Source organism: Pristiophorus japonicus, unplaced genomic scaffold (genome assembly GCF_044704955.1).
Source record: "Pristiophorus japonicus isolate sPriJap1 unplaced genomic scaffold, sPriJap1.hap1 HAP1_SCAFFOLD_296, whole genome shotgun sequence".
In the NCBI taxonomy this organism is placed as follows: Eukaryota; Metazoa; Chordata; class Chondrichthyes; family Pristiophoridae; genus Pristiophorus; species Pristiophorus japonicus.
The window spans coordinates 70785-214963 of NW_027252735.1; the positions used below are offsets into that span (position 1 = coordinate 70785).

General features: G+C 46.8%; 1 protein-coding gene and 6 non-coding genes across 7 annotated transcripts; all 7 read left to right on the plus strand.

Moving 5' to 3' along the window:
* Positions 1–14171: 14171 nt before the first annotated feature.
* trnav-uac (transfer RNA valine (anticodon UAC)) lies at positions 14172–14244 on the plus strand. Its single transcript has one exon. It is a non-coding gene; the product is annotated as a tRNA-Val (tRNA).
* A 990-nt stretch (positions 14245–15234) lies between these two features.
* Positions 15235–15306, plus strand: trnaw-cca (transfer RNA tryptophan (anticodon CCA)). The gene has a single exon. It is a non-coding gene; the product is annotated as a tRNA-Trp (tRNA).
* A 13833-nt stretch (positions 15307–29139) lies between these two features.
* trnav-uac (transfer RNA valine (anticodon UAC)) lies at positions 29140–29212 on the plus strand. Its single transcript has one exon. It is a non-coding gene; the product is annotated as a tRNA-Val (tRNA).
* Positions 29213–36833: 7621 nt separating this feature from the next.
* On the plus strand, positions 36834–36907 carry trnan-guu (transfer RNA asparagine (anticodon GUU)). Its single transcript has one exon. It is a non-coding gene; the product is annotated as a tRNA-Asn (tRNA).
* A 14877-nt stretch (positions 36908–51784) lies between these two features.
* trnav-cac (transfer RNA valine (anticodon CAC)) lies at positions 51785–51857 on the plus strand. Its single transcript has one exon. It is a non-coding gene; the product is annotated as a tRNA-Val (tRNA).
* Positions 51858–68492: 16635 nt separating this feature from the next.
* On the plus strand, positions 68493–68565 carry trnav-cac (transfer RNA valine (anticodon CAC)). The gene has a single exon. It is a non-coding gene; the product is annotated as a tRNA-Val (tRNA).
* A 36618-nt stretch (positions 68566–105183) lies between these two features.
* LOC139248811 (probable G-protein coupled receptor 139) lies at positions 105184–111366 on the plus strand. Its single transcript, XM_070872190.1, has 2 exons — positions 105184–105280; positions 110471–111366. The coding sequence occupies exons 1-2, from the start codon at positions 105184–105186 to the stop codon at positions 111364–111366; spliced, it is 993 nt and encodes a 330-aa protein (XP_070728291.1).
* The last annotated feature ends 32813 nt before the right edge of the window (positions 111367–144179 follow it).

Sequence of the window (144179 nt, forward strand, 5' to 3'; positions counted from 1 at the left end):
ACGGCTGTAAAGCGCTTTGGGGCATCAGGAGTTCCTGACAGACGCTGCAGAAATGCAAGTCCTTCTTTGCAAAAGTTCGATGCAAATTCAAGCCTCGTCTGAGATTTGAAAGCAGGATCTCTCTCAAATTTCAAATCACAACCACCAAAGAAACAATCATACCCCTAGACCAACGAGCTGACTGTTGAGAAAAGGTGGAGATAAGATTTAACCATTATTGAAGCATTTTTAGTGTGTGTTGCGATTCTTGATCGGAGGAGCACATGAGACGGAATCAGTGACTTTGCCTTTTTGACATGTCTTCTGAAGCGCCGCACGGTCCCACTCCTGCAGTCAATGAGCTGTTGGGACGTTAATGTATCCATCATCATCATCATCATAGGCGGTCCCTCGAAATGAGGATGTCTTGCTTCCACGCCGAAAAAGGATGAGTTCACAGGTGTTTCAATGAAGGACCTGAACTACATCCCGAAGGGTGGAAGATGCCTGTGCGTGGATTTTTTTAACGTGTGGTGGCCGTTGCACCCCATAGAAACATAGAAACATAGAAAATAGGTGCAGGAGTAGGCCATTCGGCCCTTCTAGCCTGCACCGCCATTCAATGAGTTCATGGCTGAACATTCAACTTCAGTACCCCATTCCTGCTTTCTCGCCATACCCCTTGATCCCCCTAGCAGTAAGGACCTCATCTAACTCCTTTTTGAATATATTTAGTGAATTGGCCTCAACAACTTTCTGTGGTAGAGAATTCCACAGGTTCACCACTCTCTGGGTGAAGAAGTTCCTCCGCATCTCGGTCCTAAATGGCTTACCCCTTATCCTTAGACTGTGACCTCTGGTTCTGGACTTCCCCAACATTGGGAACATTCTTCCTGCATCTAACCTGTCTAACCCCGTCAGAATTTTATATGTTTCTTTGAGGTCCCCTCTCATTCTTCTGAACTCCAGTGAATACAAGCCCAGTTGATCCAGTCTTTCTTGATAGGTCAGTCCCGCCATCCCGGGAATCAGTCTGGTGAACCTTCGCTGCACTCCCTCAATAGCAAGAATGTCCTTCCTCAGGTTAGGAGACCAAAACTGTACACAATACTCCAGGTGTGGCCTCACCAATGCCCTGTACAACTGTAGCAACACCTCCCTGCCCCTGTACTCAAATCCCCTTGCTATGAAGGCCAACATGCCATTTGCTTTCTTAACCGCCTGCTGCACCTGCATGCCAACCTTCAATGACTGATGTACCATGACACCCAGGTCTCTTTGCACCTCCCCTTTTCCTAATCTGTCACCATTCAGATAATAGTCTGTCTCTCTGTTTTTACCACCAAAGTGGATAACCTCACATTTATCCACATTATACTTCATCTGCCATGCATTTGCCCACTCACCTAACCTATCCAAGTCGCTCTGCAGCCTCACAGCATCCTCCTCGCAGCTCACACCGCCACCCAACTTAGTGTCATCCGCAAATTTGGAGATACTACATTTAATCCCCTCATCTAAATCATTAATGTACAGTGTAAACAGCTGGGGCCCCAGCACAGAACCTTGCGGTACCCCACTAGTCACTGCCTGCCATTCAGAAAAGTACCCATTTACTCCGACTCTTTGCTTCCTGTCTGACAACCAGTTCTCAATCCATGTCAGTACACTACCCCCAATCCCATGTGCTCTAACTTTGCACATCAATCTCTTGTGTGGGACCTTGTCGAACGCCTTCTGAAAGTCCAAATATACCACATCAATTGGTTCTCCCTTATCCACTCTACTGGAAACATCCTCAAAAAATTCCAGAAGATTTGTCAAGCATGATTTCCCTTTCACAAATCCATGCTGACTTGGACCTATCATGTCACCTCTTTCCAAATGCACTGCTATGACATCCTTAATAATTGATTCCATCATTTTACCCACTACCGATGTCAGGCTGACCGGTCTATAATTCCCTGTTTTCTCTCTCCCTCCTTTTTTAAAAAGTGGGGTTACATTGGCTACCCTCCACTCCATAGGAACTGATCCAGAGTCAATGGAATGTTGGAAAATGACTGTCAACGCATCCACTATTTCCAAGGCCACCTCCTTAAGTACTCTGGGATGCAGTCCATCAGGCCCTGGGGATTTATCGGCCTTCAATCCCATCAATTTCCCCAACACAATTTCCCGGCTAATAAGGATTTCCCTCAGTTCCTCCTCCTTACTAGAACCCCCGACCCCTTTTATAACCGGAAGGTTGTTCGTGTCCTCCTTCGTGAATACCGAACCAAAGTACTTGTTCAATTGGTCCGCCATTTCTTTGTTCCCCGTTATGACTTCCCCTGATTCTGACTGCAGGGGACCTACATTTGTCTTTACTAACCTTTTTCTCTTTACATATCTATAGAAACTTTTGCAATCCGTCTTAATGTTCCCTGCAAGCTTCTTCTCATACTCCATTTTCCCTGCCCTAATCAAACCCTTTGTCCTCCTCTGCTGAGTTCTAAATTTCTCCCAGTCCCCAGGTTCGCTGCTATTTCTGGCCAATTTGTATGCCACTTCCTTGGCTTTAATACTATCCCTGATTTCCCTTGATAGCCACGGTTGAGCCACCTTCCCTTTTTTATTTCTATGCCAGACAGGAATGTACAATTGTTGTAGTTCATCCATGCGGTCTCTAAATGTCTGCCATTGCCCATCCACAGTCAACCCCTTAAGTATCATTCGCCAATCCATCTCAGCCAATTCACGCCTCATACCTTCAAAGTTAGCCTTCTTTAAGTTCTGGACCATAGTCTCTGAATTAACTGTTTCATTCTCCATCCTAATGCAGAATTCCACCAAGGGGCCTCGCACAACGAGATTGCTAATTAATCCTTTCTCATTACATAACACCCAGTCTAAGATGGCCTCCCCCCTAGTTGGTTCCTCGACATATTGGTCTAAAAAACCATCCCTTATGCACTCCAGAAAATCCTCCTCCACCGTATTGCTTCCAGTTTGGTTAGCCCAATCTATGTGCATATTAAAGTCACCCATTATAACTGCTGCACCTTTATTGCACGCACCCCTAATTTCCTGTTTGATGCCCTCCCCAACATCACTACTACTGTTTGGAGGTCTGTACACAACTCCCACTAACGTTTTTTGCCCTTTGGTGTTCTGCAGCTCTACCCATATAGATTCCACATCATCCAAGCTAATGTCCTTCCTAACTATTGCCTTAATCTCCTCCTTAACCAGCAATGCTACCCCACCTCCTTTTCCTTTTATTCTATCCTTCCTGAATGTTGAATACCCTTGGATGTTGAGTTCCCAGCCCTGCTCATCCTGGAGCCACGTCTCCGTAATCCCAATCACATCATATTTGTTAACATCTATTTGCACAGTTAATTCATCCACCTTATTGCGGATACTCCTTGCATTAAGACACAAAGCCTTTAGGCTTGTTTTTTTAACACCCTCTGTCCTTTTAGAATTTTGCTGTACAATGGCCCTTTTTGTTCTTTGCCTTGGGTTTCTCTGCCCTCCACTTTTCCTCATCTCCTTTCTGTCTTTTGTTTTTGCCTCCTTTTTGTTTCCCTCTATCTCCCTGCATTGGTTCCCATCCCCCTGCCATATTAGTTTAACTCCTCCCCAACAGCACTAGCAAACACTCCCCCGAGGACATTGGTTCCGATTCTGCCCAGCACACGGGCTTGTAATAGCTAGGTCTTGGTCCAGTGGCAAGGGTTAACCAAGACGACTGGAGACCACGGACCTAGTGCTGCCCCTGGGCCCCTGGCCCTGAACTCATGCCTCCCCTGGGCCCCGATCAAGTCCCTCTACAGTCTCTCGCCGCACCTTCGTCCCGATCTCGCCGCTCCTGCTGTATCTGGCCACGCTCCAATCACCGACCTGGACCTTGATGATGTCACACTTCGCTGCCGCCGCCCTCCTGCACCAGCTCGCGCTGCTCCCTGGAGTAGTCTCCCGGGACCTCCAAGTTGCTCCCAGGGTCGCTCGCCGTTCCTTTTATGGCCCCGACCTGCCGCTGGTGTTCTCCCGTTAGTGTATCCAGGCTGTGGGTGGCCACCCCGAGTGTAGCAGAGGGGTTTCTGCATTAGTTCTGGGTGGGGACAGTATCTTTCCCCTTCTCTCTTCCTCTTGTCTATATCCCTGTGCTTTTATTTCTCTATTTATTCCTCCTGTCTCAGTTTCTGGTGTTTAAAAGGGAACAAAAGCTGAAATGGGTGTCTCTGAAGAACAACTTCTCTAACTCAAAGTTAGATGCACTAGCGTTGCGCCATGAGGTCTAGGTAGCTAGCCGTTGATATTCAGGTTCATTTATAAATATATATCTACATGTATCATAACTGTTCCCTGATGGTCGAGGGTTAAGATCCGGCGCACTAACCTGGTTTCAATTGTCGATCAATTCATAGCCTAAAAATAATTGAGGTCTGTGAGATGATTAATAATTGCTGTAAACACCATGAATACCAATAGTTTCTGTGAGAAACCGAGCTTACAGACTATCTGGCTTCTCCTGCCCTTTGCCGGGCACGTTTTCTGGGTTTAATTTTACAAAATGGGTGAGTTCGCTGATCGCGGGGAGACGGTAGGAGCCTCTGTGGCCCCACTGTGAGGATGTGGAAGTGAACACGGTGGCTGGGTGATCCGTCACATTTCTGTAAAGGCAGCGGAGAAGGATTGAGAACTTTCAGTGTGGGACAGAAGTTGCTTAAGGTGAGCCAACACATTCCCGATCAGCACAGAGGGAGCTCACTGGTCAGCTCCCCTCTGTTGGGGCTGTTGTGCCAGAGGTTTCTGTCGTGTCGTGGTTATCACACTTTCTTTGTATGTGAAAGTACCCGGTTCGATCCTGGGTAGAAACATTATGTTTATACTTGCCATGCAGGAACAATTGGAGGCAAGTTTAGTCTCCTGGCAAATGCTGCCTGACCTGCTGAGATTTTCAGAATTTGCTGTTTTTTATGCTATTTATTCTCCTGGCAAAAGGGCTCCCTTATTCCTTAATTGTTCTTTGTTTCACCAATCAATAGATAACTTTGAGTGAGAGAAAACGGATCCACCGGGGACCTTTCACATGTGAGGCCAACGTGATATCCGCTGCACTGCAGCCCATCAAAGGGTGAGAAACAACTGAATATAAAGGATGAGCTCACAAATATCAGGGGCAGTGCAGTCTGGTCAACGTCAAACCCTCCTTTCTTATTCAGCAGAGGCATGAATGGGAGCCAGACGCCACAAAGTTCAATGAAAGACATAAATACAAGGAACACTTCCAAATCTTTTCACTGTAAATTTCTTTCATTTTATTTGAAATCATACTGCGTTGAATCTGAAAATGAGCACCATGGGATTTTACCTTCACTACTGATTCTATTTTCTGTGCATGGAAGGAATAACCGGTGCTGTTAAATTTGACAAAAGTTGCCCCAGATTCCTGGTGTCATCGGCAATGAAGATTTTGAACCAGACTCCTAAAATACAGTGTGTAAAATGGGTCAACATGCAGAAGAACATAAGAACATAAGAAATGGGAGCAGGAGTCGGCCATATGCCCCTTGAGCCTGCTCCACCATTTAATACGATCATGGTCGATGCGATCATGGACTCAGGTCCACTTCCCTGCCCGCTCCCCAAAGCACAGGACAAATGATTGAAGTATCGACGGTCCCTCAGTTAGCATTTCTTTCATTGTGCAAAAGAAGGTGAGGGGTTAATTAATGATGCTTTCCCGTGAAAACAACACAAAAGTTTAAGAAAAAAACATATGGTGACTGGCAGGTGAGCATTGCTTCTGACACCCGGTGGGAATGGGCGGGGATTTTAAAGCCCCCTGTTTTGTGAAACTTCATATAGACGAACATCTCAAACTCACTGTGTAGACCTCGTGGTGCAATGGTAGTGTGTCTGACTCTAAATCAGAAGGTCTTGTGTTCAAATCATGTTGGGGTCATTGTTCTTCCACAATTAACATTTTCTTTGCTGTTTGGCAACAACCAGACCCTTGTTCCAAGGTCTGTCTCACTGTTTCCTCAGTATCAGGCAGAGATACGCCTGCTGCACTCATTTAATTCATGTGACAGGACACAAAAGTTCAAAATCAACTTGCAGGTGGCCACACACACCACTGAATAGTCAGGATGGCTGAGCGGCCTAAGGTGCTGTGTTTAGATCACAATGTTTTCTGGAGGTGTGGCTTTGAATCCTACTTCTGACATTTCTTATTTTTAATCATAAAGCGAAACTCATTGTTTGACACCACGACCAACTCATTAAAAGTGGGATTCAGCAGTTCACCTGCTCGCTTAACATTTCCGTCTGACCTGGTGCTGAAAGTGGAGATGTTTCCGCAGTGTAGCGGTTAACACGTTCGCCTCACACGTGAAAGCTCACCGGGCAGGAATATTTTCTGTAGCTTTCTCCTCATGCATGCTCAGGGGCGAGATTGTTCTCCTGTGAAAAGTCATAAGATGAGAAGCATGTAAGAATTAGGGGTCGGAGTAGGCCATTCGGCCCCTCGAGCCTGGTGGAACATTCAAGAAGATCCTGGCAGTTCCATGACAGCAAGTTTAAACATTTGGGGCGGAGCCAACAGGCACCTGTATGCAATTAATAAGAGAACGGGACAATTGGCAGAAGCACGGCGAGCTATGTCAGTGGAACATAAGAATTTTAATCTCAGGGTGGTGGTTTCGAGACCAACATTGGACATTTAAATTTTTCATAGAATTATAGAATGAGAGAAGTTTGCAGCACATAAGGAGGCCATTTTGGCCCATCACTTCCGCCCCGGCCAACAAGAGGCGATCCAGCTTCATCCCACTTTCCAGCTCTGGGTCCATAACCCTGCAGGTTACGGCACTTCAGGTGCACATCCAAATACTTTTTACATGTGGTATCTGCCTCCGCCATTCTTTCAGGCAGCGAGTTCCTGACCCCCACAAATCTCTGCATGAAGAATTTTACCTTCAAATCCTCTTTAAACCTTCTACCAATTAATTTACACAAGAACATAAGAATTAGGAACAGGAGTAAGCCATCTTGCCCCTCGAACCTGCTCTGCCATTCAACAAGATCATGGCTGATCTGGCCGTGGACTCAGCTCCACTTACCCGCCCGCTCCCCGTAACCCTAAATTCCCTTATTGGTTAAAAATCTATCTATCTGTGACTTGAATACATTCAATGAGCTTGCCTCAACTGCTTCCTTGGGCAGAGAATTCCACAGATTCACAATCCTCTGGGAGAAGAAATTCCTTCTCAACTCAGTTTTAAATTGGCTCCCCCGTATTTTGAGGCTGTGCCCCCGAGTTCTAGTCTCCCAGACGAGTGGAATCAACCTCTCTGCCTCTATCTTGTCTATCCTTTTCATTATTTTAAATGTTTCTATAAGATCACCCCTCATCCTTCTGAACTCCAACGAGTAAAGACCCAGTCTACTCAATCTATCATCATAAGGTAACTCCCTCATCTCCGGAATCAGCCGAGTGAATCATCTCTGCACCCCCCTCCAAAGCTAGTATATCCTTGTTTAAGAAAGGTGACCAAAACTGCATGCAGTACTTAAATATATGCCCCCTGGTTGTTGACCCCTCTGCTATCCACTACATCTAGGCCCCTCATAATTTTATACATTTCAATGTTGTCTCCCCTCAGCCTCCTCTGTTCCAATGAAAATGAACCCAGCCTATCCAATCTGTCCTCATAGCTAAGATTCTCCATTCCTGGCAACATCCTCATAAATCTCCTCTACCCTCTCGTACAATCATGTAATTCCTGTAATACGGTGACCAGAACTGCAAGCAGTACTCCAGCTGTGGCCTAACCAGAGTTTTATACATTTCAAGCATAACCAACCTGCTCTTCTATCCCATGTCACAACCAATAAAGGCAAGCATTCCATGTGCCTTCTGAACCACCTTATCCAACTGGCCTGCTACCTTCAGGGATCTGTGGACATGCACTCCAAGGTCCCTTTGTTCTTCCACACTTCTCAATCTCCTACCATTTAATGTGTGTTTCTTTCCTTGTTAGCCCTCCCCAAATGCACTACCTCACACTTCTCTGGATTAAATTCCATTTGCCACAGTTCTGCCCACCTAACCAGTTGATTGATATCTTCCTGCAGTCCGCAGCTTTCTTCTTCATTATCAACCACGCAGTCTATTTTAGTATCACCTGAAAACGTTTTAATCATACCTCCTATATTTAAGTTTAGATCATTGATGTTACCACTAAAAGCAAGGGACCGAGCACTGAGCCCTGCGGAACCCCAATGGAAACATCCTTCCAGTCCCAAACACTCCCATCAAACATTACCCTTTGCTTCCTGCCTCTGAGCCAATTTTGGATCCAACTTGCCACTTTGCCCTGGTCCCATGGGCTTTTACTTTCGTGACCAGTCTTCCATGTGGGAACTTGGCGAAAGCTTTGCTAAAATCCTTATACACTACATCATACGCACTGCCCTTATCGATCCTGTTGGTTACCTCCTCAAAAAATTCAATCAAGTGAGTCAGACAAGACATTCCCTGAACAAATCCATGCTGACTATCTGTGATTAACCCATGTCTTTCTAAATGCAGAAATTATATCATTGATAAATTTTATCCTGCTTTCATGGGAAAACACCATCAATTAACTGATGATCTTTGTTGTGCATGTATAAAATAAGTATACACCCTGTACACTCAATGTACAGTTACATAAGACCATTGGATGTATCTTCACTCTGTACACACTGTGCTTGTACCACCAGAGGGTGGAGACCTCGGGGTCACCTGTACACAACAGGTAACCAGGTATAAAAGGGAGCTCACAGTACTGTACCCTCACTCAGGAGCTGTAATAAGTGGACTAAGGTCACCACAGTTCAAGTACAATACCTTACCTCGTGGAGTCATTACTAGAGTGCTTACAGACACAATAACTGGTGACGAGAATACGAATTTCCACGTGACAATGACTAACCTTGGCACGTTTGAACAATTAGCCAATGGGGAAGATTGGAAGGCCTTTGTGGAAAGGCTCGAACACTTCTTTATTGCGAACGACCTGGCGGGAGACGACCCGACCTCGCTTGCTGATAAGCGCTGAGCTATCCTGCTCAGCAGTTGTGGGCCCACCGTCTATGGCCTTGTCAGGGACCTGCTAATCCCAGAGAAGACAATAACATATCTGGAGCTCGTAACGCTGGTACAGGAACAGCTCAAACCTAAAGAGAGCATCCTCACAGCCAGACACCGGTTCTCTCCCCACCGGTGGCCTGAAGGCCAAGAAATCGCAAAATATGCTGCAGACCTGAGACGATTGGCTGCACCATGTAATTTTAGCGATCACCTCACCGAAGCACTAAGGGACATCTTTGTGATTGGAATCGGTCACGAGGGCCTTCTCCACAGGCTGCTCTCTGCGGACACCACGGTCACCCTGCAGGAGGCAATTAACGTGAGCCAGGCATTCGTGATCTCGGTCTGCGATTCCAAGTGGATGTCTCACCCCCAGGACTCTAACCCGGCAAGTACTGTGAACCGACTGATGCCTTTTAGAGGTAGGGCTGCTTCTAGCAGTCTCTCTCAGGGAAGAGAGAACAGAACCCCGAGTCCCACAATCCTGAGTCCGCCACATGGGGCCAACCGGCCAACCCCATGCTGGCGCTGTGGAGGAAATCACAGGGCCCACCAGTGCCGCTATAAAGACTATACTTGCAAAGGCTGTAACATGAAGGGCCACCTCCAGCGAATATGCAAGAGAAATCATACTCACCGAGTCGATGAAGAGTTGGCCAATCATCCGGAGTCCAGCGACGATGAGGTGTACGGAGTGTTTACCTGCACCACCGAGAGTTCCCCGTTGAAAATGGAAGTTGAAATAAACTATGTTCCAGTCACGATGGAGATGGACACAGGGGCGAGCCAGTCACTGATGAATCAGGCAGCCTTTGAGAAACTCGGGGACAATCCAATCGAACGACCTAAAATGATCCCGATCGAAGTGAAACTGCTCACCTACACAAAGGATACATCCCAGTCGTTGGCAGCGTGGATGTCCAGGTGTCCCATGGCGGCGAAATGCACAGGTTACCTTTGTGAATCGTTGCTGGGGATGGTCCAAAGCTATTAGGAAGAAGGTGGATGAAAAAGATCACTTGGAGCTGGGAATAGCTCCAACCTCCAGCGATCGACGTCCTCCGCAGCCCCGAAGTTGGATCCAGCACAACACCTGAAAAACCAACCGCCCAACTCGACTGTGAGGCGACGACACAGACCGCTCAACCCAACGGCGAGATGATCCAGCCCAAACAACCAGACCTCACCTTCCAGGCTCCAGTGGCAGGACTCCAGAGGAAGAAAATTCACGCAGAAGGTAACTTCCCGGCTTCTGTGGCAGAACCTGGGGAGAAAAGGATCACCGCAGCCTACCTCATGGAGAGAAAGAAGATGGCGTCCAAACCACGAGGTGAAGCACCTGAAGTCAAGATGGCGGCAGCCGGACCAAAAGGGAGCAACACGTGACGCCGAGCGGCGAACCGGATTGGGGTAAAGATTGCAAGACCCTCTTAAAGGAGACCGGCAACCCATCACAATTAAAGGGACAGTTCCACTCTTGAATGGGCAAATGCATGGCAGATGAAGTATAATGTGGATAAATGTGAGGTTATCCACTTTGGTGGTAAAAACAGAGAGACAGACTATTATCTGAATGGTGACAGATTAGGAAAAGGAGAGGTGCAACGAGACTTGGATCTCATGGTACATCAGTCATTGGAGGTTGGCATGCAGGTACTGCAGGCGGTTAAGAAAGCAAATGGCATGTTGGCCTTCATAGCGATGGGATTTGAGTACAGGGGCAGGGAGGTGTTGCTAGAGTTGTACAGGGCCCTGGTGAGGCCTCACCTGGAGTATTGTGTACAGTTTTGGTCTCCTAACTTGAGGAAGGACATTCTTGCTATTGAGGGAGTGCAGCGAAGGTTCACCAGACTGATTCCCGGGATGGTGGGAATGACCTATCAAGAAAGACTGTGTTTCAGGAATCTTCATGTATACAAACATGGGCACTCTGCACTGTAGACCTCGTGATGCAATGCCCAGCTCGGAGGGGCGCCCGTTTTTTTTCTTGTGGAAACTCGGGCCCTATATCCCTGGGATAGGGGAGGGAAGACACACCGGAGAAGTGTGAGCTTGTGGACCGGAGAAGTTGCAGCTGCTGGAGCTGTGCGTTTTATCGGGGAGGGACGGGGGGAGAGCCCTCCGAGCGACCGGAGAAGCTGAGAAGCTGCTGTGCTTTTCATCAGGTTTGACACTGTTTAAAAATGGCAGAGTGCCAAGTTTTCTCTCCCTACTGCCCATGCGCGAAGGTGCCGGCAGTGTTTTCGGCGCAGGCATTTGGTTCCGCCCCCCACTTCACCATCGACACCACGCCAGATGTGGCCCTTATAGCTAAAGGGATCAAGAGGTATGGAGAGAAAGCAGGAAAGGGGTACTGAGCTGAATGATCATCCATGATCTTATTGAATGGTGGTGCGGCTCGAAGGGCCGAATGGCCTACTCCTGCACCTATTTTCTATGTTTCGATGCTTTTATGTCATGCTACTGCTTCTTTAATAATGGATTCCAACATTTGCCCAACCACAGATGTTAGGCTAACTGCTCTATAGTTTCCTGCTTTTTGTCTGCCTCCTTTTTTAAATAGGGGCATTACATTTGCAGTTTTCCAATCTTCTGGGTCCTCCCCAGAATCCAGCGAGTGCATGTCCACAGATCCCTGAAAGTAGCAGGCCAGGTAGCTAAGGTGGTTAAGAAGGAATATGGAATGCTTGCCTTTATTAGCCGAGGCATAGAATACAAGAGATGGGGTCGGTGGGGCAGGTTAGGTCACAGCTGGAGTACTGCGTGCAGTTCTGGTCGCCATATTACAGGAAGGACATGATTGCACTGAAGATGGTGCAGAGGAGATTTACGAGGATGTTGCCGGGAGTGGAGAATCTTAGCCATGAGGAAAGATTAGATAGGCTGGATTTGTTTTCCATGGAACAGAGCCTGAGGGGAGACCACATTGAGGTGTATAAAATTGTGAGGGGCCCAGATATAGTGGATAGAAAGGGCCTATTTCCCTCAGCAGCGGGGGTCAACAACAAGGAGGCATAAATTTAAAGTAATTGGTAGAAAGTTTAGAGGTGAAATTTCTTCACCCAGAGGGTTGTGGGGGTCTGGAACTCAATGCCTGAAAGGGTGGTTGAGGCAGAAACCCTCACCACATTTAAAAAGTGCTTGGATGTGCACCTGAAATGTCACAACCTGCAGGTTATGGACCTTGAGCTGGAAAGTGGGATTAGGCTGGATAGCCTCGAGTTGGCCGGCCTGGACACGATGGGCCGAAATGGACTCCTTCCGTGCTGTAAACTTCTTTGATTCTATGAACTCGTTTGCAAAGAATTGAGGTGATTTGGGAACATTTTTCCTCACATGACAACATTTCAAAAGCAACTCAACAGTTGTAAAGCACTTTGGGGCATCATGCATTCCTGACAGACGCTGCAGAAATGCAAGTCCTTCTTTGCAGAGTTTCAATGCAAACTCAAGGCTGGTGTGGGATTTGAAGCCACAATTTTTCTGCAAATTTGAAGTAACAACCACGAAGCAAGAATCATACCCCGAGACCAACAAACTACCTGCTCAGCAAATGTGGAGATAAGATGTAACCATTATTGAAGCATTTTTAGTGTGTGTTGCGATTCTTGATCGGAGGAGCACATGAGACGGAATCAGTGACTTTGCCTTTTCGACATGTCTTCTGAAGTGCCGCACGGTCCCACTCTTGCAGTCAATGAGCTGTCGGGACGTTAATGTATCCATCATCATCATCATCATAGGCGGTCCCTCGAAACGAGGATGATTTGCTTCCACGCCGAAAAAGGATGAGTTCACAGGTGTTTCAATGAAGGACCCGAACTACATCCCGAAGGGTGGAAGATACCTGTGCGTGGATTTTTTTAACGTGTGGTGGCCGTTGCACCCCAGCCATCACACGGGCTTGACAGAGCGAGGTCTTGGTCCAGTGGCAAGGGTTATCCAAGACAACTGGAGACCAGCTCTGCTGCACGGACATAGTGCACACATATCGCAGTGTGGGCTGGCCCGTGCTGCCCCTGGGCCCCTGGCCCCGAACTCATGCCTCCCCTGGGCACTGATCAGATCCCTCCACAGTCTCTCGCTGCTCCTTCGCCCCGATCTCGCTGCTCCTGCTGTATCTGCCCACGCTCCAATCACCGACCTGGACCTTGATGACGTCACTCTTCGCTGCCGCCGCCCTCCTGCACCAGCTCGCACTGCTCCCTGGAGTAGTCTCCCGGGACCTCCAAGCTGCTCCCAGGGCCGCTCGCCGTTCCTTTTATGGCCCTGGTCTGCCGCTGGTGTTCTCCCGTTAGTGTATCCAGGCTGTGGGTGGCTACCCCGAGCGCAGCAGAGGGGTTTCTGCATTAGTTCTGGGTGGGGGCAGTATCTTTCCCCTTCTCTCTTCCTCTTGTCTATATCCCTGTGCTTTTATTTCTCTATTTATTCCCCCTATCTCAGTTTCTCGTGTTTAAAAGGGAACAAAGGATGAAATGGGTATCACTGTGGAACAATTTCTCTCACTCAAAGTTAGACGCACTACCGTTGCACCATGAGGTCTCGCTAGCTAGCCGTTGATATTCAGGTTCATATATAAACATATAGAAATATATCTACATGTATCATAACCGTTCCCTGGTGGTCGCAGGGTTGAGATCCGGCGCACTAAACTGGTTTCAATTCTCGATCAATTCATCGCATAAAAATAATTGAGGTCTGTGAGAAGATTAATAATTGCTGTATTCACCATGAATACCAATATTTTCTGCGATAGACCGAGCTTACAGACTATCTGGCTTCTCCTGCCCTTTGCCGGGCACGTGTTCGGGGTTTAATTTAGGAAACTGGGTGAGTTCACTGATCGCGGGGAGACGGTAGGAGCCTCTGTGGCCCCACTGTGAGGATGTGGAAGTGAACACGGTGGCTGGGTGATCCGTGACATTTCTGTAAAGGGCAGCGGAGGAGAAGGATTGAGAACTTTCAGTGTGGGACAGAAGTTGTTTCAGGTGAGCCAACACATTCCCGATCAGCACAGAGGGAGCTCATTGGTCAGCTCCCCTCTGTTGGGGCTGTTCCAGTGGTTTCTGTAGTGTAGTGGTTATCATGTTTGCTTTACACGCAAAAGGTCCCTGGTTCGATCCCAGGCAGAAACATTATGTTTAAACTTGCTATAAGGGAACAATCGGAGGAGAGTTTCGTCTCCTGGAAAATGCTGCCTGACCTGCTGAGATTTCCAGCATTTGCTGTTTTTATTTGCTATTTATTCTCCTGGTAAAAAGGCTCCCTTATTCCTAAATTGCTCTTTATTTAACCAATAAATGGATAACTTTCAGTGAGAGAAAACGGATCCACCGGGGACCTTTCGTGTGTGAGGCCAACGTGATATCCGCCACACTGCAGCCCATCAAAGGGCGAGAAACCACTGAATATAAAGGATGAGCTCACAAATATCAGGGGCAGTGCAGTCTGGTCAACGTCAAACCCTCCTTTCTTATTCAGCAGAGGCATGAACGGGAGTCAGATGCCACAAAGTTTAATTAAAGATACAAATACAAGTAAAACTTCCAAATCTTTTCACTGTAAAATTCTTTCACTTAATTTGAAATCCTACTGCGTTGAATCTGAAAATGAGCACCGTGGGATTTTATCTTCACTACTGATTCTATTTTCTCTGCACGGAAGGAATAACCGGTGCTGTTAAATTTGACAAAAGTTGCCCCAGATTCCTGGTGACATCGGCAATACAGTGTGTAAAATGGGTTAACATGCTGAAGAACATAAGAACAAAAGAAATAGGAGCAGGAGTCGGCCATACGCCCCTCGAGCCTGCTCCGACATTTAATACGATCATGGCCGATGCGATCATGGACTCAGGTCCACTTCCCTGCCCGCTCCGCAAAGCACAGGACAAATGATTGAAGTATCGACTGTCTCTCAGTTAGCATTTCTTTCATTGTGCAAAAGAAGGTGACGGGTTAATTAATGATGCTTTTCCATGAACGCCACATAAAAGTTTAAGAAAAAAACATACGGTGACTGGCAGGTGAGCGCTGCTTTGACACCTGGTGGGAATGGGCGGGGATTTTAAAGCCCCTTGTATTGTGAAAGCTTCATATAGAGGAACATCTCACAATCATTGCGTAGGCCTCGTGGCGCAATGGTAGCGTGTCTGACTCCAGATCAGAAGGTTGTGTGTTCAAATCACGTTGGGGTCACTGTTCTTTCAGAATTAATATTTTCTTTGCTGTTTGGCAATAACCAGACCCTTGTTCCAAGGTCTGTCTCACTGTTTCCCCGGTGTCAGGCAGAGATACGCCTGCTGTCCTCATTTAATTCATGTGCCAGGACACACAAGTTCAAAATCAACTTGCAGGTGGCCACACACACCGCCGAGTGGTCTGAGGTGCTGTGATTAGATCGCAGTTTTCTCTGGAGGTGTGGGTTTGAATCCAACTTCTGACATTTCTTATTTTTAATCATTAAGTGAAACTCATTGTTTGACACCACGACCAACTCCTTAAAACTGGGATTCAGCAGTTCACCTGCTCGCTTAACATCTCCGTCTGACCGGGTGCTGAAAGTGGAGATGTTTCCGCAGTGTCGCGGTTAACACGTTCGCCTCACACGCGAAAGCTCACCAGGCGGGAATATTTTCTGTAGCTTTCTCCTCATGCATGCTCAGGGGCGAGTTTGTTCTCCTGTGAAAAGTTCATAAGATGATAAGCATGTAAGAATTAGGGGCCGGAATAGGCCATTCGGCCCCTCGAGCCTGGTCCACCATTCAAGAAGATCCTGGCAGTTCCTCGACAGCAAGTTTAAACATCTGGGGCGGAGCCAACAGGCGCCTGTCTGCAATCAGTGAGAGAACGGTATGTTTGGCAGAAGCCTGGCGAGCTCAGTCGGTGGAACATAAGACTTTTAATCTCAGGGTCGTGGTTTCGACACCCACATTGGACATTTAAATTTTTCACAGAATTATAGAATGATAGAAGTTTGCAGCCATTTCGGCCCATCACTTCCACCCCAGCCAACAAGAGGCGATCCAGTTTCATCCCACTTTCCAGTTCTGGGTCCATAACCCTGCAGGTTACGGTACTTCAGGTGCACATCCAAATACTTTTTACATGTGTTATCTGCCTCCGCCATTCTTTCAGGCAGCGAGTTCCTGACCCCCACAAACCTCTGCATGAAGAATTTTACCTTCAAATCCTCTTTAAACCTTCGACCAATTACTTTAAATATAAGCCCCCTGATTGTTGACCCCTCTGCTATCCACTATATCTACGCACCTCATAATTTTATACATCTCAATGTTGTCTCCCCTCAGCCTCCTCTGTTCCAATGAAAACAAACCCAGCCGATCCAATCTGTCCTCATAGCTAAGATTCTCCACGCCTGGCAACATCCTCGTTCATCTCCTCTGTACCCTCTCGTACAATCACATAATTCCTGTAATATGGTGACCAGAACTACATGCAATACTCCAGCTGTGGCCGAACCAGTGTTTTATACATTTCAGGCATAACCAACCTGCTCTTCTATCCCATGCCTCAGCCAATAAAGGTAAGCATTCCGTGCGCCTTCTTACCCACCTTATCTAACTGGCCTGCTACCTTCAGGGATCTGTGGACATGCACTCCAAGGTCCCTTTGTTCTTCCACACTTCCCAATGTCGGACCATTTAATGTGTGTTTCTTTCCTTGTTTGCCCTCCCCAAATGCACAGCCTCACACTTCTCTGGATTAAATTAGTATCACCTGAAAACGTTTTAATCATACCTCCTATATTGAAGTTTAGATCATTGATGTTGCCACTAAAAGCCAGGGACCTAGTACTGAGCCCTGTGGAACCCCACTGGAACCATCCTTTCAGTCCCAAACACTCCCATTAAACATTACCCTTTGCTTCCTGCCTCTGAGCCAATTTTGGATCCAACTTGCCACTTTGCCCTGGTCCCATAGGCTTTTACTTTCGTGACCAGTCTTCCATGTGGGAACTTGACGAAAGCTTTGCTAAAATCCTTATACATTACATCATACGCACTGCCCTCATCAATCCACTTGGTTACCTCCTCAAAAAATTCAATCAAGTGAGTCAGACAAGTCCTACCCTGAACAAACCCATGCTGACTATCCGTGATTAACCCATGTCTTTCTAAATGCAGAAATCAAATCATCGATAAATGTTATCCTGCTTTCACGGGAAAACACCATTAATTAACCGATGATCTTTGTTGTGTATGTCTAAAATAAGTATACACCCTGTACACTCAATGTACAGTTACATAAGACCACTGGATGTATCTTCACACTGTACATACTATGCTTGTACCACCAGAGGGTGCAACTGGTGGAGACCTCGGGGTCACCTGTACACAACAGGTAACCAGGTATAAAAGGGAGCTCACAGAACTGTACCCTCTCTCAGGAGCTGCAATAAGTGGACTAAGGTCACCACAGTTCAAGTACAATACCTTACCTCGTGGAGTCATTACTAGAGTGCTTACAGACACAATAACTGGTGACGAGAATACGAATTTCCATGTGACAATGGCTAACCTTGGCACGTTTGAACAATTCGCCAATGGGGAAGATTGGGAGGCCTTTGTGGAAAGGCTCGAACACTTCTTTATTGCGAATGACGTGGGGGGAGACGACCCGACCTCGCTGGCTGATAAGTGCTGAGCTATCCTGCTCAGCAGTTGTGGGCCCACCGTCTATGGCCTTGTCAGGGACCTGCTAGTCCCAGAGAAGACAATAACATATCTGGAGCTTGTAACGCTGATACAGGAACAGCTCAAACCTATAGAGAGCATCCTCACAGCCAGACACCGGTTCTCTCCCCACCAGTGGATCCGAAGGCCAAGAAATCGCAAAATATGCTGCAGACCTGAGACGATTGGCTGCACCATGTGATTTTAGCGATCACCTCACCGAAGCACGAAGGGACATCTTTGTTATTGGAATCAGTCACGAGGGCCTTCTCCACAGGCTGCTCTCTGCGGACACCACGGTCACCCTGCAGAAGGCAATTAACGTGAGCCAGACATTCATGATCTCGGCCTGGGATTCCAAGTGGATGTCTCACCCCCAGGACTCTAACCCAGGAAGTACTGTGAACCAAATGGTGCCTTTTCGAGGCAGGGCTGCTGCTAGCAGTCTCTCTCAGCGAAGAGAGAACAGAACCCTGAGTCCCAGAATCCTGAGTCCGCCACATGGGGCCAACCTGCCAACCCCATTCTGGCGCTGTGGAGGAAATCACAGGGCCCACCAGTGCCGCTATAAAGACTATATTTGCAAAGGCTGTAACATGAAGGGCCACCTCCAGCAAATATGCAAGAGAAATTGTACTCACCGAGTCGATGAAGAGTTGGCTGATCATCCGGAGTCCAGCGACGATGAGGTGTACGGAGTGTTAACCTGCACCACCGAGAGTTCCCCGTTGAAAATGGAAGTTGAAGTCAACTATGTTCCAGTCACGATGGAGGTGGACACAGGGGCGAGCCAGTCACTGATGAATCAGGCAGCCTTTGAGAAACTCTGGGACAATCCAATCGAACAACCTAAAATCCTGATCGAAGTGAAACTGCTCACCTACACAAACGATACATCCCAGTCGTTGGCAGCATGGATGTCCAGGTGTCCCATGGCGGCGAGATGTACAGGTTACCTTTATGGATCGTTGCTGGGGATGGTCCAAAGCTGTGAGGAAAATGCCTTCTAGAAGTCAAAATACATCACATCCACGGGTTTATCTTTATCCACCTTGTTCATTACATCCTCAAAGAATTCCAGCAAATTTGTCAAACATGACTTCCCCTTCATAAATCCCTGCTGACTCTGTCTGATTGAATTATTTTTTCCAACTGTCCTTCTACTGCTTCTTTAATAATGGACTCCAACATTTTCCCAACCACAGGTGTTAGACTAACTGGTCTATAGTTTCCTGCTTTTTGACTGCCTCCTTTTTTAAATAGGGGCGTTATATTTGCAGTTTTCCAATCAGCTGGGTCCTCACAGAATCCAGGGAGTGCATGTCCACAGATCCCTGAAAGTAGCAGGCCAGGTAGATAAGGTGGTTAAGAAGGAACACGGAATGCTTGCCTTTATTAGCCGAGGCACAGATTACAAGAGATGGGGTGGGGATTTATACTTGTACTGTATAAAACACTGGTTAGGCCACAGCTGGAGTACTGCGTGCAGTTCTGGTCGCCGTATTACAGGAAGTATGTGATTGCACTGAAGAGGGTACAGAGGAGATTTACGAGGATGTTGCCGGGAGTGGAGAATCTTATCGATGAGGACAGATTCGATAGGCTGGGTTTGTTTTCCCTGGAACAGAGGAGGCTGAGGGGAGACCTCACTGAGGTGTATAAAATTATGAGGGGCCTAGATATAGTGGATAGAAAGGGCCTATTTCCCTTAGCAGAGGGGTCAACAACCAGGAGGCATAAATTTAAAGTAATTGGTAGAAAGTTTAGAGAAGAAATTTCTTCACGCAGAGGGTGGTGGGGGTCTGGAACTCACTGCCTGAAAAGGTGGTAGAGGCAGAAACCCTCACCACATTTAAAAAGTGCTTGGATGTGCACCTGAAGTGCTGTAACCTGCAGGGTTATGGACCTCGAGCTGGAAAGTGGGATTAGGCTGGATAGTCTCTTGTTGGCCGGTGTGGACACGATGGACCGAAATGGCCTCCTTCTGTGCTGTAAACTTCTATGATTCTATGAACTCCTTCGCAAAGAGTTGAGGTTCGTGTGGGGTGATTTGGGTACATCTTTCCTCACATGGCAACACTTCAAAGGTAACTCCATGGCTGTGAAGACCTTTGGGGCGTCATGAGTTCCCGACAGGCACTGCAGAAATGCAAGTCCTTCTTTGCAAAGGTTTGACGCAAATTCAAAATTTGCAGCAAATTGAGGGCTCATGTGGGATTTGAACCCATAAACTCTCGCAAATTTCAAGTAAGAACCCCAAAGCTACAATCATACTCATAAACCAACCATATAGCAAATGTGGAGATAAGGTGTAACCATTATTGAAGCATTTCTCATGTGTTTTGCTATTCTTGATCGGAGCAGCACATGAGACGGAATCAGTGACTTTGCCTTTTCAACATGTCTTCTGAAGCGCCGCACGGTCCCACTCCTGCAGTCAATGAGCTGTTGGGACATTAATGTATCCATCATCATCATCATCATAGGTGGTCCCTCGAAACGAGGATGATTTGCTTCCACGCCGAAAAAGGATGAGTTCACAGGTGTTTCAATGAAGGACCCGAACTACATCCCGAAGGGTGGAAGATGCCTGTGCGTGGATTTTTTTAACGTGTGGTGGCCGTTGCACCCCAGCCATCACACGGGCTTGACAGAGCGAGGTCTTGGTCCAGTGGCAAGGGTTAACCAAGGCGAATGGAGACCAGCTCTGCTGCACAGACCTTGTGTACACACATATCACAGTGTGGGCTGGCCCGTGCTGCCCCTGGGCACCTGGCCCCGAACTCATGCCTCCCCTGGGCCATGATCACGTCCCTCTACAGTCTCTCGCCACTCCTTCGCCCCGATCTCACCGCTCCTGCTGTATCTGTCCACGCTCCAATCACAGACCTGGACCTTGATGATGTCACTCTTCGCTGCCGCCGCCCTCCTGCACCAGCTCGCGCTGCTCCCTGGAGTAGTCTCCCGGGACCTCCAAGCTGCTCCCAGGGCCGCTCGCCGTTCCTTTTATGGCCCCGACCTGCCGCTGGTGTTCTCCCGTTAGTGTATCCAGGCTGTGGGTGGCCACCCCGAGCGCAGCAGAGGGGTTTCTGCATTAGTTCTGGGTGGGGACAGTATCTTTCCCCTTCTCTCTTCCTCTTGTCTATATCCCTGTGCTTTTATTTCTCTATTTATTCCCCCTGTCTCAGTTTCTAGCGTTTAAAAGGGAACAAAAGATGAAATGGGTATCTCTGTGGAACAACTTCTCTCACTCAAAGTTAGATGCACTGCCGTTGCACCATGAGGTCTAGGTAGCTCGCCGTTGATATTCAGGTTCATATATAAATATATATAAATATATCTACATGTGTCATACCTGTTCCCTGGTGGTCGAGGTTTCGATCTTCGATCAGTTCATTGCATTAAAATAATTGAGGTCTGTGAGACGATTAATAATTGCTGTAATCACCATGAATACCAATACTTTCTGTGATAGACCGATCTTACAGACTATCTGGCTTCTCCTGCCCTTTGCCGGGCACGTGTTCGGGGTTTAATTTTGTAAACTGGGTGAGTTCGCTGATCGCGGGGAGACGGTAGGAGCCTCTGTGGCCCCACTGTGAGGATGTGGAAGTGAACACGGTGGCTGGGTGATCCGTGACATTTCTGTAAAGGGCAGCGGAGGAGAAGGATTGAGAACTTTCAGTGTTGGACAGAAGTTGTTTAAGGTGAGCCAACACATTCACTGGTCAGCTCCCCTCTGTTGGGGCTGTTGTGCCAGTGGTTTCTGTAGTACAGCGGTTATCACGTTTTCTTTACATGTGACAGGTCCCTGGTTCAATCCTGGCCACGAACTTTATGTTTAAACTTGCTACAGAGGAACAATCAGAGGCGAGTTTATTCTCCTGGCAAATGCTGCCTGACCTGCTGAGATTTCCAGCATTTGCTGTTTTTATTTTCTATTTATTCTCCTGGCAAAAGGGCTCCCTCATTCCTTAATTGCATTTTATTTCACTTCAATAAATAGATAACTTTCAGTGAGAGAAAACGGATCCACCGGGGACATTTCGCGTGTGAGGCCAACGTGATATCCGCTACACTGCAGCCCATCAAAGGGTGAGAAACCACTGAATATAAAGGATGAGCTCACAAATATCAGGGTCAGTGCAGTCTGGTCAACGTCAAACCCTCCTTTCTTATTCAGCAGTGGCATGAACGGGAATCAGACGCCACAAAGTTTAATTAAAGACATAAATACAAGTAACACTTCCAAATCTTTTCACTGTAAAATTCTTTCACTTTATTTGAAATCCTACTGCATTGAATCTGAAAATGAGCACCGTGGGATTTTATCCTCACTACTGATTATATTTTCTGTGCACAGTAGGATTAACCGGTGCTGTTAAATTTGACAAAAGTTGCCCCAGATTCCTGGTGTTATCGGCAATGAAGGTTTTGAACCAGACTCCTAAAATACAGTGTGTAAAATGGATTAATATGCAGAAGAACATAAGAACATAAGAAATAGGAGCAGGAGTCGGCCATACGCCCCTCGAGCCTGCTCCGCCATTTAATACGATCATGGCCGATGCGATCATGGACTCAGGTCCACTTCCCTGCCCGCTCCCCAAAGCACAGGACAAATGATTGAAGTATCGACTGTCCCTCAGTTAGCATTTCTTTCATTGTGCAAAAGAAGGTGAGGGGTTAATTAATGATGCTTTCCCATGAAAGCAACACAAATGTTTCAGAAAAAAACATACGGTGACTGGCAGGTGAGTGTTGCTTCTGACACCTGGTGGGAATGGGCGGAGATTTTAAAGCCACTTGTATTGTGAAACCTTCATATCGACGAACATCCCAGGCTCCTTATGTAGGCATCGTGGCGCATCTGACTCCAGATCAGAAGGTTGCGTGTTCAAATCACGTCGGGGTCACTGTATTTTTGGAAATTGTTCTTCCAGAATTAATATTTTCTTTGCTGTTTGGCAATAACCAGACCCTTGCTCCAAGGTCTGTCTCACTGTTTCCCCGGTGTCAGGCAGAGATACGCCTGCTGCCCTCATTTATTTCATGTGACAGGACACAACAGTTCAAAATCACCCTGCAGGTGGCCACACCCAGCACTGAATAGTCAGGATGTCCGAGCGGTCTCAGATGCTGTGTTCCGTTCGCAGTCTCCTCTGGAGATGTGGATTTGAATCTGACATTTCTTACTTTTAATCATTAAGTGAAACTCATTGTTTGACACCACGACTAACTCCTAAAAACTGGGATTCAGCAGTTCACCTGCTCGCTTCACATTTCCGTCTGACCTGGTGCTGAAAGTGGAGATGTTTCCGCAGTGTAGCGGTTCACATATTTGCCTCACAAGTGAAAGCTCACTGGGCGGGAATGTTTTCTGTAGCTTTCTCCTCATGCATGCTCAGGGGCGAGTTTGTTCTCCTGTGAAAAGTCATAAGATCATAAGCATGGAAGGATTAGGGGCCGGAGCAGGCCATTCGTCCCCTCGAGCCTGGTCCACTATTCAAGAAGATCCTGGCAGTTCCTCGACAGCAAGTTTAAACATCTGGTTATGTTCCCAACATCATTTGAACCGCAGTGTTTCCATAGCGTCGTTGTTATCACGTTCGCTTCACACGCGAAAGGATCCCGGGCGGAACGTGATTTTTGAGACTATTTTTGCTGTGAAATAAATTGAACAAAAGTCGCCCCAGATTCCTTGTCACATGAGCAATAAACATTTTAAACCAGTCTCCTAAATACAGAGTGTTATGTCTTGAATAAAGAATCTGACCAAATACTGCAAACTAAAAGTAAGGTGTGACCGTCGTCCTTTATTACAAGTCTCCAGTGTGCCTTTCCAAACTGTGAGGCCTCCTGGTGTACAGGTGCTCCCAAGGGATTGTGGATTCCCTTGGGACTCCAGTGGATGAGCCCTCTGATGGTTAAACAAGGTATTTACAGGTTTATATATGTAACAACACTCCCCCCGCACCGCTCCCCCCAGCCTCCCCAAAGTCAGTAGTGTAACTATTTACAATTTGAGTCAATCTGTGGCCTTCCTTTCCCTGGCTGATCGTCTCGGTCTAAATGCTTGTTTTGGTGAGTCATTTGTTGGGCCCTCACTGGCCTGCTGGGCGTGGTGAGTCCTGCTGGGCTGCTGCGGGTGATGGGTTCTGCTTCGTGGTCAACCGCTGGGTTGATTGCCACTTGTGTGTGTGTTGGAGGAGCGAAAAAGGTAGAGTCTATTATGGGTTGTTCTGGATAGTCCATGAATCTGAGTTTGGTTTGGTCCAAGTGTTTCCTGCAGGTGAGTCCATATGAAAGTTTGACCAGGAACACCCTACTCCCCTCTTTGGCCACGACAGTGCTGGGATGCCACTTGGGACCTTGTCCATAGTTCAACATAAATACAGGATCATTAATCTCGATTTCGTGTGACACATTTACTTGATCATGACATGTATTCTCTTGAAGCCGCCTGCTCGCTACCTGTTTGTATCGATCAGGGTGAACTAACGAGAGCCTTGTCTTCAGTGCCCTTTTTTTGAGCAGTTCCGCGGAGGGAACCCCAGTGAGCGAGTGGGGTCTTGTGCGGTAACTAAGCAGGACTCGGGATAGGTGACTCTGCAGTGAGCCCTCAGTTACCCTCTTCAAGCTCTGCTTGATTGCTGCACTGCTCTCTCTGTCTGACCATTGGATGTTGGTTTAAACGGGGCAGATGTGACATGTTTGATCCCATTACGTGTCATGAACTCTTTGAACTCAGCACTGGTGAAGCACAGCCCATTGTCACTGACAAGAACGTTAGGCAGGCCGTGCATGGCAAACATGATCCTCAAGCTTTCAATGGTGGCAGCAGACATCATCTCACATTCAATCCACTTGGAGTACGCACCTACAACCACAAGGAACATTTTACCCAAGAACGGGCCTGCATAGTCGACGTGTACCCTAGACCACGGTTTGGAGGGCCAAGACCAAAAACTTAGCAGCGCCTCCCTGGGTACATTGCTTAATTGCGAGCATGTATTACATCTGTGAACGCAGGACTCTCAGAACGCATCGATACCGGGCCACCACATGTGTGATCTGGCTATCGCTTTCATCATTACAATGCCTGGGTGGGTACTGTGGAGGTCACTAATGAAAGTGTCCCTGCCCTTTTTTGGCACCACTACTTGATACAGTCTGCCTGTATGGACATTTTATCTCTGCGCCGCTGGTACGGCTTTATTTCTTCCTGCATCTCTAACGGAACACGAGACCAACTCCCGTGGAGCACACCGTTTTTTACTGAGGACAATGAGGGATCCGGGCTCATCTAGGTTCTAATCTGTCGGGCGGTAACAGGTGATTGCTCACTCTCGAATGCTTCCATTACCATAACTAAATCTGGGGGCTGTGCCATCTCCACCCCTGTGGTGGGCAATGGCAGCCTACTGAGAGCATCGGCACAGTTTTCTGTGCCTGGTCTGTGGCGGATGGCGTAGTTGTATGCGGACAATGTGGGCGCCCATCTCTGGATGTGGGCCGATGCATCTGTATTTATCCCCTTACTTTCAGAAAAGTGGGATATAAGTGGCTTATGGTCAGTTTCCAATTCAAATTTGAGCTCAAACAGATATTGATGCATTTTTTACTCCATAAACACATGCTAACACTTCTTTTTCGATCATGCTGTAGGCCCTCTCAGCCTTAGACAGACTCCTGGATGTATAAGTAACCAGTTGCAATTTCCCAGATTCATGAGCTTGATGCAATACACACACAACATCGTATGACGACGCATCACATGCTGGCACCAAACGCTTACATGCATCATACAGCACAAGCAATTTGGTTGAGTATAACAGTTTTCTAGCTTTTACAACGGCATTTTCTTGGCTTTTACCCCATACCCATTCGTTTTCTTTATGCAGTAAAGCGTGCAGTGGTTCGAACAGTGTTCTGAGACCCGGGAAGAAGTTACGAAAGTCGTTCAGGAGTCCTGGAAACGACCGCAGCTCCGTCACGTTCTGTGGCCTCGGTGCGTTGTCGACTGCCTCCATCTACGAATCGGTGGGCCTGATGCTGTCCGCCGCAATTCTTCTCCCCAGGAACTCCACTTCAGGCGCCAGGACAACGCACTTTGAGCATTTTAACCTTTGCCCCACACGATTAAGCCGACTAAGAACCTCCTCCAGGTTCTGCAGATGCTCATCTGTGTTCCGACCTGTAACCAAGATGTTGTCCTGGAAGACCACGGTGCGCGGGACCGAATTCAGTAAGCTTTCCATGTTTCTCTGGAATTCTCTGGCTGATCGAATCCCAAATGGGCATCTGTTGTGAATGAAGAGACCTTTGTGCGTGTTCATGCAGGTGAGGCCCTTCGATGATTCCTCCAGCTCCTGCGTCATGTAGGCCGAGGTCAAGTCCAGCTTCGTGAACGTCTTTCCTCCGCCAGCGTTGCAAAAAGGTTGTCTGCCTTTGGTAGTGGGTATTGATCCTGAAGGGAGAAACATTTGATAGTTACTTTGTAATCACCACAGAATCTGACGGTGCCCTCTCCCTTGAGGACTGGAACAATCGGACTGGTCCGCTCGTTGAATATGATCGGCAAAATGATGCCCTCTCGTTGCAGCCTGTCCAGCTCGATCTCCACCCTCTCTCTCATCATGTACGGTACTGCTCTCACCTTGTGATGGATAGGTCGCGCCCCGGGAATTAGGTGGATCTGCACTTTTGCTGCTTGGAACTTCACGATGCCTGGTTCGAACAACGAGGGAAATTTGTTTAAGACCTGGGCAGACGAAATATTGTCGATGGGCGAGAGCACCCGGATGTCGTTCCAGTTCCAGCGTATATTCCCCAGCCAGCTCCTGCCGAGCAGCGTGGGGCCATCGCCCGGTACCACCCAGAGTGGTAACTTGTGTATCGCTCCATCGTAGGAGACCTTTACAGTATAACTGCCGATTACGGGAATCAGTTCATTTGTGTAAGTTCTCAGTTTAGTGCGAATGGGAGTCAGGACTGGCCTTGAGGCCTTGCTGCACCACGATTTATCAAAAGTCTTTCTGCTCATAATGGACTGGCTCGCGTCCATGTCTTGCTCCATTGACACCGGGAGTCCATTTAATTCAACCTTCAGCATTATCGGGGGCACTTTGTGGTAAATGTATGCACCCCATATACCTCTACCTCCTCGGTCTGATGCTCTGGTTTGTTGTGATCTGCCGTGGATCTGCCCTCCTCTGCAACATAGTGGTTTGCAGGATTAGCAGGGTTTGCAGCTTGCCTGCACATTCGTTGCAGGTGTCCCATTGTTCCACAGCCCTTGCAAACGTATCCTTTGAAGCGGCATGAATGGAAACGATGATCACCACCGCAGCGCCAACAAGGTGTTAATGGCGTAGCATTCATCACCCTTGATGGTGGACTCTGAGACATCTGCAGACGTACAGCAACAGGCATGTGAGGCCTGCCCTGTACGTAACGATTTGAAAACAACATTACTTTGTTCACAGTACTTGTACAGCACTCGTGTGCTGAGAGATTTGTTTGGTATTGTCACTGGTGGCGATGAACGCTTGGGCTATCGCGATGGCCTTACTCAAGGTTGGGGTCTCGACTGTCAAAATTAGTTGACAAAGTATTACTTCATGGCCAATGCAAAGTACAAAGAAGTCCCTGAGCATGTGCTCCAAATGTCCTTCAAATTCCAAATGCCTGCAAGGTGTCTTTGCTCGCCATTTCCTGGCCTTCAGAGCTTTTGCACATGTAGAACCGGAACCTCGCCATCAGAACGCTTTCCTTCAGGTTAAGATGCTCCCGGACCAGTGTGCACAAATCAACATACGATTTCTCTGTGCATTTCGCTGGAGCAAGCAGCTTTTGTATGAGGCCATAAATGGTGCCCCGCAAACAGTGAGGTGAATCGCCCTTCCTTTGGCAGCATTCGCTTCTCCTTCCAGCTCACTGGCCACGAAGTATTGGTCAAGTCGCTCCACTAAGGTTTCCCAATCAACTCCCTCCGAAAATTTCTCCAGGATGCCCATTGGTCTCTGCATCGTTGCGGTGGGGTTCGTCATCTGTATCACATCGCCAGTTGTATTGCATGAATAAAGAGTCTGACCAGATACTGTGAGCTCAAAGTAATTTGTGACCTTAGTCTTTTATTGCAGGTCTCCAGAGTGCTTCTCCAGCCTGTGAGGCCTCCTTAAGTACAAGTGCTCCCAAGGGATTGTGGGATCCCTTTGGACTCCAGGGGATGAGCCCTCTGGTGGTTAAACAAGGTATTTACAGGTTTACAGACATAACACTTGTTTGCATAAGTTCTATGCAAATTGAAAGGGCTCATTCGGTATTTAAACGTGGAATCTCTCGCAAATTGCCATTAACAACCCTGAAGTGAGAATCATATCCCTGGACCAACGAAACGACTGCTTGACAAGAATGACGATAAAGTGTAACCATTATAAAAGCATGTTATTGTGTGTATCTATTCTTTGCAGCAGGAGCACACGAGACCGAATCAGTGACTTTGCATTTTTGACCTGTCTTCTGAAGCGCCGCACGGTCCCACTCCGACAGTCAATGAGCTGTTGGGACGTTAGTGTATCCAGGCTGTGGGTGGCCACCCCGAGCGCAGCAGAGGGGTTTCTGCATGAGTTCTGGGTGGGGACAGTATTTCCCCTTCTCTCTTCCTCTTGTCTATATCCCTGTGCTTTTATTTCTTTGTTTATTCCTCGTCTCAGTTTCTAGTGTTTAAAAGGGAACAAAAGATGAAATGGGTTTCATTGTCGAAAAGAATTTCTCTCACTCAAAGTTAGATGCACTACCGTTGCACCATGAGGCCTAGGCAGCTCGCCGTTGATATTCAGGTTCATATATAAATATATATAAATATATCTACATGTATCGTAACTGTTCCCTGGTGGTCGAGGGGTTAAGATCCGGCGCACTAACCTGGTAACGATACTCGATCAATTTGTCAAATTAAAAATAATTGAGGTCTGTGAGACGATTAGTAATTGCTGTAATCACCATGAATAACCCCATTACTTTCTGTTACGGACCGAGCTTACAGATTCTCTTGTTTCTCCTGCCCGTTGATGGACACGTGTTCCGGGTTTAATTTTGAGTTCGCTGATCGCGGGGAGACGGTAGGAGCCTCTGTGGCCCCACTGTGAGGATGTGGAAGTGAACACGGTGGCTGGGTGATCCGTGACCTTTCTGTAAAGGGCAGCGGAGGAGAAGGATTGAGAACTTTCAGTGTGGGACAGAAGTTGTTTAAGGTGAGCCAACATATTCCCGATCAGCACAGAAGGAGCTCACTGGTCAGCTCCCCTCTGTTGTGTCAGCTTTGCCAGAGGTTTCCGTAGTGTAGCGGTTATCATGTTTGCTTTACACGCAAAAGGTCCCTGGTTCGATCCCAGGCAGAAACATTATGTTTAAACTTGCTATAAGGGAACAATCGGAGGAGAGTTTAGTCTCCTGGCAAATGCTGTCTGACCTGCTGAGATTTCCAGCAATTGCTGTTTTTATTTGCAATTCATTCTCCCGGCAAAAGTGCTCCCTTATTCCTTAATTGCTCTTTATTCAATAAATAGATAACTTTGAGTGAGAGAAAACGGATCCACCGGGGACCTTTCGCATGTGAGGCCAACGTGATATCCGCTACACTGCAACCCATCAAAGGGCGAGAAACCACTGAATATAAAGGATGAGCTCACAAATATCAGGGGCAGTGCAGTCTGGTCAACGTCAAACCCTCCTTTCTTATTCAGCAGAGGCATGAACGGGAGTCAGATGCCACAAAGTTTAATTAAAGACAAAAATTCAAATAACACTTCCAAATCTTTTCACTGTAAAATTCTTGCACTTTATTTGAAATCCTACGATGTTGAATCTGAAAATGAGCACCGTGGGATTTTATCTTCACTACTGATTCTATTTTCTGTGCATGGTCGGATTAACCGGTGCTGTTAAATTTGACAAAAGTTGCCCCAGATTCCCGGTGTCATCAGCAATGAAGATTTTGAAACAATCCCCGACAAAAATTGTGTAAAATGGGATCTGGTTTAACAGTTAACATGCAAAACACAGAAGAAATGATTGAAGTGTCGACTGTCCCTCAGTCAGCATTTCTTTCATTGTGCAAAAGATGACATTGGGTTAAGTAATGATGCTTTCCCGTGAAATAAAAACAAAAGTTCAACAAAAAAACGGACGGTGACTGGCAAGTGAGCGCTGCTTCTGACTCCGAGTGGGAATGGGCGGGGATTTTAAAGCCCTTATTTTGAGGAACGTTCATATAGATAAACATCTCATATTCGTTGTGCAGAGCAAGTGGTGCAACGGTAACACATCTCACTCGAGATGAGGACACTGCTATCGAAATCATGTCAGGGTTCCTGACCATTGGGATAATTCCGGAATCAATATTTTCTTTACTGTGTCTTAATAACCAGACCCTTGCTCCAAGGTCTGTCTCACTGTTTCCCCGGTGTCAGGCAGAGATATGCCTGCTGCCCTCATTTATTTCATGTGACAGGACACAAAAGTTCAAAATCAACCTGCAGGGGGCCAAACGCACCAGCACCGAGTCAGGATGGCTGAGCGGTCAAAGGTGCTGTGTTTGGATTGCAATTGCATGTGGAGGAGTGGGTTCAAATCCAATGTCTGACACTTTCTGCTTTTAATCATTGAGCGAAACTCATTGTTTGACACCTCGACCAACTCTTTAAAAGTGGGATTCAGCAGTTCACCTGCTCGCTTAACATTTCCGTCTGACCTGGTGCTGAAAGTGGAGATGTTTCCGCAGTGTAGCGGTTAACACGTTCGCCTCACACGCGAAAGCTCACCGGGCGGGAATATTTTCTGGAGCTTTCTCCTCATGCATGCTCAGGGGCGAGTTTGTTCTCCTGTGAAATGTCATGAGATGATAAACATGTAAGGATTCGGAGCCCGAGTAGGCCATTCGGCCACTCGAGCCTGGTCCACCATTCAAGAAGATCCTGGCAGTTCCTCGACAGCAAGTTTAAACATCTGGGGCGGAGCCAACAGGCGCCTGGCTACAATCAACGACAAAAACCCGCATTTGGCAGAAGCCCCGCTCAATCAATTGGGAGAGCATGAAACTCTTAATCTTAGGGTCGCGGGTTCGAGCCCCACGTTGGGGCTTTTTGTTAAATGTTATCCTGCATTCACCGGAAAACATAACTAATTAACTGATGATCTTCATTTGCATAATTAAAGAAATGCTAATTGAATGAGAGTCAATAATTTAATAATTTTGGACAAACGAGTGAAAGACACCTGGTACTGGTGGGCAGTTTTGTTGCCTTTGTCATTGATGCTTGATCTACAAGTCTAGTTATCAAATCGTGTGCTCAACCGTCAGTTACCTGTTACAAATCAGCGGAGGAGAAATCAGTTTGTTGTCTAATGCTGCCTTTGCCTGCACAATGTGTGCTGAGATTATCTGTGCAATATGCATTCAGCAGGATGAATAAAAGCAACGCTTTTTGAAATGCAGGCAATGCATGTTTTGCACTCAATAAAAAGTTGTATTTTCTTTTCATGCCAAGTATTTTGCATAAGTGCATTGCAATGCCAACGCACTTTTTACCTGACAAGACTGAAGTACAAGCTGTGATGAACAGTGTGAAACAGAAACAGCTACTTGAGAACCCATAGCCTCGACGGTATCTGTGTGAATTGCTCTGCATCGATAATTAGCAGAGCGTAAAGTGGGGAAACTGACGGTGTGGATGAGAAAAGGCCGAGCCAAAGTGTAATGTTGCAGATGATCTTGTTTTTGAGAAATGTTTCAAAGAATTTGGCATCGTTGGTTCCATGGTGTAATGGTGAGCACTCTGGACATAATCCAGCGATCTGAGTTTAAATCTCGGTGGAAACTGAATGCTTGCTGTCGCAGATGCTAAAAATTTGGGACAAACAAGTGAGAGACACCTGGTGCTGGTGGGCAGTTTTGTTGCCTTTGTCATTGATGCTTGATCTACAAGTCTCGTTGTCAAATCCTGTGCTCTGTGTTAGCACAGTCCCGCATTGCTGAACTCTTTGCTTCAGCATGCAGTCTGAAGTTTGGATTAAATAACAGGAAGATTGAAGTTTGGATGGTAAAGAGACTGTTAGACAATGTATTGCCTTTCAGCCAGTGAGATGAGTAACTGGTCATTGTCTGGATGTTAAATATTTGAGTACCTTGTTACGGTGGGAATAATGGAAACTCAGGACGAAACGATTTGATGATGTCTGTATGTTCAGTATTTGAGTGTAACCTTGTTACTATTTAATGACATCTGCAGGTTAAACAAGCAATATTAAGTCTCTCTGTTAAAAGATTCAGAAAGCAGTTAGTCAGGATTGTCTAAATGGAACGAATAAGAGTTCAAAGGCTTTTTCAGTATAAAGTTGACTTTTATGGACTGCAGAGACATAGACAGCAGAGACACTGGACATTCGGAAGGTGTGTGTCTCAAGCAGCCACGGAAATCGAAGCAAGCTGCCTTTGTGAAGTGCTGTCAGTAACTTTCACACTTGGTTTGTTTAGTATGAACGTTTAAATAAAAGACCCGATCCTGCCTTTACCAAAATGGAGTGTGCGCGGGTAATTCGACGTTAAAAGCAACGAAGCGAAAAGAGCAAGACAGCCGTTTACAACATTTTGGTGACCCCGACGTGATTTTCAAAAGTTCGTTGGCTTATTCGAAGTCCCCGACATGAAGCAGAAAGTTGGCTGAGTTGTTGGAAGAAGTGTTTCCCACACATCAGTTCGAGAGGTGAGCATTCTCTTAGTTGTCGTGATTAAAGGGATCTTCAGTTAGTAATGGGAGGCTCAGGGGATATTTCAGTTGAGCTCCAGCCATTTCTTAATGAGTGGATTGAGTCGAAAGGGGGAACTTATGGGATAAGACAGGAAACAATGACAGGAGGATGGAGAGAGACACGGCAGTCCTTAGTGAAGAGTGTCCAGTTAAAAAAGATTAAAGTGTTTGGGTTAAAAAGTGATAAAAAGAGAAAAGCGTTAGTGTTGCAGTGTCTCATGCTGGGGATTCAAACGTTAGGAGAAGAGGCTGAGGCTCGAGATAGGGAAGTCTCAGAACTCAGAGAGCAGCTAACAGCAGTGAGTAAAGAAGTAGAGAATTGGTGATTTCAGGCACTCGGGGCAGCCAGGACTGTTCTGACGCTGAATCAGCATCTTGCTGATGAACAGAAGCGTAAACAAGATCTAGAGAAAGGAATATCTAAGCTGCAGCAGATGGTGGTATTAGGTTGCCCACGGAGACAGCAATTGATAAAGCTGGGTGGTATTCGGAGGATTCCCCGGGTCTGAGAGTTGAAAAGGGGATTAAGGGACAGGGAGAATGCCCATGGTTCCCATCCACAGCTCCTTTGTCTTCTCTGACTTCGGAGCCTCGAACCCGTGTGGTTCATGTGGCAACGTTAGGATCGGAGGCGGAGCACTTAAATGCCTCTTCGGTTACTCAGGCGCTTAACACCCCACAACATTAAACACGACCTTCCGGTAATGTGGAGAGTGGGGGAAGCACGCTCGAGCGGACAAGGCCAGAGCAGGATCATGATTCCTCTACTCCCTGTGGAGCTCGTGAAGGGAACACGACCTTAAGTGGTTTTGGGGATACCTGGTATGAGCGAGGAGGGGTCAAGTTACAGGACATGAGAGCTATCCTTCGTGAAGTGGGACCTGCACCTCTTCAGGATCTTAATAAGTTTGCCCAGTGGTGGTGTAATATTCTGGGATGGTGGCAGTCTGGGACATATCAGAGAAACCGAGGGTTCACATGGTTCTGTGAGCTTTAGGGAATCACTGGGGAACGGGAGTAGGTTTTGAAACAACTTCCAGGTCTCATGCTTGGTAGAATAATAGGTGAAATCTTTGTTACTCACTCGGGCCACAGTTAATAAAGCGGCTTGCATTATTACCAGGGGAAGGACCCAGGGAGGCTGGGTAATGTATATTCTAGTTGTGTAAAAGTTTGGGAAGTAATTGGATTGATATCAGTCATTACGGGGATGGTACACATAGAGAGATCATTTTGACTCTCCTATCCCCGTCAGTAGTTCTGGAAGTAGATGCCTGGGGTGGGGACGAACATTTTGATAAATGGTTGGCAAGGGTAGAAAGCTTGTATCAGGGAGCTGCAGGAATTTCAGTCATGGAAGTGAGACAGGGGTTACAGCGATGGAAGCAGAAGGGCCTGAGTGGATGAATCCCGCGAGGAGCCACATAAAAGGAGCAGGACCAGGTGGTGGCCGTCAGATGCTAGAGGACAGGGAGAGACTGGCTAAAGAATTAGAAAAGTTAAAAGAAAAGTTGAAGAATCAGGAAAGAGAAGCTGGAGACACAGACAGGAATGATACCTCGGTTCAGTTGCTGAGGTCGGGGGTAGATTCCGCAGGTGAGGGAGGATCCCTATAGGGATGCCGTGCCTCAACCACACATGTCGTTCCTTTAGGACCCTTACTTCAGGATAGGGGTGGCCATACCCTTATCGAGGCTTGTGTGGAAGGGCAGCGGGAAATGGACACCGGGTCTGCCGGACAAATGAAGGTGCTCCTGGAGGAAGGGGATTCCCCTCTTCAGAGACAGTTCCCCAACACCCCAGATACACGAGGAGCAGTTACTGAACAGTCAGAGATGAAAGCAGTGGGAGAAGCTTGTTCAGAAACATTTAAAGTTTCTGCAGGAATGGGCTGTCTCAGAACTGATGAGATGTTCAGTGAAAAGCTCAAATGTGGGAGTTACAAACATGATCTTAAAGGATGTGAAATAGAAGTTGGATCGTTGCAAATGTCGAGAGAGTGAATTACAGCAGTTCCGAAGGGTGAACTGAGAGAAGGACTGGGTCTCTCGACTGACTATTCAGCATTTCCGTCATCCTTTACTGTATGTTGTTACACTTCTCCCACAAAGCAGAGGAAATTGTTAAAACCTGTGCAGAGGGTAACAGACTTAGTCGAAGACATCGATTGTGAGTTTACATTTCTGAATGTAAACAGCATGGAATTCAGTTGGAAACATCAAAAATTGAAAATTGACTTTTAAGTAAAAATGGATATGGTGATCACAGACCAACGGACTTTAAAATGGCATCCTGAGAATCTGAATCTACAAGAACCCTACTTTGACCCGAAGCGTGCTGCTATTTGGAAGAAGGAAATACGGAAATGGAATACAACATTTCAACAGCTGCAGAGTTTGAATCAAGCAATCGTTGTGGACATTAACCATCAAACTGCGGAAATCGAGAACGTGCACACAACTTTGGACCAGATTGAACATGTGAGCTGGTGGGAGTCATTGTTGGGATGGAGCCCGACGGCAACAGGTGTGATGAACACAATGATACACCCTGTCCTTATGCTGGTGCTGGTTCAGCTGGTCGTGCTGGTCATTTTGATTTACTGTGGATGTCGTGTTGGAAAACAAGGACTACAACTGGACAATGCTGTTGAACGAGCTCGAGCCACCATGCAAATGTATGTTACCCAGATAAGACCTGCAGAGAGGCGAGGAGAAGAAGTGGGGGAATGTGGGAGCACAGTCCCGCATTGCTGAACTCTTTGCTTCAGCACGCAGTCTGAAGTTTGGATTAAAAAACAGGAAGATTGAAGTTTGGATGGAAAGAGACTGTTAGACAATGTGGTGCCTTCAGCCATTGAAATGAGTAACTGGTCATTGTCTGTATGTTAAATATTTGATTGTACCTTTGTTACTATTTAATGACATCTGTAGGTTAAACAAGCAATATTAAGTCTGTATGTTAAACAATTCACAAAGCCGTTAGCTGTGATTGTCTAAATGTAAAGAAATAAGAGTATAAAGATAAGACTCACACACGCAGACACCAGAGACACTGGACATTCGGAAGGTGTGTGTCTCAAGCAGCCACGGAAATCGAAGCAAGCTGCCTTTGTGAAGTGTTCTCAGTAACTTTCATACTTGGTTTGTTTGGTATGAATGTTTAAATAAAAGACCCGATCCTGCCTTTACTACAACTGAATGTGTGCGGGTAATTCGAGGTTAAAAGCAACGAAGCAAAAAGAGCAAGACAGCCGTTTACAACATTTTGTAACAGGTAACTGATGGTTGAGCACACGATTTGATAACTAGACTTGTAGATCAAGCATCAATGACAAAGGCAACAAAACTGCCCACCAGCACCAGGTGTCTTTCACTTGTTTGTCCCAAATTTTCAGCAGCTGGGACAACAAGGAATCAGGTTCCACCGAGATTTGAACTCAGATCCCAGAGTGCTCACCATTACACTATGGAACCAACCATGGTAAAATATTTGAAACAATTCTCAAAAACAACAAAATCATCTCCAACAGTACACTTTGGCTCGGCCTTTTCTCATCCACACCATCAGTTTCCTCTCTTTGCTCTCTGCTAATTGTCGATGCAGAACAATTCACACAGATACCGTCGATGTGGTTTTTCAAGTAGCTGTTTCTGTTTCACACTGTTCATCACAACTTGTACTTCAGTCTTGCCAGGTAAAAAGTGCGTTGGCATTGCAATGTATGAATGTAAAATGCTTGGCATGGAAAGAAAATGCAAAGTTTTGTCAAGTTAGCGAGTAGGTGACGAGGTTTGGGGTTGATGTGCGTCGCTTTCAATCTTTGAAATTTCACCAAGCAAAGAAACGGTGAATTGAACTGTCCCTGTTAGCATTGTGTTCGCGTTTAATCACAGCAATATCCGCAGTCAGGAGCTGAAAAGGAATTAAAACCTAATACTGGCTTCGGGGCAATCAGAATACTTCGTCACAGACAAGGCACCGGAAGGCTGGAAGGTAGATCACACCGGTTGTGGGAGAGCTGGTTGGTGGTGACATGGAAGTGTCTGCAGTGTGCGGGACCAGACTGCTTCCACACATCCACAATGAATGTCCCACCCTTTACTTGGGAAAAGTACAACTGAGAGTGGACAAGTTCCATCCCGGTCGGAGCAATCTGAAGCTTTAACTGACTGACACCCTGGTTTGGGATGTCTTGCAGTGTGTAATTACGTCAGTCTCTGTGGCACAATGGGTTAGCGCGTTCGGCTGTTAACCGAAAGGTTGGTGGTTCGAGCCCACCCAGGGACGAAGCATTTAACTGTTTTTCCCCGTGGATTCGGTGCTGCACGATTCCAGGTTGTCATTGTGCGTTTTGGCTGCGTGAATATATTCCACAAACATTGCCAGCTGTGCTGTTATCCTGTGAGTTCCCACTCCAGTATTTTTATGAGCATTCAGTTTGAGTGTATACAGAACTGAACAGAGATATCAGAAAATTTAACAAGGTTATGGGACATTGTTTTTTGTTAATATTGAACCACTAATATGAATAAATCCATTTCTTCAAATATTTAATTGAACATGTTTTCAAAATGTTTCCGCGCAATTTTGAACCAGGGACATTTCGCGTGTGAGGTGAATCTAATAACCACTACATTACGGAAACACTACAGCAATAACCAGAGCTTTAACCTACACAGCTGGCCTATACTTCAGGACCTGGTTTTATGAGAATAGAATGACGGTGCTATATTTAGGAAGGCTGTGAGTGTGGCAGGAATTGATCTCGTGTTTCCCAGACTTTACACACAGGAACACGAGGTGGCCATTTAGCAGCGAGTGGTTAGGATCTGGAATGCACGGCTTGAAAGGATGGTGGAGGCAGACTCAATCTTATCTTTCAAATGGGAGCTGGATCAGTGTCTGAAGGAAAAACAATTGCAGGGCTACAGGGAAAGGGCGGGGGAGTGGGACTCGCTGAGAGTCGGCACGGGCTCGACGGGCCGAATGGCCTTCCGTGCTGTAACCATTCCATGATTCTATAAGTTAGTGGCACATTTCATAGTGTGGGTGGAAGCAGAACATTGCAAAGGGACATGGATTGAGTCGGCAAAACTAGAGGCATCTGATTCAGGAGATTCGGAAGTTTAATGACTTTGAAAGGAACATTTTTGTTTTGTGCAGTTACGGTCAGAGAAATGTTTGTGAAAGGAATTTTTTTGAACAGAGGAATGCAGCATTTAATCTTCTGCCTTAACACTTCTTCCTGGGTGTCGGGGTCACATTTCTTTTCGAGGTTAGTCTTCTCAAAAAGGAGTTTGATGTAGTCCTTCAGACGAGGGGGATAAAGGGCTATGGCGAGAAAGCAGGAATGGGGTATTGAAGTTGCATGTTCAGCCATGAACTCATTGAATGGCGGTGCAGGCTCAAAGGGCCGAATGGCCTACCCTTGCACCTATTTTCTATGTTTTCTATGTTTCTTGAATTTATATTTCCTTTGGTGTTTCACAATAACCAGACCTTTGCTCTAAAGTCTTTCTCACTGTTTCCCCAGTCTCCTGTTGATGTTACCAGCAATGAACATTTTGAAGGTTGGCATGCAGGTACAGCAGGCGGTTAAGAAAGCAAATGGCATGTTGGCCTTCATAGCGAGGGGATTTGAGTACAAGGGCAGGGAGGTGTTGCTACAATTGTACAGGGCCTTGGTGAGGCCACACCTGGAGTATTGTGTACAGTTTTGGTCTCCTAACCTGAGGAAGGACATTCTTGCTATTGAGGGAGTGCAGCGAAGGTTCACCAGACTGATTCCCGGGATGGCGGGACTGACCTATCAAGAAAGACTGGATCAACTGGGCTTGTATTCACTGGAGTTCAGAAGAATGAGAGGGGACCTCATAGAAACGTTTAAAATTCTGACGGGGTTAGACAGGTTAGATGCAGGAAGAATGTTCCCAATGTTGGGGAAGTCCAGAACCAGGGGACACAGTCTAAGGATAAGGGGGAAGCCATTTAGGACCGAGATGAGGAGGAATTTCTTCACCCAGAGAGTGGTGAACCTGTGGAATTCTCTACCACAGAAAGTTGTTGAGGCCAATTCACTAAATATATTCAAAAAGGAGTTAGATGAAGTCCTTACTACTAGGGGGATCAAGGGGTATGGTGAGAACGCAGGAATGGGGTACTGAAGGTGCATGTTCAGCCATGAACTCATTGAATGGCGGTGCAGGCTCAAAGGGCCGAATGGCCTACCCTTGCACCTATTTTCTATGTTTTCTATGTTTCTTGAATTTATATTTCCTTTGGTGTTTCACAATAACCAGACCTTTGCTCTAAAGTCTTTCTCACTGTTTCCCCAGTCTCCTGTTGATGTTACCAGCAATGAACATTTTGAAGGTTGGCATGCAGGTACAGCAGGCGGTTAAGAAAGCAAATGGCATGTTGGCCTTCATAGCGAGGGGATTTGAGTACAAGGGCAGGGAGGTGTTGCTACAATTGTACAGGGCCTTGGTGAGGCCACACCTGGAGTATTGTGTACAGTTTTGGTCTCCTAACCTGAGGAAGGACATTCTTGCTATTGAGGGAGTGCAGCGAAGGTTCACCAGACTGATTCCCGGGATGGCGGGACTGACCTATCAAGAAAGACTGGATCAACTGGGCTTGTATTCACTGGAGTTCAGAAGAATGAGAGGGGACCTCATAGAAACGTTTAAAATTCTGACGGGGTTAGACAGGTTAGATGCAGGAAGAATGTTCCCAATGTTGGGGAAGTCCAGAACCAGGGGACACAGTCCAAGGATAAGGGGGAAGCCATTTAGGACCGAGATGAGGAGGAATTTCTTCACCCAGAGAGTGGTGAACCTGTGGAATTCTCTATCACAGAAAGTTGTTGAGGCCAATTCACTAAATATATTCAAAAAGGAGTTAGATGAAGTCCTTACTACTAGGGGGATCAAGGGGTATGGTGAGAAAGCAGGAATGGGGTACTGAAGGTGCATGTTCAGCCATGAACTCATTGAATGGCGGTGCAGGCTAGAAGGGCCGAATGGCCTACTCCTGCACCTATTTTCTATGTTTCTATGTTTCTATGAACCAGGCACCGAAAACACACTGTGCAAAATGGGACATGCTTTAACAGTTAACGTGGGGCTCGAACCCCCAAATTCGAGATTAAGATTCTCATGCTCGACCGATTGATCTCACGGGGCTTCTCCCAAATAGACGTTTTTGTCGTTGATTGCAGCCAGGTGCCTGTTGGCTCCGCCCCAGATGTTTAAACTTGCTGTCAAGGAACTGCCAGGATCTTCTTGAATGGTGGACCAGGCTCGAGGGGCCGAATGGCCTACTCCGGCCCCTAATCCTCACATGTTTGTGACCTTATGACCTTTCACAGGAGAACAAACTCGCCCCTGAGCATGCATGAGGAGATAGCTCCAGAAAATATTCCCACCCGGTGAGCTTTCGCGTGTGAGGCGAACGTGTTAACCGCTACACTGCGGAAACATCTCCACTTTCAGCACCCGGTCAGACGGTGATGTTAAGCGAGCAGGTGAACTGCAGAATCCCACTTTGAAGGAGTTGATCGTGGTGTCAAACAATGAGTTTCACTGAATGATTAAAAATAAGAAATGTCAGATTTAAACACAGACCTCGAGAGAAGACTGCAACCTGAACACAGCACCTGAGACCGCTCGGCCATCCTGACTATTTAATGCTGTATGTGGCCATCTGCAGGTTGATTTTGAACTTTTGTATCCTGTCACATGAAATAAATGAGGACAGCAGGCGTATCTCTGTCTGACACCGGGGAAACAGTGAGACAAACCTTGGAGCAAGGGTCTGGATATTGCCAAACAGCAAAGAATATATTAATTGTGGAAGAACAATAACTAAAAGTACAGTAACCCTGATGTGATTTAAACACGCTACCTTCGGAACTGAAATCAGTCACGCTACCATTGCGCCACGAGGTCTACGTCATAAGACTCAGATGTTCGTCGATATGAAGGTGTCACAATACAAGGAGCTTTAAAATCTCCGCCCATTCCCACCTGGTGTCAGAAGCAACACTCACCTCCCAGTCACTGTATGTTTTTTTCTAAAACTTTTGTGTTGCTTTCACGGGAAAGCATCATTAATTAACCCCTCACCTTCTTTTGCACAATGAAAGAAATGCTAACTGAGGGACAGTCGATACTTCAATCATTTGTCCTGTGCTTTGGGGAGCGGGCAGGGAAGTGGACCTGAGTCCATGATCGGATCGACCATGATCGTATTAAATGTCGGAGCAGGCTCGAGGGGTGTATGGCCGACTCCTGCTCCTATTTCTTATGTTCTTATGTTATTCTGCATGTTGACCCATTTTACACACTGTATTCTAGGATCTGGTTCAAAATCTTCATTGCCGATGACATCAGGAATCTGGGGCAACTTTTGTCAAATTTAACAGCACCGGTTATTCCGACCATGCACAGAAAATAGAATCAGTAGTGAAGATAAAAGCACATGGTGCTCATTTTCAGATTCAACGCAGTAGGATTTCAAATAAAGTTTAAGAATTTTACAGTAAAAAGATTTGGAAGTGTTATTGCATTTGTGTCTTTAATTAAACTTTGTGGCGTCTGACTCCCGTTCATGCCTCTGCTGAATAAGACAGGAGGGTTTGACGTTGACCAGACTGCACTGCCCCTGATATTTGTGAGCTCATCCTTTATATTCAGTGGTTTCTCGCCCTTTGATGGGCTGCAGTGTAGCGGATATCACGTTGGCCTCACACACGAAAGGTCCCCGGTGAATCCGTTTTCTCTCACTGAAAGTTATCTATTTATTGAAGTGAAATAAAGAGCACTTAAGGAATAAGGGATCACTTTTGCCAGGAGAATAAATAGCAAATAAAAACAGCAAATGCTGGAAATCTCAGCAGGTCAGGCAGCATTTGACAGGAGACAAAACTCGCCTCTGATTGTTCCTCTACAGCAAGTTAAAACATAATGCTCCTTCCCGGGATCGAACCTCATACCTTTAATGTGTAATGCAAACGTGATAAGCACACGTGATAACCACTACACTGCAGAAACCTCTGGCACAGCTGGCACAACAGAGGGGAGCTGACCAGTGAGCTCCCTCTGTGCTGATCAGGAATGTGTTGGCTCACCTGAAACAACTTCTGTCCCACACTGAAAGTTCTCAATCCTTCTCCACTGCCCTTTACAGAAATGTCACGGATCACCCAGCCACCGTGTTCACTTCCACATCCTCACAGTGGGGCCACAGAGGCTCCTACCGTCTCCCTGCGATCAGCGAACTCGCCCAGTTTACAAAATTAAACCCCGAACACGTGCCCGGCAAAGGGCAGGAGAAGCCAGATAGTCTGTAAGCTCGGTCTATCGCAGAAAGTATTGGTATTCATGGTGCTTACAGCAATTATTAATCGTCTCACAGACCTCAATTATTTTTATGCGATGAATTGATCGACAATTGAAACCAGGTTCGTGCACCGGATCTTAACCCCTCGACCACCAGGGAACAGTTATGATACATGTAGATATATTTATATATATTTATATATGAACCTGAATATCAACGGCTAGCTAGCGAGACCTCATGGTGCAACGGTAGTGCGTCTAACTTTGAGTGAGAGAAATTGTTCCACAGTGATACCCATTTCATCTTTTGTTCCCTTTCAAACGCTAGAAACTGAGACATGGGGAATAAATAGGGAAATAAAAGCACAGGGTTAAAGACAAGAGGAAGAGAGAAGGGGAAAGATACTGTCCCCACCCAGAACTAATGCAGAAACCCCTCTGCTGCGCTCGGGGTGGCCACCCACAGCCTGGATGCACTAACGGGAGAACACCATCGGCAGGTCGGGGCCATAAAAGGAACGGCGAGCGGCCCTGGGAGCAGCTTGGAGGTCCCGGGAGACTACTCCAGGGAGCAGCGCGAGCCGGTGCAGGAGGGCGGCGGCAGCGAAGAGTGATGTCATCAAGGTCCAGGTCGGTGATTGGAGCGTGGGCAGGTACAGCAGGAGCGGTGAGATCGGGGCGAAGGAGCGGTGAGAGACTGTGGTGGGATGTGATCAGGGCCCAGGGGAGGCATGAGTTCGGGGCCAGGAGCCCAGGGTTAGCACGGGCCAGCCCACACTGCGATATGTGTGTGCACTAGATCTGTGCAGCAGAGCTGGTCGCCTGTCGACCTGCTTAACCCTTGCCATTGGACCAAGACCTCGCTCTGTCAAGCCCGTGTGATGGCTGGGGTGCAACGGCCATCACAACTAAAAAAAATCCACGCACAGATATCTTCCACGCTTCGGGTTGTAGTTCGGGCCCTTCATTGAAACACCTGTGAACTCATCCTTTTTCGGCGTGGAAGCAAGTCATCCTCGTTTCAAAGGACCGACTATGATGATACATTCTTCCCATCAAAGTTCTATTTGTGCTACTTTGTTGTGGCAACTCTTGATTGCAGTCACCAAGATATCCCTTGAGATATCGGGTAAAACTCATGCTTTTCCTTTGGCAATGCTTTTAATAATCTGAGAAGATTTGACTGGAGGTTTATTAACAGATAGCACTTCGTAAGGCCTTTATCTCCATATTTTCTAAGCAGTTGGCTCGTTGGTCTAGTTGTATGATTCTCACTTTGGGGTTGTTACTTGAAATTTGCGAGAGATCCCGGGAGAGCCCTTTTTTTGCCGTGAATTTTGAATTTGCATCGAACTTTTGCAAAGAAGCACTTGCATTTCTGCAGCGTCTGTCAGGAGCTCATAACACCCCAAAGCGCTTTACAGCTGTTGAGTTACCTTTGAAATGTTGTCACGTGAGTAAAGATGTGCCCAAATCACCCCACACGAACCTCAACTCTTTGTGAAGGAGTTCATAGAATCACAGAAGTTTACAGCACGGAAGGAGGCCAATTCGGCCCATCCTGTCCACGCCGGCCAACAAGAGGCTTTCCAGCCTAATCCCACTTTCCAGATCGAGGTCCATAACCCTGCAGGTTACAGCACTTCAGGTCACATCCAAGCACTTGTTAAATGTGGTGAGTGTTTCTGCCTCTACCACCCTTTCAGGCAGTGAGTTCCAGATCCCCACAACACTCTGCGTGCAGAAATAAATAGGTGCAGGCGAAGGCCATTCGGCCCTTCGAGCCGCACCACCACGGAGAATGAAACAGTTAATTCAGAGACCATGGTCCAGAACTTAAAGAAGGGTAACTTTGAAGGTATGAGGCATGAATTGGCTAAGATAGATTGGCGAATGATACTTAAGGGGTTGACAGTGGATGGGCAATGGCAGACATTTACAGACCGCATGGATGAACTGCAACAATTGTACATCCCTGTCTGGTGTAAAAATAAAAAAGGGAAGGTTGCTCAACCGTGGCTATCAACGGAAATCAGGGATAGTGTTAAAGCCAAGGAAGTGGCATACAAATTGGCCAGAAATAGCAGCGAACCCGGGGACTGGGAGACATTTGGAACTTAGCAAAGGAGGACAAAGGGTTTGATTAGGGCAGGGAAAATAGAGTACGAGAGGAAGCTTGCAGGGAACATTAAAATGGACTGCAAAAGCTTCTATTGATATGTAAAGAAAAAAAGGTTAGTAAAGACAAACGTAGGTCCCCTGCAGTCAGAATCAGGGGAAGTCATAACTGGGAACAAAGAAATGGCAGACCAATTGAACAAGTACTTTGGTTCGGTATTCACTAAGGAGGACACAAACAATCTTCCGGATATAAAAGGGGTCAGAGGTTCTAGTAAGAAGGAGGAACTGAGGGAAATCCTTGTTAGTCGGGAAATTGTGTTGGGGAAACTGATGGGATTGAAGGCCGATATATCCCCAGGCCTGATGGTCTGCATCCCAGAGTACTTAAGGAGGTGGCTTTGGAAATAGCGGATGCATTGACAGTCATTTTCCAACACTCCATAGATTCTGGATCAGTTCCTATGGAGTGGAGGATAGCCAATGTAACCCCACTTTTTAAAAAAGCAGGGAGAGAGAAAGCAGGGAATTATAGACCGGTCAGCCTGACATCAGTAGTGGTGAAATTGATGGAATCAATTATTAAGGATGTCATAGCAGCGCATTTGGAAAGAGGTGACATGATAGGTCCAAGTCAGCATGGATTTGTGAAAGGGAAATCATGCTTGACAAATCTTCTGGAATTTGTTGAGGATGTTTCCAATAGAGTGGACAAGGGAGAACCAGTTGATGTGGTGTATTTGGACTTTCAGAAGGCTTTCGACAAGGTCCCACACAAGAGATTAGTGTGCAAAGTTAATGCACATGGGATTGGGGGTAGTGTGCTGACGTGGATAGAAAATTAGTTGGCAGACAGGGAGCAAAGAGTAGGAGTAAATGGGTACTTTTCAGAATGGCAGGCAGTGACTAGTGGGGTACCGCAAGGGCCCTAGCTGTTTACATTGTACATTAATGATTTAGACGAGGGGACTAAATGTAGTGTCTCCAAATTTGCAGATGACACGAAGTTGGGTGGCAGTGTGAGCTGCGAAGAGGATGCTATGAGGCTGCAGAGTGACTTGGATAGGTTAGGTGAGTGGGCAAATGCATGGCAGATGAAGTATAATGTGGATAAAGGTGAGGTTATCCACTTCGGTTGAAAAACAGAGAGACAGACTATTATCTGAATGGTGATAGATTAGGAAAAGGGGAGGTGCAACGAGACCTGGGTGTCATGGTACATCAGTCATTGAAGGTTGGCATGCAGGTACAGCAGGCGGTTAAGAAAGCAAAAGGCATGTTGGCCATCATAGCGAGGGGATTTGAGTATAGGGGCAGGGAGGTGTTACTACAGTTGTACAGGGCCTTGTTGAGGCCACACCTGGAGTATTGTGTACAGTTTTGGTCTCCTAACTTGAGGAAGGACGTTCTTGCTATTGAGGGAGTGCAGCGAAGGTTCACCAGACTGATTCCCGGGATGGCGGGACTGATATATCAAGAAAGACTGGATTCACTGGAGTTTCGACAAATGAGAGGGGATCTCATAGAAACGTTTAAAATTCTGGCGGGTTTAGACAGGTTAGATGCAGGAAGAATGTTCCCAATTTTGGGGAAGTCCAGAACCAGGGGTCACAGTCTTAGGATAAGGGGTAAGCCATTTAGGACCGTGATGAGGAGAAACTTCTTCACCCAGAGAGTGGTGAACCTGTGGAATTCTCTACCACAGGAAGTTGTTGAGGCCAATTCACTAAATATATTCAAAAAGGAGTTAGACGTAGCCCTTACTACTCGGGGGATCAAGGGGTATGGCGAGAAAGCAGGAATGGGGTACTGAAGTTGCATGTTCAACCATAAACTCATTGAATGGTGGTGCAGGCTCGAAGGGCCGAATGGCCTACTCCTGCACCTATTTTCTATGTTTTTACATTCCAATAAGATCATGGCTGATCATTCACCTCAGTACCCCTTTCCTATTTCTCTTCATACCCCTTGAGCCCTTTAGCCATAAAGGCCACAGCTAATTCCCTCTGGAATATATCAAATGAACTGGCATCAACAACTCTCTGCGGCAGAGAATTCCACAGGTTAACAACTCTCTGAGTGAAGAAGTTTCTCCTTATCTCGGTCCTAAATGGCTTACCCCTTATCCCTTAGACTCTGACCCCTGGTTCTGGACTTCCCCAACATCGGGCACATTCTTCCTCCCTCTAACCTGTCCAGCCCCGTCAGAATTTTATATGTTTCTTTGAGATCCCCTCTCATTCTTCTAAACTCCAGTGAATACACACCCAGTCAATCCAGTCTCTCCTCATATGTCAGTCCTGCCATCCAGGGAATCAGTCTAGTGAACCTTCGCTGCACTCTCTCAGTCGCAAGAACATCCTTCCTCAGATTAGGAGACCAAAACTGAACACAATATTCCAGGTGAGGCCTCACCAAGGCCCTGTACAACTGCAGTAAGACCTTCCTGCTCCAATACTCAAATCCCCCAGCTATGAAGGCCTACATGCCATTTGCCTTCTTCACCGCCTGCTGTACCTGCATGCCAACTTTCAATGATTGATGTACCATGACACCCAGGTCACGTTGCATCTTCCCTTTTCCTAATCTGTCACCATTCAGATAATAATCTGCCTTCACGTTTTTGCCACCAAAGTGGATAACATCACATTTATCCACATTATAGTGCATCTGCCATGTATTTGCCCACTCACCTAACCTTTCCAAGTCACTCTTCAGCCTCTTAGCATCCTCCTCACAGCTCACACCGTCACGCAGCTTAGAGTCACCTGCAAACTTGGAGATATAACACTCAATTTCTTCATCGAAATCATTGATGTATATTGTAAATAGCTGAGGTCCCAGCACTGAGCCCTGCAGCACCCCACTAGTCACTTCCTGTCATTCTGAGAAGGACCCATTTATCCCGACTCTCTGCTACCTGTCTGCCAACCAGTTCTCTATCCATGTCAATACATTACCCCCAATACCATGTGCTTTAATTTTGCACACTAATCTCTTGTGTGGGACCTTGTCAAAGGCCTTTTGAAAGTCCAAATACATTACATCCACTGGTTTTCCCTTGTCCACTCTCCTTGTTCCATCCTCAAAAAATTCTAGAAGATTTGTCAAGTATGATTTCCCTTTCCTAAATCCATGCTCACTTGGACCGATTTTGTTACTGCTTTCCAAATGCTTTGCTATTTCATCCATAATAATTGATTCCAGCATTTTCCCCACTACTGATGTCAGGCTAACTGGTCGATAATTACCCGTTTTCTCTCTTCCTTCTTTTTAAAAAAGTGGTGTTATATTAGCTACCCTCCAGTCCATAGGAACTGATCCAGAGTCGATAGACTGTTAGAAAATGATCACCAATGCATCCACTATTTCGAGGGTTACTTCCTTAACTACTCTGGGATGCAGACTATCTGGCCCTGGGATTTATCAGCCTTCAATCCCAACAATTTCCCGAACACAATTTCCTGACTAATAAAGATTTCGTTCAGTTCCTCCTTCTCGCTGGACCCTCGGTCCCTGAGTACATTAGGAAGGTTATTTGTGTCTTCCTTCGTGAAGACAGAACCAAAGTATCTGTTTAACTGGTCCGCCATTTCTTTGTTCTCCATTATAAATTCACCTGATTCTGACTGCAAGTGACCTACGTTTGTCTTCACTAATCTTTTTCTCTTCACATATCTATAGAAGCTTTCGCAGTCAGTTTTTATGTTCCCAGCAAGCTTCCTCTCACACTCTATTTTCCCACTCCTTATTAAACCCTTTGTCCTTCTCTACTGAATTCTAAATTTCTTCCAGTCCTCAGGTTTGCTGCTTTTTCTGGCAAATTTATAGGCCTCTTCCTTGCATTTAACACTATCCCTAATTTCCCTTATTAGCCACGGTTGAGTCACCTTCCCCGTTTTATTTTTTCTCCCGACAGGGATGTACAATTGTTGAAGTTCATCTATGTGATCTTTAAATGTTTGCCATTGTCTATCCAGCGTCAACCTTTTAAGTCTCATTTGCCAGTCTATTCTAGCCAATTCACATCTCATGCAATCGAAGTTACCTTTCCTTAAGTTCAGGTCCCTCGTCTCTGAATTAAATGTTTCAATCTCCATCTTAATAAAGAATTCTACCATATTATGGTCACTCTTCTCCAAGGGGCCTCGCACAACAAGATTGCTAATTAGTCCTTTATCATTGCACATCACCGAGTCGAGGATAGCCAGCCCTCAAGTTGGTTCCTCGACATATTGGTCTAGAAAACCATCCCTAATACACTCCAGGAAATCCTCCTCCACCGAATTTCTACCAGTTTGGTTAGCCCAATCTATATGTAGATTAAAGTCGCCCATGATAACTGCTGTATATTTATTGCACGCAGCCATAATTTCTTGTTTGATACTGTCCCCAAACTCACTACTACTGTTTGGTGGTCTGTGCACAACTCCCACTCGTATTTTCTGCCCTTTGGTATTCTGCAGCTCTATCCATACAGAGTCCACACCATCCAAGCTAATGTCCTTCCTTAATATTGCGTTAATTTCCTCTTTAACCAGCATCGTTCCCCGACCTCCTTTTCCTTTCTGTCTATCCTTCTTGAATGTTGAATACCTCAGGATGTTGAGTTCCCAGCCTTGGTCACCCTGGAGCCATGTCTCTGGAATCCCAATTATAACATATTCGTGAATTGCTGCCTCTGAGTGAATTCATCCACCTTATTACGAATAATCCTCGCATTGAGGCACAGAGACTTCAGGCTTGTCTTTTTAATACACTTTGTCCCTTTAGAATTTTGCTGTAATGTGGCCCTTTTTGATTTTTGCCTTGTGTTTCTCTACCCTCCACTTTTACTTTTCTTCTTTCTATCTTTTGCTCTGCCCCCATTTTACTTCTTTCTATCTCCCTGCATAGGTTCCCATCCCCCTGCCATATTAGTTTAACCCCTCCCCAACAGCACTAGCAAACATTCCCCTAGACATTGGTTCCGGTCCTGACCAGGTGCAGACCGTCCGATTTGTACTGGTCCCACCTCCCCCAGAACCGGTTCCAATGTCCCAGGAATTTGAATCCCACCCTCCTGCACTACTCATCAAACCATATATTCATCTGAGCTATCCTGCATTTCCTATTCTGACTAGCTCGTGGCACTGGTAGCAATTCTGAGATTACTACCTTTTAATTTAATTCCTAGCTCCCTAAACTCAGCTTGTAGGACCTCATCCCGTTTTTCCCTATATCATTGGTACCATATACACCACGACAGCTGGCTATTCACCCTCCCCCTCCAGAATGCGCTGCAGCCACTCCGAGACATTCTTGACCTTTGCACCAGGGAGGCAACATACCATTCTGGAGTCTCGATTGCAGCCGCAGAAACATCTATCTATTCCCCTTACAATAGAATCCCCTTTCACTATAGCTCTCCCACTCTTTTTCCTGCCCTCCTGTGCAGCAGAGCCACCCCTGGTGCCATGGACTTGGCTGCTGCTGCCTTCCCCTGATGAGTCATCTTCCCCAACAGTACCCAAGGTGGTGTATCTGTTTTGCAGGGGGATGACCGCAGGGGACTCCTGCACTGTCTTCCTTCCACTGCTCTTCCTGATGTTTACCCATTCCCTCTCTGCCTGAGTAACCTTTACCTACGGTATGATCAACTCACTAACTGTGCTATTCACGACATCCTCAGCATTGCGGATGCTCCAGAGTGAATCCGTGCGCAGCTCCAGTGCCGCAATGTGGCCTGTCAGGAGCTGCAGATGGATACACTTGCTGCACATGTAGTCATCAGGGACACTGGAAGCGTCCCTGACTTCCCACATAGCACAGGAGGAGCATGACATGTGTCCGAGCTCTCCTGCTATGACTTAACCATTAGATTGACTTAATTTGGCAACAATTCCAAAGTTTCCTTGCTGCTAAGAACAAGAAGAAATCAAAGAAACAGAAAACTACTCACCACTCAACCAGCCAATCACTTACCCGCTTGACTGTGACGTCACCCTTTGATAACTTTTGACTTCTTTCTTACTTTTGACCCTGCACCAGCTGTAGCTCGCTGCTCGCTGCTCCTCCAGCCGCTGCTCCTCCGACTGCCGCCGATCCCCGGACTCCCGCTGGGCCTTTATAGGCCGCTGCTCACACCTCCTCCGGTCACTGCTCCTCCGACTTTTGGAAAACAATAATTCAGTCAGGCAGAGTCTGCATGGATTTATGAAAGGGAAGTCATGTTTGACAAATTTGCTGGAATTCTTTGAGGGTGTAATGAACAGGGTGGATAAAGGGGAACCAGTGGATGTGGTGTATTTGGACTTCCAGAAGGCATTTTGACAAGGTACCACATAAAAGATTACTGCACAAGATAAAAGTTCCCAGGGTTGGGGGTAATATAGTAGCATGAATAGAGGATTGGCTAACTAACAGAAAACAAAAAGTCGGGATAAATGGTTAATTCTCTGGTTGGCAATCAGTAACTAGTGGGGTGCTGCAGGGATCAGTGCTGGGACCCCAACTGTTCACAATCTTTATTAACGACTTGGATGAAGGGACCGAGTGTAATGTAGCCAAGTTTGCTGATGATACAAAGATGGGAGGAAAAGCAATGTGTGAGGAGGACACAAAAAATCTGCAAAAAGACATAGCCAGGTTAAGTGAGTGGCGAAAAATTTGGCAGATCGTGTATAATGTTGGAAAGTGCAAGGTTATGCATTTTGGCAGAAAAAATCAAAGAACAAGTTATTAGTTAAAAGGAGAAAAATTGCACAGTGCTGCAGTACAGCGGGATCTGGGGGTACTTGTGCATGAAACACAAAAGGTTAGTATGCAGGTACAGCAAGTGATCAGGAAGGCCAATGGAATCTTGGCCTTTATTGCAAAGGGGATGGAGTATAAAACAAAGAAGTCTTGCTGCAGTTATACAGGGTATTGGTGAGGCCAGACCTGGAACACTGCGTGCAGTTTTGGTTTCCATATTTAAGAAAGGATATAGATGCTTTGGAGGCAGTTCAGAGAAGGTTCACTAGGTTGATTCCGGAGATGAGGGGGCTAACTTATGAGAAAAGGTTGAGTCGGTTGTGCCTCTACTTATTGGAATTCAGAAGATTGAGAGGTGATCTTATGGAAACGTGTAAGATTATGAGGGGGCTTGACAAGGTGGATGCAGAGAGGATGTTTCTGCATACTAACCTTTTGTGTTTCATGTACAATGACCCCCAGGCCCCTCTGCACCGCAGCATTTCGTAATCTCTCCCCATTTAAATCATTATTTGCTTTTTTATTATTGCTACCACAGTGGATAACCTCACATTTCCCACATTATACTCCATCTGACAAATTTCTGCCCACCCACTGAGCCTATCAATATCGCTTTGCAGATTGTTTGTGTCCTCCTCACAACTTGCTTTCCCACCTATCTTTGTATCATCAGCAAACTTGGCGACATTACAAACATGCAGAGCACAGAACAAATTATTGACGTAGTGACTTTCCCTCAGTTAGTATTTCTTTCATTGTGCAAAAGAAAATTATCAAATCATTAATTATGTTATCCCATGAAAGCAAAATAAAAGTTTAACGAAAATAATTGGCACATTTGAAAGGAACATTTATGTTTTGTGCCGTTTCGGTCAGAGAAATGTTTGTGAAAGGAATTTTTTCAGAAAAAGGGATTCAGCATTTCAGCTTGTCGCTGAACACTTCTCTCTGGGCACTGCACTAGGCAGCAGTTTCCGTAGTGTAGCGGTTATCACGTTTGCCTCACACGCGAAAAGTCCCCGGTTCAAGCCCGGCCGGTAACATTATTATTGAAACAAAAACTGGTTTTAAATGTTCATTGCTCATGTGACAATGGCCTCCTTCTGTGTTGCAAACTTCTCTGATTCCATGAAGAACATTTAAAACCAGTCTCCTAAAATACAGACTGTGTAAAATCAGAAAGGGAATAAAACTTCCTCAATGATTAAAGTTTCACAAATTATTAAAATGAAGTTGTTGAAGTTTCGACTGACCCTCAGTGATCATGTTAGCATTTCTTTCATTCTGCTCAACAATGCTATCGGTTAATACCAGCAGATCTAAGCCGCATTTCAAACCCGGAAACAACTCATTCATTATTCACCCTTCCCAGTTCCAGTGCACAGAGGGTTATTTATACTCCATCCAGAAACTCAAATCCAACTTCTGACATTCCTTATTTCTAATTACTAACTCATTTATTTTGATACCACTCTGAAGTGCTTTGGGTCATCTATGTAAATTAGTTAAATTACTTCACTTTATTTAAAAACGGTGGGAGCAAAATTTCTTCCCTAACTGGGAATCGAACCCGGGAAGCTGAAGGGATCAGAATGGTTTTGTGAAGCATTTAAAGATGCTCTCTAAATATCTCACACTGCTAATTTAAAAACACGGTTACGATTTGTTTCAGTGTGAAAGAAGGGGATTGCAATGACAACAAAAACACCAGGCAGTGACTGCATTAAGACCAATTCAAACTTTTCACAAAGTTGATATTACGAAGTAACAGCTGAGCGAAAGTTGGCACTGACCAATGGGTAAAAACATCTCATTATAACCGATGAGCTCACAAATATCAGGAGCAGTGCAGTCTGGTCAATGTCAAACCCCTCCTTCCTTATTCAACAGAGACATGAATGGCAGACAGACGCCACAAAGTTTAATTAAAGACCGAAGTACAAGTCACATTTAATTTCCAAATTCTTTCACCATAAAATTCCTTCACTTTATTTCAAATCTTACTGCATTGATTCTGAAAATGAGCACCATGTGATTTTACCTTCAATACTGATTCTATTATCTGTGCACGGTAGGAATTACCGCTCCAGTTTTGAGCCCAATTTGACAAAAGTTGCCCCAGATTCCTGGTGTCGTCAGCAATTAATATTTTGAACCAGACTCCTAAAATAGTGTTTTTTTATATGAGTTCACAGGATCAAGGTGTCACTGGCAAGGCCAGAATTTATTGCCCAACCTTAATTGCCCTTGAGAAGCTGGTGGTTGTTATGTATCTGTAAAGCATGCACTCCCATGTTCCGCCACCAGGGAGCTCATCCCTTGAAGTCCCAAGGGATCCCAGCATCCCTTTGGAGCACTGTATATAAGCCGGCCCCCAAGGCCTGTTCCTCACTCTGGAGTGTCTTATTAAAGACTGAGGTCACTGTTACTTTAACCTCCCTGTGTGCAGCCTCATCTGTTTTAGGAACACAATAACTGGCGACGAGAATACGAATCCAATGCAAGGATGCAGCAAACTGTGGGCATCCTGGAGAAGTTCTCGGAGGGTGAGGACTGGGAAGCCAATGTCGAACGGCTAGACCAGTACTTTGTAGCCAACGAGCTGGATGGAGAAGGAAGCGCTGCAAAAAGGAGAGCGGCCCTCCTCACAGTCTGTGGGGCACCGACCTACAGCCTCATGAAGAATCTTCTGGCTCCGGTGAAATCCACAGATAAGTCATATGAGGAGCTGTGTACCGTGGTTCGGGAGCATCTTAACCTGAGGGAGAGCGTGCTGATGGAGAGGTATCGGTTCTCCACGTGCCAGCGATCTGACGGTCAGGAAGTGGCGAGCTACGTCGCCGAGCTAATGCAACTTGCAGGACAATGTGAGTTTGATGGCTGCCCGAAGCAAATGCTCAGAGACTTTTTTGTACTGGGCATTGGCCAAGAGACCATCCTACGAAAAATTTTGACTGTAGAGACACCGACCCTCAATAAGGCCATTGCGACAGTACAGGCGTTTATGTCCACCAGTGATAGCACCCAACAAATCTCTCAGCACACAAGTGCTAGCAATGTTCATAAATTAAATGGGACTGTGTTTGCGAGCAGAAATGTACAGGGCAGAACCCACGAGTTTGTAACTGCCAGCAGGCCTCAGGTGATCCAGATGACTCAGAGTCCCCAACAAAGAATAAATGCAAGGCAATTCACAGCTTGTTGGCTTCCATTCAGCCTATTCATGACGCTTCAAAGGGTATGTTTGCAAGTGCTGTGGAACAATGGAACACCTCCAATGAGCTTGCAAACGAGCTGCAAGCTCTGCAAAACCTGCTAACCACCACGTGGCGGAGGAAGATCGGTCCATGGTGGATCAAAGCAATTTAGAGCCTTCGAGAGAGGAGGCAGATGCTGAAGTACACGTGGTGCACACATTTTTGACGAAATGTCCACCTATTATGCTGCACGTAAAATTGAATTGCTTAGCCGTAACCATGGAACTGGACACTGGCGCCAGCCAATCCATCATGAGTAAAAAGATGTTTGAGAGACTGTGATACAACAAGGCATTCAGTTCAGCCCTGAGCCCCATCCACACGAAACTGAGAACATACACCAAAGAGCTTATCACTGTCCTGGGCAGCGCCATGGTCAAGGTCACCTACGAGGGCATGGTGCATGTACTGCCACTCTGGATTGTCCCGGGCGATGACCTCACAGTGCTTGGAAGGAGCTGGCTGGGCAAAATCCGCTGGAACTGGGATGACATCTGAGCGCTATCACATGTCGATGAGGCCTCATGTCTCCAGGTTCTTAAAAAATTTCCTTCCCTTTTTGAGCCAGGATTTGGAAACTTTTCCGGGGCGAAGTTGCGGATCCACTTGGTCCCAGAGGCACGACCCATTCACCACAAGGCGCGAGCAGTACCTCACATGATGAGGAAGAGAGTGGAAATCGAGCTGGACAGGCTGCAACTCGAGGGCATCATCTCCCCAGTGGAATTCAGCGAGTGGGCCAGCCCAATTGTTCCAGTATTCAAAAGTGATGGCACAGTCAGGATTTGCGGCGATTATAAAGTAACTATTAATCGTTTCTCGCTACAGGACCAATACCCGCTACCTAAGGCAGACGACCTAATTGCGATGCTGGCAGGAGGCAAGACGTTCACCAAGCTCGACCTGACTTTGGTTTACATGACGCAGGAGCTGGAGGAGTCTTCGAAGAGCCTCACCTGCATCAACACGCACAAGGTACTGTTCATCTACAACAGATGCCCGTTTGGAATTCGGTCGGCTGCAGCGATCTTCCAGAGAAACATGGAGAGCCTACTCAAGTCCGTACCACGCACAGTGGTCTTTCAGGACAACATATTGGTCATGGGTCGGAACACCGCTGAGCACCTACAAAACCTGGAGGAGGTCCTCCAGCGACTGGATCGCGAAGGGCTGTGGCTGAAGAGGTTGAAATGTGTCTTCATGGCAACAGAAGCGGAGTATTTGGGGAGAAAGTTCGCAGCAGATGGCATTCGCCCCACAGACGCCAAGGCAGAGGCTATCAGGAACGCGTCCAGGCCACAGAACGTCATGGAGCTGCGGCCGTTTCTGGGCCTCCTCAACTATTTTGGTAACTTCCTACCAGGGTTAAGCACCCTTTTAGAGCCCCTACATGTGTTATTGCGCAAAGGTGAGAACTGGGTATGGGGAAAAAGACAATTGCTTTTGAGAAAGCCAGAAACATTTTATGCTCCAACAAGCTGCTTGTATTGTATAACCCATGTCAAAGACTTGTGCAAGCAAGTGAAGCGTCGTTATACGGATTCGGGTATGTATTACAACAAGCTAATGTTGCGGGGAAGTTGCAACCTGTCGCCTATTATTCCAGGAGCTTGTCTAAGGCCGAGAGGGCCTACAGTTTGATTGAGAAAGAGGCATTAGTGTGTGTGTTGGTGGTAAAGAAAATGCATCCGCATCTGTTTGGCCTCAAATTTGAGCTGGAAACCGATCACAAGCCCCTCACATCCCTGTTCACTGAAAACAAGGGGATAAATACTAATGCCTCAGCCCGCATACAAAGGTGGGCACTCGTGCTATCAGCCTCTAACTATACCATCCGCCACAGGCCAGGCACCAAGAACTGTGCGAATGCTGTCAGTCGGCTACTATTGCCCACCACAGGGGTGGAAATGGTGCAGCCTGCAAACTTGTTGATGTTGGCGTAGCCCGCAGACGTGTTGATGGTCATGGAAGCGTTTGGAAATTATAAATCACCTGTCACAACCCGCCAAGATTCTCTGCTGTCCGTAATAAAAAACTGTGTACCGCATGGGAGCAGGGCCAGCATCCCCGTTGAAATGCAAGAGCTAATCAAGCCGTTCCAGCGGCGAAAGGACGAGCTGTCCATTCAGGCAGATTGCCTGTTGTTGGGTAACCGCGTAGTGCCTCCAAAAAAGGGCAGGGAGACATTCATCTCGGATCTCCACAGCACACACCCGGGTATAGTATTGATGAAAGCGATAGCCAGATCCCACGTGTGGTGGCCCGGTATCGACTCTGACTTCGAGTCCTGTGTATGGCAATGCAGCATATGTGCTCAGTTGAACAACGCGCCCAGAGAGGCACCACTAAGTTTGTGGTCCTGGCCCTCGAGACCATGGTCGAGGATCCATGTCGACTATGCGGGCCCGTTTCTCGGTAAAATGTTCCTGGTGGTGGTGGATGCTTTTTCAAAATGGATTAAATGTGAAACAATGTTGGGAAGCACCGCCACCGCCACCATTGAAAGCCTGAGGGCCATGTTTGCCACCCACGGACTGCCTGACCTACTGGTCATTGACAACGGTCCATGTTTCACCAGTGTCGAATTTAAATAATTCATGACCCGCAACGGGATCAAACATGTCACCTCGGCCCCGTTTAAACCAGCCTCCAATACGCAGGCAGAGTGGGCAGTATAAACCATCAAACAGAGCCTTAAACGAGTCACAGAAGGCTCACTCCAAACCCGCCTGTCGCGAGTACTGCTCAGCTACCGCACGAGACCCCACTCGTTCACAGGGGTGCCCCCGGCTGAGCTACTCATGAAAAGGACACTTAAAACCAGACTCTCGCTGGTTCACCCCAACCTGCATGATCAGGTAGAGAGCAGGTGGCAGCAGCAAAATGTAAACGATGGTCGCGCCACTGTGTCACGGGAAATTGATCTGAATGACCCTGTGTATTTGCTAATCTATGGACATGGTTCCAAGTGGATCGCAGGCACGGTGATAGCGAAAGAAGGGAATAGGGTGTTTGTCATCAAACTGGACAATGGACAAATTTGCAGAAAGCACCTGGAACAAACGAGGCTGCGGTTCACAGACTGCCCTGAACAACCCAGAGCAGACACCACCTTTTTCGAGCCCACAACACACACCCAAAGGATCAACGACACCATGCCGGACCAGGAAATCGAACCCATCACGCCCAACAGCCCAGCAAGGCCAGGCTCACCCAGCAGCCCTGCAGGGCTAACAACACGCCAGCCCAGCGAGGGCACAGCCAACACACTAGAACAGACATTTGTACCGAGGCGGTCCACCAGGGAAAGAAAGGCTCCCGACCGCCTCACCTTGTAAATACTTTTCACTTTGACTTTGCGGAGGGAGTGATGTTGTGTATCTGTAAAGCATGCACTCCCATGTTCCGCCACCAGGGAGCTCATCCCCTGAAGTCCCAAGGGATCCCAGCATCCCTTGGGAGCACTATATATAAGCCGGCCCCTGAGGCCTGTTCCTCATACTGGAATGTCTTATTAAAGACTGAGGTCACTGTTACTTTAATCTCTCTGTGTGCAGCCTCATCTGTGTGAGGAACACAATAGTGGTGAGCATCATCTTGAACCGCTGCAGTCCGTGTGGTGAAGGTGCTCCCACAGAGCTGTTCGGGAGGGAGTTCTCGGCTTTTAACCCAGTGACGATGAAGGAACGACCGATATATTTCCAAGTCGGATGGTGTGTGACTAAATCTAACAATGGCTGGTGTCACAGGCACCAAACATTTTAAAGCAATGTCCTAAAATGTTGTGTGTAAAATGGGAAGGGATAATAATTCATGACTTGCAAAGCCTGTTTAAAATGGGACTGTATAAAATTAATGTGAATATTTTTCTGCCTCACAGGGTTTTGGAAGCAGATTTAATATTAACTTTCCAAAGGGAAATATCGTTGAAAAAGAAACATTTGCAGGGTGCTGGGGAATGGGACTAATTGGAAATTTCTTTCACAGAGCCAGCACAGGTAACAACATAAGAAATCGGAGCAGTAGTAGGCCATACGGCCCCTCAAGCCTGCTCCGCCATTCAATAAGATCATGACTGATCGTTGATCTCAACTCCACTTTCCCGCTCGATCTCCTGATCCCTTGATTCCCCGAGACTCCAAAAATCTATCTAACGCAGCCTTGAATATATTCAGAGACTCAGCATCCACAGGCCTGTGGGGCAGAGAATTCCACAGATTCATAACCCTCTGAGTAAAGAAATTCCTCCTCATCTCTGTCTTAAATGGCCAATCCCTTAACCTGAGACTGTGCCCCCGGGTTCGAGACACTCCAGCCCGGGGGAAACAACCTCTCAGCATCTACCCTGTCAATCCCCTTCAGAATATTGTGTGTTTCAATGAGATCACCTCTCATTCTTCTAAACTCCGGAGAGTATCGGCCCATTCTGCACAATCTCTCAACTTAAGACAGTCCTCTCATCCCAGGAATCAATCTGGTGAATCTCTGTTGTACCACCTCCCAGGCAAATATTTCCTTCCTTAAATAAGGAGACCAAAACTGTGCGCAGTACTCCAGGTGTGGTCTCACCAGGGCCCTGTACAATTGTAGCAAGACTTCCTTACTCTTGTACTGTGGGCTATATATTAGGTACTATGGGGCGAGTGCCCTGTTTTTTTGCTGATTCGACGGTTGTATAAAAAGTTATTAAAATTTGACAGTTGCTCGGGAAACATATTTGTATTTCCTTCAGTGTACTCCTTACTCTTCAAGGACTAGATTTTCCCCAAGCAGTTTTGTCGGCGCACTGACCTCAAGCGCACTGACTTTGCGCGCTGGAAACGGCTCGGGGAAAAACTCGCCCCATCCTGGCCGCTGTGTACAGTCCCCGGAGTCCTGGCGTGGTGTCGATGGTGAAGTGGGGGGCGGAGCCAAATGCCTGCGCCGAAAACACTGCCGGCACCTTCGCACATGGGCAGTAGGGAGAGAAAACTTGGCACTCTGCTATTTTTAAACAGTGTCAAACCCGATGAAAAGCACAGCAGCTTCTCAGCTTCTCCGGTCGCTCGGAGGGCTCTCCCCCCGTCCCTCCCCGATAAAACGCACAGCTCCAGCAGCTGCAACTTCTCCGGTCCACAAGTTCACACTTCTCCGGTGTGTCTTCCCTCCCCTATCCCAGGGATACAGGGACCGAGTGTAATGGAGCCAAGTTTGCTGATGGTACAAAGATGGGTGGGAAAGTAAATTGTGATACAGCAAAGTAAATCTCAATTGCGGAAGAACAATATGGAAAAGTACAGTGATCCCAACGTGATATAAACACGCAGCCTTCTGATCTGGAGTCAGACACACTACCGTTGCACCACGAGGTCTACAGAGCAGAGTGCCCATGTTTGTATACATGAAGGTTCCTGAAACACAGTTTCATTTACCCTGCATTGGTGCAATGAAAGGGCTTTAAAATCCCCGGCCACTCCCACCGTGGGTCAGACAGCATCAGAAGCAGTGCCCACCTGTCACTCACCCTCTCACGCCCGCTTTCATCACCTGCTGCCCGCGGACTGCAGAAAATCCAGTTCATCATCATCATAGGCAGTCCCTCAAAGCGAGGATGACTTGCTTCCACGCCAAAAAAGGATGAGTTCACAGGTGTTTCAATGATGGACCTAATATTCCAGGTCCCGAACTGCATGTTGAAGGGTGGAAGATACCTGTGCGTGGATTTTTTTAACGTGTGGTGGCCGTTGCACACCAGCCATCACATGGGCTGACAGAGCGAGGTCTTGGTCCAGTGGCAAGTGTTATCCAAGACGACTGGAGACCAGCTCTGCTGCATGGACCCAGTGCCCACACATATCACAGTGTGGGCTGGGCCCGTGCTGACCCTGGGCCCCTGGCCCTGAACTCACGCCGCCCCTGGGCCCCGATCACATCCCTCCACAGTCTCTCACTGCTCCTGCTGTACCTGCCCATGCTCCAATCACCGACCTGGACTTTGATGACATCACACTTCGCTGCCGTCGCCCTCCTGCACCAGCTCGCGCTGTACCTTGCCGTGGTACACCACCACGCTGCTCCCAGGCCGCCGCTCACCGCTCCTTTTATGGCCCCGACCTGCCGCTGGTGTTCTCACGCAGGTCGGGGCCTCCACGCTGCTCCCAGCAAATCCAGTTACACCCCGTGTCACCGCACAATTCTCAGCTGTGATTGTAAGCTGACTATATTTAAAGCTATCGCAGAGGCTGCAAGCAGTGTTCCCTGGTAGTCTAGTGGTTAGGATTTGGTGCTCTCACTGCCGTGGTCTGGGTTTGATTCCATGTCAGGGAAAGCATTTTTACAGAGCAAGTTGACAAAAATAATTCAAATCTGCGAAATACTGAATAATTGTTTCAATCATCATTAATCCACCCACATGTGTTGCACACTGAAGGAAATACAAATATGTTTGCTGAGCGACTGTCAAATTTAATACCTTTTCATACAACTGGAGAATCAGAGGAAAAACAGGATATTCGGCCCATAGTACCTAATATATAGCCCACAGTACAAGAGTAAGGAAATCTTGCTACAATTGTACAGGGCCCTGGTGAGACCACACCTGGAGTACTGCACACAGTTTTGGTCCACTTATCTGAGGAAGGATATATTTGCCTTGGAGGTGGTACAACAGAGGTTCACCAGATTGATTCCTGGGATGAGAGGACTGTCCTATGGTGAGAGATTGTGTAGAATATGCCGATACTCTCTGGAGTTTAGAAGAATGAGAGGTGATCACATTGACGGACAATATTCTGAAAGGGATTGACAGGGTAAATGTTACGAAGCCTGGCTAGCCCAGTCGGTAGAGCATGAGACTCTTACTTGCAGGGTGGTGGGATCGAGCCCCAACATTGGGTGATTACTTTTCCTGAAACTTTTATGTTGCTTTCAGAGGAAAACATCATTAATGAACCCATGATCTTCTTTTGCACAATGAAAAGATTGCGAACTGAGGGACAGTTGATAATTTAATCAAATAATGAAAGCAGCGCCTGAGATAACTCGGCCGTCCTTACTGTTCGATGCTGAAGTTGCAAGTTATTACTCTGGAACGTTTCAGACCGGGCGCTTGTTCAGCGTTGCTGGAAGGCCCAGTGACCGGGATACTCTCTCCCCCGGGGTTTTCCTGAGCCTGTGCTCGGTGCACGGGGCGCTTTTGCCCGGGTCTGAGGTAGCTTGCATCCCAGGGATGGACAATAACCCTCTGAGCTCTGGAACTGGGGAAAAGCGAATAATTAATAAGTTGTTTGCGGGTTTCAAATGCAACTTAGATCTGCTGGTATAAACTGATCGTGCTGTTTCACAGAATGAAATAAATGCGAATAGAGATTGCTGAAACCCTCTCTCTGCAAAAAGTTCCTTTCACAAACATTTCTCTGACCTGAACTGCACCAAACAACAATGTTCTCCTTTCAAAGTCATTAAACTCCCCAATTTCCGCCTCTGCAATTTTACGGACAAGGACTGAAAGCGCTTTGCGATCAGAAAATTGCAGGAAACCCCTGTGGTTAATGACAGGGCTTTTGATGGTTGATTTCCACACACCTTGTGTTATGTATTTAACCATTGGCAACCTGTATCACACCACCACCAGAGGGCCTACCTGTTGGAGTCCCAAGGGATCCCATGAGGTACCTGCACTCTGGAGTCTTACTACAGGAGCTAAGGTCACACTTACTCATTGTTCACAATACTAAGTTTCATCCTTTATTATCAGTGTATCAATTGGCGACGAGACAATGAACAACCACGCAAAAATGCAAGGAACAGTTGGTATCCTGGAGAAGTTCTCAGAAGTGGACAATTGCGAAGCCTTCGTGGAGAGACTCGACCAATACTTCGTGGCCAATGAGCTGGAAGGGGACGAGAACGCTGCCAAATGAAGGGCGATCCTCCTTACCGTCTGTGGGGCAGCAACCTATGGCCTCATGAAGAATCTTCTAGCTCTGGTGACACCAACAACTAAATCCTATGAAGAAACGTGTACGCTGGTCTGCGAGCATCTAAATCCTAAAGAAAGCGTTCTGATGGCGAGGTATCGGTTCTACACGTGCCAACGGTCAGAAGGCCAGGAAGTGGCGAGCTATGTCGTTGAATTAAGGCGCATCGCAGGACATTGCAAATTTGACGGATTCCAAAACGAATGCTGAGAGACTTTTTGTGCTTGGCATTGGCCATGAGGTAATCCTTCGCAAACTGTTGACTGTTGAAACTCAGAATCTGAGCAAAGCCATAACGATAGGTCAGACAATTTCCACCAGTTCCTTTAAACCCAATAACATAATTTATTTCTGGTGGACTGAATGGAGGAACATGATCCATGTAAAAAATTGTGATTACATGAAATTAATGTTCCTAAAAGTATTGGAGTGGGAACTCACTGGATAACAGCACAGCTGGCAATGTTTGCGGAATATATTCGTGCAGCCAAAACGCACAATGACAACCTGGAACTGTGAGGCACCGAATCGTCGGGGAAAAAACAGTTAAAGGCTTCGCCCCTGGGTGGGATCAAACCACCAACTTTTTGGTTAATAGCCAAACGCACCAACCGATTGCGCCACAGAGACTAAATTAAATGTACATTGCAAGACTTCCCAAACCAGGGTGTCAGTCAGTTAAAGCTTCAGATTGCTCCGACCGGTATGGAACTTGTCCACTCTCAGTTGTAGTTTTCCCAAATAAATGGAGGGACATTCATTGTGGATGTGTGGAAGCAGTCTGGTCCCGCACACTGCAGACACTTCCATGTCACCGCCAACCAGCTCTCCCACAACCGGTGTGATCTACCTTCCAGCCTTCCGGTGCCTTGTCTGTGACAAAGTATTCCGATTGGCCCAAAGCCGGTCTTATGTTTTAATTCCTTTTCATCTCCTGACTGCGGATATTCCTGTGATTAAACCCAAACAAAATGCTTACAGGGACAGTTGGATTCATCATATCTTCGCTTGGTGAAATTTCAAAGATTGAAAGTGATGCACATCAACCCCAAACCTCGTCACCTACTCGCTAACCACGACACGCTGCTCCTGTGAGATGGAAGCCCAGTTGCTGTTTCAAGCTTGAATGCAGGTACAAGCAGAACTCATTCAAAGAAAGTCCAATTCCCTGAGGCACCTGATTATTTGCACCAAACTCCTTCGCAAAGAGTTGAGGTTCGTGTGGGGTGATTTGGGCACATCTTTCCCCACACGACAACACTTCAAACATAACTCAACGGCTGTAAAGCGCTTTGGGGCGACATGAGTTCCTGAAAGGCACTGCAGAAATGCAAGTCCTTCTTTGCAAAAGTTCGATGTAATTGCAAAATTCGCGGCAGAATAATGGGCTTGGCCGCGATCTCTCGCAAATTTCAATTAACAAGCCAGAAACGAGAATCATACCCCTTGACCAACGAGCTAACTTTTTGACAAACCTGGAGATAAGGTGTAACTTTTATAAAAGCATTTTTTGTGTGTAGCTAATCTTGGCAGAAGGAACACATGGGATCGAATCAGTGACTTTGCTTTTTCGACCTGTCTTCTGAAGCGCCGCACGGTCCCACTCCGACAGTCAATGAGCTGTTGGGACGTTAGTGTATCCAGGCTGCAGGTGGCCACCCCGAGCGCAGCAGAGGGGTTTCTGCATTAGTTCTGGGTGGGGACAGTATTTCCCCTTCTCTCTTCCTCTTGTCTCTATCCCTCTGCTTTGTTTTCTGTATTTATTCCCCCGGCCTCATTTTATTTTTTTATAAGGGAACAAAAGATGAAGTGTGCGACACTCTGGAACAATTTCTCTCACTCAAATGTATCTATTTAGTGAAGTGAAATAAAGAGCAATTAAAGAATAAGGGAGAAGCCACTGTCGCCCTTTTGACAGGAGAATAAACTCGCCCATGGCTGTTCATCCACAGCAAGTTTAAACATAATCTTCCTGCACGGGATCCTTTCGCGTGGAAAGCAAACGTGATAACGGCTCCACTGCGGAAACCGCTCTGACCAGAAGTACAGCAGAGGGCAGCTGACCAGTGAATACCTTCTGTGCTGATCGGGAATGTGTTGGCTCACCTTAAACAACTTCTGTCCCTCACTGACAACTGTCAATCCTTCTCCTCCACTGCCCTTTACACAAACATGTCACTGATCCCCACCCACCACCCCACATCCCCATCGTGTTATCTTCCATGTTAGCACAGTGGGGCCGCGGAGACACCTACTCTCTCCCCGCGGTTAGTGAACTCAGTCAGTCTGTAAAATTAAACGGGAACAAGTGTCCCGCAAAGTACAGGAGAAGGAAGGGAGTCTGTAACCTGGGTTTAATTGTTTGTCAAAGGCTACCCGTCCTGTTGTGTATTTCCAGCAGTTTCCTACTTTCACAGGTGGAGATACCGGGGCTGGACCATGCTCCTAAAATACAATGAGGTTGGGATAAACGTTCCTCACGTACTCAGGGCAAAATAAATGATTGAAGTTCTACAATGGATTAAATAATGATGTTTAAATCAATGAATCTTTTTTTCCACATGAGATGCATGTAACTCTTTCTTATAAGGTTTTAATTTTGATGGAAGTGCAATTTCCCTGGCCGGAAATCGACCCAGGGCCACGGTGGTGAGAGCGCCGAATCCTAATCACTGGACCACCAGGGAATGCTGCATTGCTGCATCGCTGCATCGTAATGCTTGGTGTCATTATTGTCCTTTTCAATCCACTTGTTTCACACCCAAACACATTGTAACCATGATCTGAATTTAACGCCACATGGTTCTTTGAAATCACCTTTAAATGATTGGGTACAACCACTCCTTATACCACCGAAAAACAGCTTTGATTCCAGGTCAGTAACTTTTGTAACACTGTTTTTAAATTCAAACCTTATAAAATTGACGACATGCAGCTAATGTGAAAAAATAAGAATTATTTTAATCACCATTAATTAACCGATAGCATTTTTCAGAATAAAAGAAATAATAACATAGTTACTAAGGGACAGTGGTATCTTCAATCATTCATTTTCTCTTTACATGTGATGAACTTTTATCCCGATCTCATTTACACGCTGTATTTTATGAGAATGGTTGAAGGTTGTAAGTGTTTATGACTCAGTTGTAAAACCATTGATTGTGTGTGTGCCTATTCTTGATAGGAGGAGCACTTGAGACCGAAGTTCCAGTTCTATATCTGGATCAATAGAATCAATTTCCACCAGTTTCTTGAAACCCAATAACTTCATTTATTTCTCGTGGACTGGATGGAGGAACATGATCCATGTAAAAAATTGTCATCGTTTTACATGAACTTAAAACTCAGAAATGTATTGGAGTGGGAACTCACTGGATAACAGCACAGCTGTCAATGTTTGCGGAATATATTCATGCAGCCAAAACGCACAATGACAACCTGGAACCTTGGGGAAAAAAAGTTAAAGGCTTTATCCCTGGGTGAGCTTCAACCACCAACTTTTCAATTAACAGCCAAACGCACGAACCCATTGCGCCACAGAGACTGAAACATACATTTGTTGCAAGACATCCAAAACCAGGGTGTCAGTCAGTTAAAGCTTCAGATTGCTCCGACCGGGATGGAACTTGTCCACTCTCAGTTGTACTTTTCCCAAATAAAGGGTGGGATATTCATTGTGTATGTGTGGAAGCAGTCTGGTCCCGCACACTGCAGACACTTCCATGTCACCACCAACCAGCTCTCCCGCAACCGGTGTGATCTACCTTCCAGCCTTCCGGTGCCTTGTCTGTGACGAAGTATTCTGATTGTCCTGAAGCCGGTATTAGGTATTAATTCCTTTTCAGCTCCTGACTGCGGATATTACTGTGATTAAACGTAAACAAAATGCTTACAGAGATCTTCAGAGAGACGAACAAATCACATTGCATTTTTCGAGGAGGTAACCAGGAGGGTTGATAAGGGCAGTGGTATGATGTAATGTATATGCACTTTAGCAAAGCTTTTGATAAGGTCGCACTTGGCAGACTGGTTACGAATGTAAAAGCCCATGGGATTCAAGGGCAAAGTGCAAGTTGGGTCCAAAATTTGTTCAGAGGCAGGAATCAAAGCATAATGGCTGATGGGTGTTTTTGTGAACCAGTGGGGTTCCGCAGGGCTCAGTGCTGGGTCCCTTGCTTTTTGTGGTACACATCAATGACTTGGACTTAAATGTTGAGGGTATGAGTAAGAAGTTTGCAGATGACACTAAAACAGGCTGAGTGGTTGATAATGAAGAAGAAAGTGGCGGACTACAGGAAGATATCAATGGACGTCTCAAGGCGCTTTGCAGCCAATGAAGTACTTTTTGAAGTGCGGTCACTCTTGTAGTGTGGGAGACACAGCCGCCAATTTGCACACGGCAGGCTCCTATAGGCAGCAGTGTGATGATGACCAGATCATCTGTCTCTGTGATGTTGATTGAGGGATAAATATTGACCAGGACACGAATCCTGGCCACATTGATCCTCCCACCACTTCACACTGTTCTCCGAGGGACCAGCGCGATGATACTAAAACAACAAGCGAAGTTGGTAAGCTATCCATGCAGTCCATCGGAATCCAGCCACACCACCTTATACCACGGGTAACATCTCTCCATGGATTCTGGAATCTGGATCAACAAACCATAATCCCATCTGAGAGGTGCTTCAAGCTTTATTACATATATGTTAAAATTTTTAAGGTATTTAAACAAATACCGACGTTTTTGAGATGGGCGTCTGGGTGACGTCATTAAAACCCTGGTCATCATTTTGGAGCATGAGCAGGAACATCGGCAGGGCCCAGGGACAGAGGAGTGGGAAGGTCGGGGCGGATGAGCGGCGAGTGTTTGTGGCGAGATGCGGTGAATCTTTATGGTGGAGGAGCGGCGACAGATCGTGGAGGAGGTGCGACAGATGAGGGGACGGGGCCCAGAAGAGCCGAGGGCCCAGGGGCAGCACGGGCCCAGCCCACACTGCGATATGTGTGCGCTAGGTCCGTGCAGCAGAGCTGGTCTCCTGTCGTCTTGGTTAACCCTTGCCACTGGACCAAGACCCAGATCTGTCAAGCCCGTGTGGTGGCTGATGTGCAACGGTCACCCCACGTTAAAAAAATCCACACAAAGGCATCTTCCACCCCCTCAATTGGATTCAGGACTGGAACATCGGGTCCTTCATCGAAACACCTGTGAACTCATGGAAGCAAATCGTCCTCGATCGAGGGACCGCCTATGATGATGATGATCAATGTACTGGTCAGATGGGCAGAACTTTGGCAAATGGAATTCAATCCGGATAAGTGTGAGGTAATGCATTTGGGGAGGTTTAACAAGGGAAGGGAATACACATTAAATGGTACGACACTGAAAAGTGTAGAGGAATAAAGGGACTTTGGAGTGCAGGTCTGCAGATCCCTGAAGGTAGCAGGCCAGGTAGTTAATGTGGTTAAGAAGGCATATGGAATACTTGCCTTTATTAGTCAAGGCATGGAATACAAGAGCAAGGAGGTTATGCTTGAACTGTATAAAACACTGGCTACACCACAGCTGGAGAACTGCGTGCAGTTCTGGTCACCACATTACAGGAAAGATGTGATTTCACTGGAAAGGGTGCAGAGGAGATTTCCTAGAATGTTGTCTGGACTGGAGAATTTTGGCTATGAGGATAGTTTGGAGATGCTGAATCTGTTTTCTTTGCAACAGAGGCATCTGAGCGGAGACCGGATTGAGGTGTATAAAATTGAGGGGCCTGGATAGAATGGATAGGAAGGTCCTGTTTCCCTTGGCAGAGGGGTCAACAACCAAGGGGCATAGAATTAAAGTAATTGGGGGAGGTTTAGAGGAGATATGAGGGGACATTTCATCACCCAGAGGGTGGTGGGGGTCTGGAACTCAATGCCTGAAAGGGTGGTAGAGGGAGGGACCCTCACCACATTTAAAAGATACGTGGATGTGCACTTAAAGTGCCACAGCCGACAGAGCTCTGGACCGAGAGCTGGAAAGTGGGATTAGGCTGGATAGCTCTTGGTCAGCCGGCGGGGACACGATGGGCTGAAATGGCCTCACTCTGTGCTGAAACTTTCTGATTCTATGATTCTATTAATATAGATATATATATATAAAATATATACCATTATCGTAATTTTTCCTTGGTGGTCGAGTGGTTAAGATCCCGAGCACCAACCCTCTTTCTGACCAGCTGAGATTTCCAGCAATTCTGTTTTTATTTGTGATTTATGGATTGAGTCGGCACAACTAGAGCTTTCTGATCCAGAAGATTCGGGGGTTGCGTTAATTTGGGAGTTTAACGACTTTGAAAGGAACATTTTTGACTTGTGCAGCTTCGGTCAGAGAAATGTTTGTGAAATGATTTTTTCACAGAACGGGATTCAGAATTACACCTTCTGGCTTAACACTTCTCTCTGGGCTGGAAATTAAGCAGCAATTTCTGTAGTGTAGTGGTTATCACGTTTGTCTCACACACAAAAGGTCCCGAGTTCGAGCCTGGGTGGAAACATCATTTTAGAATATATTTGCTGTGAATTAAATTGAACAAAAGTACCCCCGTTCCTTGTCTTATGAGAATGAACATTTTAAAGCCATCTTCTAAAATGCAGAGTGTGTTATGTCAGATAGGGTGTAAAATGTAATCGATGATTAAAGCTCCTGAAAGTCTTACAGTTCAGTTATTGAAGTATCAATTGTCCCTCAGTAACCATTCTGCTAAACAATCCGGGCGGGAACATAAACTTGCTGTGGATGAACAATCGGAGGTGAGTTTAGTTTCCTGGCAAATGCTGCCTGACCTGCTGAGATTTCCAGCATTTGCTGTTTTTATTTGCTATTTATTCTCCTGGCAAAGGACATTTGCTCTTTATTTCACTTCAATAAATGGATAACTTTCAGTGAGAGAAAACAAATCCACCGGGAACCTTTCGTGTGTGAGGCCAACGTGATATCCGTTACACTGCAGCCCATCAAAGGGCGAGAAACCACTGAATATAAAGGATGAGCTCACAAATATCAGGGGCAGTGCAGTCTGGTCAACGTCAAACCCTCCTTTCTTATTCAGCAGAGGCATGAACGGGAGACAGACGCCACAAAATTTAATTAAAGACAAAAATACAAGTAACACTTCCAAATCTTTTCACTGTAAAATTCTTGCACTTTATTTGAAATCTTACTGCGTTGAATCTGAAAATGAGCACACTGGGATTTTATCTTCACTACTGATTCTATTTTCTTTGCAATGTAGGAATAACATCCTTGCGATCCCTGACTCGGGCGATGACATAGTCGAGCAGGTGCCAGTGTTTGGAGTGAGATTGTTGCCACAATGACTTGTATTTGTCACACTGGCGGAATAAGTTGTTGGTGATGACAAGTTCATGTTCTAGACATTTTGTCAGGAGTAGGGTACCGCTGGAGTTGGCTTTCCCTACCCACTCTCTGCAAATCACGCCTCCCCAGAGGGCTGTGTCCTTGCCGACCCTGGCATTGAAGTCACCGAGAAGGATCAGTTTGTCACCCACGAGGAAAAGAGTGTTTGAAGACCAGTCCCTCAAAACTGCCACCAAGCTCATGGTCTACAGGGCTGTAGTAATACCCGCCCTCCTGTATGGCTCAGAGACATGAACCATGTACAGTAGGCACCTCAAGTCGCTGGAGAAATACCACCAACGATGTTTCCGCAAGATCCTACATAAACCCTGGGAGGACAGACGCACCAACATTAGCGTCCTCGACCAGGCCAACATTCCCAGTATAGAAGCACTGACCACGCTTGATCAGCTCCACTGGGCAGGCCACATAGTCCATACGCCAGACACAAGTGTCCCAAAGCAAGCGCTCTACCCGGAACTCCTTCACGGCAAATGAGCCAAAGGTGGGCAGCGGAAACATTGCAAGCATACCTGCAAAACCTTCCTGATAAAGTGCAACATCCCCACCGACACCTGGGAGACCCTGGCCAAAGACTGTCCTCAGTGAAGGAAGCGCATCCGGGAGGGCGCTGGGCATCTTGAGTCTCGTCTCCAAGAGCGTGCAGAAATCAAGCGCAGGCAGCAGAAAGAGTGTGCGGAAAACTAGTCCCACCCACCCCTTCCCTCAACAACTATCTTCCCCACCTGTGACAGAGACTGTGATCCTCATATTGGACTGTTCAGACTCCTAAGAACTCATGTTAAGAGTAGAAACATAGAAATATAGAAACATAGAAATTTACAGAGCAGAAGGAGGCCATTTCGCCCCATTGTGTCCGCGCCGGCCGACAAAGAGCCACACGGCCCTCGGTCAGCAGCCCTAAAGGTTACATATAAACCTATGAACAATGACGGAAAGGCAAAGAGCACCCGGCCCAACCAGTCTGCCTCACACAACTGCGACACCCCTTATACTGAAACATTCTACACTCCACCCCAACCGGAGCCATGTGATCTCCTGGGAGAGGCAGAAAACCAATCAAAAGCCCAGGCCAATTTAGGGAGAAAAAATCTGGGAAAATTCCTCTCCGATCCATCCAGGCGATCGAACCTAATCCAGGAGATCACCCTGGCTATATTCTATTCCCTGCAGTACATACCATTATATCTGCACCATCCAACAAAAGGTTATCCAATCTAATCCCAATTACCAGCTCTAGGTCTGTAACCCTGCAAGTTACTACACTTTAAGTGCCCATCCAACCATCTCTTAAAAGTGGTGAGGGTTTCTGCATCCATCACTCTTCCAGGCAGCGAGTTCCAGATCCCCACAACCTTCTGAGTAAAGAAGCTCCCCTTCAAATCCCCTCTAAACCTTCCACCAACCAAATTAAAACTATGCCCCCACGTAATAGACCTCTCCACCAATGAAAATAGACCCTTACTATCCACTGTATCCAGGCCCCTCAATATTTTGTACTCCTCAATGAGGTCTCCTCTCAACCTCCTCTGTTCCATTGAGAACAAACCCAGCCTATCCAATCTGTCCTCATAACTAAGATTCTCCATTCCAGGCAGCATCCTAATAAATCTCCTCTGCATCCTCTCTAGTGCAATCACGTCCTTCCTATAATACGACGACCAGAACTGCACACAATACTGCAGCTGTGGTCTAACCAATGTATTATACAATTTAGGCATAACCTCCCTGCTCTTATATTCAATGCCTCGGCCAATAAAGGCAAGCATTCTGTATGCCTTCTTAACCACCTTAACCACCTGGCCTGCTATTTTCAGGGATCCATGGACAAGCACTCCAAAGTCCTTTTGTTCATCTACACTATTAAGTGGCCTACCGCTTAATGTGTATAACCTTCCCTTATTAGCCCTCCCAAAGTGCATCACCTCACACTTCTCTGAATTAAATTACATTTGCCACTGCTCTGCCCACCTGACTAGTAGATTGATATCCTCCTGCAGCCCATGACTTTCCTCTTCATCATCAACCACACAATCAATTTTAGAGTTGTTTGCAAACTTCTTAAACATACTTCCTATATTCAAATCTAAATCATTGATATATACCACAAAAAGCAAGGGACCTAGGACTGAGTCCTGTGGAACCCCATTGGAAACATCCTTCCTGTCACAAAAACATCCATCAATCATTACCCTTTGTTTCCTACCTCCAAGCCAGTTTTAGATCCAACTTGCCACTTTGCCCTGTATCCCATGGGCTTTAACCTTTATGACCAGTCTACCATGTGGGACCTTATCAAAAGCTTTGCTAAAGTTCATATATACTACATCGTATGAACTACCCTCATCGACCCTCTTGGTTACCTCCTCAAAAACTTCAATCAGGTTAGTCAGACATGATCTTCCTTTAACAAATCTGTGCTGACTGTCCTTAATTAATCCTTGACTTTCCAAATGCAGATTTCTCCTGTCTTTCAGGATTTTTTCCAATAATTTTCCCACCACTGAGGTTAGGCTGACAGGCCTGTAATTACTCGGCCTATCCCTTTCTCCCTTCTTAAACAAGGGTACTACATTAGCAGTCCTCCAATCCTCCGGCACAATGCCCAGATCCAAAGAGGACTGGAAAATGATGGTCAAGGCCTCTGTTATTTCCTCTTTTATTTTGCTCAACAGCCTGGGATGCATTTCATCCGGGCCTGGAGACTTATCTACTTTCAAAGCTGCTAATGCCCTTAATACCTCCTCTCTCACTGTACTTATTTTATCCAGAATATCACACTCCTCCTCGACAGCAGTATCTGCATTGCCCCTTTCCTTTGTGAAGATAGATGCAAAGTATTCATTAAGAACCCTCCCAACATCTTCCGCCTCCACACACACATTACTCTCATGGTCTCTAATAGGCCCCAACCTTTCTTTAGTTACCCTCTTACTCTTAATATATTTATAGAATATCATAGAGTTTTCCTTATTTTTACGAGCCAAAAATTTCTCGTGCTCTCTCTCAGCATTCCTAATATCCTTTTTAATTTTGTCTCCTAACTTTCTATGTTCCTTGAATGATTCTATAGTATTTAGCCATTGATATGTGATATAAGTATCCCTTTTTTTCTTAATTCTCCCCTATAAGTCCCTAGGCATCCAGGAGGCTCTAGAATTATATTTCCCAGCCTTTTTCTTTAAGGGCACATGTTTGGCCTGAGCATTCCGGATCTCCTCCTTAAATGCCTCCCACTGTTCCGACACTGATTTACCCACAAGCAGCTGTTTCCAGTCCACTGTGGCCAAATCACTCCTTAATTTAGCAACATTAGCTTTTCCCAAATTCGGAACTTTTATCCAGGCCTATCGTGGTCCTTATCCATAACCAACTTGAATCTGACTGAATTATGGTCACAGGCACCCAAGTGCTCTCCCACTAATACCCCTTCAACCTGCCCAGCTTCATTCACCAAAACTAAATCCAAGACCGCCCCCTCTCGTGTTGGGCTTGCTACATACTGACTAAAAAAGTTCTCTTGAATGCATTTCAAGAATTCCGCATCCTCTATACCCTTCACAATAAATTTGTCCTAATCAATATTTGGATAGTTAAAATCCCCCAATACTACTAACCGATGGATTTTGGACTTCACAGCTATTTGCCGACATATTTGCTCCTCTATCTCCCTCCCACTGTTTGGGGGTCTATAATACACGCCCAGCAGTGTGATTCTAACTACAGAATCTCCGATCACGAGGACTCTTTTGTCCTTCGTCCTTTCCCCCGTGCAGCTGAGCCACTCGTGGTGCCTTGGAATTGGCTCTGGCTGTACTTCCCAGAGGCACCATCGTCCTCACCGATACTCAGAATTGAATATTGGTTTGAAAGCGTGTTGGACTCACGGGGGGGCTCCTGCATTACCTGCCTAGCACACTTACTACGTCTGGTGCTCACACACTTCCCCTCCACCTGCACACCTTTAAGCTGCGGGGTAACTACCTCCTGAAACGTGCTATCCACGTAGCTCTCAGCCTCGTGGATGCACCTTACTGACTCCACCTGCTGCTCCAGCTCCAAAACGTGGAGCTCGAGTAGTTGAAGCTGGAGATACCTCCTGCACACAGGGTTGTCTAGGCTGCGCGAAGCGTTCAGGACTTCCCACATGTCACAGGATGTGCACTCCACGGGACTGAGCTGCACTGCCATCCCTCTAGTTACCCTTATCTAGTTTAAAATCTATTCAAAAAGAAGTAATAACAGAGAGCTACTCACCTCACTGACCTCTGTGACCTCCGGAGCACACCGACCTCTGTGGCCTCCCGATCTCTCGGCCTCCGATCTCACAACATAAAAGAAATAGAGAAAAGAGAGTTACTTACCGACTCACCGACCTCAGGGTCTGACCGACTCACCGACCTCAGGGCCTTACCGACTCACCGACCTCAGGGCCTTACCGACTCACCGACCTCAGGGTCTGACCGACTCACCGACCTCAGGGTCTGACCGACTCACCGACCTCAGGGTCTGACCGACTCACCGACCTCAGGGTCTGACCGACTCACCGACCTCAGGGCCTGACCGACTCACCGACCTCAGGGTCTGACCGACTCACCGACCTCAGGGTCTGACCGACTCACCGACCTCAGGGTCTGACCGACTCACCGACCTCAGGGTCTGACCGACTCACCGACCTCAGGGCCTTACCGACTCACCGACCTCAGGGTCTGACCGACTCACCGACCTCAGGGTCTGACCGACTCACCGACCTCAGGGCCTTACCGACTCACCGACCTCAGGGTCTGACCGACTCACCGACCTCAGGGTCTGACCGACTCACCGACCTCAGGGTCTGACCGACTCACCGACCTCAGGGCCTGACCGACTCACCGACCTCAGGGTCTGACCGACTCACCGACCTCAGGGTCTGACCGACTCACAGACCTCAGAGTCTGACCGACTCACAGACCTCAGGGTCTGACCGACTCACCGACCTCAGGGTCTGACCGACTCACCGACCTCAGGGTCTGACCGACTCACCGACCTCAGGGTCTGACCGACTCACCGACCTCAGGGTCTGACCGACTCACCGACCTCAGGGCCTGACCGACTCACCGACCTCAGGGTCTGACCGACTCACCGACCTCAGGGTCTGACCGACTCACCGACCTCAGGGTCTGACCGACTCACCGACCTCAGGGTCTGACCGACTCACCGACCTCAGGGCCTTACCGACTCACCGACCTCAGGGCCTGACCGACTCACCGACCTCAGGGTCTGACCGACTCACCCACCTCAGGGTCTGACCGACTCACCGACCTCAGGGTCTGACCGACTCACCGACCTCAGGGTCTGACCGACTCACCGACCTCAGGGTGTGACCGACTCACCGACCTCAGGGCCTTACCGACTCACCGACCTCAGGGTCTGACCGACTCACCGACCTCAGGGTCTGACCGACTCACCGACCTCAGGGTCTGACCGACTCACCGACCTCAGGGCCTTACCGACTCACCGACCTCAGGGTCTGACCGACTCACCGACCTCAGGGCCTGACCGACTCACCGACCTCAGGGCCTGACCGACTCACCGACCTCAGGGCCTGACCGACTCACCGACCTCAGGGTCTGACCGACTCACCGACCTCAGGGTCTGACCGACTCACCGACCTCAGGGTCTGACCGACTCACCGACCTCAGGGTCTGACCGACTCACCGACCTCAGGGTCTGACCGACTCACCGACCTCAGGGTCTGACCGACTCACCGACCTCAGGGTCTGACCGACTCACCGACCTCAGGGTCTGACCGACTCACCGACCTCAGGGCCTGACAGACTCACCGACCTCAGGGTCTGACAGACTCACCGACCTCAGGGTCTGACCGACTCACCGACCTCAGGGTCTGACCGACTCACCGACCTCAGGGTCTGACCGACTCACCGACCTCAGGGCCTTACCGACTCACCGACCTCAGGGTCTGACCGACTCACAGACCTCAGGGTCTGACCGACTCACCGACCTCAGGGTCTGACCGACTCACTGACACCAATATAAATGCAATTTGTTCTCATTTGTTAATCAATTTAACAATTGCAGTGAAGGGATATTTGAACTGAATCTTCACCATATCTGAACTTAGGCTGTGTCATTGCATAAATACAGGGGTTTGTGCAGCAACCCAGGAGTTGAAGCATGAACCCTAACTCCCGTACAAACACAGGTAGATACACAGCCTCATATCCCAGATAGACCATTCGCCAATAAATACAATATCTCATATATAGCGTCCATGGTCACTGGGACACTCCCCGCTGACGGGACTCTGGAGCCGGCTGTGGGCTCTGTTAGTCACCTGATGGTTAAAGCATTGAACAACAAGACCAACAGAAATGGAATGCATGCATTTAAAATAAAATGAATGAATTCAACTGCGCCCCAAACTTTTCCCTCTGCAAACCACAATTGAGTGATGAGCCAGTATCTACTCGTGTACATAAAGTCGCAGCAAGTATTGTTTGAAGAGAAAGGAACAGTAATTGTTGCTATAACCACCAGGGCCGTTTTCTCCACACAGTATTTAGTTTTCAGCTTCTGGCAGCAAATGGCGATATATCCATCAACGGTGAAACTGAGGGGGAACCAGACGGAACAGTCTGTGACTGCGTGAAGCAGGGCAGCGTGGGTATTGCACACTGGGATTGACCACACGAACAGGAACTCTGTATAATAAACAGCAGGGATATGTCTCAGCATCATATCGATGGTAATGACCAGTAGATCCGCCGTTGCCATGGCCACTGGGGAGCGAGTGATACAGGTGGAGACAGCTTTTTCTCTTTATCACCACACTCAGTCACTCTGTATCATCTGCTGCACTCTGTTACATTTCTATCTTCATCGGCTGAGGTTTCTCTCTCTCACTGTACGTAGTCACATCTCACCCAATCTCCCTCCGCTGCTGTCATTTTCTGTCGCTCCCTGTGCTCAGTTAGACCTCTCTCTATCTCCCTCTACTGGTGCCACCCTGTATCACCCACATTTTCCCATAGTCCTCTGCTGGTTTATCTCGGTATCATTCATTGTATTCAGTTGCATCGTTATCGATACCCCTTTGCTGATACCTCGCTCTGTCTTTGTACTCAGTTGCACCTATCTCTATCTCCCTCTGCTGGTCTCTCTCTGTATCCAATATCAGTGAGTCATCATCATAGGCAGTCCCTCGAAATCGAGGAAGACTTGCTTCCACTCCAAAAGTGAGTTCTCAGGTGACTGTACAGTCCAATACGGGAATTACAGTCTCTGTCACAGGTGGGACAGACAGTGGTTGAAGGAAAGGGTGCGTGGGGAGTCTGGTTTGCCGCACGCTCCTTCCGCTGCCTGCACTTGTTTTCTGCATGCTCTCGGCGACGAGACTGGAGGTGCTCAGTGCCCACCCAGATGCTCTTCCTCCACATTGGCCAGGGACTCCCAGGTGTCAGTGGGGATGTTGCATTTTATCAAGGAGATTTTCAGTGTGTCCTTGAAATGTTTCCTCTGCCCACCGGCTCGCTCGCCGTGTAGGAGTTCTGAATAGAGCGCTTGCTTTGGGAGTCTTGTATCAGGCATGCGAACAATGTAGTCCGCCCAACGGAGCTGGACGAGTGTGGTCAGTGCTTCGATGCTGGGGATGTTGGCCACATCGAGGGTCAGTGCTTCGATGCTGGGGATGTTGGCCACATCGAGGGTCAGTGCTTCGATGCTGGGGATGTTAGCCACATCGAGGGTCAGTGCTTTGATGCTGGGGATGTTGGCTACATCGAGGGTCAGTGCTTCGATGCTGGGGATGTTGGCCACATCGAGGGTCAGTGCTTCGATGCTGGGGATGTTGGCCACATCGAGGGTCAGTGCTTCGATGCTGGGGATGTTGGCTACATCGAGGGTCAGTGTTTTGATGCTGGGGATGTCGGGCCAATCGTTGGTGCGTCTGCCCTCCCAGGAGATTTGCAGGATCTTGCGGAGACATCGTTGGTGGTATTTCTCCAGCGATTTGAGGTGCCTGCTGTATATGTGTCTACAGTAGCCACCATCAATGAGTGATGATACCTAGGGATAACATTTCAATTGGGAATAAGAGCAGTGTAGGTGCGATCATGCGGGATGTGGAAATAAACTTGAGATGAAGATGTCCTGGATGCAGTTGTCCAAGGAGCAATGATATTGGAGAACGATGGTGTGATCATCGAAGTAGGTTATCACAAAGAGTTCAACGAGGACCAGACATATCGTGCAACAAGTTCTCATTTACGGAGGATATTGTTGCTAACTTTGACCTCAGGTGGGCTGGGTGCTGTACTCGTTAGATCTAACCGAGGAAGGAGAAGTTGAAGATGGGAGAGTGGAACATGGTGTTGAATGACGATGGATGATGTTGGACCAAATTGAACCATGTTTATAATAACCTGATACCACATCTGACCAACGAGAGCTATTAATTACAATTGTGGCACAAATCCAGTTACGACATACATAACATAAGAACATAAGAAATAGGAGCAGGAGTCGGCCATACGGACCCTCGAGCCTGCTCTGCCATTTAATATGATCATGGCTGATCTAATCATGGACGCAGCTCCACTTCCCCGCCCGCTCCCCATAACCCCTTATTCCCTTATCAGTTAAGAAACTGTCCATCTCTGTCTTAAATTTATTCAATGTCCCAGCTTCCACAGCTCTCTGAGGCAGTGAATTCCACAGATTTACAAACCTCTGAGAGAAGAAATTCTTTCTTATCTCAGTTTTAAATGGGCGGCCCTTATTCTAAGATTATGCCCCCTAGTTCTAGTCTCCCCTATCAGTGGAAACATCCTCTCTGCATCGACCTTGTCAAGGCCCCTCATAATCTTCCACATTTCGATAAGATCATCTCTCATTCTTCTGAATTCCAATGAGTAGAGGCCCAACCTGCTCAAACTTTCCTCATAAGTCAACCCCCTCATCTCTGGAATCAACCTAGTGAACCTTCTCTGAACTGCCTCCAAAACAAGTATATCCTGTCTTAAATATGTAAACCAAAACTGCACGCAATATTCCAGGTGTGGCCTCATCAATACCCTGTATAATTCTAGCAAGACTTCCCTGCTTTTATACTCCATCCCCTTTGCAATAAAGGCCAAGATTCCATTGGCCTTCCTGATCACTTGCTGCACCTGCATACTAACCTTTTGTGTTTCATGCACCAGGACCCTCAGCTCCCGCTGTACTGCAGTACTTTGCAATTTTTCTCCATTTGAATAATAACTTGCTCTTTGATTTTTGCTGCCAAAGTGCATCACCTCACACTTTCCAACATTATACACTTTCTGCTAAATTGTTGCCCACTCACTGAGCCTGTTTATGTCCGTTTGCAGATTTTTTGTGTCCTCCTGACACATTGTTTTTCCTCCCATCTTTGTATCTTCAGCAAACTTGGCTACGTTACACTCAGTCCCGTCTTCCAAGTCATTAATGTAGATTGTAAATAGTTGGGGTCCCAGCACTGATCCCTGCATCACCCCACTAGTTACTGATTGCCAACCAGAGAATGAACCATTTATCCCTACTCTTTGTTTTCTGTTCATTAGCCAATCCTCTATCCATGCTAATATATTATCCCCAACCCCGTGAACTTTTATCTTGTGCAATAACCTTTTATGTGGCACCTTGTCAAATGCCTTCTGGAAGTCCAAATACACCACATCCACTGGTTCTCCTTTATTCATCCTGTTCATTACATCCTCAAAGAATTCCAGCAAATTTGTCACACATGACTTCCCCTTCATAAATCCATGCTGACTCTGCCTGACCGAATTTTGCTTTTCCAAATGTCCTGCTACTACTTCTTTAATAGTGGACTCCAACATTTTCCCAACCACAGATGTTAGGCTAACTGGTCTATAGTTTCCTGCTATTTGTCTGCCTCTTTTTTGAAATAGGGGCGTTACATTTGCAGTTTTCCAATCTGCTGCGAGCTCCCCAGAATCCCGGGAATTTTGGTAAATTACAACCAATGCATCCATTATCCCTGCTGTTACTTCTCTTAAGACCCTAGGATGCAAGCCATCGGGTCCAGGGGATTTATCCGCCTTTAGTCCCATTATCTTACTGAGTACCACCTCCTTCGTGATTGTGATTGTGTTAAGTCCTCCCCCCCTATAGCCCCTTGACTATCCACTGTTAGGATATTGTTTGTGTTCTCTACCGTAAAGACTGATACAAAATATTTGTTCAGAGTTTCTGCCATCTCCATGTTCCCCATTATTAATACCCTGTCCTCATCTTCTAAGGGACCAACATTTACTTTAGCCACTCTTTTCCTTTTTATATACCTATCGAAACTCTTGCTATCTGTTTTTATATTTTGTGCTAGTTTACTTTCATAGTCTAGCTTCCCTTACTTAATCATTTTTTTAGTCATTCTTTCCTGGCTTTTAAAATCTTTCCAATCTTCTGTCCTCCCACTAGTTTTGACCACTTTGTATGCCCTTGTTTTTAATTATTTCTTTAGTTAGCCACGAAGGGCTATCTTTTCTTTTATACTCTTTTCACCTCACTGGAATATATTTTTCTTGAGAGTTGTGAAATATCTCCTTAAATGTACACCACTGTTCATCATCCGTCCTACACTTTAATCTGTTTTCCCAATCCACCTTAGCCAACTCTGCCCTCATACCTTCATAGTCTCCTTTATTTAAGCTTAGTATGCTGGTTAGAGATCCAACTTTCTCACCCTCCATCTGAATTTGAAATTCAACCATGCTATGCGTTACGCTCATAATAAAGTGATACAACTGAGTACTGTATGCAATGAGTAAGTGTGACCTTAGCTCCTTTAATTAAACTCCAGAGTGCAGGTACAGCATGGGAGGCCTGCTTAAGGCTACCCTGACCAATTTGGTTTGTCCAATCAATATGGAGGTTAAAATCATCCATGATTCTTGCTGTTCCCTTTTGACAAACCCCCATTATTTCCTAGTTTATACTTCGACCAACAGAGTTGCTACTGAGTTGGTTGGTTCTTCACTGGGCTGCTGGGCAGCTGGCCTTGCTGGGCTGCTGGGGATGGTGAGTTCAGCTTCGTGGTCAACCGTGATGTCAGTTGCCACTTGTGTGTGTGTTGGAGGGTCAAAGTTGGTGGTGTCTTCTTCGGGTTGCTCATGGCTGTTTGTGAATCATAATTTGGTTTGGTCCAAATGCTTTCTGCACGTTAGTCCATTGGCCAGTTTGACCTGAAACACCCTACTCCCTTCTTTGGCTATGACAGCGCCAGCAAGCCATTTGGGACCATGTCCATAGTTGACTATAAATACAGGGTATTTGACTTCAGTATCACGTGACAGGTTTGCACGATCATGATACATGCTTTGTTGGTGCCACCTGCCCTTGACGTGATCATGGAGATCAGGTTGGACAAGACAGAGCTTTGTTTTGAGCGCCCTTTTCATGAGCAGCTCGGCTGGGGGAACCCCGGTAAGCGAGTGGGGTCTGGTGCGGTAGCTGAGCAGGACTTGGGACAGGCGGGTCTGCAGGGAGACTTCCGATACACGTTTCAAGCTGGTTTGGACTGTCCGTTCTGCCTGACCGTTGGATGCGGGCTTGAACGGAGCAGATGTGACGTGCTTAATCCCATTGCGGGTCGTGAATTCCTTGAATTCAGCACTGGTGAAACACGGCCCATTGTCGCTGACAAGGACATCCGGCAGGCCGTGTGTGGCAAACATGGCTCGTAGGCTTTCGATGGTGGCAGTGGACGTGCTTACAGACATTATTACACATTCAATCCATTTTGAATAAGCATCGCAACAACCAAGAACATTTTGCCTAGCAATGAGTCCGCAAAGTCAACGTGGATCCTAGACCACGGTTTGGAGGGCCATGACCATAAACTTATCGGTGCCTCGCTGGGTGCATTGCTCAGTTGAGAGCAAGTGCTGTATTGGCACACGCAAGACTCCAAATCTGAGTCGATGCTGGGCCACCACACATGGGATCTGGCTATAGCTTTCATCATTACTATGCCTGGGTGGGTACTGTGTAGGTCTTTCTGAGGCAAAACCACGTGATTACCCCACAAAAGGCAGTCCGCCTGTATGAGCATTTCATCTTTGCGCTGCTGGAACGGCTTGATCTCTTCATGCATCCTGCTGGGACGCTGGACCAGTTCCCATGGAGGACAGTTTTTAACCAGGGACAGTAAAGGATCTTGGCTGGTCCAGGTTCTGATCTGGCGGGCGCAATGGGTGACATTCATTTTCGAATGCATCCATCACCAAGAGCAAGTCTGCAGGCTGTGCTATTTCCACCTCAGTGGTGGGCAATGGTAGCCGACTGAGAGCATCAGCGCAGTTCTCCATGCCTGGTCTGTGGCAGATTATATAGCTGTATGTAGACAGCATGAGCACCCATCTTTGGATGCGGGCAGAGGTATTGGTGTTAATCCCTTTGCTCTCTGAGAATAGCGATATGAGTGGCTTATGGTAAGTTTCTAGCTCAAATTTGAGACCAAAAAGATACTGGTGCATTTTTTTCACCCCGTAAACGCATGCCAGAGCTTCATTTTTCAATCATACTGTAAGCCCTTTCAGCCTTGGACAAACTCCTGGATGCATAGGTGACCGGTTGCAATGTTCCCGATTCGTTAGCCTGTTGTAACACACACCCGACCCCGTATGACGACGCATCGCAAGCTGGCACTAATCGTTTCCTGGGTTATACAGAACAAGCAGTTTGTTGGAACTTAACAGATTTCTGGCTTTCTCAAAAGCTGCCTATTGTGATTTCCCTCATACCCAGTCATCTCCCTTGTGCAGTAGCACATGTCGGGGTTCTAGCAAGGTGCTTAACCGGGGTAGGAAATTACGGAAATAGTTGAGGAGTCCCAGGAACGACCGCAGCTCCGTCACATTCTGTGGTCTCGGTGCGTTCTTAATGGCCTCCGTCTTGCTATCGCTGGGTCTGATGTCATCTGCTGTGATTCATCTTCCTAAGAACTCGACCAGGAAAACACACTTCGAGCGTTTCAACCTGAGTCCCAACCGATCTAGCCGACTTAGCACCTCTTGCAGGTTCTGCAAGTGTTCGATGGTGTCCCGACCTGTGAACAGTATTGTGTCCTGGAAGACCACGGTGCACGGAAATGACCTTAGCAGTCTCTCCATGTTCCATTGGAAAATTGTCGTGGCCGACGAATCCCAAACGGGCATCGATTGTAGATGAACAGACCTTTGTGCGTGTTGATGCAGATTCCTCCAGCTCCTGCGTCATGCAGACCGAGCTCAGGTCCAACTTGGTGAATGTCTTTCCTCCAACCAGGGTTGCAAATAGGTCATCTGCATTGGGTAGTGGGTACTGGTCCTGCAGCGAAAAACGGTTAATCATTACTTTATAGTCCCCACAAATTCTGACCGTGCCGTCGCCTTTGAGAACCAGAACAATCGGACTGGCCCACTCGTTGAACTCCACCGACGCGATGATGCCTTCTCACTGCAGCCTGTCCAGCTCAACTTCCCATTTTCTCACATCATATATGGCACCGCCCGTGCCTTGTGGTGAATGGGCCGTGTACCGGGAACCAAGTGGATCTGCACCTTCTGCCCCGAGAAACTTCCAATGCCTGGCTCAAACAACGAAGGGAACCTGCTCAGAACCTAGGCACGAGGCATTGTCGTCAGATGAAAGCGCCCGGATGTCGTCCCAGTTTCAGCGGATTTTTCCCAGCCAGCTTCTGCCGAATAGTGTGGGGCCATCTCCTGGCATAATCCATAGTGGGAGTTCATGCACTGCTCCATCATAGGAGACTTTTACTTCTGCGCTGCCAATGACAGGGATCAGCTCTTTGGTGTAAGTTCTTAGCTTAGTGTGAATGGGGCTAAGATTGGGCCTGTGTGCCTTTTTGCACCATAGCCTGTTGAAGGTCTTTTTGCTCATGATAGACTGACTCGCACCCGTATCCAGTTCCATGAAGACTGCAATTCCGTTCAGTTCAACTTTTAACATGATCGGTGGACATTTCGTGGTGAAGGTGTGTACCTGGTATACTGCTGCCTCCTTGGTTCCAGTCTCTAGTTCATCCTTATCCACCATGGATCGATCTTCCTCTGCAACGTGGTGGTTTGCAGGGTTTGCAGCTCGTCTGCACATTCACTGGAGGTGTCCCAGTGTTCCACAGCCTTTGCATGCATAGTGTTTGATGGGCATTGATGGGCTCGATGATCACCTCCGCAGCACCAACAAGGAACGATTGATGGTGGACTCTGGGTCATCTGAGGTCATGCAGCTGCCGGCGTGTACGTTCTGCCATATGCGCTCCTGCCCCAAAGCGATGCTACTTGGTGTACAGTACTAACCGAAACGTCTTATGCTGCGAAATTTGTTTGGTGTTATCGTTGGTGGACATAAATGTCCGGGCTATCGTTATGGCTTTGCTCAGATTCGGTGTTTCAACAGTCAATAATTTGTGTAGGATAACCTCATGGCCAATGCCAAGCACAAAAAAGTCTCTTCGCATTTGCTCAAGGAATCCATCGAATTCGCAATGTCCTGCAAGGCGCCTTAGTTCAGCGACATAGCTCAGACTGTTGACACATGTAGAACCGATACCTTGGCATCAAAACGCTTTCCTTTGGATTTAGGTGCTCCCGGACCAGCGTACACAATTCTTCATAGGATTTAGTTGTTGGTTTCACCGATGCGAGAAGATACTTCATGAGGCCATAGGTTGTTGCTCCACAGGCGGTAAGAAGGATCACCCTTCGTTTGGCAGCGATCACGTCCCGTTCCAGCTTGTTGGCCATGAAGTATTGGTCGAGTTGCTCCATGAAGGCCTCCCAATCGTCCCCTTCTGAGAATTTCTCTAGGATAGCAACAGTTCTTTGCATTTTCGCGTGGTTGTTCGTTATCTCGTCACCAATTGTTATGCTCATAATAAAGTGATACAACTGAGTATTGTATGCAATGAGTAAGTGTGACTTTAATTAAACTCAGAGTGCAGGTACAGCATGGGAGGCCTGCTTATATGCAGTGCTCCCAAGGGATGCTGGGAGCTCTTGGGACTCCAACAGGTATGCCCTCTGGTGGTGGTATGGTACAGGTTGCCAAGTGTTACATATATAACACTATGCTCACTCAGTCCAAGGAGATCCTTTATTAGGAGATTGTTTATTAATCCTGTCTCATTGCACAGGACCAGATCCAAAATAGACTGCCCCCTGGTTGGTTCCGTTACATACTGCTCAAGGAACCCGTCCCTTATGCACTCTATGAACTCTTCCTCAAGTCGAGGAACCAACTAGGGGGGAGGCCATCTTAGACTGGGTGTTATGTAATGAGAAAGGATTAATTAGCAATCTCGTTGTGCGAGGCCCCTTGGGGAAGAGTGACCATAATATGGTGGAATTCTGCATTAGGATGGAGAATGAAACAGTTAATTCAGAGACCATGGTCCAGAACTTAAAGAAGGCTAACTTTGAAGGTATGAGGCGTGAATTGGCTGAGATGGATTGGCGAATGATACTTAAGGGGTTGACTGTGGATGGGCAATGGCAGACATTTAGAGACCGCATGGATGAACTACAACAATTGTACATTCCTGTCTGGCATAGAAATAAAAAAGGGAAGGTGGCTCAACCGTGGCTATCAAGGGAAATCAGGGATAGTATTAAAGCCAAGGAAGTGGCATAGAAATTGGCCAGAAATAGCAGCGAACCTGGGGACTGGGAGAAATTTAGAACTCAGCAGAGGAGGACAAAGGGTTTGATTAGGGCAGGGAAAATGGAGTATGAGAAGAAGCTTGCAGGGAACATTAAGACGGATTGCAAAAGTTTCTATAGATATGTAAAGAGAAAAAGGTTAGTAAAGACAAATGTAGGTCCCCTGCAGTCAGAATCAGGGGAAGTCATAACGGGGAACAAAGAAATGGCGGACCAATTGAACAAGTACTTTGGTTTGGTATTCACGAAGGAGGACACGAACAACCTTCCGGTTATAAAAGGGGTCGGGGGGTCTAGTAAGGAGGAGGAACTGAGAGAAATCCTTATTAGCCGGGAAATTGTGTTGGGGAAATTGATGGGATTGAAGGCCGATAAATCCCCAGGGCCTGATGGACTGCATCCCAGAGTACTTAAGGAGGTGGCCTTGGGAATAGTGGATGCGTTGACAGTCATTTTCCAACATTCCATTGACTCTGGATCAGTTCCTATGGAGTGGAGGGTAGCCAATGTAACCCCACTTTTTAAAAAAGGAGGGAGAGAGAAAACAGGGAATTATAGACCGGTCAGCCTGACATCGGTAGTGGGTAAAATGATGGAATCAATTATTAAGGATGTCATAGCAGTGCATTTGGAAAGAGGTGACATGATAGGTCCAAGTCAGCATGGATTTGTGAAAGGGAAATCATGCTTGACAAATCTTCTGGAATTTTTTGAGGATGTTTCCAGTAGAGTGGATAAGGGAGAACCAGTTGATGTGGTATATTTGGACTTTCAGAAGGCGTTCGACAAGGTCCCACACAAGAGATTGATGTGCAAAGTTAGAGCACATGGGATTGGGGGTAGTGTACTGACATGGATTGAGAACTGGTTGTCAGACAGGAAGCAAAGAGTAGGAGTAAATGGGTACTTTTCAGAATGGCAGGCAGTGACTAGTGGGGTACCGCAAGGTTCTGTGCTGGGGCCCCAGCTGTTTACACTGTACATTAATGATTTAGATGAGGGGATTAAATGTAGTATCTCCAAATTTGCGGATGACACTAAGTTGGGTGGCAGTGTGAGCTGCGAGGAGGATGCTGTGAGGCTGCAGAGCGACTTGGATAGGTTAGGTGAGTGGGCAAATGCATGGCAGATGAAGTATAATGTGGATAAATGTGAGGTTATCCACTTTGGTGGTAAAAACAGAGAGACAGACTATTATCTGAATGGTGACAGATTAGGAAAAGGGGAGGTGCAAAGAGACCTGGGTGTCATGGTACATCAGTCATTGAAGGTTGGCATGCAGGTGCAGCAGGCGGTTAAGAAAGCAAATGGCATGTTGGCCTTCATAGCAAGGGGATTTGAGTACAGGGGCAGGGAGGTGTTGCTACAGTTGTACAGGGCATTGGTGAGGCCACACCTGGAGTATTGTGTACAGTTTTGGTCTCCTAACCTGAGGAAGGACATTCTTGCTATTGAGGGAGTGCAGCGAAGGTTCACCAGACTGATTCCCGGGATGGCGGGACTGACCTATCAAGAAAGACTGGATCAACTGGGCTTGTATTCACTGGAGTTCAGAAGAATGAGAGGGGACCTCATAGAAACATATAAAATTCTGACGGGGTTAGACAGGTTAGATGCAGGAAGAATGTTCCCAATGTTGGGGAAGTCCAGAACCAGGGGTCACAGTCTAAGGATAAGGGGTAAGCCATTTAGGACCGAGATGCGGAGGAACTTCTTCACCCAGAGAGTGGTGAACCTGTGGAATTCTCTACCACAGAAAGTTGTTGAGGCCAATTCACTAAATATATTCAAAAAGGAGTTAGATGAGGTCCTTACTGCTAGGGGGATCAAGGGGTATGGCGAGAAAGCAGGAATGGGGTACTGAAGTTGAATGTTCAGCCATGAACTCATTGAATGGCGGTGCAGGCTAGAAGGGCCGAATGGCCTACTCCTGCACCTATTTTCTATGTTTCTATGTTTCTATGTTTCTACCCTGACCAATTTGATTTGTCCAATCAATATGGAGGTTAAAATCACCCATGATTATTGCTGTTCCCTTTTGACAAACCCAGATTATTTCCTAGTTTATACTTCGACCAACAGCGATGCTACTGTTCGGGGGCCTATAGACTAGGCCCACCAGTGACTTTTTCCCCTTATTATTCCTTTTCTCCAACCAAACTGTTTCAACATCCTGATCATTTGAGCCAATATCATTTCTCACTATTGCAGTGATTCCATCCTTTATCAATAGAGCTACCCCACCTCCTTTTCCTTTCTGTCTGTCAAATACCCCTGAATATTTAATTCCCAGTCCTGGTCACCTTGCAACCATGTCTCTGTAATGGTTATCAGATCATACCCATTTGTATCTATTTGTGCCATCAACTCATCTATTTTGTTACGAATGCTAGGTGCATTTAGACAAAGTGACTTTAAATTTGTTTATTTACTCTTTTTCCTGCTTGTTTCCTCTCTCTTTCAAACTCACTTTCTTTATTTTTGCTTTCTAATTCGAGCGTTACTCCCCTCCCTACTGAATCTATTCTCAGGTTCCCATCCCCCTGCCAAGCTAGTTAAAACCCTCCCCAACAGCACTAGCAAACTGTAAGGGGTGGTTTGCAGGGGGTCAGCTTTCCTTTCTGACCTTATATGAGCAGTTCTGAATCGCTCCCACACCCTTGGTTCTAGACACTGGAATTATGAAGGGACTGTGACAGACTTGGACAGACAATCGGTTTCAAGGTAGGAAGCAGGTATGGCTTTATTGTGTTTTTAAAGAAGTAAAAGGCACACCTTTAATAACACACACTGAAGGGTACAACACATTGAATAAAGTGTCAAATTACATCCTGTGGGGAAAAGAATACAGCTTAAACTCTAAATGGGGTAAAAGGAGAATGCAGATACATTTACATAAGTTATCCCAGCCTCCCTCCTCCCAATTCCCCTAACTAACTAAGTTACAGCTCTGAGGGTTCAGGGGCTATGCTCACCAATCCGCCGGTGAATCGCGGTTTTGGGGTTCGCTGCACTTGGCCTTCTAGGCGAGCCGTACCCCGGACAGAGGAGAGGACTTCGGACTGCGTAGTCTTCGGTTGGGGTGCGTCCGTTGATGCGGTAAGTTGCGTTTTGGATGTATGGGGTAAGTACCCACTTTCTTTGGTTAGGAATAGTTTTAGTTTGTCCCTTTTGGTAATTTCTCCTCCGTTGGGTCGTTCAGAAGTAGATTGTAGGGTGGTTGTCAATTTGGTTGCTGACAACCTTCCATTTCGTGGGCCTCGTGCTCAGTCGGTCCTTGACGATTTCTTGTGGGTTCCTTCACGACTCCATTTATTCACTCCCCAGCTCAGGCTGCTTGTGTCTGTCTGTGTTCGAGTCTGTGCGAGTTCCAGTCTCTGTGTTCTGCAAGCTTTGAGTTCTGCTAGTTTTCCTGTGTTCTGCTAGTCTGCGTGATGCTCCTTTCCTTGTAAAAACTCTTGGGCTCTGTTTGAACTGTTCTGTCCATTGATTTTCAAATGTCTCCTTTGCCAGCAGTAACTCGATTAGGGTGTGAGAATGTGCTATCACTGGTTTTGCATTGTTTTAGGATTGTCCAGTTTCTTGACCATGATTTCCATTGTGCTTGATTGGGTAATTCGATTATCTCTTAGTGGGTGAATAGTTCCCCCACAGTCTGGGGTCTTTAATACACGATTTTGGCCCCACCTCCTGTATTTGGTAACTCTTTCTCGCAGCCAAAATGTTGTCAAATCTTAAAATTGATCTGCTCCTTCCCATAGATGTTTAGGGGATCTCAAGCTTCTGTAATTTAGGTCCATTTTGAATTCTCTTTCCTATGAGTCCAAACACTGGGGGGGGGGGGGTCTCCATGAATGCAGCCCCTTTTATCCCCCGCAGGCTTCGTCTGCCCCTTTAAACTCATTTTAAAAGCCCAGAAAGGGATTCTTCTCCTCTGTAGGGGAAAGGTACCTGGAATCTTTGCGAGATATTGGTAAATTCTACATTCCCCGCTGTGATGCCATATCACTTATGGTATCATTCTTCGAGGTGAGCAAAGTTCCTGACTCCCAAGAGATAACCTTCCCCGTAAATTAGCTAAACTAATACCCAAAATGCATTACACTTGTGCACCATCACCACAGATATACACTTTTCCCTTTACAGGTACAAACTTTTTACATTTATACCCTCCCAGCTTGGAGGGGGTTCAATCACTACAATTGCATTTCAGCACAGTTACATTTCATTTCAGTTACATTATATTCACCAGCATATAGGCAACGTACAACCACATTACTGAAGGAAAAAACCTAGATTAAAATTAAACAACATCAATTGGTCTCCTGAGGTTTGTCCATCACCCGGTAATGTCTGGATCCTGCCCTTGAGAACTGCTCTCAGGCTGGCTGACACACAAGACAAACTCAAAACAATCACCTGAACATTACTGCAACATTACCCTCAATTCTAAACTAAACCGTAAAATGTAAGGTGCAGTCAGCTGCCTTAAACTAAAATTAGAGCTATGTACAACCACTACCCGTCTGCGGGTGGCCTGGTTAGTCCCCGTCAGGCCCATGCCTTGTGCGGCCTGATAGCCGCCTGGATGCTAGGGTTTCCCCGCAGCTGATGAGCTGGAGACCCTTGTCTCTGGGGCAGCTCGTTGCTACTGCTCCTGTGAGACCCTCACCGCTGGAGGCGGCTGGCTGGGGGTCCCTACTCTGAGTGGCCTCTGTACTTCTGACCTTCGGCCTTTCCAGTCGGGCTGCCCTTCTCCAAGGGTAGAATCGCTGAGGCTCAGATGCCGGTGACCACGGTATCTTTAGCCGTGATGTACGGAGGGTCCTTCTCAGGGCTTGGGTTACTGGGGGTGCGTCCGAATCCCAAACGATGGGTGGGATAGCCCCTGCAGTACTGCAATTCACCGTCCCTATAGGCACGGTTTCTGAGCCTGCCACATTCCCTGTGGGCCCTCCACCGTCGGGGGCGGCCAACGGAGGATCCCTGTCCTGAGGACGGTTCACCCCTCCCGGCTGCCCTCTGTGGTTGGCTGACCCTGGGTTGTACAGTTTGCACTGGTTGATGTGGAACCACTTAGTACGGCGGGGCAGCTTTATGGCATCGACCATCGGGCTTGCCTTGTCCACAATGCTGTATGGCCCCATATATAATGCTTCAAAAATCCTGACCTGAGCATAGTTCCTCACCATGACCTGGTCCCCTATCTCCCATTCGTGGAGTTTGCTGGGTTCTAGCAGCAATCGCTTCTCCTGATGCTGTCTGCCCATGTTACTAGTAGCCTGCCAGTGAATCTGTTTGAGGTGTTCAAACAGGTTCCTGACAAACCGGTCCCGGTTCACCTCTCTGAGCTGACCTTCTGTGAGCACCGGGGCTAGGACATGGGTGGGGCTCCGCATGATCCGGCCAGTCATGAGCTCATATGGGGAATACCCGGTGCTCTTTGACTGGCTGGCTCGGATCCCCATTCGGACCAATGGTAAGACCTCTACCCACTTTTGGGGTGAGTCTCCCGTTTCCTTCTGCAGCCTTTCTTTAATGGTGCAGTTTAAACACTCCACATTACCCGTTGACTGTGGATTGTGGGCAACGTGCCATTTCCCCTCAATGCCGAGCAGGTTAAGGGTTGCCTGCATTACCTGCCCGGTGAAATGGCTCCCCTGGTCCGACTCCACATACTGTGGGAGTCCCCACCGGGAGAACACTTCCCTCACTAGAATCTTAGCTGTCCCTAGTGCGGTGGCTGTTCGGCAGGGGAAGGCTTCAACCCATTTTGAGAACACGTCCACCAGGACTAGGCCGTATTTGTAGCCTCCCTGGACGGTGGGTAGGTGCCCGATGTAGTCAATTTGGATTGACTGCCATGGTCCCTCTACCCTGCTGATGTGTCCTAGGGACACCTTCCTTTTCTGGGGGTCAGGGTTGTTCGCACAGAACCCACGGACGTCCTCCCTGAGTCCCGGCCACCATCCTGCCTGTTCGACCCGTTACCAGGTGGTCTCAGGCCCGGGGTGTCCCGCTCCTGGACCCTCATGGGCCAGTTTTAGGAATTCCCTCTGGTGCTGCTGTGGCACGACCCATTGTCCCTCTTTAAACAGCATGCCTTCCTTAACGGTAATGGCTGCTGTGCCGTATGGACCTTCTACTCTCTCTCCTCTAGCTAGCGCGTTCAGGACAGCTTTCAGGACTGGGTCCTGTGCCTGAACTGTTTTTAAGTCCGGGGCCAAAGCTATCCCTGTACTCTCTGTTGCCCTGTTCTTATTCTTGACCGCTGCTATGCGGCGAGTGTTATAGGGGTCCCAGAACTTTCCCGTGCGGGCACCTTCTTTGGCCAGTTTGTCAGCCTGTTGGTTTCCCTCTGCACGGGGTTCGATTTTTGAATGGGCCTTCACCTTTTGTATGTGGACCTTTCCTTCTTCCCCCACTGCTGTCATGATTTTCTCCAGCAGGGGCTAGATTGCCAGGGGTCTCCCGTCAGCGGACGTGTATCCGCGACGGGACCAGATAGCCAGGTACTCCGTATTGCAGGTGAACATACTGTCCGAGCAAATCGTGTACGGGGTAGGGAATTCATCGGGGTGGGTCACCACGTACATTACGGCGGACAGTTCAGCATGCTGGGCGCTCATGGTGCTGGGGAGCTTGATTACCCGGGCAATACCTGCCCTTGGATCATTGACTCCGCACCCAGTGAGTCGTTCGCCAGCAGATACCATGCTGGACCCGTCCACGTAGATGTCCCGGCCTGTTGGGTGTAACCCAGCCCGAAGGCCAATGTTCACCTCCCATTCTCCTTCTATGGAGCACCTGTGGGCTTTCCCTGGGTAGATTAGGTTGGCTGCGAGCCTTGGCTCGTGGGGGCCTTCTACTCTGAGGTCCATCTGGGAGAGGAGCATGGTCCAGCGAGCAATGCGGGCACTGCTCACCATCCCGTCCTTAATCCTCCCATCTAGGACCATCTGAATAGGTGTGTGGTGGGTTAGGAGTGTTAGAGGAGACCCTCCCGTGAAGATCAAGGATCTTTTCACTGCCCAATGTGTGGCGAGGAGGTGCCTCTCACAGTTGGAGTACCCTTTCTCCACATCTGTGAGGATCCTGGAGGAGTAAACCACTGGCCTCAGCTAGCCGTGCCACTCTGAAGCAGCACTGAGCTCAAACTGTCCCCGCTGGCTGCCGCCTCCAGGAAAAACTCTTTTCCTACATCTTTCGCTCCTAAGGCTGGCGCAGTCTGCAAGTCCTTCTTGAGCTGATTAAATGCTGCCTCACAAACCCTCATCCCAGTCCCACTCTACCCCCTTGTGTAGGAGCCTGAGCAGAGGGGCTGCGGTGGCTGCATAATCCTCAATGAAGTCTCTGCAGTGCCCGGTGAGCCCTAGAAAGGATCTTACCCCTGTCACTGTGTTGGGGGCTGGTAACTCCTGTACTGCCTCCCTTCTAGCCTTGTCTATGGCCCTTTCCCCAGCGCGCACAGTCAGCCCCAGGAATTTGACTTCCTTCTGGCCGATCTGTGCCTTATTCGGGTTTACTTTAAACCCTTCTTCTTTTAGCAGCTCCAGCAGCTCAGCCAGCAGTGAGCCATGCTCCTCCCCCTGATCGGTGAACAGGAGCAGGTCATCCACATACTACATCAACTGCTGGGGTCTGCTAAAGCCCTTTAAACAGTTCGCCATGCGTTGGTGAAAAATGCTGGGCTGTTGTGGAAGCCTTGGGGAAGACAGTTCCACGTGTATTGTTGGCCCTTAAAGGTGAAGGCGAACTTGTACTGGTCCTCCCGTTTTAAAGGAATGGACCAGAACCCATTTGAAATATCCAGCACCGTGTAAGTGGTCGCAGATGCTGGAATACTCCCTATGAGGTCCGCTACAGCTGCTACAGTGGGAGCACAGGCAGGAATATTCTTACTTAGCACGCGATAGTCCACGGTGGCCCTCCATGAGTTTTCCGGTTTCTTAACCGGTCACAGTGGAGAGTTCACATGGGTAGCTATCGGTCTTAACACCCCTTGCTCTACCAGTGATCCCAGTGCCGTTGTCAGGTCTGCCTCTGCCTCCCTGGGAAAGTTATATTGCTTTTGTGGTCTGGTCATGGGAACCCCTTTTATACTAACTTCCACCCCCGTTACCCGACCCCAGTCATGTTTGTGGGTGGCAAATGCTGCAAGGTGTGCCCGTACATATGCCTGGTACTCCACTGGGGTGTTACTGACCAGTAATTCCAAGTCATCACCCTCCTTTGGCTTCACAGATCACAATGTTCCCTTGGCCCCTTTTTCTGGGATCACCGCCACCTCACCTTCCCTGTCAGTCACTGTGGCTCCCCATAGACAGTGGTTCCTGAGATCCACTAGGATCTAGTGGCCAATGATAAAATCAGCCCCCAGGATCCCCTTTCCCTTCTGCTCCCATTTCATCAGGACACACTTCCATTTGGTTTTGAGTGTCCCTAACTGAATGGTGAGCGGGATGGAAAACGAACCAGTTTGCTCATTGCCTGTGAACCCCACCAGACTGTACGGGACCCCGTTCGATAGAGGTGATGTAGCCGGGTTATCTGCATATACAAGGGTGCTGGAAGCACCAGTATCTAGCAGGTAGGTCCCTTTCACTTTCTCCACCTCCATCGTAACGCACGGTCTCTTCCAGGCATCGTACTCTCGGAAACACAGGTACACAGGCTGCGCTGGCTCTAGTCATGCATCTGGGTGGGTTGGAGCAGAGGGTTTTACTGTACCAGCTACTGCACCAGTTGCGATAGCTACTGCTCCCTGTCTGTTTATGAGTGTCTGTAGGGTGGCTACGAGTGTCTCATATGAGTCAGGTGTTCCTGCCCCGGCCTTATGGGCTGGGGCGGAAGTGGCCTTTCCTTTCGTCTCTTTCCATGGGTTCCTACAATCCTTCCTCCAGTGCCCACTTTTCCCACACCCAAAACACTCGCCCTCTTTGTGGGGAGGGTTCCCACCTTCCTGATGCCACTCTCTCTTGCCTTGGCTGGGTTTAATCTCATGGACCCTCCCTTTAGAGGAGGGCTCCTCTGTCCCTCTATTGTTCTGCTAAGCCAGTGTCAACTGTCTGACCACTGTCTCCTTGGTGGTTCTGGGATCTCTTGGATCGAACCAGACCTGGGCTTTTGCCTTTACTCCAGGTAAGCTGTTTGCCACCAGGCTGCGGAGCCAGTGAGCCAGCTCGTTAGAGGTCAGATGGGCCCGGTCAAGAACCCCACGACAGGCCTTTTCGTAGACCGGCCACAACCTGTCGGCGAAAGCCTGTGGAGTCTCCCCATAGAGCTGCACTGTTTTCTCCACTCGGGAGAAAGGACTCCCATATTTCATGGCCTCTAGAACCTCTTCCTTAACCGGAGGGTATGTGTTTCGCCCCTTTCTGCTGTCTGCAGAGAGGGAATGGCACAGTTTGGTGTCTAGCGTGAAGAGCAACAGCTTAGCCAGCTCTGAATCATCGCACCCGTTAATATCAACTGTGTGTTCCACTTCCAGGAAGTGTACCGAGGGATCCCCCTGTTGGGTGAGCTTACTTAGGTGGCCTATCATAGCCCTCAGTTTTTGGGTGTCGTGGGGGACTACGAAGTTGCTTTCTGGGGGTCCTGCTGCCCCATTGGCATCAGGCGGGCCAAACTTCTGCTGCCGGACCGGGTGCATTGGCCCTGGTTCCAGCCCTTCTTGTATTGGCTCGCCCTCTTCCCCCTGCTGCCAAGCCGAGTTAAAACTCGGGGCTGCCGGTGTTGGTAGTTTGCAATCCTGGCCTGCCCTGCACTCTGGCTGATACCTCTGCTGCCCCGGGCCATTCCTGGGAGCTGCAGGCGGTGACTGAGGGGTTTCTCTTTGCCCAACCAGGTGTTCCTGGGCTAAACCCGGGTTTATCAGGCACACCATGCCGGGAGAGAGCAAGGTTCAAGCTTTGGATCTGCTGCTGGCAGGGGCCATGGTCTCCTGCCTCAAATTCCCTGGTACGGGCTACCTTATAGGCTACCTGAATGTCTCTCACCCTCTCCCCGTACTCTTTAACTTGCTTGGTGAGGCAGGAATTCTCTTCCCGCAATGCCCGTTCGCTATTCTTGGCTTCAATAATCTGACACTGTAAAAGGTCCAATTGGATTTTGTGCCTTTCTTTAGTGAACTCTCTACTTTCCTTTTACTGTCCCACCTCTGTCCACAGCCTTTCCCCGACTGTGGCCCTTGCGCTGGACCTCTCTTCTGCCTGTCTCAAAACTCCCTTTAATTTCTCATTCTCCTCATCTAGAAGCCGGATCTGTTGCTGAAGGCAAATTAGCCAAATGGCCTTCTCTATTGACCTTTTATGGTCCTTGCTCTCGGTCCATTGAGCTGCAGCATCTTCTGGACGCTCAGCATACAATAGATCGAGTACCCACTCCTTAGCCACATTTACCCTCTTAAACACATACGAGGAAATCCTCTCTTCCATTTTGCTTTGTTTCCTGAAACCAGTCTCTCTCTTATCACGTCCCTTGTACCAGTGTCCCATCTGGGTCGCCATTATGTAAGGGGTGATTTGCAGGGGGTCAGCTTTCCCTTCTGACCTTATATGAGCGAATCGCTCCCTCACCCTTGGTTCTAGACACTGGAAGTATGAAGGGACTGTGACAGACTTGGACAGACAATCGGTTTCAAGGTAGGAAGCAGGTATGGCTTTATTGTGTTTAAAAAGAAGTAAAAGGCACACCTTTAATAACACATACAGACCAATACACACTGAAGTGTACAACACATTGAATAAAGTGTCAAATTACAGCCTGTGGGGAAAAGAATACAGCTTAAACTCTAAATGGGGTAAAGAGGAGAATGCAGATACATTTACACAAGTTATCCCAGCCTCCCCGCTCCCAATTCCCCTAACTAACGAAGTTATAGCTCTTAGGGTTCAGGGGCTATGCTCACCAATCCCTTTATACAGTTGCCGGTGAATCGCGGTTTCGGGGTTCGCTGCACTTGGCCTTCTCGGCGAGCCGTACCCCGGACAGAGGAGAGGACTTCGGACTGCGTAGTCTTCGGTTGGGGTGCGTCCGTTGATGCTCTAAGTTGTGTTTTGGATGTATGGGGTAAGTACCCACTTTCTTTGGTTAGGAATAGTTTTAGTTAGTCCCTTTTGGTAATTTCTCACCCGTTGATCGTTCAGAAGCAGATTGTAGAGTGGAAATAAAGGTCGATTCTTCAGTTTTTGCTGAGTTGGTTTCGGTTGGTCGTTTCGTTGGTTGTGGTAACCCGGGTTTGTCAATTTGGTTGCTGACATCCTTCCATTTCGTCCGCCTCGTGCTCGGTTGGTCCTGATCAGTTCTGGTAGTTTCCTTCACTATTCCATTTCTTCACTGTAGAGTAAGCAGGCTGCTTGTCTGTGTCTGTGTTCCAGTCTCTGTGTTCTGCTAGTTTTGAGTTCTGTTAGTCTGCGTGCTGCTCCTTGCTGGTCTTTTCTTGTAAAACTGGGAGATCGATATATCCAAAAAAAAAGCTCCGTTATCTCCCATCAAATATCTTGGGCTCGGTTTAAACTGCTCTGCCCATTGATTTTCAAATGTCTCCTTTGTCAGCAGTAACTCGAGAATGTGCTATCACTGGTTTTGCATTGTTTTAGGATTGTCCAGTTTTCCTGACCATGATTTCCATTGTGCTTGATTGGGTAATTCGATTATCTCTTAGTGGGTGAATAGTTCCCCCAAACAGTCTGGGGTCCTTAATGCACGAATTTGGTCCCACCTTCTGTGTTTGGTAACTCCTTTTTGCAGCCAAAATGTTGTAGAATCTTAAAATTGATATGTTCCTTCCCATAGATGTTTAGGGGATCTCAAGCTTCTGTAATTTAGGTCCATTTTGAATAACCTTTCCGATGAGTCCAAACACTGGGGGAGGGGTCTCCATGACTGCACCCCCTTTTATCCCCCGCAGGCTTCGTCTGCCCCTTAAAACTCATTTTAAAAACCAGAAATGGATTTTTCTCCTCTGTAGGGGAAAGGTACCTGGAATGTTAGCGAGATATTGGTAAATTCTACAAAACCCCCCCGCGAGGATATTGGTCCCGGCTCTGTTTAGGTGCAAACTGTCCGGCTTGTAAAGGTCCCACCTCCCCCAGAAGTGGTCCCGATGCCTCAGGAAACGAAAGCCCTCCACCTGCACCATCTCTCCAGCCACGTATTCACCTGCTCTATCCTCCTATTTCTGTACTCACTAGCTCATGGCACCGGGAGTAATCCGGAGATTACTACCTTTGAGGTCCTGCTTTTTAATCTCTCTCCTAGCTCCTTAAACTCTGCCTGCAGGACCTCATCTCTCTTTCTACCCATGTCATTGGTCCTGATATGGATCATGACCTCTGGCTATTCACCCTCTCCCCAGAATGGAGGAGATGGTGTTCCCATGCGCCTGCTGCTCTTGCCCTTCTAGGCAACAGAGGTCGCGGGTTTGGGAGGTGCTGCCGAAGAAGCCTTGGCGAGTTGCTGCAGTGCATCTTGTAAATGATGCACACTGTAACCACGGTGCACCGGTGGTGGAGGGAGTGAATGTTGAAGGTGGTGGATGAGGTGCCCATTAAGCGGGCTGCTTTGTCCTGGATGGTGTCGAGCTTCTCGAGTGTTGTTGGATCCGCACTCATCCAGGCAAGTGGAGAGTATTCCATCAAACTCCTGACTTGTGCCTTGTAGATGGTGGAAAGGCTTTGGGGAGTCAGGAGAAGTGACACTCGCCGCAGAATACCCAGCCTCTGATCTGCTCTTGTTGCCACAGTATTTATGTGGCTGGTCCAGTTAAGTTTCTGGTCAATGGTGACCCCCAGGATGTTGATGGTGGGGGATTCGGCGATGATAATGCCGTTGATATCCGGGTCTGCTTAAGTTGCATGTTCCTGTCGCTGATTGCTGCCAGGCGACTGTTGGCTCCGTCCCGTGGGTTTACCTCGAACTTCAAACCACGAAACCGGTTCTCCTGAATTCCAAGGTGTGTATGGAAATTAACCATCAAAAGCCCTGTCATTAACCACAGGGGTTCCGGCAATTTTCTGATCACAAAGCACTTTCAGTCCTTATCCTTGTCCAGAAAATTACAGACACAGAAATTCGGGAGTTTAATGACTTTGAAAGGAGAACATTGTTGTTTTGTGCAGTTCCGGTCAGAGAAATGTTTGTGAAAGGAACTTTTTGCAGCGAGAGGGATTGAGCATTTCAGCTTGTTGCTGAACACTTCTCTCTGGGCAATGAGCTAAACAGCAGTTTCTGTAGTGCAGCCATTATCACGTTCGTTTCACACATGCAAGGTGCCCGATTGAGCCTGGGTGGAAACATTATTTTTGAAACAAAAACTTGTCTGTGATAAAATTGAACAAAAGCAGTCCGGGGTACATTGTCGCATGATGCAAACTACCTCGGACCCGGGCCAAAGCTCTCCGTGCACCGAGCACAGACTCAGGCCCCGGGGGAGAGGATATCCCGGTCATTGGGCCTTCCAGCAACACTGAACAAGCGCCCGGTCTGAAACTTTCCAGATAAATAACTTGCAAGGAGCACATCCAATAGGCAGGATGGCCGAGAGGTCTAAGGTGCTGTATTTAAGTTGCAGTCTTCTCTGGAGATGTGGGTTTGAATCCCAGTCTGGATATTCATTATTTTTAATTACAAACTCATTTATTTTGACACCACTCTGAAGTGCTTTGGGACATCCATCTAACTTCATAAAATTACTCCACTTCAATTACAAACGGTGATATCAAAGTTACTTCCCAAACCAGGAATCGATCCCGGATGGCTGTAGCGAAAGGAATGGTTTTGTGAAGCATTGAAAGGTGCCCTCTAAATATCTCGCACTGCTTATTTAAACTCACGGTCATAATTTGTTTCAGTGCAAAAGAAGGCAGGCTCGAAGGGCCAAATGGCCAACTCCTGCTCCTGGTTCTTGTGTTCTTATGCAGAGCACAGAACAATTGATTAAATTAAAAAAACTCTCCCTCAGTTCGCGTTTTTTTCATTGTGCAAAAGAAGATCATGGGTTCACTAATGATGTTTTTCCGTGAAAGCAACATAAAATTTAAGGAAAAGTAATCGCCCAAAGTGGGGTTCAAACCCATGACCCTCAGGTTAAGAGTTCTCTACATACTGAGCTAGCCGGGCTTCTCGGCATCTACCCTGTCAATCCCCTTCAGAATATTGAGGGTTTCAATGAGATCACCTCTCCTTCTTCTAAACTCCAGAGAGTATCAATCCATTCTACACAATCTGTCACCATAGGACAGTCCTCTCATCCCAGGAATCAATCTGGTGAACCTCCGTTGTACCACCTCCAAGGCAAGTATATCCTTCCTCAGATAAGGAGATCAAAACTGTGCGCAGTACTCCAGGTGTGGTCTCACGAGGGCCCTGTATGATTGTAGCAAGACTTCCTTACTTGGAGTGCAGCAGCAGCTCAGAGTGCAAAGGTAAGAGTTTGGTAAGTGGGAGAGTTCGGGCAAGTGGGAATGGGAGGCGTTGCTTTGTCTTGTTTTCCCCACCAGTGCTAACTCCCCACCTGGGAGGAAAAGAAAACAAAGTGTGATGTCACAGCAAGAGGGTAAGTGATTGGCTGTTTGATTGGTGAGTAGTTTTTCTTTTTTCCTTATCTTGTCAGGAAGAAATCGTTGGCATTGTTGCCAAATTAGGTTATTTTAAGGGTTAAGTCATGGCAGGAGAGCCCAGACCTGTGCCATGCTCCTCCTGTGCCATGTGGGAAATCAGGGATGCTTCCAGTGTCCCAGACGATGAGGTTTGCAGGAGGTGTATCCAGCTGCAGCTCCTGTTAAACTGCATGACAGCACTGGAGCTGCACATGGATTCACTCTGGAGCATGCGAGATGCTGAGGATGCCGTGAATAGCACGTTTAGTGAGTTGGTCACACTGCAGGTAAAGGTTACAAATGCAGATAGGAGATGGGTGACCAATAGGCAGAGCAGGAGTAGGAAGGTAGTGCAGGAGTCCCCTGTGGTCATCTCCCTCCAAAACAGATATACCGCTTTAGATATTGTTGGGAGAGATAGATAATCAGGGGAAGGCAGCAGTAGCCAAGTTCATGGCACCGTGGTTGGCTCTGCTGCACAGGAGGGCAGGAAAAAGATTGGGAGAGCTATAGTGGTGGGGGATTCTATTTTAAGGGGGATAGATAGGCATTTCTGCGGTCGCAACCGAGACTCCAGGATGGTATGTTGCCTCCCTGGTGCAAGGGTCAAGGATGTCTCAGAGCGGCTGCAGGGCATTCTGGAGGGGGAGGGTGAACAGACAGTTGTCATGGTGCATATAGGTACCATCGATATAGGTAAAAAGCGGGATGAATTTAGGGAGCTCATAATTAAATTAGAAAGTAGGACCTTGAAGTCAGTAATCTCAGGATTGCTGCCAGTGCCAAATGCTAGTCAGAGTAGAAATAGAAGGAGAGCTAAGATGAATACGTAGCTTGAGGAGTGGTGTAAGAGGGAGGGATTCAATTCCTGGGACATTGGAACCGGTTCTGGGGAAGGTGGGACCAGTACAAACCGGACCGTCTGCACCTGGGCAGGGCCGGAACCAATGTCCTCGGGGGAGTGTTTGCTAGTGCTGTTGGGGAGGGGATAAACTAATATGGCAGGGGGATGGGAACCTATGCAGGCAGACAAAAGGAAGTAGAATGGGGGCAGAAGCAAAAGATAGAAAGAAGAATAATAAAAATGGAGGGCAGAGAAACCCAAGGCAAAAATCAAAAAGGGCCACATTACAGGAAAAGTCAAAAGGGAAAAAGTGTGTTAAAAAGACAAGCCTGAAGGCTCTGTGCCTCAATGCTAGGAGTATTCGTAATAAGGTGGATGAATTAACTGCGCAGGCAGCTATTCATGATTATGATATAATTGGGATTACAGAGACATGGCTCCAGGGTGACCAAGGCTGGGAACTCAAGATCCAGGGGTATTCAACTTTCAGGAAGGATAGACAGAAAGAAAAAGGAGGTGGGGTAGCGTTGCTGGTTAAAGAGGAAATTAACGCAATAGTAAGGAAGCACATTAGCTTGGATGATGTGGAATCTGTATGGGTAGAGCTGCGGATTACTAAAGGGCAGAAAACGCTAGTGGGAGTTGTGTACAGACCACCAAACAGTAGTAGTGAGGTTGGGTATGGCATCAAACAAGAAATTAGGGATGCGTGCAATAAAGGTACAGCAGTTATCATGGGTGACTTTAATCTTCATATAGATTGGGCTAACCGAGCTGGAGCAATGCAGTGGAGGAGGATTTCCTGGAGTGTATTCGGGATGGCTTTCTCGACCAATATGTCGAGGAACCAACTCGAGAGCTGGCCATCCTGGACTGGGTGTTGTGCAATGAGAGAGGATTCATTAGCAATCTTGTTGTGCGAGGCCCTCTGGGGAAGAGTGACCATAATATGGTAGAATTCTTTGTTAAGATGGAGAGTGACAGTTTTATTTGAGAGACTACGAACCTGAACTTAAGGAAAGGTAACTTCGATGGTATGAGACGTGAATTGGCTAGGATAGACTGGCAAATGATACTTAAAGAGTTGACAGTGGTTAGGCAATGGCAGACATTTATAGATTACATGGATGAACTTGAACAATTGTGCATCCCTGTCTGGAGTAAAAATAAAAAGGGGAAGGTGACTCAACCGTGGCTAACAAGGGAAATTAAGAATATTATTAAATCCAAGGAAGAGACATATAAATTGGCCAGAAAAAGCAGCAAACCTGAGGACTGGGAAAAATTTAGAATTCAGCAGAGGAGGACAAAGGGTCTAATTAGGAGGGGTAAATAAAGCATGAGAGGATGCTTGCAGTCAACATAAAAACTGACTGCAAAAGCTTCGATAGATATGTGCAGAGAAAAAGATTAGTGAAGGCAAACGTAGGCCCTTAGCAGTCAGAATCAGGTGAATTTATAATGGGGAACAAGGAAATGACAGACCAATTGAACAAATACTTTGGATCTGTCTTCACTAAGGAAGACACAAATAACCTTCCGGAAATACTAGGTATTCGAAGGTCTAGCGAAAAGGAGGAACTGAAGGAAATCCTGATTAGTCAGGAAATTGTGTTGGGGAAATTGATGGGATGGAAGGTCAATAAATCCCCGGGGCCTGATAGGCTGCATCCCAGAGTACTTAAGGAAATGGTCCTAGAAATAGTGGATGCATTGGTGATGATTTTTCAACATTCTATTAACTCTGGATCAGTTCCTATCGACTGAAGGGTAGCTAATGTAACACCACTTTTTAAAAAACGAGGGAGAGAGGAAACAGGGAATTATAGTCCAGTTACGTCGGTGGTGGGAAAAATGTTGGAATCAATTATTAAAGATGAAATAGCAACGCCTTTGGAAAGCAGTGACAGGATTGGTTCAAGTCAGTATTGATTTATGAAAGGGAAATCTTGCTTGACAAATCTTCTAGAATTTTTTGAGGATGTAACGAGAGAGGACAAGGGAGAACCAGCGGATGTGGTGTATGTGGACTTTCAAAAGGCTTTTGACAAGGTCCAACACAAGAGATTAGTGTGCAAAATTAAAGCACGTGGTATTGGGGGTAATGTATTGACGTGGATAGAGAACTGGTTGGCAGACAGGAAGCAGAGAGTCGGAATAAACGGATCCTTTGCAGAATGGCAGGCAGTGACCAGTGGAGTGCAGCAGGGTTCAATTCTTGGACCCCATCTATTTACAATATACATCAATGATTTAGATGAAGGAATTGAATGTAATATCTCCAAGTTTGCAGATGACACTAAGCTGGATGGCGGAGTGAGTTGTGAGGAGGATGCTAAGAGGCTGCAGGGTGATTTGGACAGGTTAGGTGAATGTGCAAATGCATGGCAGATGCAGTATAATGTGGATTAATGTGAGGTTATCCACTTTGGTGGCAAAAACAGGAAGACGGAATCTTAGCTGAATGGTGACAGATTAAGAAAAGGGGAGGTGCAATGAGACCTGGGTGTCATGGTACATCAGTCATTGAAGTTTGGAATTCAGATACATCAGGCGATGAAGAAGCCAAATGGCATATTGGCCTTCATAGCTAAAGGATTTGAGTACAGGAGCAAGGAGGTCTTACAGCACTTGTACAGAGCCTTAGTGAAGCCACACCTGGAATATTGTGTTCAGTTTTAGCCTCCTAATCTGAGGAAAGACGTTCTTGCTATTGAGGGAGTACAGTGAAGGTTCACCAGACTGATTCCCGGGATGGCAGGACTGACATATGAGGAGAGACTGGATCGACTGGGCCTGCATTCACTGGAGTTTAGAAGATTGAGAGGGGATCTCATAGAAACATATAAAATTCTGACGGGATTGGACAGATTAGAGGCAGGAAGAATGTTCCCGTTGCTGGGGAGTTCCAGAACCAGGGTCACAGTCTAAGAATAAGGGTTAAGCTATTTAGGACTGAGATGAGGAGAAACTTCTTCACTCAAAGAATGGTTAACCTGTGGAATTCATGACTGCAGAAAGTTGTTGAGGCCAGTTCATTAGATATAATCAAAAGGAAGTTAGATATGGCCCTTACGGCCAAATGGATCAAGGGATATGAGAGAAAGCAGGAAAGGTGTACTGAGGTTGAATGATCAGTCATAATCTTATTGAATGGCGGTGCAGGCTCGAAGGGCCGAATGGCCTGTTTCTGCACCTAATTTCTATGTTTCTATATTTCTAATCAATTATTAAAGATGTAACAACAGCGCATTTGGAAAGCAGTGACAGGATCGGTCCAAGTCAGCATGGATTTATGAAAGGGAATCATGCTTGAAAAATCTGCTAGAATTTTTTGAGGATGTAACTTGTAGAGTGGACAAGGGAGAACCAGTGGATGTGGTGTAATGTAGATAAATGTGAGGTTATCCACTTTGGTGGTCTAAAATCAATGGCCTGCTCAGGTGGACAGAAAAGTGACAACTGGAATTGAGTCAGGAGAAGTGTAAGGTAATCAACTGGGGAGGGCCATCAAGGCACTGGAATACACAATAAGTGGTAGAGGATCATAGGGACATTGTCCACAGAATGTATGGCCACAGATCCCTGAAGGTAGAAGGACCAGTAGATAAGATAGCTTAGAAGACATATGGGTTACTTTCCTTTATTAGCCGAGACCGAGAACATAAGAGCAAGGAGATTATGCTTGAACTGTTTAAAACAGTTGTTAGGCCAAAGCGAGAGTACTGAGCACTGTTCTGGTCACCAAATCACAGGAAATGTTAATTGAACTGCAGAGGGTGCAAGGGAGATTCACGAGGATGTTGCCAGGACTGGACAATTTTAGCCATGAGACAAGATTGAATAGCCCGCGGTTGTTGACTGTGGAACAGAGAATGCGGAGGGGAGATTTAATTGCGGTGCATGAAATGATGTGGGGCCTAGATAGAGTGGGATCGGAAGGAGCTAATTCCCTCAGCAGAGATGGAAATAACCAAGCGGGATAGAATTAAATAAAGATTTGAAGGATTGGAGGGGATTAGTGAAGAACACTTCTGAACCCAAACACTAGTGTGGGTTTGGAGGTCACTGCCTGAATGGTAGTAAATGCAGAAAGCCGCATCGTATTTACAAAGTGTTTGGTTATACACGTGAAGTGCTGTAACCAACACGGCTACGGACCAAGAGCTGTAAAGTGGGATTAGGCTGGAGAGCTCCTTTTCAGCCACACAGACACAGTGGGCCCAATGACCGCTCTCTGTGCTGTAACTTTCTGTGATTCTACCATTCCCAGTATTTCCTGATAAGTTTTTTAAGAAAAGGCAATTATGTCATTCTTTTACGAATGTGAGACTTTCGTCTCCAGGTCTTCTGGGCTTTATCGGATTGGGAATTGTGCTTATATCATTAAAAGTCTTGCTATGAAAGTTGTTGACATCATCTGTTTGTTCAGTAACTGTAACTAAACCCAGTCAGCAGGGGCGATGTTATAACTGGATGGATTCTCTCGCCTATAAATAAGAGGAATCTTCTCATTGTCTCAATCGGTGAATTGCTCCCAGCGTTAATACCAACCATCGATTCATCGATTCTAATCGCAAGGGAAAATGTCTCTTGGTTTTCTCATCAAGCTCCGAATTCTATGGGCAATTTTTGATGTCCAAAAGATTTACTATCCTCTGCTGGCTGCTGTCGGTGTCCCTGGTAAGTTCTTGCTTTCAGTCGGTATTTCAATAACCCGAGATTAACAGTAAGTGGCTTCTTAGTCCCTGTGTCCAGATTTTTATTCAATTACTTTCCTTGCAGTTTAGCAACTGAGAAACTTCAAAAATACATCGATGTTTGAAAATATTTTGGGGCATCCTGTGGTCATGAAAGATGTTGCACTCCGGCAATTCATTCATTCATTCATTCATTCTTTCTCTCTGTCTTCCTGTCTTTCTTTGTGTCTTCCTTCCTTTCTCCTGCCTCTCCATTGTTTTGTGAATCGCTCCTGTGTGTGTTTGATTATGGTCCACACTGCACTGATGTGAACTCCCATTCATTGCTAGCAGTTCAATGATTGCTGTGTCTTTCATTTGTCATTATTAGTTCCATTTCAGCAGTCGTATTTAGATCTGACCATTCTGTCAGGCGATGGGACCAGCCATATTACTTATTCTCTCACTTTAAAGGGGACACTTTGCTCTAAATTGTGAGTCTGAGTTTCGGCTGAGAAACTGTTTCATGACCTCACAAACTTTAGGCAATTTCTGCATTATACAGTTGATTATTTAATTGTACAAATGAGTCAGAACAGTTAACTGACAGAAGCATTGATAATACAATCTGATTCAGCTGCCGCACTTTCCATCATTTCCCGTTTTAAGTTATGTCACTGTTTCTGAATAGTTAAATTATAGTTCTAATTTGGATTCACGGTTTATTATTATGCAGCACATTTAATGGTTTGATTACTGAGACTGAATCTGCATTATTAATTGAATCCCGTGCCGATCTGATACAGTTCATCATATCGCTGATCGAATGTATAGTCATTGCAGCGTAGTGTTTTGTTGGTGACACCATTCGTTATTGGATTGTGATTTATTCATTATATGAATTAAAAGCCGAGTGCACTCCCGCCACTTGAGGAAAAGAGCAAGAGTCACAGTGTTTGAATAGAATGGAAATAGTTGCCTGCACAGATTCGATGCACCGATTGGCCACCTTCTGTGCTCTACTTTTCTACGATTCTACGATTCTCACTTCTGAAACCCAGTTTTGGTGTAATGGCCCGGTATTTGCTCTCAGCATTTGCCATCATTTCAACTGTGAATCTGAGAGCAATGTCCAGAGTAAGCACATGCGCAGTTACAGGTGGAAATCCAGGAGTTGTTGCCAGTCATTCCCTGTTCCTCCCCAGGACTCGCTGTTAAACTCCCCACAGCCGGCAATCAATTCAACTCGCTGATATAACTTAAACTTTTATGCTGTTATATCTCTCTTAAAATCCCTGGAAATAGTCAAGCCTTGTTGAAAGAGATGTAACTGTGTTTTTGATGGTGTATTACATTCTAATTACTGCTGAACCATCGATCTAGCACGAAACATCTAATTTTATACCGACGTTATGTCAAAATCTTCCACAATGATAAAAATTCCATGTTATTTCTAACTTAAAAAACATGTTTCCTTATCTTATTTCAGTTTCTACATTATTCCCGTGTTTGTCCCAATCTTTATTTCACTCTCTGTAAAACAATTAAAAAGTGAAGGATAATCAGCGCATTTTACTTCCCAATTTGCAATCTGTGAATTGTTCAATGTGATTGGCTGCTGAGCCAGCTTCATGACATCACTGTTGCTGGAGTCTGGAGATCCCCTATACTTGCCCTCAAATGCAAGTTACTATCAGCGGGGTGATATTGATGCCACAGGAATCACTGGATCTTTGTGGGCAGCATTGTTCGAGGACAGCGGTGAGCACTGACCGCAAAATCTGGGCGATTATAGTTTGAATCATATTATTCCACTATTTACAGTAAGAGCAGCATTGTTCCAACTGTAACCTGTAACGTAATTCAGAAATTGTCCAGTAAACTAGTTGTGATTTTAAATGTATACCAACAGGCTCACTAGGGAGATGGTGGAAGCAGTGAGAGTTGACTCATTCAGAGGCAAGTTCGATAAATATGCTTCAAAAATTACCTTTCCAGGATAGAGTGTATGTGTCTTTCCCCGAGCCCCACACCAACCCTACGTCCTTCTGTATCCGCCCTGGAAAACTCTCTCTCCCGACTCTCTTACAACTGCACTTGCGAGATCCCAACTGTCCAGCCTTCGGCCCTCCATTCACCACGATATTTCTGCAGCTACCGATCTGCTCAACCACACCCTCACCACCACATTTGTTGGCCCAGTCCCGATTAAAACAATCAGTCTCTCTCACACTGGCTGTTCCCCCTGGTGCAGTACCCAACTTCACTCCCTTAAGTCCAAGAGACAGACTTAAACGGATATGGCAGACAACTGGTTTAGCCATTCACCGCCAATAATAATGTATTATTGGGTCCTGCTCCTGTCTGACAAAATTGCTCCCGACTCCAGAATCATTCTGGAATGCAAAGATAAACCAGACTTCCATTCTCGACTGCTAACCGTCTTCGTAAAACCCTCTCCCCAGTCTCCTTCATCCTCACCTCCCACAACAATATTAGGAGCTCATGCACTTCTTTGTCTCTAAGATTGAGACCATCCAATCAGCTGCCTCTGCCACTTTGCTTCCTTCCCCTAGGCCACCGTGACAAACTTCCTCTCAGGATCGCCCTGCCCTAGGCCGGGACTTGCATATGTTTCCACTTTCTCTCTAATCTCCCCTCATGACTTACCTGTGCTGAAATTGTTCATGTATCACTTCCTGCTCCCTCGGCCCTATTACCACCAAACTGCTCACCACCCAACATTCCTTCCTGCCTCCCATGTTAACGGACACAGTTAATGGTTCTCTCTCCTCGCGCTCTATCCCCCTCTCCTTCAAACCTGCTGTGATCAACCCTCGCCTCAAAAAAGCAAACCGCTTGACCACTCTGTCCTTGGAACCTACCGCCCCGTGTCCATCCACCCTTTCCTCGCCAATGTCCTTCAATGTGTTGTCTCCTCGCAAATCCGTGTGCACCTTTCCCACCTCCATGTTCGATTCTGTCCACTCAGGTTTCTGCCCATGCCACATTACTGAAACAGCTCATCATGGTCACTAATGTAATCCTACATGACTGTGACAAAGATAAGCTATCCCTCCTCGTCCTTCTTGACATATCTGCATTCTTTCACACTGCTGACCACTCCATTCTCCTTCAACGCCACTCCACAGTCATCCAGCTGGGGGAGACTGCACTCAGCTTGTTCATTCTTATCTTTCTAATCTTAACCAGAGAATCACCTGCAAAGGCTTCTCTTCCCGCTCCCACATCGTTACATCTGGTGTTCTCCATGGATTTATCCTTGGCCCCCTCCTATTTCTCATCTGCATGCTACCCCTTGGCGACATCATCCGAAAACACAGCGTCAGTTTCCCATGTACGCTGATGACACTCAGCTCGAAGTCACCACCACTTCCCTTGACCCCTCCAAAGACTCTAAATTTTCAGACTGTGGTCTGACATCCAGTTCTGGATGAGCAGACATTTTCTCCCATAAAATATTGGGAAGCTGTTGCCTTCGGTCCCTGCCACAAACTGCGTTCTCCAGCCACTTACACCATCACTCTCCCCACCTCTGTCTGAGGCTCAATCACAATGTTTGCAACCTTGCTGGTATATGTGACCCTGAGATGAGCTTCTGAACATATACCGTTCCATAACTAATACTGCCTTTTTCCACTTCCGTAACATCGCCCGTCTCCACTCCTGCCTCAGCTCAACTGCTGCTGAAACCCTCACTCATTCCTTTGTTACCTGTAGAATTGACTGTTCCAATGCATTCCTGCCCAGCCACATTCTACCCTACGTATATTTGAGGTGATCCAAAACTCGGCTGCCTGTCAGAACTCGTACCAAGTTCACCCATCCCCCTGTACTTGCTGACCTACATTGTCTCCCCGTTAAGTAACGCCTCTATTTCAAAATATTGTTGTTAAATCCATGCAAGGCTTCGCCCCTCCCTATCTCTGTAAACTTCCCCAGTCCTACAACCCCCCAAGATATCTGCGCTCCTCTAATTCTGCACTCTTGAGCATCCCTGATTTTAATCGCTCAAACATTGGTGGCCGTGCCTTCTGTTACCTGGGCCCTGAGCTCTGGAATTCACTGCCAAACCCTCTCCGCCTCTCGACCTCGATTTCCACCTTTAAGACGCTCCTTCAAACCGACCTTTTTGACTAAGCTTTGGTCGTCTGCCGCAATTTATCCTTATGTGTCTGGACATTATTTTTTTGTATTATAATACACCTGCGGAGCACCTTGGAAAGCTTCACTGTGTTAAAGACGAGATATAAATACCTTGTTGCTGCAGTTGTAATTGGAGACATGTCATGTGGTAGCTGCTGAGAGGGGACACATGACGTTGGATCTGTACTTCCCAATGCTCGCCACCAGGGGGCTTCTCTTCCACTCATGCCTGGCTCTATTGTACACTGTTGGCAGCAATTGATTGCTCTGATTAGACAATGACGCAATCATCATTACATCGTGTGACAACCCGGAAGCTACAAGGTAAATTAGATGAACTGTAGTATTTTTATTCATCCAGTAACTCCTATGATACTATTGCATTGATTACAAACATTTGAGAGCCAGGTTTGGTTTGTGACATTGTACAGGTGCGTTCAATGCCTTGAACCAATGACCATTGTCGATCTATGAGCACAGAGAGTGGGTGTTGTCAGCTTACAATCCCATCCTAAGGGCACCATCAATTGTCCCATTCCTCTTACTGACAGGCCTATTCTATCCCATCCCCACTTCGGGACAGTAAGTTCAGCTGTATCACTCCAACAACTAACTCGTACACTCTGCAATTCAATCCTGCAAATACCCCCCATTTCTTTCTCCCGCTGGCTCACGTGTTGGTGAAGCTCACACTTCTCCATTCATTATTTTAGGGTTTGTTCTAAAATCAGGTTCTGGTTTGAACCGTGTTTCATTTGGTCCCATTGTGTCACATCTTTAGCGATCCTTTACCGATTCCTCTGATTGCAAATGACATCTCCACGTATCTCCATCACTGATAACATGATACGGTTCCATCACTTGATGAAATGCCAAACAGCAAAATTCTTGGTGCATCTCATGTTATTGTGAAGAACGATATTATCCCTGTTATAGATCCGACTCCGTCATGTCTTTGGAAACACAGCAAATTACTGTATGTATCCGCTGTTTGTGAATAATGTCCCTATTTTCCTCTTGCTCACAGTTAACGTGGTGACGATTGTGATCCTGTCTCGGGGAAAGTGCGGTCTCTCCAAATGTGTCACTCACTACCTGGTGGCCATGGCAGCGGCGGATCTACTGGTCGTGATCATCGATCTGATACTGAGGCAGATTCCTATTGTTTATCGGGATCAATTTATTTTTCTGTTGCACGTTAGAATGTGTAATATCCACGCTATCCTGCTTTATGTAGCCACAGATTGTTCTGTCTGGTTCACCGTCACATTCACCTTCGATCGATTTGTGGCCATTTGTTGCCAGAAGCTGAAATTGAAATATTGCACGGAGCAAACAGCGACTGTGGTTCTAGGAACAGTGACAGTGCTGAGCTGTCTGAGGAACATTTTCTGGTATTTTCTGTATACAAGTAAATATTGGCTGTCCAACAGTCCATGGTTTTGCCACGTGAAAATTGGTGTCTCTCGTTCGCTGGTCTGGACTATCGTTGAATTAATGCATTACATTTTAACACCTTTTATTCCATTTATTTTGATTCTACTGTTCAATGCTTTAACAGTCAGACACATTTTAGTGTCCAGCAGAGCCCGCAGTAGACTCCGGGGTCGGAGCAGTGGCGAGAGCCCCAGTGACCCAGAGATGGAGAACCGAAGGAAATCGATGATTGTACTGTTTGTTATATCGGGGAATTTCATACTGTTATGGGTGGTGTTCATGATCTGTTCTATATTGAGACGATTGGATTACTTGGGATACTCTGTTTCTCCGCCCACATTTGTATCAGAAATCAGCTTCATGCTCCAGCTCCTGAGTTGCTGCACGAACACTTTTATTTACGCAGTGACCCAGAGGAAATTCAGAGAGGATTTGAGGAATGTAGTCACATGTCCTTTCACAATGATGCTCAAGTTAATTCGATGAGAAGGTTTCATATTTTCTGATATCATATATTGTTATGTCATATTCTGTTAATTTCACTGTCGGCTTTATGTAATTTATATTTTATGAAACATATCTCAAGCTGGTTGAATCTTAACAGTAAGTTAATATCAGAGTAGGGTCCTTGCAGACATGTGTTCCCCCAGGGCAGCACGTTACCCAAGAGCGGATTGATGCCTCAGACAGTCAGAGGCGGAGCTCGGTATCCAGGGGTATATTGGCAATGGGAGCCTTGTGCCATTATTTTACACATTAGACCATTAGTTCACCATTTCCCCTCAGTCAGGGGGAATACAGTTTCTCAGTGTTGGAAACTTTCTCGGATCTCTACTGATCTTTGAAGAAAGACTTTTTTGAAAATCAGGTCATACACCAGAAAAAAATCAAGGCGGAAGAAGACTGTGAAGGAGATTAATCTCTGCATCCTCACTGGGATAGATACGGAAACAGAATCAATGTTTGTACTTCAACTTGTAATCAAAAGTTTTCGTTAGATCTTTATTTTAGTGACAGTTTCCAAACTGATGTTGAACTGCTTACACTGGACTCTATCCCTCTCAGTGTTCTGTATGTTTTACCTATTGTGCAATAAAGCAGATTGTCGACCAAACAAAACAACACTTTGCCCAGTGATACATTCGTCCAGCGTTGGATAGTCTCTAAGGTTTCTCGGCCCGATCAGAAGGTAATGTCATTGCTGCAATCCTGCTCCCGGTACAGCACTCTCCCGTCTCCCAGTACAGCATAGTCACTGATCCCAGTATAGCTCACTCACTGATCCCGGTACAGCTCACTCACTGATCCTGGTACAGCTCACTCACTGATCCTGGTACAGCTCACTCACTGATCCTGGTACAGCTCACTCACTGATCCTGGTACAGCTCACTCACTGATCCCGGTACAGCTCACTCACTGATCCTGGTACAGCTCACTCACTGATCCCGGTACAGCACACTCACTGATCCTGGTACAGCTCACTCACTGATCCTGGTACAGCTCACTCACTGATCCTGGTACAGCTCACTCACTGATCCTGGTACAGCTCACTCACTGATCCTGGTACAGCTCACTTACTGATCCTGGTACAGCTCACTCATTGATCCTGGTACAGCTCACTCACTGATCCTGGTACAGCTCACTCACTGATCCTCGTACAGCTCACTCACTGATCCTGGTACAGCTCACTCACTGATCGTGGTACAGCACACTCACTGATCCTGGTACAGCTCACTCACTGATCCTCGTACAGCTCACTCACTGATCCTGGTACAACTCACTCACTGATCCTGGTACAGCTCACTCACTGATCCTGGTACAGCTCACTCACTGATCCCGGTACAGCTCACTCACTGATCCTGGTACAGCACACTCACTGATCCCAGTACAGCTCACTCACTGATCCTGGTACAGCACACTCACTGATCCTGGTACAGCACACTCACTGATCCCAGTACAGCTCACTCACTGATCCTGGTACAGCTCACTCACTGATCCCGGTACAGCTCACTCACTGATCCCAGTACAGCTCACTCACTGATCCCAGTACAGCTCACTCACTGATCCCAGTACAGCTCACTCACTGATCCCGGTACAGCTCACTCACTGATCCTGGTACAGCTCACTCACTGATCCTGGTACAGCTCACTCACTGATCCTGGTACAGCTCACTCACTGATCCCGGTACAGCTCACTCACTGATCCTGGTACAGCTCACTCACTGATCCCGGTACAGCTCACTCACTGATCCTGGTACAGCTCACTCACTGATCCTGGTACAGCTCACTCACTGATCCCGGTACAGTTCACTCACTGATCCCGGTACAGCTCACTCACTGATCCCGGTACAGCTCACTCACTGATCCCGATACAGCTCACTCACTGATCCCGGTACAGCTCACTCACTGATCCTGGTACAGCTCACTCACTGATCCTGGTACAGCTCACTCACTGATCCCGGTACAGCTCACTCACTGATCCCGGTACAGTTCACTCCCTGATCCCGGTACAGGTCACTCACTGATCCCGGTACAGCTCACTCACTGATCCTGGTACAGCTCACTCACTGATCCCGGTACAGCTCACTCACTGATCCCGGTACAGTTCACTCACTGATCCCGGTACAGCTCACTCACTGATCCTGGTACAGCTCACTCACTGATCCCGGTACAGCTCACTCACTGATCCTGATACAGCTCACTCACTGATCCTGGTACAGCTCACTCACTGATCCTGGTACAGCTCACTCACTGATCCTAGTACAGCTCACTCACTGATCCTGGTACAGCTCACTCACTGATCCCGGTACAGCTCACTCACTGATCCTGATACAGCTCACTCACTGATCCTGGTACAGCTCACTCACTGATCCTGGTACAGCTCACTCACTGATCCTGGTACAGCTCACTCACTGATCCTGATACAGCTCACTCACTGATCCTGGTACAGCTCACTCACTGATCCTGGTACAGCTCACTCACTGATCCTGGTACAGCTCACTCACTGATCCTGATACAGCTCACTCACTGATCCTGGTACAGCTCACTCACTGATCCTGGTACAGCTCACTCACTGATCCTGGTACAGCTCACTCATTAGTCCCAGTACAGCTCACTCACTGATCCCGGTACAGCTCACTCACTGATCCTGGTACAGCTCACTCATTAGTCCCAGTACAGCTCACTCACTGATCCCGGTACAGCACACTCACTGATCCCAGTACAGCTCACTCACTGATCCTGGTACAGCTCACTCACTGATCCCGGTACAGCTCACTCACTGATCCTGGTACAGTTCACTCACTGATCCCGGTACAGCACACTCACTGATCCCAGTACAGCTCACTCACTGATCCTGATACAGCTCACTCACTGATCCTGATACAGCTCACTCACTGATCCTGGTACAGCTCACTCACTGATCCCGGTACAGCTCACTCACTGATCCCGGTACAGCTCACTCACTGATCCCGGTACAGATCACTCACTGATCCCAGTACAGCTCACTCACTGATCCCGGTACAGCACACTCACTGATCCCAGTACAGCTCACTCACTGATCCTGGTACAGCACACTCACTGATCCCGGTACAGCTCACTCACTGATCCCAGTACAGCTCACTCACTGATCCCGGTACAGCACACTCACTGATCCCGGTACAGCTCACTCACTGATCCCAGTACAGCTCACTCACTGATCCCGGTACAGCTCACTCACTGATCCCGGTACAGCTCACTCACTGATCCCGGTACAGCTCACTCACTGATCCTGGTACAGCTCACTCACTGATCCTGATACAGCTCACTCACTGATCCCGGTACAGCACACTCACTGATCCTGGTACAGCACACTCACTGATCCTGGTACAGCTCACTCACTGATCCTGGTACAGCTCACTCACTGATCCTGGTACAGCTCACTCACTGATCCCGGTACAGCTCACTCACTGATCCCGGTACAGCTCACTCACTGATCCTGGTACAGCTCACTCACTGATCCTGGTACAGCTCACTCACTGATCCTGGTACAGCTCACTCACTGATCCTGGTACAGCTCACTCACTGATCCCGGTACAGCTCACTCACTGATCCTGGTACAGCTCACTCACTGATCCTGGTACAGCTCACTCACTGATCCCGGTACAGCTCACTCACTGATCCTGGTACAGCTCACTTACTGATCCTGGTACAGCTCACTCACTGATCCCGGTACAGCTCACTCACTGATCCTGGTACAGCTCACTCACTGATCCCGGTACAGCTCACTCACTGATCCCGGTGCAGCTCACTCACTGATCCCGGTACAGCTCACTCACTGATCCTGGTACAGCACACTCACTGATCCCAGTACAGCTCACTCACTGATCCCGGTACAGCTCACTCACTGATTCCGGTACAGCTCACTAACTGATCCCGGTACAGATCACTCACTGATCCTGGTACAGCTCACTCACTGATCCTGGTACAGCTCACTCACTGATCCTGGTACAGCTCACTCACTGATCCCGGTACAGCTCACTCACTGATCCCGATACAGCTCACTCATTGATCCAGGTACAGCACACTCACTGATCCTGGTACAGCTCACTCACTGATCCCAGTACAGATCACTCACTGATCCCGGTACAGCTCACTCACTGATCCCGGTACAGCTCACTCACTGATCCCGGTACAGGTCACTCACTGATCCCGGTACAGCTCACTCACTGATCCCGGTACAGCTCACTCACTGATCCTGGTACAGCTCACTCACTGATCCTGGTACAGCTCACTCACTGATCCTGGTACAGCTCACTCACTGATCCCAGTACAGATCACTCACTGATCCCGGTACAGCTCACTCACTGATCCTGGTACAGCTCACTCACTGATCCTGGTACAGCTCACTCACTGATCCTGGTACAGCTCACTCACTGATCCCGGTACAGCTCACTCACTGATCCCGGTACAGCTCACTCACTGATCCCGGTACAGCTCACTCACTGATCCTGGTACAGCTCACTCACTGATCCCGGTACAGCTCACTCACTGATCCTGGTACAGCTCACTCACTGATCCCGGTACAGCTCACTCACTGATCCCGGTACAGCTCACTCACTGATCCTGGTACAGCTCACTCACTGATCCTGGTACAGCTCACTCACTGATCCTGGTACAGCTCACTCACTGATCCTGGTACAGCTCACTCACTGATCCCGGTACAGCTCACTCACTGATCCTGGTACAGCTCACTCACTGATCCTGGTACAGCTCACTCACTGATCCCAGTAAAGCACACTCACTGATCCCGATACAGCTCACTCCCTGATCCCGGTACAGCACACTCACTGATCCTGGTACAGCTCACTCACTGATGCCGGAACAGGTCACTCACTGATCCTGGTACAGCTCACTCACTGATCCCGATACAGCTCACTCCCTGATCCCGATACAGCACACTCACTGATCCCGGTACAGCTCACTCACTGATCGTGGTACAGCACACTTACTGATCCTGGTACAGCTCACTCACTGATCCTGGTACAACTCACTCACTGATCCCGGCACAGTTCACTCACTGATCCCGGTACAGCTCACTCACTGATCCTGGTACAGCTCACTCACTGATCCTGGTACAGCTCACTCACTGATCCCGGTACAGCACACTCCCGTGTACCATGAAAGCACACTCACTGATCCAGTTACATCACACTCCCGTGTACCATGAAAGCACACTCACTGGTCCTGGTACATCACACTCCCGTGTACCATGAAAGCACACTCACTGGTCCTGGTACATCACACTCCCATGTACCATGAAAGCACACTCACTGGTCCTGGTACAGCACACTCCCGTGTACCATGAAAGCACACTCACTGGTCCTGGTACATCACACTCCCGTGTACCATGAAAGCACACTCACTGGTCCTGGTACATCACACTCCCGTGTACCATTAAAGCACACTCACTGGTCCTGATACAGCACACTCCCGTGTACCATGAAAGCACACTCACTGGTCCTGGTACATCACACTCCCGTGTACCATGAAAGCACACTCACTGGTCCAGTTACATCACACTCCTGTGTACCATGAAAGCACACTCACTGGTCCTGGTACAGCACACTCCCGGCTCCAGTTACAGGACATTCCTCGGTCCCGGTCCAGCAGAATCCCGGATCCACGTACAGTACGGATAATAAGAAAACCGCTGGAAATCCACATCTGGAAGAAAGCGTGGATCAGACCCTTATGGGAGTGATTGGTTTAACTGAACCGGAGTAGACATGCTCAGCAGTTTCTAATTGTTCATATTTTACTGTGTTTGATAAGGGTTATACTTTATATAAACCCATCGTGGCATATCGACCAAACTAATGTTAAACCACGATTATGGTCATTTTAAGTTCTCATCAATTTAACCCAACCTGGGAGACAAGCATTCCACCATTGATGTTATTATTGGTGCAAAAACTGAACCATTGCTGCTGTTGTCAATAGTCCAGTATCACATGATACTCGGCCGGTTATTTAAAACCACATGCCTTTCAAAGCTTGTGTTAAATTGGTGAATAACCGGAGTGTTCAATGTACGAATATCCAGCCTTTAAATGGGTCAATACCCGGATTGTTAAATGGGTCCGTGCCGTTAAACAGCAGCGGGTTGTGGAAAGTAAATCAAACAGATTAGAGGATCACCTCATAATTCCCCAAACAGTGATCACAGGTTTACAACCGTAATCATCCACTTTCATTCATCCTGTTCTTCCAGGAAACATCCAAGTGCTGGCGACTAATGTAGTGATTATTGTATTGGGTTCGTCATTCAAAGACCATGACCAATTAGGCAGAGCGCATTAATCCGTCGGGATGAAGAATCCTCTATTCAAGTTTCTGTTCAGTTGCTGGTTTTATCAGTAATCGGCCCCTCCATTGGTTCTCGCTGCGTCCGCAACAGAGAGAAAGAAAGTGAGAGAGAGAGCGAGAGAGAGAGAGAGAGAGAGAGAGACCGGGGGAAATCTGTTCCATTTCTGTCCCTTCCCCGTAGACCAACAATCCAAAACCGGATGATTCCTCTTATCCCCACGTGTGGTTCCTGTGTTTGGGCAGAGGATGAGATTTGAGGCCAGCCATTGCCAGGATATTACTGCCAGAGTTGGTGCAGTCCATGGATATTACTGCCAGAGTTGCTGCAGTCCATGGATATTACTGCCAGAGTTGGTGCAGTCCATGGATATCTCTGTCACAGTTGGTACAGTCCATGGATATTACTGCCAGAGTTAGTACAGTCCATGGATATTACTGCCAGAGTTGCTGCAGTCCATGGATATTACTGCCAGAGTTAGTACAGTCCATGGATATTACTGTCAGAGCTGCTGCAGTCCATGGATATTACTGCCAGAGTTAGTACAGTCCATGGATATTACTGCCAGAGTTGGTGCAGTCCATGGATATTACTGCCAGAGTTGGTACAGTCCATGGATATTACTGTCAGAGTTGGTACAGTCCATGGATATTACTGTCAGAGTTGGTACAGTCCATGGATATTACTGCCAGAGTTGGTGCAGTCCATGGATATTACTGCCAGAGTTGGTACAGTCCATGGATATTACTGTCAGAGTTGGTACAGTCCATGGATATTACTGCCAAAGTTGGTGCAGTCCATGGATATTACTGTCAGAGTTGGTACAGTCCATGGATATTACTGTCAGAGTTGGTGCAGTCCATGGATATTACTGTCAGAGTTGGTACAGTCCTTGGATATGACTGCCAGAGTTGGTGCAGTACATGGATATTACTGCCAGAGTTGGTACAGTCCATGGATATTACTGCCAGAGTTGGTACAGTCCATGGATATTACTGCCAGAGTTGGTACAGTCCATGGATATTACTGCCAGAGTTGGTGCAGTCCATGGATATTACTGCCAGAGTTGGTACAGTCCATGGATATTACTGCCAGAGTTGGTACAGTCCATGGATATTACTGTCTGAGTTGGTACAGTCCATGGATATTACTGCCAGAGTTGGTGCAGTCCAGGGCTCCAGAAGATGAGGCAGAGGATGTGAAAGAAGTGAAACTGAAAGTGCAGATATTAGTTTAATCGTGGGACAGGACCCATTACTGCGGCATGAACCTCTCACCTGAAGATTATTCCCACCAGAGTTCGCCCTGTGCGGCTTTAACGGTGCAAGTGGGCAGTGCGTGGGATATATATGGCAGCACAGCCTCGGGAAATGCCGGGCGGTGAGATTCGACCCTGACTTAGAGAAACCCATCCTTATACTTCTGATGGTTTGGACTGAAGTTTCAGGTACAATTATTACGCTGCAGAATGCATCCACTTATCTCTGTTACCTTTTGGCATTAGATACCTCCAACCCACCGTCTTACAGCAGCAGATGGGAGTTTTAAGGCAAAGCTTTAGTCGTACGTGTTCATAGGAGGCATGTGGGCGAGAAGGCGAGTGTTGACTGAGTGAAAGGACCGTGCAAGATAACTGTCATGTATTCAACCAGCATTGTAACCCATGTAGAAACTGACAAGTTGTGCACTGTGAGAACAATGAACATTAGGTGATGAACTTGTGGGAGACACTCCTAAACTGGACATTCAGGTATAAAAGGGGAAGCTCCACCCACATCCATCACTTGAGTGCTATGGAATAAAGGACAGGTCACAGACTGATCTTCTCTCAATACTATACTGTACAGTAAGGACGTATCAATGGCGACGAGAAACTGGGATTTAAACCACGTGAGCATGGCCACAAGCAGAACGAGAGTGTTATGGAATGGTTGGGACAGAGAATCAACATTGTCAAAGCAGCACGCAGTTCTCAAGGCAGACAAGGGCAATTGGGCATGCCCCAACATGTAGTCGAGCCCAGAGGGGGAGTTTGACAGAGACAATGGCTAGTCGAACGGTGATTCAAGCCATTGCAAGGGACAATGCGGCCAGTAATGGAGCCATCAACACCTGTTAATGGCGCACTTAAGGACAGTCACAGAGGCAGTCAGAGACGATCGACTGGCAAGGAGCCTTTTGTTTCCAACAACAGCTCATGTTGGAGGTGTGGAGGCACACACTCAGCCAGAGTTTGCAGAGATGAGCAAAATACCTGCAGAAATGAATGCTGGGGGAAATTGCTGGAAGCTGAAGTTCAGCGAGTTCATGTAGAGCACGTATACAGTTCATACAGCAGGACGTCACCGATAATGATGAAAGTGCTCCTCAATGGCATCCCAGTATCAATGGAGCTAGACACGGGGGCCAGCCAGTCAGTCCCTGATGAGTATCAAACAGTTCGAAAAGTTATGGGCGTCCAAGGCCAGGAGGCCAAAATTATCGGCGATTGACGCATAGCTACGGACTTACACAAAGGAGATCATTCAGGTGCTAGGCAGCGCCACGGTAGTCATGACCCACAAAGGTTCGGAGAACAGGTTGCCACTCTGGATTGTCCTGGGGGACAGTCCCGCACTACTGGGGAGGAGTTGGCTTGCTGTCATGAACTGGAAATGGGGCGATGTCTCTGCAATTTCCTCTGTGGATCGAGTATCATGCTCACAGATCCTGGACAAATTTGACTCACTGTTTCAACCCGGCATTGGCACTTCCATGGGGGCCAAGGTAGTGATTCACTTAAACACGGACGCCAGGCCAGTACACCACAAGGCCCGAGCGGTGCCATACGTGATGCGGGAAAAGATAGAAGGTGAATTGGGCCGCCTGCTGAGGGAAGGCATCATCTCGCCAGTCGAATTCAGTGACTGGGTGAGCCCGATTGTGCCGGTGCTCAAGGCGGATGGATCGGACACGCTATGTGGTGATTACAAGGCCATCATCAATCGGGTGTCACTCCAAGACCAGTACCCAAGACCGAGAGTGGAGGACCTATTTGCGACGCTGTCCGGTGGCAAACTTTTTCAAAATTGGACCTGATCTCAGCTTACATGACCCAGGAGTTGGCGAGTGAGTCGAAGAAGCTGACCACCATCACGACACACAAGGGGTTGTTTGAGTATAACAGATGTCCGTTCGAGAGTCGCTCCGCCGCCGCGATCTTCCAACGAAATATGGAAAGCCTCCTCAAGTCGATTCCAGGGACGGTGGTTTTTCAGGACGACATCCTCATCACGGGTTACGATACTGAAGAACACCTCCACAACCTGGAGGAGGTGCTACGCAGACTGGACCGGGTAGGGCTGCGACAGGGAAAGATGAAGTGCATCTTCCTAGCTCCAGAGGGAATTCCTGGGGATGAGGGTAGTAGCAGACGGGATGAGCCCTACTGCGTCCAAGACGGAAGCGATCCAGAGAGCACCCAGACCCCGTAACACGACGGAGCTGCGTTTGTTCCTGGGGCTCCCCAACTATTTGGTAACTTTCTTCCCAAATTGAGCACGCTGCTAGAGCCGCTACACGTGCTCCTACACAAAGGTCACGAATGGCTCTGAGGGGACAGCCAGGAAAGGGCTTTTAATAGAGCACGCAATTTGTTATGTTCCAACAATCTGTTAACACTATATGACCCATGTAAGAAACTTATGATAACATGTGATGCGTCGTCCTATGGTGTCGGGTGTGTGTTGCAGCATGTCAATGCCAAGGGTCAGTTACAGCCGATAGCTTAGGCCTCCAGAAGTCTGTCCCAGGCAGAAAGGGGCTATGGGATGGCAGAAAAGGAGGCGCTTGCATGTGTATATTCGGTAAATAAAATGCACCAGTACCTGTTTGGCAGGAAATTTGAGCTGGAGACAGATCACAAACCCCAACGTCCCTTTTGGCCGACAACAAGGCCATAAATGCAAACGCATCGGCCCCCATACAGAGGTGGACACTCACGTTAGCCACCTGTGACTATACAATTCGGCACAGACCGGGGCACTGAAAACTGCGCCGAAGCACTCAGCAGGCTCCCACTAGACACCACTGAGGGGGCTACCGAGCATGCTGCTGAGATGGTCATGGTTGTTGAAGCTTTCGGATGCGAAGGCTCACCTGTGACAGCCCGTCAGATTAAACTTGCTATTGCCTTTAGTCAAGAAATATGTCCTGAATGGGGACTGGGCAGCCACGTACAGGGCATGCCCTGAGGAATTTAAACCATTTCACAGGGGCAGGAATGAACCCTCGATTCAGGCCGATTGCCTACTGTGGGGAAACCGCGTAGTCATGCCCCAGATGGGCAGAGAGGTGTTCATCAGAGAACTCCACAATAAGCACCTGGGCATTGTCATGATGAAGGCAATTGCCAGGTCCACACGTTTGATGGCCAGGGATAGACGCAGATCTGGAACTTTGTGTTCGCAGGTGCAAAACGTGTGCCCAGCTGGGCAATGCGCCCAGGAAAGCCTCCCTTAGCCCCTGCTGCTGGCCCGTCAAGCCTTGGTCACGCATCCATGTGGACTACGCAGGTCCTTTCATGGGAAAAATGTTTTTGGTTGTAGTAGACGCCTACTCCAAATGGATCAAGTGTTACATTTTAAATTCAAGCACATCATCTGCCACACTAGAAAGTCCATGGGCAATGTTCACCGCCCATGGTCTACTGGATGTCTTGGTCAGCAACAATGGCTCGTGCTTCACAAGCACTGAATTCCAGAACTTCATGGCAGGCAATGGAATTAACCATGTCAGAATGGCACCATTCAAACCGGCCTCAAACGGCCAGGCAGAACGAAAAGTGCAGATAATCAAACAGGGGATGCTCGGAATCCAAGGGGGTTCCCGATAAAGCCGCTTATCAAACTTCCTGTTGGCCTACAGATCCCGAACATACTCGCTCACAGGGGTTCCAGCCACAGAGCTGCTAATGAAAAGGACGCTCAAAACAAGGTTATCCCTTATATACCCCACCATGAAAGAAATTGTCGAGAGCAGGAGCCAGTCACAATGCGACTACCATGACAGGAATGCGAGGGCGCGATGTATTGATGTAATTGACCCTGTCTTTGTCCTCAACTACCCTGCAGGGCCCAAATGGATCGCAGGCACTGTGATTGCCAAAGAGGGAAATAGGATTCTGGTAGTTAAACTTATCAATGGACAAATCTGCCGCAAACACGTGGATCAAACAAAAATGAGGTTCAGCAACCCCATAGAAGAAGCAGAGGAAGAACACGATATAGAGTTCACTCCACCACAGGTGACTGAACACCGGAACCAAAGGGAGGAGAGCCCAGTCACTGTGGGCAGTCGGGACAGGGCTCAGGCACTGCAAACAGCAGACACACAGGCCAGCGCCCAACAACCGGAGCCCCAACTCAGACGCTCTACAAGAGAGCGTAAACCACCAGCGAGACTCAACCTGTGATCCCAATAAGACTTTCGGCGGGGGAGGTGATGTCATGTATTCAACCAGCATTGTAACCCATGTATAAACTGACAAGTTGTACACTGTGAGAACAATGACCACTAGGTGGCGAACTTGTGGGAGACACTCCTCACCTGGACCTTCAGGTATAAAAGGGGAAGCTCCACCCACCTTCATCACTTGAGTGCAATGGAATAAAGGACAGGTCACAGACTGACCTTCTCTCAAGCATGGGCCTTGTTTGCATTTATAATGTAGAATAAGGACATAGCAATAACTTTACTCTGAAGGATCAAACACACCGTTCTGGTTTTGGTGAAGAAGATAATCATTGATCTGAAGTGTGGGGTTGAAGACGTGGAAAATGCTGCCTGGTGTCATGGTCTAACAGGTCATTTGATTCAGCTTACAGTTTCTAAACCTTCCTGCTGTGTTGTTGGTGGCACAACGGGAGCATGTGGATTAGTGAACTGTGGGCGAATGTCACCATGTGTACACCGACTTGCCGTCTGGTGTGATATTGGCTATTTGGGCAGAAATACGGCGTTGTAAGCTCCGCGTCCCCTGTGTTAATCCTTCTAAAGGGCCCCGCAACTTCCGTGTGCAGGAAAACCCGGAGCTTGTGATCTGTCAAGGTATGCCTTGGTTATTATAGATCAGAATTTAAAAACAAAATGACGTGCAAATACTTAATATTTGTTTAATAAAATATTGGCACAGCTTAAAATGTTTCATATAATTTTTCAAAATATTAACTTTTATTGTATTTGTTTTCAGAAAGTGTTTTTTAATTAAATTTGAAAATCAGAACATTTATGCTCAGTAACATTTGTAGTTTAATTATTTGGGGATTCGATTCGGAAACGGCTGTAATGGAATTCTCCATTTTGATAGGAGGACCATTCCCACGTGATCTCAGGGACACTCCCAAACTGTCTGCGTCCCTGGGATCCGTGGGTCTTTACACAGGCGACAGCTGCAGGCCCCAGACCAGAACTCTGTGCAGCCTGGGAACCTGGAGGTCTGCTTGGGAATATTTTGTGTGTCTGAGGTGTACTCCAGAGGTTCGCCTCCGACCGCAATTTCAGGACATTGCTTCACTGAAATGAAGATATCTCTGTCAGGTGGAGAATTGATCTTGTAATTCATGCAATAATGAACATGCACCGCTGATAATACAAAGACTCATCTCATTGGATGACCAGAACTCCCTTCTCCATATAACCATAAACTCCCTTTAACTGCAGCTAGCAGCGATCTTCTAATTCTGGAACAGGCAACATTCCCCAACCTTTGATCATACACATGGCAAAACTTCAGCAGCAATCAGCGATCTTCCTCCCTGATAGTGACAACCCAGAGTTGTTGTCATTTAACGGTGTGTTTTACCACTCAAACCTTAACAGGAAAATGTACTGGGGAAATATTCTGTTCTTCTCGAGATGAATATCGGCCATGTGGAGCAAAGGACGTCGGATAAGATAACTAACCCTCCATGTGTCTGTTGTGATGTCTACAACCCCACAATGCATTCTTCAATACACACATTTAGGACGTGCATCATTGGCCTTTGTCCATCACTCATAGATTGCAAAGATTTCAGATCACCTTCCTGTAAATAATAATCTCAGCACAAAGGACTGGAGATCAGCTTGTGCGCTGGTTTCCCTCCCAGGGTTGAAATCAGCATTGTCCTCTCTATCCCTGCCCCAGTAACACAATTTTTCTCTCTATCCCTGCCCCAGTAACACAGGCACAAATGGCTGTCCTGTGGACTACCCTTTGGTTCTGTGTAGGTTCTGTAAAATTGGAGTTTCTTTGGCGAACACTGTGAATGGGAGAGCTGGTATGACTTGTATATGAAGCTCCTGTACTGAATTAAAACATAACGTGTTGCTAAAGAAGAAAATTAATGACGCAACATGTTACTATTCAGAAGAATGAGAGGTGACCTTATTGAAACAGATAAGATAATGAGGGGGCTCGACAAGGTGGATGCAGAGAGGATGTTTCCACTAATAGGGGAAACTAAAACTAGGTGACATAGATAGAATAAGGGGCTGCCCATATAAAACTAAGATGAGGAGAAATTTTTTCTCTCAGAGGGTTGTAAATCTGTGGAATTCTCTGCCCCAGAGAGCTGTGGAAGCTGGGTCATTGAATATATTTAAGGCGGAGATAAACAGAGTTTTGAGTAATAAGGGAGGGAAGGACATGGAAGTGGAGCTGAGTCCATGAGCATGATCTTATTGAATGGTGGAGCAGGTTCGAGGGGCTGAATGGCTGCCTCCTGCTCCTATTTCTTATGTTCTTGTGACTAGAAAGGTGAAGTAAAGCTGACCCACCGCACGTCATGTTGGATCTGTTATTGAGCACGCGTTCCGTATATTCTCTGGGTTACAGCTTCACTGCTTATGAGGCATAATACCGAATAAGTGCATAAGAACGCGAGAAATAAGAGCAGGAGTCGGCCATTCATCCCTTCGAGCTTGCTCCGTCGTACAATGAGAACATGGCTGATCTTCTACCTCAACTCCACTTTCCCACACTATCCCCATATCCCACCATTCCCTTAAGATCCAAAAATCTGTCGATCTCTGTCTTGAATAAGCACAACAACTGAGCTGCCACTGCCATTTGTGGAATATAAATGCAAAGATTCACAATTCTCTGAGTGAAGAAATGTTTTCTCATCTCAGTAACTAGTGGGGTGCCCCAGGGATCAGTGCTGGGACCCCAACTATTTACAATCTATATTAACGACTTGGAAGAAGGGACCGAGTGTAACATAGCCACATTGGCTGACGATACAAAGATGGGAGGAAAAGCAACGTGTGAGCGAGCAAAAAATCTGCAAAAGGACATAGACAGGATAAGTGAGTGGGCAAACATTTGGCAGATGGAGTATAATGTTGGAAAGTGTGAGGTCATGCACTTTGGCAGAAAAAAATCAAAGAGCAAGTTATTATTTAAATGGAGAAAGATTGCAAAGTGCTGCAGTACGGCAGGACCTGGGGGTACTTGTGCATGAAACACAAAAGGTTAGCATGCAGGTACAGCAAGTGATCAGGAAGGCCAATGGAATCTTGGCCTTTATTGCAAGGGGATGGAGTATAAAAGCAGGGAAATCTTGCTACAGTTATACAGGGTATTGGTGAGGCCACACCTGAAATACTGCATGCAGTTTTGGTTTCCATATTTGCAAAAGGATATACCTGCTTTGTAGGCAGTTCAGTTAATGTTTACTAGGTTGATTACGGCAATGAGGGGGTTGACTTATGAGGAAAGGTTGAGTAGATTGGGCCTCTACTCATTGCAATTCAGAAAAATGAGAGGTGATCTTATCGAAACATATAAGATTATGTTGGGGCTTGACAAGGTGAATGCAGAGAGGATGTTTCCACTGATGTGGGAGACTAGAACTAGGGGGCATAATCTTAGAATAAGGGGCCCCCCATTTAAAACTGAGATGATGAGAAATTTCTTCTCTCAGTTGGTTGTAAATCTTGGAATTCGCTGCCTCAGAGAGCTGTGGAAGCTGGGACATTGAATAAATTTAAGCCAGAAATAGATAGTTTCTTAAACGATAAGGAAATAATGGGTTATGGGGAATGTGCAGGGAAGTATAACTGAGTCCATGATCGGATCAGCCATGATCCTATTCAATGGTGGAGCAGGTTCGAGGGGCAGTATGGCCCTGCAATAAAGGTACTGCAGTTATCATGGGCGACTTTAATCTACATATTGATTGGGCTAGCCAAACTGGTAGCAATGAGGTGGAGGAGGATTTCCTGGAGTGTATTAGGGATGGTCTTCTCGACCAATCTCTTGAGGAACCAACTAGAGTGATGGCCATCCTAGACTGGGTGATGTGTAATGAGAGAGGACTAATTAGCAATCTTGATGTGCGAGGCCCCTTGGGAAAGGGTGACCATAATATGATAGAATTCTTTATTAAGATGGAGAGTGTCACAGTTAATTCAGAGACTAGGGTCCTGAACTTCAGGAAAGGTAACTTCGATGGTATGAGATGTGAATTGGCTAGAATAGACAGGTGAGTGATACTTAAAGGGTTGATGGTGAATCAGCAATGGCAAACATTTAAAGATCACATGGATGAACTTCAACAATTGTACGTCCCTGTCTGGAGTAAAAATAAAACGGGGAAGGTGGCTCAACCGTGGCTAACAAAGGAAATTAAAGATAGTGTTAAATCCAAGGAAGAGGCATATAAATTTGCCAGAAAAAGCAGCAAACCTGAGGACTGGGAGAAATTTAGAATTCAGCAGAGGAGGACAAAGGTTTAATTAGGAGGGGGAAAATAGAGTATAAAAGGAAGCTTGCTGGGTACATAAAAACTGACTGCAAAAGCTTCTATAGATACGTGAAGAGAAAAAGATTAGTGAAGACAAATGTAGGTCCCTTGCAGTCAGATTCAGGTGAATTTATAATGGAGATAAAAGAATTGGCGGACCAGTTGAACAAATACTTTGGTTCTGTCTTCATGAAGGAAGACACAAATAACCTTCCGGAAATACTAGGGGACCGAGGATCTAGTGAGAAAGAAGAACTGAAGGAAATCCTTATTAAGCAGGAAATTGTGTTAGGGAAATTGATGGGATTGAAGGCCGATAAATCCCCAGGGCCAGATAACCCTAACCCTAACCCTAACCCTAACCCTAACCCTAACCCAGAGTACTTAAGGAAGTGGCCCCAGAAATAGTGAGGACGTTTTTTGAGGATGTAACGAGTAGAGTGGACAAGGGAGAACCAGTGGATGTGGTGTATTTGGACTTTCAAAAGGCTTTTGGCAAGGTCCCACACAAGAGATTGATGTGCAAAATTAAAGCACATGGTATTGGGGGTAATGTACTGATATGGATAGAGAACTGGTTGGCAGACAGGAAGCAGAGAGTCGGGATAAAGGGATCCTTTTCAGAATGGTAGGCAGTGACTAGTGGGGTGCCGCAGGGCTCAGTGCTGGGACCCCAGCTCTTTACATTATACATTAACGATTTAGCTGAAGGAATTGACTGTAATATCTCCAAGTTTGCAGATCACTCTCAACTGGGTGGCGATGTGAGCTGTGAGGAGGATGCTTAGAGGCTGCAGGGTGACTTGGACAGGTTAGGTGAGTGGGCAAACGCATGGCAGATGCAGTATAATGTGGATAAATGTGAGCTTATCCACTTGGGTGGCAAAAACTATTTCCAAAACCGAAAAACGTGCAGACCGAATGCACTATTTCCTCTTCACACTTCAGACTGCACTTCCTCAGCGGGGACAATGCTAGAAATACACAGCCATCAACAATTGAATAATCGGTATTTGTAACACAGTAGGAGGCCATTCTGTCCAGCACATATCTGCCAGCGGTTTGTTAGAGTAATCGAACACTACTCCCTCTGCTCTGCTCTCTCCCTCCATAGTCTTGTGTCTTCATCTGAGTCAAATATTGCTCACTTTTGCCTCAGAAGTTGCAGTGGTGTCTGCCTCAAGTACTTCCTGTCGACAATCATTCCCTTCCCCAAAAACTCCTCCTGTACAAACATCCTTTATTATCTCCTCTTACTCTCTTAATGTTTGTATAAACAGTGGAATAGTGTTTCCAGATTATACAACATAAGAACATAAGAAATAGGAGCAGGAGTAGGCCATACGGCCCTCGAGCCTGCTCCGCCATTCAATAAGATCATGGCTGATCCGATCATGGACTCAGCTCCACTTCCCCGCCCGCTCCCCATAACCCCTTATCCGCTTATCGTTTAAGAAACTATTTCTGTCTTAAATTTATTCAACGCCCCAGCTTCCACAGCTCTCTGAGTCAGCGAATTCCACAGATTTACAACCCTCTGAGAGAAGAAATTTTTCCTCAGCTCTGTTTTAGATGGGCGGCCCCTTATTCTAAGATCATGCCCTCTAGTTCTAGTCTCCCCCATCAGTGGAAACATCCTCTCTGCATCCACCTTGTCAAGTCCCCTCATAATCTTATACGTTTCAATAAGATTACCTCTCATTCTTCTGAACTCCAATGAGTAAAGGCCCAACCAACTCAACCTTTCCTCATAAGTCAACATAGAAACATAGAAACATAGAAAATAGATGCAGGTGTAGGCCATTCGGCCCTTCGAACTTGCACCACCATTCAATATGATCATGGCTGATCATTCACCTCAGTACCCCTTTCCTGCTTTCTCTCCAAACCCTTTGATCCCTTTAGCCGTGAGGGCCATATCTAACTCCCACTTGAATATATCGAATGAACTGGCATCAACAACTATCTGCAGTAGGGAATTCCACAGGTTCACAACTCTCTGAATGAGGAAATTTCTCTTCATCTCTGTCCTAAATGGCTTACCCCTTATCCTTAGACTATGTCCCCTGGTTCTGGACTTTCCAAACATTGGGAACATTCTTCCTGCATTTAACATGTCCAGTCCCATCAACCCGCTCCTCTCCGGAATCAACCTAGTGAACCTTCTCCGAACTGCCTCCAAAGCAAGTATATCCTTTCATAAATATGGAAACCAAAACTGCACGCAGTATTCCAGGTGTGGCCTCACCAATACCCTGTATAATTGTAGCAAGACTTCCCTGCTTTTATACTCCATTCCCTTTGTAATAATGGCCAATATTGGTCTTCCTGATCACTTGCTGTATTTGCATACTATTCTTTTGTGTTTCATGCACAAGTACCCCCAGGTCCCGCTGCATTGCAACATTTTGCAACCTTTCTCCATTTAAATAATAACTTGCTCTTTGATTTTTCAGCCAAAGTGCATGACCTCACACTTTCCAACATTAAACCCCATCTGCCAAATTTTTGCCCACTCACTTAGCTTGGGGCAACTGTGGGACCAGACTGCTTCCAGGCATCCACAATGAAGCACTCTTTATTTTGGAAAAGTAAAACTGAGAGTGGACAAGTTCCAACCTGGTCAGAGCAATCTGAAGCTTTAATTCATTGACACCCTGGTTAAAGATGTCTTGTAACATGTGCCTGCGTCAGTCTCTGTGGCACAATGGGTTAGTGTGTTCTGCTATTAACCGAAAGGTTGGTGGTTAGAGCCCACCCTGGGACAAAGCCTTTAACTGTTAATTTTCCCTCTGAAGATTCAGTGCCCCACAGTTCCAGGTTGTCAATGTGCATTTTGGCTGCGCGAATATATTCCGCAAACATTGCCAGCTGCGCTGTTATCCAGTGAGTTCCCACTCCAATACATTTGGGAGCATTCAGTTCAAGTAAAACGATTAAAAAAATAGACTGATCATGTTCCTGCAGCAAACGCATTGGAAATAAATGTCGTCATTGGGTTTGAAGATACTGTTGGAAATTGATTCTATGGATACATATAAATAACTGGAACATGCCATCGCACCATGTGACACGATATTTAATTTCTGGCTATTGCACAGATGGTATTAGGAGAAACAATTCAGAACACGCTGGATAATTTGAATGATATTTTACCTGCATCTAATAATGAATATTTGTTGAAGAGAAATGCACCATCACCGTTTTGTCATTTGATCTCTCCTGCCTTCCACCCTGCCCTCCCCCATTTCCCTGCCTCTGCACTTACTTAAAACATGTTGCAACTCGAACATTTCCCAGTTCTGAAATTGAACTCGGGACCTCCAGCGGGAGTTTAAAGACTCTGTAGTGGATATTTATCTCCGTGTGACTTCTGCCATTTGGAACGGTGAAATGTTTGTTAAAGAGAGTCAGTGCAGAAGATTCAACATTTCACTTTATTCCTGAACACTGCCTTCTTACTTGAGGACAAAACGTTTCAAACAGTGCATTCCAGATCGTAACACCTCGCTGAGTAAAAATATACCTCCTCTCCCTGCATCCCCCGCCCCGGATTTTTCCTTTTACCAATTATCTTATGTCTGTGTCCTCTGGTTACCGACACTCCTGCTCGTGGAAACAGTTTCCCCATAATTCTGAAAACCTCTATTAAATCTCCCCTTAACTGTGATTACTGGGGTTCAATGTGGGGAAGGGTCAGTTCATCCACTTTGCACCGAAGAATGATCGGCCGGGGCATGATCTAAAAACATTATGTTCGAGAATATTTTTTCTGTGATGTAGCCGGTCCTGTTAATTTCAACAAAAGTTGCACCGGATTCCTGGAGTCATAAGCACTTAAAATTTAAACCATTCTCCTAAAATACAGTGTGTAAATGAGATAGGGATAAAAGTTCATCACATGAAAAGAAAAAATAAATGATTGAAGCCACCACTGTCCCTCAGTAACCACATTATTATTTTTTTCATTCTGCAAAAGAAAGTTATCAGTCAATTGATGGTGATTAAATGAATTCTTATTTTTCACATTAGCTGCATGTCATCAATTATATTCGGGTTTTAGTTTGATAATCGTGTTGTAAATATTATCTCCCTGACAAAGAATCGAACCTGTGTTGCAATGGTGCAAGGGGTGGATTCAGCAAATCATTTGAATATGATCTCAAAGTTGCGTGAATTTATGATCACGGTTACAATTTGTTTTGGTGTGAATCAAGTGGATTGAAAATGACAATAATGTCACCAACTATAACGATGCAGCAATAAAACAATTTATAATTTGCTGGTGGTCTAGTGGTAAGGGCTTGGTGATCCCACTGCTCTGTCCTGGGTTTGATTCCCACCTGGGAAGTTGCACTTTTAATTCAAAACCTTACAAAAACAAGAATTCATCTATTTCACAAATCTATATGCAAATCATGTATTACAAAAAGAATGATTGATTTAAACATTATTATGTTCTATGAAATTATTATAATCTATGAAATTCTTTTGTAAAACTTCAACCATTTATTATGCCCTGAGCATGTTTTTATCCCTATCTCATTGGGGTTAATTTGGTACAAATGATGAACCAGGGCACTGGGTGAGGCAAAGGTTTCTGTAGTGTAGCGGTAATCACGTTTGCCTCACACATGAAATGTCCCCGGCGCGTGCTTTATTTTAGAATATATTTGCTGTAAAATAAATTGAACAGAAGTAGCCCCAGGTTCCCTGTTTGATGAGCAATGAACATTTTAAATCTCCGAAAATACAGAGTGTGTAAATTCAGATCGGGAATAACATTTCATCCTGCAATTATTAAAGTTCAGTTATTGAAGTTTCGACTGTCCTTCAGTCACATTCCGAACTCGGGCTCCCTCTGTGAGCGCCTAACCATTAAACGAGCAGGACACACGTTATAGAGTTTAATTCTGGACTTAATATTTTCTTTGCTGTTTCACAATAACCAGATCTATGCTCCAAAACCCATCTCACTGTTTCCCGGTGTCAGGCAGAGAAACACATGAGACCGAATCAGTGACTTTGCTTTTTCGACCTGTCTTCAGAAGCGCCGCACGGTCCCACTCCGACAGTCAATGAGCTGTTGGGACGTTAGTGTATCCAGGCTGTGGGTGGCCACCCTGAGCGCAGCAGAGGGGTTTCTGCATTAGTTCTGGGTTGGGACAGTATTTCCCCTTCTCTCTTCCTCTTGTCTGTATCCCTGTGCTTTGGTTTCTGCAGTTATTCCCCGGCCTTATTTTATGTGTTTAAAGCGGAACAAAAGATGAAGTGACGACACTCTGGACCAATTTCGTGAAGTGAAATAAGGAGCAATTAAAGAATAAGGGAGAAGCCACTGTCGCCCTTTTGACAGGAGAATAAACTCGCCCATGACTGTTCATCCACACCAAGTTTAAACATAATCTTCCTGCCCGGGATCCTTTCGCGTAGAAAGCAAACGTGATAAGGGCTCCACTGCGGAAACCGCTCTGACCAGAAGTACAGCAGAGGGCAGCTGACCAGTGAATGCCTTGTGTGCTGATCGGGAATGTGTTGGCTCACCTTAAACAACTTCTGTCCCTCACTGACAGCTGTCAATCCTTCTCCTCCGCTGCCCTTTACACAAACATGTCACTGATCCCCACCCACCACCCCACATCCCCATCGTGTTATCTTCCATGTTAGCACAGTGGGTCCGCGGAGGCACCTACTCTCTCCCCGCGGTTAGTGAACTCAGTCAGTCTGTAAAATTAAAGGGAAACAAGTGTCCCGCAAAGGGCAGGGGAAGGAAGAGAGTCTGTAACCTGGGTTTAATTGTTTGTCAAAGGCTACCTGTCCTGTTGTCTATTTCCAGCAGTTTCCTACTTTCACAGGTGGAGATACCGGTCCTGGACCATGCTCCTAAAATACAATGAGGTCGGGATAAAAGTTCCTCATGTACTCAGGGCAAAATCAATGATTGAAGTTCTACAATGGATTCATGAATGATGTTTAAATCAATGAATCTTTTTTTCCACATGCGATGCACATAACTCTTTCTTATAAGGTTTTAATTTTGATGGAAGTGCAATTTCCCTGGCCGGAAATCGACCCAGGGCCGCTGTGGTGAGAGCACCGAATCCTAATCACTGGACCATCAGGGAACGCTGCATTGCTGCATCGCTGCATCGTAATGCTTGGTGTCATTATTGTCCTTTTCTTTAAACATAATAACTTAATTTATTTCTAGTCGGCTGGATGGCAGAACATGATCCAAAAATGTAATTGTTTTACTTGAGCTGAATGCTCAGTAAAGTATTGGAGTGGGAACTCACTGGATAACAGCACAACTGTCAATGTTTGCAGAATATATTCGTGCAGCCAAAACGCACAATGACAACCTGGATCTGTGCGGCACCGAATCCTCGGGGAAAAAACAGTTAAAGGCTTCACCCCTGGGTGGGCTCAAACCACCAACCTTTCGGATAAAAACCGAATGCACTAACCCATTACATCACAGAGACTGATGGAAGAACATGTTGCAAGACATGCAAAACCAGGGTGTCAATCAGTTAAAGCTTTGGATTGCTCCGACCGGGATGGAACTTGTCTACTCTCAGTTGTACTTTTCACAAATAAAGGGTGGGACATTCATTGTGGATGTGTGGAAGCAGTCTGGTCCCGCACACTGCAGACACTTCCATGTCACCACCAACCAGCTCTCCCACAACCGGTGTGATCTACCTTCCAGCCTTCCGGTGCCTTGTCTGTGACGAAGTATTCTGATTGTCCCGAAGCCGGTAGTAGGTTTTAATTCCTTTTCAGCTTCTGACTGCGGATGTTGCTGTGATTAAATGCAAAGAAAATGCTTACAGGGACAGTTGGATTCACCGTTTCTTTGCTTGGTGAAATTTCAAAGATTGAAAGCGACGCACATCAACCCCAAACCTCGTCACCTACTCGCTAACCGCTACATGCTGCTCCCGTGAGATGGAAGCCCAGTTGCTGTTTCAAGCTTGAATACAGGTACAAGCAGAACTCATTCAAAGAAAGTCCAAGTCCCTGAGGCACCTGATTATTTGCACCGAACTCCTTCGCAAAGAGTTGAGGTTCGTATGGGGTGATTTGGACACATCTTTCCCCACACTACAACACTTCAAACATAACTCAACGGCTGTAAAGCGCTTTGGGGCGTCATGAGTTCCTGAAAGGCGCTGCAGATGTGCAAGTCCTTCTTTGCAAAAGAATGGGCTCGTCCGGGATTTGAACCCGGAATCTCTCGCGAATTTACAATATCAACCCCGAAGCGAAAATCATACCCCTAGACCAACGAGTCAACTATTTGATTAGCATGGCGATAAGGTGTAACTATTATAAAAGCATATTTTGTGTATGTTGCTATTCTTGGTTGGAGGAGCAGTTGAGACGGAATCAGTGACTTTGACTTTTCAACCTGTCTTCTGAAGCGCCGCACGGTCCCACTCCGACAGTCAATGAGCTGTTGGGACGTTAGTGTATCCAGGCTGTGGGTGGCCACCCCGAGCGCAGCAGAGGGGTTTCTGCATTAGTTCTGGGTGGGGACAGTGTCTTTCCCGTTCTCTCTCGCTCTTGCCTATCTCCCTGTGCTTTTATTTCTCTATTTATTCCCGCTCTCTCAGTTCCTAGTGTTTAAAAGGGAACAAAAGATGAAATGGACATCACTGTGGAACAATTTCTCTCACTCAAAGTGCTACCGTTGCACCATGAGGTCTCGGTAGCTCGCCGTTGATATTCAGGTTCATCTATAAATATATCTAAATATATCGACAAGTATGGAAGCTGTTCCCTGGTGGTCGAGTGGTTAAGTCCGGCGCACTTGTAGAATTTACCAATATCTCGCAAAGATTCCAGGTACCTTTCCCCTACAGAGGAGAAGAATCCCTTTCTGGGCTTTTAAAATGTGTTTAAAGGGGCAGACGAAGCCTGCGGGGGATAAAAGGGGATGCATTCATGGAGACCCCCCCCCCGCCCTCAGTGTTTGGACTCACAGGAAAGGGAATTCAAAATGGACCTAAATTACAGAAGCTTGAGATCCCCTAAACATCTATGGGAAGGAGTGTTAGATATCTTAATTTCCAATGAAATATGAACTCCGATTGTCGTTTTAACTTCTTTATTTTTGGCAGACAGCAGTAACAAGTTCTTGGCTTTAAGCCAGGTCTTTGTTCTTCTGGGACCACATGGTCAAAATGGCTGTACTTATACCTGGATCAATTTACAGAAAAGAACTCACCTTCTTTGACCTTATTGGCTCAATTAATAGTCTTTTAACCTTTTAATTGGCTCGCTACCCAAGGTCCTAAAATGTCAAGTTGATGGATGACTTAATGCAACATGCTGAACTGCACGTAGTCATTGGAGTCTGTGTTTTCTCCACTTGTCTAAATGCAGCCTGTTTGAATTCTCTATCAATCCCCCCCTTTGATTCTTTCACAAACGGAATCATAAAACATCAGGTATCTCTGGTTAAACATTCTACAAACTAATTTCATACATGCTAATAGAGTTTCCTTCTAAAATTTGTTGATGTGTTTCGCCACATGTCCGGACTAGTAGCTTCCACACAAATTTACACCAACCCGAGTTCCATCGTGGCCACAATGGAAGTCTGATTTTAGTAGGTTAATTAACCTTATTCCAATTTAATCCAAATCAATATCTTAGTTCAACCAGTAAACAACCTTCCCTGAAGCATAACATACCCCTGTGCCACGTACAGACGGTCTGCTGGGACCTGCAAGGTGTCTCACCTGCGGGACAGCAGCTACAGCCGCCTGGTCGCAACAACATTTAATCAACATAAACAAACAATATAAAAGTAAAACAATTACAACAAATAGAATTAAACCTTCCATCAATGAATTTCCTCTTGAACCTAGCCATTCAGTGGCTCCACTCCACAAAGTGAATGATGGGGGTTGCTTAAGTTTTTCTATCTCCTTTTGGATATGCTCCGCTAAGTGGGTAATTTCTTCAGAGCTATCTGGGATATATGTGCAACACTCAGTTCCGAGTAGAGTGCAAGTACCTCCCTTTTCAGCCAGGATGTAATCAAGGGTCAGTCTATTCTGTAGGGCTACTGTGCGGATTGCTACCATTTCTGCATTGATTTTAACTAGGGCCTCTGAGGTATCATTGGCTACTCGTTCCACAACGGATGCCATGTTAATGGATTCCCTTGCCAGTTTGGCGGTCCCATACCCAGGGATCAGAATGCAAAGAACCTCTCTGTTTCTGTGATAGCTCTCTTAGGACGGTGTAAATGTTCCGACAGTGACTTTATATGATACATATAAGGCACAATGTAGGCTAAATAGCAGGATCCCATCCAATTCTGGGGCAGCCAAGGGTAGGCCTTGTGGCCACACACCCAATAGGTGCCATTATATGCAATGAATGTTAGCTGTTTCTTTGTCAGCAGCACTCCGGGGTCTGTCCAAGCTTTTCCATCTGTTTTATTCAGAATCCCCTTTTGTTAAAATTCCCTCATCAGCCCAGTTTGGACGGTTCCGTGACTTGATTATGTTATAATTCTGGGAGCAGTTACTATACCCCATATTTTGGCATCCTTTGATGTTTCTAATCAGACAGACCGATTCCCCTGGTCTTCCTATTCCCGTTGTATTAGTGATAACAAAAAATGGGGGCCGTTTGGAATTATTGTAGCACGGTTGGTATCCCCCTTCAAAGGTAGTCAGATTGTAACCTGCTGACTTCCATTTACATGCCCAGTTTTCCGTATCCTGAAACGCATTGCCTGTTTTATTTTGATTAATTATCCACTCAGCCATTTCCGAGATATTCAAGGGAACTGGCCTCAAGGGAATCCCTCCCTTTGAGTGAATAGAGATATGCGCAAACACCCAACAACTAGAAATGTTACCTTGTTTGGCATAAATGTATGACATTTATAAAAAGGTATTTACATGTAATTCCCTTGCTACCCTACTATTTCCCTTTGGTGCAGAAGGTCGGCTTGTAAGAAGTAGGCCTATGCCTAAAATACCTACAATCAATAATACAGTAAATTTATACATATTCGCAAAAAGTAATTGTCCTTGTTAGATTTCAGCTTCAGTTACGGGTGCTCATTGAACGTGTGAAGCATGGATCCAGGCTTTCTTTCCTTGGACTTTAACAGCTGCCTGGGTGGTCAATAACACTTGATAATGTCCCTCCCACTTGGCACCCAAAGGTTCTTTATGCAACTTTTTCACATACACCCAGACTCCCGGGATGATGTCGTGTCCTCCTTCCCTCTATGCATTTTAATAAGCACCCCTTGTTTCTCCAATTGCTGAATAACCGGTAAGATTCCCACGATGGCAGTTGGACTGATGGGATACTGTTTAGTGCATGGAGGCTTGGTCCTTGTAAATGACGCAGGCTCCATCTGGAGTAGGCCACAATCGTTCTTATCTTTAGCCCATATCGGGTGTTCCTTCAATTCTTCTTTCTTCAAAGTTCTAATTGACCATGTCACCCGACCATCCTCGAAATGCAACGATGAATCTACTTGGATTAGAACGTCCATTCCCAAAAGGGGTTGATCTACTGGGCCTATCCAGACCGGCATGGTTAGTTCATGTGGACCCAGCCCGATAAGTACCGGTGTTGTCCTTTTAATTTCCATTTTATGTCCCCCAACTCCATAGGCTGTACGTGCCCTACCATCCAACGGCAAAAAGTCTCCATATTGTAGGGATGAGCATGTTAAATCCGCCCCTGTGTCTAAAAGACAGTCCACATCCTTATCACCCACCCTCACAGTTATATATAGCCCATCTCCCCTTTGTTGTATTAGTGCGAGGAGTGGGGCCAGGGTGGGCTCTAATCGTTTTTTGCTATCCCAAGTAACTCCTTCTGTTGTTGTATTGTCAGTCGCTTAAATGCTTCTATGAGGTCGTTATCTTGTGACAAGCCTGGCTTGTTGGCTGAATTGTATCCCTGGCTGCGTCCTCTTCCCCAGCCACGAACTTTCTGTTTGGCCCTGCAGGTCTTGGCCCAGTGACCTTCTTTCCCACAATAATGACATTTTCCGGGTAATTTTCCTACTAACTGTTTATCTGAATCCTGGGATTTCCATCCCATAGCCTGTACAGCTCGGACTTTAGCTCCCATATCCCCATCTAATTGGTTACATCGATCCACCAATGCTTCAAAGGTAGTTCCTCTACCTTCCCAGTCTGGTAACACCACCTTAAGCATTTTTGACAGTTCTGGCTTTAGACCTGCCACGAAAGCTGCTTTCAGGGGTCCAAAAGGGTTCATCCATTTCCTCATCCGTATTATTCATACCCGAATGTTCTAGCCACGTGCATCTAAACCGCTCGTCATACTCCAGGACATCCTCTGTTCCTTTCTGTTGGCAGGCTGCAATTTTTCCCCAGTCTGTCTTAGCTGGACTGAAGGCTTGCAGCCAGTGTTTAATCGCCTCCCATCCTGCATCTAATTCTTGATCATTCTGCCCCAAAGCTTCTTCTCCCTTGTTGTGCAATTTTCTTCCCTGTGTTTTTGGCACCATTATGGTCAAAATTTGCACTCCGTCCCAGGGATGAAGTTGATATATATTTCTTAAGCGGTCCAATTGGTCCCACGTTTTTACTCCCCCTTTCTTTGGATTGGGCAATTCCTTGGACCATTTATCAATTTTCTCTGGGTCTGCCGGATCATGAACTAAGTATTCTTCGTACACCCTTTTCTTTGTTTTTTTGGTTCCGCTCTCATCCGCAGTCTCTTCTGATTTGACTACAACTCGTCTTTTTTTAAACGGGGCAAAGTGCACCCCTAATTCGTCATCCTCCGATCCTGTATCGTCGGAGGATTCAGAATTCGTATCTATTCCTCGGTCGTGTCTTCGGGTTTGTGCTTTTAATTTATCCAAACATGGGTACCCTGGGAATTGATCAATACATTTTCCTTTTCGTATTACTGTCTCTTGACCTAATGATTTTTTCCATTCTTTAATTTCACCTTTAAGATCTTTAACTTCCACTTCCAGCTTTTCAAGTTCAAGCTTTTTCTGTCGCAGCTGTGCACAAACTGCTTGCAATTGATCCTTTGTACTGGTCAGTTCTCGATCATGTTGGGAACGCATTATAATTTCGTTCCGCTTTCGAATCTGGCCCATAACCGCGAGGGACCATCTAGTTCGCTCTTTATTTTTCATACGGGTCGTTTTTCCCCAGACGCTTTTAATCTCGTCCAAGGACCATTGTCCTTTGGAGGTTCCGTACTTTTGTGCGATCTTAATACAGGTTTTAGATAAGTTGAATTGTTGCTCTATGTATTCTTTCAATTGTTCGAGGATTTCATCTATCGAAACCTCAGGTGGTGCCTGCCTACCTTTAACAGTTGTAGGCAATTCTTTGCTCTTATCTCCTGTTGCCATCATTTCTTTACTGGGGTCTCGAGTCGTAGGCTTTCCAGCCGATCAATAGGTCGGTGATTAATTAACTAACACACCGCCGAAGTTTAGACGTCTATGGGACCTCGAGCCGACTACCAACCGGAGGGTTCGCAAACCGGAGGCTTTCGGAATCGCGTAGAAGGAGAGGCGAATTTAGACTTTTGACCGAGGACTTTTAAAAAGAGGTGTCCTTACCTCAATATGTAAGTCCGATGTCCAAAATTCAATTTCTTTAATCAGCAATCATGTTCGTGATGCCAAAATTGTTAGATCTCTTAATTTCCAATGAAATACGAATTCCGATTGTAGTTTTAACTTCTTTATTTTTGGCAGACAGCAGTAACAAGTTCTTGGCTTTAAGCCAGGTCTTTGTTCTTCTGGGACCACATGGTCAAAATGGCTGTACTTATACCTGTATCAATTTACAGAAAAGAACTCGCCTTCTTTGACATTATTGGCTCAATTAATAGTCTTTTAACCTTTTAATTGGCTCGCTACCCAAGGTCCTAAAATGTCAAGTTGATGGATGACTTAATGCAACATGCTGAACTGCACGTAGTCATTGGAGTCTGTGTTTTCTCAACTTGTCTAAATGCAGCCTGTTTGAATTCTCTATCAGGAGCATATCAATTTTAAGATTCTATAACATTTTGGCTGCAAACTGCAAAAAAGAGTTACAAAATACAGGAGGTGGGGCCAAATTCATGCATTAAGGACCCCAGGCTATGCACCCTCGAAGAGATAATCGAATTACCCAATCAAGCACAATGGAAATCATGGTCAAGAAACTGGACAATCCTAAAACAATGCAAAACCAGTGGTCGCACATTCTCACATCCTAATCGAGTTACTGCTGACAAAGGAGACATTTGAAAATCAATGGACAGAACAGTGTAAACAGAGCCCAAGAGATTTGATGGGAGATACGGAGCATTTTTTTGGGATATATCTATCCCCCAGTTTTACAAGGCAAGACCAGCAAGGAGCAGCACGCAGACTAGCAGAACACAGAAACTAGCAGAAGACAGGAGAGAAGCAGAGCACAGACTGGAACAAAGACACAGACACAAGCAGCCGGAGTGAAGAAATGGAGTCGTGAAGGAACCTACAAGAACTCATCAAGAACTGACCGAGCACGAGGCCCACGAAACGGAAGGTTGTCAGCAACAAAATTGACAACCACCCTACAATCTACTTCTGAACGACCCAATGGGGGGAGAAATTACCAAAAGGGACTAACTAAAACTATTCCTAACCAAAGAAAGTGGGTATTTACCCCATACATCCAAAATGCAACTTACCACATCAACGGACGCCTACATCAACCGAAGACTACGCAGTCCGAAGTCCTCTCCTCCATCCAAGGTATGGCTCGCCTAGAAGGCCAAGTGCAGCGAACCCTGAAACTGCGATTCACCGGCAACTGTCTAAAGGGATTGGTGAGTATAGCCCCTGAACCCTCAGAGCTATAACTTAGTTAGTTAGTGGAATTGGGAGGGGGGAGGCTGGGATAACTTGTGTAAATGTATCTGCATTCTCCTCTTTACCCCATTTAGAGTTTAAGCTGTATTCTTTTACCCACAGGCTGTAATTTGACACTTTATTCAATGTGTTGTACCCTTCAGTGTGTATTGGTCTGTGTGTGTTATTAAAGGTGTGCCTTTTACTTCTTTTTAAACACAATAAAGCCATACCTGCTTCCTACCTTGAAACCGATTGTCTGTCCAAATCTGTCACAGTCCCTTCATAATTCCAGTGTCTAGAACCAAGGGTGTGGGAGCGATTCAGAACCGCTCATATAAGGTCAGAAAGGAAAGCTGACCCCCTGCAAACCACCCCTTACATAATGGTGACCCAGATGGGACACTGGTACAAGGGACGTGATAAGAGAGAGACTGGTTTCAGGAAACGAAGCAAAATGGAAGAGGGGATTTCCTCGTATGTGTTTAAGAGGGTAAATGTGGCTCAGGAGTGGGGACTCGATCTATTGTATGCTGAGCATCCAGAAGATGCTGCAGCTCAATGGACCGAGAGCAAGGACCATAAAAAGTCGATAGAGAAGGCCATTTGGCTAATTTGCCTTCAGCAACAGATCCGGCTTCTCGATGAGGAGAATGAGAAATTAAAGAGAATATTGAGACAGGCAGAAGAGAGGTTCAGCGCAAGGGCCACAGTCGGGGAAAGGCTGTGGACTGAGGTGGGACAGTTAAAGGAAAGTAGAGAGCTCACTAAAGAAAGGCACAAAATCCAACCGGACCTTTTACAGTGTCAGATTATTGAAGCCAAGTATAGCGAACCGGCATTGCGGGAAAATAATTCCTGCCTCGCCAAGCAAGTTAAAGAGTACGGGGAGAGGGTGAGAGACATTCAGGTAGCCTATAAGGTAGCCCGTACCAGGGAATTTGAGGCAGGAGACCATGGTCCCTGCCAGCAGCAGACCCAAAGCTTGAACATTGCTCTATCCCGGGCTAAAGGCATGGTGTGCCTGATAAACCCGGGTTTAGCCCAGGAACACCTGGTTGAGCAAGGAGAAACCCCTCAGTCACTGCCTGCAGCTCCCAGGAATGGCCCGGGGCAGCAGGGGTGTCAGCCAGAGTGCGGAGCAGGCAAGGATTGCGAAATACCAGGGCCAATGCACCCGGTCCGGCAGCAGAAGTTTGGCCTGCCTGATGCTAATGGGGCAGCAGGACCCCGAGAAAACAACTTCGTAGTTCCCCACGACACCCAAAAACTGAGGGCTATGATAGGCCACCTAAGTAAGCTCACCCAACAGGGGGATCCCTCGGTACACTTCCTGGAAGTGGAACACACAGGGGATATTAACGGGTGCGATGATTCAGAGCAGGCTAAGCTGTTGCTCTTCTCACTAGACACCAAGCTGTGCTATTCCCTCTCTGCAGACAGCAGAAAGGGGCGAAACACGTACGCTACGGTTAAGGAGGAGGTTCTAGAGGCCATGGGTATGAACGACGGGAGTCCTTTCTCCCGAGTGGAGAAGACAGTACAGCTCCATGGGGAGACTCCACAGGCTTTCGCCGACAGGTTGTGGCCGGTCTACGAAAGGGCCTGTAGTGGTGTTCTTGACCGGGCCCACCTGGCCCCTAACGAGCTGGCTCACTGGCTCCGCAGCCTGGTGGCAAACAGCTTACCTGGAACAAAGGCAAAAGCCCAGGTCTGGTTCGATCCAAGAGATCCCAGAACCACCGAGGAGACAGTGGTCAGACAGTTGACACTGGCTTACCAGAACAGTAGAGGGACAGAGGAACCCTCCTCTAAAGGGAGGGTCCATGAGATTAAACGCAGCCAAAGCAAGAGAGAGTGGCATCAGGAAGGTGGTTATCCTCCCCACAAAGGGGGCGAGTGTTTTGGGTGTGGGAAAAGTGGGCACTGGAGGAAGGACTGTAGGAACCCATGGAAAGAGGCTAAGGGAAGGACCACTCCAGCCCCAGCCCGTAAGGCCGGGGCAGGAACACCCGACTCATATGAGACACTCGTAGCCGCTCTTCAGACACTCATAAACGGAGAGGGAGCAGTAACTATCACAACCGGTGCAGTAGCCGGTTCGGTAAAACCCTCTGCTCCAACCCACCCAGATTCATGACTAGAGCCAGCGCAGCCTATGTGCCTGTGTTCCCTCAAGTACGAGGCCTGGAAGAGACCGTGCGTTACGAGGAGGTGGAGAAAGTGAAAGGGACCTACCTGCTAGATACTGGTGCTTCCAGCACCCTTGTATATGCAGATAACCCGGCTACCTCACCTCTATCGAACGGGGTCCCGTACAGTCTAGTGGGGTTCACAGGCAATGAGCAAATTGGTTCGTTTTCCATCCCGCTCACCATTCAGTTGGGGACACACAAAACCAAATGGAAGTGTGTCCTGATGAAATGGGAGCAGAAGGGAAAAGGGATCCTGGGGGCTGATTTTATCATTGGCCACCAGATCCTAGTGGATCTCAGGAACCACTGTCTGTGGGGAGCCATAGTGACTGACAGGGAAGGTGAGGTGGCGGTGATCCCAGAAAAAGGGGCCAGGGTAACATTGTGTACCGTGAAGCCAAAGGAGGGTTACGACTTGGAATTACTGGTCAGTAACACCCCAGTGGAGTACCAGGCATATGTACGGGCACATCTTGCAGCATTTGCCACCCACAAACATGACTGTGGCAGGGTAACGGGGGTGGAAGTTAGTATAGTAGGGGACCCCATGACCCGATCACAAAAGCAATATAACTTCCCCAGGGAGGCAGAGGCAGACCTGACAACGGCGCTGGGATCACTGAT

Excerpts from the sequence above, each read along its gene's own strand:
- LOC139248811 (XM_070872190.1), top strand. The coding sequence starts at position 105,184 with ATGTCTCTTGGTTTTCTCATCAAGCTCCGAATTCTATGGGCAATTTTT. Across the intron at positions 105,281-110,470 it reads GGCTGCTGTCGGTGTCCCTG|TTAACGTGGTGACGATTGTG; the intron begins GTAAGTTCTTGC and ends TCTTGCTCACAG.